General features: G+C 44.9%; 10 protein-coding genes across 19 annotated transcripts; 7 read left to right on the top strand and 3 right to left on the bottom strand.

The window, feature by feature from the left end:
* The first annotated feature begins 7,006 nt into the window (after window positions 1-7,006).
* erfl1 (Ets2 repressor factor like 1) lies at window positions 7,007-15,218 on the top strand. The gene is made up of 5 exons (XM_036539877.1): window positions 7,007-7,072; window positions 7,649-7,883; window positions 9,173-9,350; window positions 12,699-12,828; window positions 14,353-15,218. Exons 1-5 carry the CDS (start codon window positions 7,009-7,011, stop codon window positions 15,171-15,173), a joined length of 1,428 nt encoding a protein of 475 aa, XP_036395770.1. The 5' UTR covers window positions 7,007-7,008; the 3' UTR covers window positions 15,174-15,218.
* A 6,139-nt stretch (window positions 15,219-21,357) lies between these two features.
* Window positions 21,358-57,348, top strand: arhgef1b (Rho guanine nucleotide exchange factor (GEF) 1b). 6 transcript variants are annotated; one of them, XM_036538442.1, is made up of 31 exons: window positions 21,358-21,759; window positions 29,095-29,159; window positions 32,303-32,389; window positions 32,857-32,970; window positions 33,630-33,728; window positions 35,546-35,588; window positions 36,172-36,277; window positions 37,828-37,968; window positions 41,317-41,346; window positions 42,416-42,512; window positions 42,786-42,888; window positions 43,496-43,531; window positions 44,404-44,619; window positions 44,963-45,104; window positions 48,150-48,343; window positions 49,356-49,502; window positions 49,823-49,905; window positions 50,287-50,412; window positions 51,181-51,295; window positions 51,455-51,555; window positions 52,038-52,112; window positions 52,326-52,401; window positions 52,742-52,909; window positions 53,301-53,388; window positions 53,480-53,599; window positions 54,592-54,650; window positions 55,006-55,152; window positions 55,367-55,489; window positions 56,127-56,302; window positions 56,651-56,752; window positions 57,003-57,348. In XM_036538442.1, the coding sequence occupies exons 2-30, from the start codon at window positions 29,133-29,135 to the stop codon at window positions 56,723-56,725; spliced, it is 3,114 nt and encodes a 1,037-aa protein (XP_036394335.1). In that variant the 5' UTR covers window positions 21,358-21,759; window positions 29,095-29,132; the 3' UTR covers window positions 56,726-56,752; window positions 57,003-57,348. The 6 variants fall into 6 exon arrangements, with proteins under 6 accessions (XP_036394335.1, XP_036394336.1, XP_036394334.1 ...); XM_036538443.1 differs by having other exon boundaries at window positions 21,358-21,762; window positions 29,097-29,159; window positions 32,306-32,389; XM_036538441.1 differs by having other exon boundaries at window positions 21,358-21,762; window positions 29,097-29,159.
* Window positions 57,349-61,649: 4,301 nt separating this feature from the next.
* On the top strand, window positions 61,650-64,195 carry cd79a (CD79a molecule, immunoglobulin-associated alpha). The gene is made up of 5 exons (XM_036538627.1): window positions 61,650-61,689; window positions 62,809-63,165; window positions 63,537-63,652; window positions 63,865-63,927; window positions 64,020-64,195. The coding sequence occupies exons 1-5, from the start codon at window positions 61,650-61,652 to the stop codon at window positions 64,137-64,139; spliced, it is 696 nt and encodes a 231-aa protein (XP_036394520.1). The 3' UTR covers window positions 64,140-64,195.
* Window positions 64,196-65,505: 1,310 nt separating this feature from the next.
* On the top strand, window positions 65,506-90,914 carry lipeb (lipase, hormone-sensitive b). Of its 4 annotated transcripts, XM_036539678.1 has the most exons (15): window positions 65,506-65,611; window positions 76,815-77,056; window positions 77,856-78,140; window positions 78,932-79,022; window positions 79,256-79,282; window positions 79,677-79,822; window positions 80,156-80,341; window positions 81,086-81,238; window positions 82,893-83,037; window positions 83,149-83,376; window positions 84,198-84,344; window positions 84,907-85,011; window positions 86,561-86,739; window positions 89,510-89,761; window positions 90,109-90,914. In XM_036539678.1, the coding sequence occupies exons 1-15, from the start codon at window positions 65,521-65,523 to the stop codon at window positions 90,508-90,510; spliced, it is 2,679 nt and encodes an 892-aa protein (XP_036395571.1). In that variant the 5' UTR covers window positions 65,506-65,520; the 3' UTR covers window positions 90,511-90,914. The 4 variants fall into 4 exon arrangements, with proteins under 4 accessions (XP_036395571.1, XP_036395572.1, XP_036395574.1 ...); XM_036539679.1 differs by lacking the exon at window positions 79,256-79,282; XM_036539681.1 differs by lacking the exon at window positions 84,907-85,011.
* Window positions 90,915-95,149: 4,235 nt separating this feature from the next.
* On the top strand, window positions 95,150-104,403 carry tmem145 (transmembrane protein 145). Its single transcript, XM_036539683.1, has 15 exons — window positions 95,150-95,440; window positions 97,743-97,817; window positions 98,520-98,597; window positions 98,973-99,059; window positions 99,716-99,817; window positions 100,808-100,892; window positions 101,037-101,108; window positions 101,323-101,391; window positions 101,641-101,721; window positions 101,956-102,034; window positions 102,307-102,400; window positions 102,764-102,936; window positions 103,639-103,759; window positions 103,867-104,052; window positions 104,170-104,403. The coding sequence occupies exons 1-15, from the start codon at window positions 95,351-95,353 to the stop codon at window positions 104,401-104,403; spliced, it is 1,626 nt and encodes a 541-aa protein (XP_036395576.1). The 5' UTR covers window positions 95,150-95,350.
* A 2,383-nt stretch (window positions 104,404-106,786) lies between these two features.
* On the bottom strand, window positions 106,787-109,312 carry mrpl17 (mitochondrial ribosomal protein L17). Its single transcript, XM_036539446.1, has 3 exons — window positions 108,947-109,312; window positions 108,294-108,362; window positions 106,787-108,107 (listed from the first exon to the last, which is right to left on the bottom strand). Exons 1-3 carry the CDS (start codon window positions 109,118-109,120, stop codon window positions 107,850-107,852), a joined length of 501 nt encoding a protein of 166 aa, XP_036395339.1. The 5' UTR covers window positions 109,121-109,312; the 3' UTR covers window positions 106,787-107,849.
* A 1,787-nt stretch (window positions 109,313-111,099) lies between these two features.
* Window positions 111,100-113,092, bottom strand: LOC118783993 (trypsin-1-like). 2 transcript variants are annotated; one of them, XM_036537957.1, is made up of 7 exons: window positions 113,053-113,092; window positions 112,776-112,926; window positions 112,241-112,495; window positions 112,028-112,038; window positions 111,669-111,802; window positions 111,401-111,502; window positions 111,100-111,147 (listed from the first exon to the last, which is right to left on the bottom strand). In XM_036537957.1, exons 1-7 carry the CDS (start codon window positions 113,090-113,092, stop codon window positions 111,100-111,102), a joined length of 741 nt encoding a protein of 246 aa, XP_036393850.1. The 2 variants fall into 2 exon arrangements, with proteins under 2 accessions (XP_036393850.1, XP_036393851.1); XM_036537958.1 differs by lacking the exon at window positions 112,028-112,038 and having other exon boundaries at window positions 111,669-111,796; window positions 112,245-112,495.
* A 4,516-nt stretch (window positions 113,093-117,608) lies between these two features.
* On the top strand, window positions 117,609-139,183 carry LOC118784393 (transmembrane protease serine 9-like). Its single transcript, XM_036538626.1, has 13 exons — window positions 117,609-117,661; window positions 117,938-118,088; window positions 118,532-118,782; window positions 118,979-119,115; window positions 119,282-119,383; window positions 119,503-119,538; window positions 133,044-133,168; window positions 135,899-135,957; window positions 136,580-136,736; window positions 137,037-137,135; window positions 137,375-137,535; window positions 138,037-138,173; window positions 139,034-139,183. Exons 1-13 carry the CDS (start codon window positions 117,622-117,624, stop codon window positions 139,181-139,183), a joined length of 1,605 nt encoding a protein of 534 aa, XP_036394519.1. The 5' UTR covers window positions 117,609-117,621.
* On the top strand, window positions 124,705-129,114 carry LOC118783981 (interferon-inducible GTPase 5-like). Its single transcript, XM_036537939.1, has 2 exons — window positions 124,705-124,781; window positions 127,735-129,114. The coding sequence occupies exon 2, from the start codon at window positions 127,742-127,744 to the stop codon at window positions 128,915-128,917; it is 1,176 nt and encodes a 391-aa protein (XP_036393832.1). The 5' UTR covers window positions 124,705-124,781; window positions 127,735-127,741; the 3' UTR covers window positions 128,918-129,114.
* On the bottom strand, window positions 131,220-134,131 carry LOC118783991 (trypsin-2-like). Its single transcript, XM_036537955.1, has 5 exons — window positions 134,064-134,131; window positions 133,359-133,512; window positions 133,018-133,277; window positions 131,924-132,060; window positions 131,220-131,472 (listed from the first exon to the last, which is right to left on the bottom strand). The coding sequence occupies exons 1-5, from the start codon at window positions 134,101-134,103 to the stop codon at window positions 131,323-131,325; spliced, it is 741 nt and encodes a 246-aa protein (XP_036393848.1). The 5' UTR covers window positions 134,104-134,131; the 3' UTR covers window positions 131,220-131,322.
* Window positions 139,184-140,042: the final 859 nt, after the last annotated feature.

The following is a 140,042-nucleotide window of genomic DNA, read 5'->3' as shown; positions in this document are numbered from 1 at the left end:
TTTTTTTTCTTCTTTTCGTTATATCTTAAGGCCGCTGTTCCATACGATACTGATACCATATCACACACACGGCCGCTCTCATCACCCCCCTTTCACTTTATCAAGTATACTTTTCTACCTCTCTCTTAAGTTCTCATCATCTTTTTCGTTGTTCCTTTAATTTCTTTTTATTTCAGAACTTCTCTTACACATAGCCTTACTTTTCGTTTTATTATTTGCTCTGTCCAAAGTTTTTCTAACTTTAAAATGGGAAAAAGAAGACATTTGGAAAAAAAGGAAAGATGTAGATGTGCAAAGACGTAAGCAAACTCTGGCAAACTCTGCACACGAGTCTGGCAGTTGGTGTAAAACAAAATAATGTGTTTTTTAGTATTATTCTTTTGTGAATCTAATTTCTATTGGTGGAGGCTGATACTGTATACCCCTGCTGTTTTACACGCACCAGTGAACATCTGTTGCATTTCTGCACTCATGTACACTCAAATGAACTACAAATAAAATGTATATAAATATACACTCACTGATACTTTACATATTACATAATTTTACGAAATAACTTACATCATAAAAGTAGTGAAAGGCACACCGTTCGTGTTTATTCAGATCTAGAAGTCTCTGTTTTTTAACCAGCTGAAATTTCAGCCCTATGATGCAATGAAGATAAGTGAAGATATGTGTGAATTATAGAGCATAAGATAATTTGGCATCTTATTGAAATTCTGAGCATCATTTGCAGCACATTGATTCACTACATAAGTATGTGTATATGAATATTCTCATATAATAAACATAGTTCAAAGTTATGTCTGAAGAATAAAACTGTAAACGTTTATTGCCAGAGATATTCTTACCTGGGTTCTGCCAGAAATCCTCCTGTAATATTTCTAGATCAGATGTTTAGGTAAATAAACACCTCAGGAATGTGTAAAACAGGAAATTGAAAATGTTTTATTGAACACAGGATTGGCACAAATTAGATGCAACTGTTGCATACACCAAAATATTGTTGCTTATGACAAACCATATTGATAGATCCTTGATAGATTATTGTCTGCATGACAACAATTTAAACAGTTTGATGATGAAAAATAAGTTAGCATTTAATTCAGCTATTATCCAATATAATTTGTTTATTGGGTGTTCGCCCCACATTTCTCACAACTTATAACTTAAAAAATACCATTGGTTTTAAAAAATCTTTTTCCTTTTGTGCTTCTGAGATTTGCATTCAGTAACACGTGCTTCCAGTTTCCCTCCTCTTTCATATTGGTCCCTTTCTCTTCCCTTTCCCGTCCTCCCATTTTTAAAAATATTTCTCTGTCATACCACTATCTGCCTTCTCCTATGTGCCTTCCTCCATTCTTACCCCCTCCTCTCACTCCCTTCTCTCCTTCTCTCCTAACAAACCCACACCATGGTCCTCTGTTCTTCGACCCCGAGGCTGTGCAATGTGTCAGTGCAAACCAGAGAGCGAGAAGGAGTGAGAGAGAAGAGAGGGAGAGAAATTCAGTCAGTCCTTTTTCAGTGCCAACCAAAAGAGAAAGAAGAGACAGATGGGGAGAGTCTGTTTCATCTATAGGAAAGAGGGAGAGACTGGACCCTACAGTCCCCTAGTTTTTTTTCTGCCAAGGCCCCCTTCTTTCCATCTTTGGACACCTTTGAAAGGGGCAAAGTGCAGCCGTATGTGTCATTTGTGTCACTTTTTTTCCTCCTCTCATTCTTTTGTCTTTCAGTATCATTACTGTCACCAGCTCATCAGTTCTTTTACCTTCTCTTGCCCTTTTTGTATGGATACCTCTTGATGTCACAATTAATTTACAACCCACAGCCTCTTTTGACCCATTTTCTCGCTCTCCAATTTCTTAAAAAATAAAATAAAAAAACAAAAACGTTTTTTCTGCTTGTGTGTGTATTTGTGTCTGTAGATGCGTGTGTGTGTGTGCGTTTATGCATGGATGTGTGTGGGTGTCTGTGTGTTCATGTGCATGCATGCGCTGGTGATGGTGTGTGTGTGTGTGCGCGTGTATGCATGTGCGTGCATGCGTTTGCGTGTACACTCCTGTGTGTGTGTGTGTTGTTGCGTGTCTGTGTGAGCGTATTTGCACATGCAAGTGTATGTATGGCTATACAGCACATACTTTCCAAACTGTTTACTTCATCCTTAACTTTGAGCAATGGATTTAAACAACATTTCTGTGACTTTGATCAGTCGCTGAGACTGTAATGGTGTGTAGGTAAGGAAAAAGGTGCAACACTTGCCAAAATTCACCACTTCAGAACAGCATGAACAGTTCTGGGATAAAGTCTCTAGGATACAATTTGTAGGGGTGTGTACACAATACCCGCCCATTATCTGTCATCTTAAGTTGCGAGTGCCAGTCAATGCCGATGTGAGCTCCAGCTTGAGAGTGTGGATCATCCGATGTACCAGCATGCATCTCAGCTGTGCCAGTCTCAGTGCACCCAGTGCGTGTCTCTACTGCTGCTTTGGCCATTCGGAGGTGTGCGTGTGTGTGTGACATCCTCGTGTGTTGCTCTCTGCGAGTATGTGGTGTAATTTCACCAGTTTGTGTCTCCCTTTCTATGATTGTGAGGTGTCATTTCATCAATCTGCGAGCGAGTTGCACGTGCACGTGTGTTTTTTGTTCGTGCTCAGTCAAAGAGTCTGTATGTGTAGGTTTTGTGTCTGTGCTCAGTCGAAGAGTGTATGTGCAATTTCAATATACTGCACGTTTGTGCAAATTTAGCTGATCTGCTATCATACAAGGTGCTGTTTTACTTCTCAGTGTGTGTGTGTATGCATGTGAGTGTGTGTTTGTGTGTGTGTGTGTGTGTGTGCGTGGGTGTGAAAGTGTGTGTGTGTGTGTGTGTGTGTGTGTGAAAGTGTGTGTGTGTGTATGCAAGGGTGCACATGTGTGCCTGCGTATGCACGCTGCATCAGTCTCCGTGAGTCTCCTTGTCTATGAGTGTGTGAGGAGCTCTATTCCCTGGGCTGCTAGTTATAATGTTTCTGGGGGTGATGGGGAGAACTTGAAAGCCCTGTGCTGCCCAAATCAAAACTAACAAGGAAATGATGGGGGCTCCTTTATCTCCTCTCTGGCCTGGGGGGGGACGGCAGGGGGGGGTGGGCTGAGGGTGCGCAAAGAGGGAGACTGGGGAAGGGGGGGGGGGGGGGGGCGGCCTGGCTTCCTCTTTGATTTGTAAAAAATGCATTACCTCCGAAATCAAACGGAAAATTACTACGTGGGAGCAAAACACACAGAAAGGGAGAGTGTGGAAGACAGGATAGGTGTGGGGAGACAGGGAGCGGGAGAGGGAAGGGTAGGTGCACACGCAGAGACGGTGCGGCCGGTGGATCCTCGCTGTGCGCACGTATGCACACGCTGAGGGAGGCGTTGGGAGCCAGATGTAATTGTATTAATAGTTGTTATGAAAGAATCTGGCTCATGATGTAGGTGATTGCAGATTATGTAATGCTGTAACTGATACAGCGCGGTGACAAGAGACACTAAAACAAAAATACCTGCTGGGAGTAAGTGAGAGACCTGAGAATATTTAGAGGAAGCAAAGGAACTGATCCGAGCAGACCTTAGACTTTACACGCCCAGATATGGGTACACAAGCGCTAGTGTGCGTGTACACACACACACACACACACACACATATATACACATACACACATACACACAGATATGGGCATGTACACATGTGCACATACATACATGTACACACACACAGATATAAGTACATAGATATGCATACGTAGACTCGTGCACATACATACATGCATGCATACATACGCATACAGAGGCACAAACACGCATACACACATACAGGTACGCATACACGTGCACATACCTATCATTTGCTTTGCATTTGTCATTTGTCATGTTCTGTAGGTGTAATTGGTATTTACATTGATTTTCTGGAGAGTGTTTGAAAGTGAATTCCTGGGAAAGTGTCTAACCAGGCACACAAAGTGTATGCCATACCAAGTAGTATGTTTACCTGTAGGCTAATTTATCTTTCAATGCTTGATGTGTCCAATCAAACCTTAGGTTGTAATATTTCAGGGAATCAACCTGGGGGCCTTTTCAGTTTTACGGTACCGTACACCTTTTGCGAAGGCTGGAAAGCCCAAAGCTAAAAATTCAGTAATGCTTTACTTTTCCTCTTCCATGTTCTCAGGGTGTTGGTTTATTAGGTGCACTTTACTGCATAAGAGACCTTGATAGACGAAGACAACAATGAATCAGACCGAGACGTCAGGGCTGTCTATCCTGTGTACAGAAGTTGTCTGTGCTGTGTACAGTTGAAAACTGCGCAAATGAACCCCTCATCCCTCATGCTGAGAACTGCAAATAGACGTGGAGCAGTTGTTAAACAATGCCAGGAAAATGCTCCTACCAAATTTACATGTCAAGAAACGTAACGGGTTGCCCAGAATCTTGAGGATGTTGCATGTATTTGCTTTGTTGGATAATCTACTGTACGCTAACTCTTAACTGTTTTGTGGCTGTTTAAAAATGGTTCCCAAATAGTGGCAGAAAAGTGCGGAACCCCCCTAGTGGTGGTGCACGATAGGTGTCTTGTTGACACTGCGGGTCTGTCCTGCATGTTTCTGCTCCTGGAAACGGATGCGTTCACTGAGAGCGGATCCATTGATCATTCTGTCGTTACAGTCCATGAAGAACAAAAGCGGATGATTAATTAAACGTGGTCGCGTTTGAACTTAATTGTTATTCTGGGTATTTTTTTTTAGGGGTGTGAGGGAGAAAGCGTACACAAAACGGCCTGAAATTAGGGAGACGGAGGGAGAGGAGGAGGGAGGAAGGATGGCGAGAAAGGTCAAAGGGAGACCGCGCAGGAGCGAAGAGGGGAGCGAGAAGTGAGGGAAATAAGAGAGAAATGAGGAAAGGAGGAACGAGAGGGAGAGGGCGTTCTGTCCAGAGGTAGATTCTATAAAAAGAGAGAGAGATGAGAGAGAGAGATGAAGAGGAGACTGAAGAGAGAGAGAGAGGGAAAGAGAGAGGGAGGGAGGGAAGGAGGGAGGGGGAAAGAGAGAAGGTACAGTCCAAAGACTAAAAGAGAGAGAGAGAGAAATGCCTGGAGTTAGCAATAATAATTTATACAAACACACCTTAATAATTCACGTTCCATTTCAATGCTGGAGGGAAAATCCAAAATTCACAGAGCATAATTAAATACAGAGAGAGGAGAGGGAGAGAGAGAGATGCTGAGACTAACATTAGAAAAATGAGTGTACTGGTGGGTTTTGCCTCCGTTTGAGCTTTGCAGGGCTCTTTATGCATTTGTGATATCCAAACTATTTCCAGTGCACCATTTATATTCCACTTAAGGAGAGTATACACAGATATTTATTGGGCGATCCATATCACGGCCGATGCCTCTCTGTAATGTAATTTTCTCTCTGTGTCTACACTAACATTTTAACAAATCTAATTCATTTTCTTTAATTCATCTGTTGAGTACGTCAGTGTGTGGCTAACTTGTGCTTCTGTCTGCAGCATCCATCTACAAGTAATTTTTTGTGAATCTGTGAACCATGCAAACCTGTCATCTAGGGCTATCTTAATTTAAAAATAGGACAATAATAAAGGACATTAGCCATTCAAGCCAGATTGAGAAATATTAGCCCGTCTAGGAGTTAGATTTTCATGAGAGGGGTGTGATTAACCAAAACCAAATTGAAATTTTGTATCTTGTTATGGAACTGACCACGACATGCCTTCTACTCCAGTTTGTGGTTTTCACAGTGTTTAAAAATACACATAGAATTGTTTATGGTTACAATCAATGGTGTTTTCTACATATGCAACTTATCCCCCTTCTTGCAATCACCTAGCTTTGTGTGGTATTTGTTTTGTTGCTTGGCAATTACTACCCTTACAGGATACAAATCCTTTCAGTAGCCTTGCGGGCCAACCCACAGATCTGCAGGAAAATTGTGTGTACTGCACTATTCTGGTGTGGGAGCACGGTACAATTTACATTTACATTTATTCATTTAGCAGACGCTTTTATCCAAAGCGACTTACATAGGTTACAGTTCATTACAATGTTATCCATTTATACAGCTGGATATTTTTACTGAAGCAATTGTGGGTTAAGTACCTTGCCCAAGGGTACAACAGCAGTGTCACAGCGGGGATTGAACCGGCAACCTTTCGCTTATGAGTCCTGCTCCTTAACCACTATGCTACACTGCTGCCCAATGATTGCAGATCTCAGGAATTAGCTTTCCAAATTTTTGATTTTGGGAGACGTGTGATTAACTAAATTCTTAAACTTTGAAGGGATGCATTTTCCTGAGTTAGACTTCAGTGCACACTTAATAAGAAAAAAAATCAAATGAAAAATGTGATTTATGTGTTACTCAAGTTTGGACTGGTTTAGGGTGATTTCTTGTAGGCACACTTGGATAATCAAGTGTGAATCAAAACAGGTAAATTCAGGTGGTCCAGTCTGGTGCAGGTAGAAAGTGCTTTCAATGGACATATGGATTTGACATGTATTTCTGGTCATCACTGGTGTTATGGAATATAATGAATCTTTATAGAGGTGGTATTCAAGCCTGATGAGTTTCTCCAGAATGTGAACCTGCACTAGGTGAAAGAATTGCTCAAACGCCTTGTCCCACTTACCCCCCATTCACGTCCTACCTCAGTTTTTCTTCCTCCTCGTCTCCTTCCTCACAGAGCTACAAGTTTGTGAAAGGCCTGGGAGTCTTTCAGGAGGTCTGGCACATCATGTCATTTGTTTATTTGCAGATGATATTTATTTTGCCAAGTAAAGGGGTGAGGGTGGCTTTTGGTTATTCTGTTGATTCTGGGGACTCTGTTAACAGAAAAATTTGAATGATAATTTAATTCTCTGTCTCTCTCTCTCTTTGTCTCTGTCTGTCTGTCTCCCTCTCTCTCTCTCTCTCTCTCTCTCTCTCTCTCTCTCTCTCTCTGTTTCTCTCTCTCTCACAGGTGTGGTGGAGGTATGGACTGTAACTGTGTCAGTGACCTGCTGCTCACTCCCCCTGTCCCAGCTCTCTGGACACCAGGTGAGTCACATTCTGCTCCATTAGGTGATAAGAAGAGAGGTTTGCTCACCTGGTTGACTTCTCAGAAGAGACACAGGCATTTGGGGCATATCGGTAAGGTGCAGTGGTGTAGTGGTGGTAAGGAGCAGGACAGTAACCAAAAGGTTGCTTGTTTGATTCCCAGCTGGGGCACTGCTGCTGTACCTCTGGCAAGGTACTTAACCCACAACTGCCTTAGTAAATATCCAGTTGTATAAATGGGTGACGTAAAAAAATATAAGCTATAACTTAAATCACCTCAAATATGTAACTGTATAAAAGCATAACATGTTAAAACGGTAAGCTGTGTGAGGGCCTCTGGATAAGAGCGTTTGCTAAGAAAAAGTAAAAATCAAGGGTGGAGAACTGAATGTTAACTTGTCACACAAGGCTGAAGACGAGTGCTTGACAGCAGTCATTTCTGAGACAGCCAATTACCCAGTCAGACAGAGTGTTATCAGCATGTCATTCAGATGGCTAACCTCTCAGCTGTTTGCCTGATAAAGCAAACAAGCCTCAGTTTCATCCCCTCACTTTCCCATCTCCCCCCCTCCCCAGGCATTGCCTTCCCGGACTGGGCCTACAAGCCGGAGTCGAGCCCGGGGTCCCGGCAGATCCAGCTGTGGCACTTCATCCTGGAGCTGCTGCAGAAAGAGGAGTACCAGGGGGTGATCGCCTGGCAGGGGGACTACGGCGAATTCGTGATCAAAGATCCAGACGAGGTGGCGCGGCTGTGGGGCATCCGAAAATGCAAGCCTCACATGAACTACGACAAGCTGAGCCGGGCGTTGAGGTAGGAGCGGGCCGTTTAAAGAGAGAGCGTGACTGCGGCTGGCTGCTCTCGCGTTTTCCGTCAGAGTGTGTGTCTGTGAGCGGGAATGGCCCCCTGTCTCTCCCTGTCTGCCTCTCTCACCCCCCGTGTCTGTCCCTGTCTTCGTGGGCGTATGGGTATCAGTCACAAGGACCGGCTCATTCCCTCTCCCTTCCTGTCTCTGTCTGTGGATGTCTGTGTGTCTTGCTCAGTCCGTCTGTCTCTTTCTCTCTCTCTTTCTTTTCTCTCTCACACCCTCTCTCTCTTCTCTTTTCATCTGATTGTTTCCCCACTGTCCTGCGGGTGTTTTCTCTGTCTATGTGTTTGTCTGTGTGATCCTGTGTACTGTGTCTCTGTCCATGTATTCCTTTCTGTCTGTGTGTCTGTGGGGTCTTCCTTTCCTCTCTCTCTCACTCTCCTTCTCTCTCGCAAATCAAAATATGAAGTAGGTGTTTTTCCTGTAGAATGTCAATACTTTCCATTCACATTATCTTTGAACATCTAAATGAAAACTGAAATGCACTGTAAGGCCTCTAAAAAGTCAATAAGGATTATAAAATTAAGCCCATTTAAAATTGGTTGGATTTAACAAGAATGTATCAGATATTTTCCACACAAAAACGCCTGGCACTTCTAGCTTTAGACTACGTGTGTTAGTGTGCTTCCATTCTCCCTGCCTCCCAGGCAGGACTTTTTAGCCAATGGGAATCTTCCTTTTTTAACTTTACTCTTTTCGCTCTATACCCACCCCCCACCCCAGCTCTTGCTTACCACCCTTTCTCGCCGCTCTCTCCATAATAGGTGCTGTCGTTGGTGTCTAATTGTTATGAATTGGCCCAGGCCTTAATTAGCCCCGCTGATTAGCCTTGCTTAATTGCTCAATTAAGGCCAGCTCACAAACGCCACACGAAGCAAACGCATACAAATGATTGAAATGGCCCCGTGCACACATTCCACCGGAGCCTGTGTGGTCACGCTGGCCACACTCAGATATGTGTGATACCTGTAGAGCTTCACTGCGGTTTCAGTGCGCCACCCGTGCACGCTGAGAATCCCGAAAAATAAATTGTGCTTCCTCTGGTCACTGTACGTATTTGGGGATATTTTGAAATGTCCTCAGCTCTGTCCTTGTGATGGGTTGTGTGTTCAGTCCCTCAGTTATAACTTTCATTTCTATTAAAACTATCTTCCCTTTCTACCTACTCCCCCCCCCCCCCCCCCCCCCACACACACTCTCCTTGTTCCATCCTTTCTCTTTCTCCTCCTGAAAGGTACTACTACAACAAACGCATTTTGCACAAAACCAAAGGCAAGCGCTTCACCTACAAGTTCAACTTCAGCAAGGTGGTTCTGGTCAACTACCCGCTCCTGGACATGGCCAGCTCTCCCTTCCTGCTGGCCCAGAACCACTTCAACGGAGGGTCAGCGGCCCCCGACTGCACACCTGAGGTACTGGGAGTCGAGGGAAGGGAGGTGATGCTGTAGAAAGAGTATGGGTTAGAGTTAGAGTTAGAGAACGATGGTCCCGCCCCAACAGGACAGAGATATTGGGGAGGAAACATGGATGACAAAGAGGAAGATGTTGGGAGGGTGGGAGTGCTTCATAATCTAGCAGCTCAGCATATCTGCTGGAATCCAGGTCTACTGGTTCCAGCTGCAGACACCAGAGAAAGGCCCATCTAAAAAGGCAACCTCATCCAACCCATAATATAAGTGATGTGGGCTGTAGTGTAGCACAATGGTAAGGAGCAGGGCTTGTAATCAAAAGGTTACTGGTTTGGCTCCCCACTGGGGCACTACTGCTGTACCCTTGGGCAAGGTACTTAACCCAGAATTGCCTCAGTAAATATCCAGCTGTATAAATGGATGACATGTAAAAATTGTAACCTATGTAAGTCACTCTGGATAAGAGTATCTGCTAAATGACAAAAATGCAATGTAATGTAATGTCTTTCTGGTTAGCTTCTGCACTTGTGTGTGGTAAACTGTGGTAAAGACAACAATTTTGAAATAATTAAGCGTGTCTTATGGCAGTAGTCATAATTTAGAACTAATGATTGGGTCACACTCAAAGAAAAAGCTTTTTGAGTGCTACCCAAACGTTATTTCTATGGATTTTTATGATTATGCTCCAAACAGGTAAGAGTGCAGAGGCACACAAACAATTATTGGTCAAAATTTAATTACAATTTAAACATCATTGTGATTCATATTGGAGCAATATATTTCATTTGTTTAAATAAATGTTATTCTTGTGTTGAGAAATGTTATAAATTTCTCAAATTTCTGTTAGGGTTAGGGTTGAGGTTGTGGTTAGTGTTAGAGGTAGGATTAGGGATGTCACATCATTAGCCAAGATTAATGTTTTAGACCAATCTACCTGCAGCTAGGCCCCTCTTTTCAGTGAGCACCTCCACCATTCAAGGTCGGCCAGAGTACCCTCATTACACTGTTCTCTCGGTACCCTGAAACTCATCAGGTGCCTGTGAGGTGCTGGGCTGATGTCAGTGGAGTAGCGTCTATCCTCCAGTGAGTGCCCGCTTCACTTGCAGTGCACTGTGGGAATTGTAGTGTGGAAAAATAGCCGCATTGGTGTGTAGATGTTATCAGAGGATTGCATTGTTCTATCACAGCGATGCAGAGGTTGTTGTGGTGGGATGAGCCCAACTAGTAAAACTTCCAATACAAATTGCTTTTGGGTGAATAGGAAGGGATGCCAAAAAAATGGCAAGCTGCATTTTGTTGAACATATTTTTACAGATACTTTATAAATAGTAGCAAAGTGCTGGTTATTTCTAATACTATATATATTAGAAGTACAGTCATTGTTAGCCTTGAGTCATCCTTAAGCTTTTGCAGAAGAAATTCTTACTTGACTACCAGAGGCGTTGTCTAAATCATATTGTTCTGTTACAGGAGATTTCATTTGCAGTTGGAAACATTCAATTTGGGGCGATTTCCTAACTACAGATATTCAATATATATATATATTTCTCTGTGTATATGTATGTGCGTGTGTGTGTGTGTGTGTGTGTGTGTGTGTGTGTGTGTGTGCGTGCATTACATCAATTCTTCTGAAATACTATTCTGAGGTTCTAGACTGTTCACCTTTCAATACAGAGGCATTTTGACTGAACCAAATGTAGTATATGATTCACACTTACATTTAAAAAACTATTGTTGAAAAATATTTCCTATTCATCGACAAAGGTACTGGCGGGAGAAAAAAGAAAAGAAAAGAAAAGATGGAGTGAACGAGGAAGGGGGAGGGGTGTTAAATGTTCTTAAAACAAAAGAAGACATTATCCTCCTGTCATCCTGCCCTCGCACCATGCACCCATCTCTGTCATCGATTGAAAATGAAAGAAATGAAGTCAAGGAATACGTCAGATCAATTTGCAGTAATTAATTCAGCTTTGTTAAGCAATCGAGATCATGTGGCTTGGAAGTACAGTCTCTGGCTTCAAACCCTGAGCTACAGAGTGACAGTATTGATCAGTACAGTGCGAAATCCCGTCTCCCAGGAGCTCAGGCGACTTTATGGTTTCCTTTATTTAGCCCCCCCCCCCCCCCCCCTCTCTCTCTCTCCCTTCCTCCCTCGCACCCGTGCCTTCTCTCAGAGGAGACTGTCTTTTTTTTCTCACTTCTCCTTTTCTCTCTCCTCCCATCTGAGTGGCAAGGTTACCCTGCGCTCGCAATAGTGAGGCCAGCTCCACGCCCATAGAGAATGGATCTGATCTGTCCATCCACCTTTTCATTTGCCCGGGTGTCTGTCCGCAGCCTCTCTCCCCTGGTCAGCAGATTTCCACTTGCTTTTTGGTATCAGTCCCCTGCTTGTCCTTTCTGTCCTCGTCCCCAGCTTGCCTCTTTCATTCTGCCCTTGGTGTGTCTGCGGTAGTGTGTGTGTGTGTGTGTGTGTGTGTTGCAGAAGCCACTTAATGCCCCTAAGGCTTCTTTTACCAGCAAAAGTCATTGCTGCCAAAAACCAGGTTCATTACAAGAAATTGAGCATGTTACTTTAAAAATTGATAAAATTGATTTAGTTCGTGACCATATCCATCTTTTCATATTGGCACGTGTAAGGTAAAAACTATGTTCACCTCTACCCTAACATATTGATATTATTTAGAACAAATGGATTGCCAATGGCCAATATCACTATGATATTTGTCACACTCTATAGATCTTTTCTGTTAAAGTTGCTCTGGAAGACATGATACATTAACCAACAGGAATGGTCATTTTTACCTATTTTCTGGCAGTTCATAACAATGAATTAACTGATGGGAATTGTATTTTTTGCCTGTTTTCTTGCAGTTTATACCAATGAATTAACATACAGGAAGGGTCTTTTTGCCTATTTTCTGGCAGTTTATAACAATGAACTAACCAACATGCAGGGTCTTTTTCCCTATTTTCTGACAGTTTATAACAATGACAATTTCCACGCAGAATTATGGTACACATAACAGAGAATAATGTTACAAAATGTATACCACAAGTCAATTCTGTATGACTAGCTAAAGGAACGCGAATGTGCAGCACGCAGCGTTGGTTCACATAAACCTGGGATGTGAAAAATGTGTTTCATGCGTTTTGTATCAACACAGCAGAGTTTTATATCAATTTGTGCAAACGTCTGTTGAGTGTTGACATAAACGGAAAAAAATATCTAAAGTGACAATTTTGCGTTTGCCGAGCAGATGATAATAAATTGCGCAGGAACACTTCGGCGTGTCTGCGCAGACAGTGTTCATCGCTGCCTCCATCTCTCCGTTTTTCTTCCCTCCATCCCAGGCTCTACAGTCCCTGTTCCCGCGTTTGCCGGAGTCAGGGAGGGGGGGCTCTCTGTTTGAGAGAGCCGGAGGTCCCCCCGGGCCAGACGGGGACAAACTGAGACTGGACACGTTCCCTTTCCTCAGCTCAGGTGAGGCGGAGCAGGAGGGAGGGGAGGGGAGCGGGAGCGGGAGCGGGAGAGAAGGATTTGGGGATTAATATCGACTCCTTACATGTATATTAACATTGAACTGAGAAAAAAAAAAAAGATGGAGGAGGAGGATGAAAGGAAGAGGGATAGAGAGCTTTCTCTATCCTGCCTTGAGTGAAACTTTTTGAGAAAGAGAGATGGAAAGAGGGAGGGGAGAATATGGTGGAGGACAGGTATTCGCGCTGTACCCAGAGAGATGGAAGGCGAGGGATTGATCGTAATCATGCAATGTTAAACCTATTCCACAGTCTCCTCGCTGTGTGACCGCCTGCGTTTGCTCTTGTGTATTCGTGTTTGTGTCTTCATGTGCTCAGCCTTTTTTTTTTTTTAATATATGCGCACCTTTGTGTGTCTGGACCTTTTGCCTGTGTGGTTGTGTTTCAGTATTAATGCATCAGAATGTGTGTGCTCACTTGTGAATTCGAGTGTTTGTGTGTGTACTGTACTTCTGCCCCCCCCCCCTCCGCAACCCCCCTCCCCTTGTTTGTCCTGAGGTATCTTTCCCCCCTCTCCCTCCCATGTGTCCCCCCTGTCCTAATCCCTTCCCAGGCAGGAAGGCCCTAATTGAGGGTGCAGGCTTCAGTTTGTGGCCTGTGGGCGCCCATTACTGTGTTTTCATAAGCAAGTGAGGCCTGCCTGACTGATTCAATATTCATGTGTCTGCCAGCTACTCCCGGCCTAACACAGAGAGATTCTACCACTGCCAAATTAGCCCTGAATCGCAAATAACAGAGAAATAGAGGGTGATAGAAAAAGAGAGAGAGAGAGAGGAGAGAGAGAGAGGTAGAGGTAAAGAGGTAGAGAGTGTGAAGTCAGGGTTTGCTTTGCAGAGCGAAAAAGCTAAGCAAAGGAGAGAGGCAGGTCTCTTATACAGCAGGGGAGGAAAAAGATTCTTTCTGAATCAGAATTCTTCCTGAAAACTGTTCCTTCTGAATGCCCAGCTTAGAAATATCTTTTATATAAGCGATACAAGCACAATGACAGAAACAGTGACAGAACGTGACAATTAATGAAGTTTGTGTTTGTGTTATTTCGCCTTCGCCCTGAGAAAATACAGTTAAGAGCTGGAACTGAAAACAGGTGCAGGAGTTTGTTAAAGCACAATTTATAATCATGGTATTAATCAAGTTCAAATAGGTATTGTTTTCTTGCTTGGCACACTGCCTATGGTGTGTCATCTGATTGCATGTACAATTTTTGAATTAGCGGATTTTGTAAATCAAATGTTGAACTAGTGAAAATTAGTGGGTTTAGTAGATCAAGTGTTGAACATGTGACTGTGATCATAGCAGATATAAATCAGTACACTTCAAGCCACTGTAATTATAGTAATGCTTATTTTCTCCCATTAATATAAAAAAATTGTTTTGATATGAAATTGTCAAATTATATTATTAGTAATTTTAATATGTGGACGACTTAAAAAATAACCCAAATTCTCTCTTTGTCTCTTGTGTCTTGCAGGAGCCCCTTGCTACTCTAAGCCCCCTTCCCTGCTGGGTCCTTACCCCCGTAACCCACCCTTCGACTATCCCTGGGGCTTCAACCCCTACCTCCCAGGGGCGTTCTCCCTTAACAACTGCCCCAAACTGCCCCCCGGCTCCCTCTACCCCTCCCATTTCTACCCCAACCCGCTGCAGAGCAGCCTGTCCCAGTTGCCCCACCCCTTCTCTTCCCTGCTGCCGCCGGGGGAGACGGGGGAGAGGGGAGGGGGGCAGACGGGCGGGACGAACGGCACAGCGGGCGGGCAGCCTGCGAGACTGTGCTTGCCCCCTTACCCGGGCACCCTGTCGCTCAGCCGGACTGAGATAGGGAACGGGGGCGCGGGGGAGAGGGAGAGGGGAGAGGCCAACACCCAAGGCAGCGGGCTGGGGTTAGGGTTAGGGCTGGGGCTAGGGCTGGGGATAGGGGGTGTCGGTCTGGGAAGCGCCGGGGGCAGACAGAGCCCCTCAGAGAGGCGGGGGGGAGTGAAGCAGGACCCCGAATCCGACTCGGAGCTGGAAATCACGGATCTGAGCGACTGCAGCTCGGAGAACGAGAACGAGCCTGACTTTGCCATCTCCAAGGAGGGGAGGCTAACAGGCCGGGCGCACATTCTTGAAGCCAAAACGGCAGTCCCCCTACCACCCCTCTCCTCCCTTCCCCCTCCGGGATCTCCCCACCCCCTCAAAAGCCTGCTGCCAGGCACCCCTCCACCTCCATCTCTCCCTCCTTCTCTCTCTCCATCCCTCTCTCTGGTAGACCGACACAGGGAAACAGAAGCACTCAAACTGACTCACAGCTAATAAATTCTAGTTCTTGTTCAATACATCTATCCTTCCTACTCCCTCTCTCTTTCTCTCTCTCTCTCTCTCTCTGTTGCTCACTCCCTCTCTTTAATTCTGTTTTATTTTCTCAGCTCTCTATTATTGTTTCATTTGTTTTTCCTTCCCTCCATTTTGCCTTCTTTCCCTGTCTTCATCTTTTCCCTCTTCCTTGTACCCCTGTCCTGTTACACCTCTGCCTGTGCTGTTGTTAGTCTCCTTTCCTGGTTATACACCGGCCTCTCTTTGAGACAGTTTCACCTTTGCTCCCTCCCTCCCACGGTTTCTCTTTCATGTTAATTCGTCATCTTGTACAGCTCCTATTGACTTTTGACATCAACCTGACAGAGGTGTTCAGAGTGCCGTCATTTCCATGGACGCCTCTGTTTTATTTTCGCCCACTCGAATTACGCTCACTCACAGTCCACGCACCTTTGACAGTATTTAACTCCTTTACATTAAGCGCAATCAAGCAGCTCCCACACACAATCATTCCCAAGGTATTAAAGTCTGAAAGAACATTTGAAGAGTGCCATAATAGCGTGGTATACAGCAGTGCTTACTGGGTCAAGATTAAATTAAAAAGGGTATGTTATTTCAGAAATTCCACACTGTGCAATATTGTACTGTGCAATAATTTTTACTGATTAGTGTAGTGTTGGTCCCTATACCATACTGTTGTACTTTGTACTCCACTTTACTGTATTTGCACTGTGCTACTCTGCACTGAGCTATGATACACCGCTGAGGGTTAAACTATGCCTATTACACTTTACAATGACATTTAGTGCTGTATTATATCACAGAGTACTGCGCCACAATATACCAACCTATACTGTCAGACAAAATGCTAAGATAAGTTCGACAAGAAGAGATTTAATTAATTTGTAATGCCATTGACGACACTGTATCCAGAAATGGGCTTTCAGTTTAGGTTGGGGTCAGTGTGGCAGATAGTCCGCTGTGTTGAATCCAAATTGCTGATAGACATTGCCATCTAGTGGATGATTGGCATTATTACATGTGAAAGCAGGAAGCGTTGTATACTCGGGGAATGAGAAGCTCAATAATGGGCAAAACTCTGAGCTTTGAACACGTTCATATTGTAGGTGACCGCCAGGCTATTTATTTAATTTAATGTGCATTCCTAAATATATTTATTGCATTGTTATTTATTATTTCAAATTGTGTTTGTATACATATTTTGTATAAAAATGCAGCCATGCTCAAAGCTCTCCCCAGCCACTTCTAAACACACCCTGAAAAGCGTGAGCAAGAGAGAGAGTGTGTGTGTGTGTAAAACTGCTTACAGAATTTGTGTCTGTATTTCAATGTATATATTTTATTATTGTGTACATTTGAATATTATCACTATCATGAGAGATAGTTGTATTGATGTGATTTCATTCCGTATTTTAAAACAAATATTTGAAAATAGATAACTATAAATGTGTTTAACAGTTACAGTTATTAATGGCAGAATCACAGCTCTCAGAAGATGATTTTTTTTTGAAGAGGAGTGTTCTGGCTGAGAATTGTTTCATTTTTTCCTCAACTCTTACTAAATATCCCCATTAGGATTTTTAAAAAAAACGCAAATAGAATTAACCTTACAGGGTTTAAAAAGCGCGGTTTGTCTTATTTTTCTATAGATAGCATTCACTTAGTGTAACTGTACAGTAATTTGTATAATGTGAATAATATTGGTTGCTGCACATTTTTTTAAAATCTGTCATTTGTTTCAATCACTGCTTTTGACCATGGAAACATACAAATAATAAAATAATCTAAATATAAATGCCAGTGTCAAAAGCAGCATGATTACAGTATGATAAATACTGTACCTGATACAAAACAGAATACATTGCAGACAAAACAGCTGGATCACAGGATACATCAGGACAATAGCGATACACACCATACAGATGACCAACACACTACAGACTGAACATGGTCACAGCATAAGGTTAGGTGCTACCAAGTTACTATGAAGGTCATGTGAAGGTATTTATTTATTCATTTACACAGGAAGTTGAGAAAAAAGACTCCGTCCCACTAATACATCCAAACCTCCCTCTCCTCTTCTCCCTTCCTCTTTCTTCACTGTACAATACTCTAACACTGCTGTAAATAAACTTTATTCTCTTCTGTGTGTACAAATCAAGACTTTGCCATGCAGTGAGATTATAAGTCATTTTCTTTGTTCTATTGTAAAGAAGGAAAAAAACAAGAGAAGAGAGTCATATCTTCAAAAGCAATAAACATTATTCTGGAGTTTAGACTGCTGCTGTGTTCTGTTTATATATGTGTGTGTGTGTGTGTGTGTGTGTGTCTGTGTGTGTGTGTGTGCTTAATTTGTCTAGCTGTCCCACACACAAATGTGGTCCCTCAGTGTCTAGCTACACTACATGGCCAAAAGTATATGGCCACCCCTCCTAATTATTGAGTTCAGGTGTTTCAGCCACACGATTGTTAACAGGTGCATAAAATCAAGCACATAGCCATGCAATCTCCATAGACAAACCTTGGAAGTAGAATGGGTCATACTGGAGAGCTCAGCAACTTTAAGCGAAGCACTGTCATAGGATGCCACCTTTGCCACAAGTCAGTTTGTGAAATTTCTGCCCTGCTAGATCCGCCCTGGTCAAATGTAAGTGGTATTATGGTCAAGCGGAACCGTCTAGGAGCAACAACAGCTCAGCCATGAAGCGGTAGACCACATGGGGCCGCCGAGTGCTGAAGAACGTAGCACATAGAAACTGCCTATCCTCTGTTGAATCACTCACTAAAGTTTGGTGGAGGAGGGATAATGGTCTGGGGCTGTTTTTCAGGGTTTGGGCTAGGCCCCTTAGTTCCAGTGAAGGGTAACATTAATGCTACAATCATAAAGCATACAAAGACATTTTAGACAATTGTATACTTCCAACTTTGTGGCAACAGTTTGGGTAAGGCCCTTTCCCGTTCCAGCATGACTGTGCACAAAGCAACATCCATAAAGACATGGTTTGATGAGTTTGGTGTGGAAGAACTCCAGTGGCCTGCACAGAGCCCCCACAAACTCCATAATAATGCCCATGGTTTTGGAAAGGGATGTCCAATAAGCTCATATGAGTGTGATGGTCATGTGTCCACATACTTTTTGCCATATAGTGTACATCTTGATTCGTGGCCTGGTCAGACAGCTATCTCCTCGACACACAACAGCATCACCCTTGTTTATTTCCAGGAAAAGCAGTGAAAACCTTCCTCCCTGTCTTACTACCCCGGTTCCTTTGGTCCCCTCTGCCTCCCTGTCACCCTCTCTTTGCTAATTTCTACCGTATTCTCCCACAATCCCACTGATACATCTATCCGCCACAGGGGTCCCAGATGGGCACTTGGTGCAAACGTTAATAAATCTTCATACAAGTGTCAATGATGCCTGTCATCTGTTCCAATCTCTGTAGCTGCCTCCTTATTGAAAAGACTTTCATCACTGAATCAGAGGGCATTCAGTCATCGACTGTGGGGAGCAGGCAATAAAATGCTTTCATATTACGGTCTGTTATCTACAAATGTTAAGATTAGGAAAGATCTATCTATCTGTCCTTATTTAGTACAAAGAATATTCTTGTCTGGTACAAGGAATAACTGAGCCATTTTAAAAATCCAATTTTGTCTAAAATTTAATCGGGAAACTGATTAGTCCATTCAAGTATAATTCAGAACAAGGTTTATTTTTCTCCTTAGCATGGAAACTGGCTAATTTGTTCTATTGAGTTTACAGTTTTGGGTTTATCATCAGTTGCAAAGAATGTCAGAGTTGTTGCACATAGCTGCCACGTGGGGAAGCACATGCTCAAAGCTGTTACTTTTTCTGCATGCCTTAAATGAGGCAATGCTGCTTGTCTTCCTCTTACACTCAGTTTCAGGGAGAGTCTACAAGAGAAATGCAATAGGAGACCACAAGAAACTGATGACAGGGAGGAGAGAAATGTTGAGAATTAGGACTGTATTCCATGTAAACTTTTATTGTGTCAATCTTAAAATGATCCATGATTAATAGCTTTAAATTCACTGTAACGTTTATTGAAACAAGTGTAAACAAACGCCCTACGGAACATGTGCATTACCTGCACCAAGCCCTCATCAAGTAGCAGATTGTGTGCACACAAACTGTTTCCCGGGGCTAAGTTCATACAGGACAGTGCATATGCAGCTCACAGAATGAAAGTCAATTGTGAACCTGAATTTTAACTGTCAAAGAAGAAAAAATGTAAAGACAGGAAATGAGAGGGCACAATGAAAAGATGAAAGAGCAATACAAAGATACTGGCTTCCTGCAGAGGCAAAACAGACAGATGAAGGAAGTGTGTGTGTGTTTGGGGGCTTTATATGTACTACAATCCATCTGGCTCAAAATGTGTAAAGCAACCATATCACCTCTACTACTATAGGGGAAAAATGTATGGGCCCTTCTTTCTAACCATAACTAATTATATGCTGGGGTCAGTGTATGAACTAATAAAATGTCAGTGCTACCAGGGCTCAAACAGAAGGAACTATCAAATTCTAAACATCATTCTACATACAAAACAAGACTAAGAGAGAGAATTAAAGTGAGTGTTTTTGATGTGTAGTAGTGATTTTAGCGATTTGGTGATTTGGTCAACCCCCTTAGGTGTGTGTACATTTCAGAGCATTCTCAAAATGAAACAAGAAAATTTTGAATGTGTGATCCACAGAGGTAGCACAAGAGAGAGAAAGCAAGATGGAGGGAAAGAGAGAGTCAGACAGACAGACAGACAGACAGACAGACAGAATCATGGCTCAGCATTGCAACCCCTGCATGGGTACATTTTGAGGGCTCCAGATCATAGACGTGGGTAAGTGCTGCTATTCAGTGTTGCTCAGTGTTGAACGAATTCCCATGATTGCAGAGGGAGAGCTGTGATTGTGAAGGCTGGTCACACAACCATTTATCTGAATATATCCAGGCATATCAAGCATATCAATTTATATACTTCGATTGTAATTGTCAGTTATTAGGAACGTTTACGGTCATGGAAACAAATATCAGACCTTAAATCTCCTGGTATATATATATAATATTGCATACATACAATGGCAATTTGACATTTCAGACCCCTTAACTGTACTGAAATGCATTTTCAAGACTCTCCATTGACTCCAAAGCCAAATATTTCCATTGAAAGTGGGCACAAAGCAAAAAACAAATTCAAACAAAGCTATTTCATTTAGAGAAATCCCTTCATATGTGTTTGTAGGCCATAATTTAAGACATAACTGATTTTGGATGATCTTGGGCATATTATTATAAGGGATTTATTTAATTTTAACTTTTTAACCTTTTTTTTTTTTTTTGAAAAGATGTTTTAAAAGATTTTTCAAATAAGCATATGTTACTTGTTTCGCATGCAGTCCTCACTGCCAGAAAATACATAAAGAAAAAAATAAAACAATACTTTTTTGTATTAAAAATAAAAATCTTCCAAGGAGACGGGGGTGGCAGGAACGACACCTCACTGGCAGCACGCACAAAAAAACCTCTTACTGCCAGAGGGAAGCGTAGCACTGTTGCACTTCACGTTGGAGTTAGCCAAACTGCTGTTTTTCCCCTCGTGGTTACAGTATGTGTAACTTCTTTAAGAGTGTGTATGGTTTATTGTTCTCGTATTTCCTCCATGCGTTCACTGTTTGTTGCCTGAAACACTTGGGAACATAGATTCGTTGCATTTTTATGAGGCTGTTTCATATGAATGAAAGAAAGATTGACCTCTGCCCCTGGGTGCCGCTATCGTTATCATTATTTATACAAGCACAGCATACAGCACACGGCACACAATACAGGCTGTCACAAAGTGTGCAGGTACAACAAATAATATTAATCATAATTGCTATAGCTGTTCAACTTATCTGCCAATTTCAAGGGACAGAATGTAACCTACGTTCCGCTCCAATGAGATGCGGTGACAGTTGTCATAAATTGTGCTTTGTTTTCGTTAACGGGTACACTAGCAAAATGCAGGCTGTAACTTGAAAGACGACAGTCGTTGGCTCATTGAAACGCTAAGCTGCGATAGTCGTGCTGCTCGGAGAAAGCCGATTGAGAAGGTCGATATGTGGTTTATGTGGGGAACAAATAGAGTGTAACACCGTGCGGAACTGAGCGATAGAGGCTTCGCTAGCTAACGTTACTTTACAGAGATTTTTTCCCCATCTTCGAGGGAAGTCAAACAGGATGGGATAGGAAACGAGAGGAGAGCGAAAGAGGAAAAGTTACCCCCCCAAATAATAAATGAAAAAGACTGCAATTATTTTTCCCCGGAAAAAAACGCCTTCGAGATAAATACTCATAAAATATTTGTAGCACATTACCCTATACGTTATTTGTCTAATAAATGCATGGGTGTCTCTGCGTTTTTGCGGATGCAAAAGATAACGCGAAGCGAATTTTGTGCAGTTGAATTTGCACTTCCGCGTACAATGTTTTTTTCCACCGACGAACGGCAACTTTCAAACAGGAAACCTTATTAAACGGCCGCCTGTTCGTTTCACCTATTTTTTTTAGGTAAGTGGTCCGTCGAACCTTTCTTTTAAAAGAAAAGAAAACATACAGTCAAAGGAACATAAGTGGCATTGTTACAATAAATAATCATTTTAGGGCATTTCGGTCGCTGCAGATAGCATACAGCATACATAAGCTCCAGCGATGGTAGCCAGCCAGTGTCGGAATGCCCGGAGTTCGGGCACCGTCTCTCCGCGGAAAATTTCTGCTCATTTGTAACGCGTCCGGGGACCGAAGCTGATTGTGCGATGCGATTTTATTTCTGCGTCCATGCAAAATTCTGAAAACCGAATGGCTGTTGTTTGCTAGCTAGCTAGCTTTCGCTAACTTCATTGTATTCCAGTGAAATGGTATGCTTTGTGTGTGTGTGTGTGTGTGTGTCAACAGAACGCCAGACAGTGATACAGTGTTGCATTCAGACACCCGTGCTTGAAATGGATTAATTTTTAGAGTATTTCACGTTGTATACGAGCAAAGGAAAGCAAGCATTGCCATATTAACCCATAAATAGATTATTACTACATAATACTGACTGATAATGACATAGAATGCGATATCTACTACTGTAGTTATGATAAGACTAGCTGCACTATTTATGGTAATGACGACACGTACGATACTTGCTTATCAATTGTATATGCAATGTAAAGTAAAAGCCGTTGCTGCTGCTGCTTGATACTGCCCTGAAATAATGTCTATAGTCTCCATAAAAATATTTAGTGTTATTCCATATATGTGTTTAACAGCTCATTCGATATGCACACACACATACATACTTGTGTGTGTGTGTGATTTTTTCTCATGTTGACTTGGCCAGTTATTGGAATGGTATTTCTATTCTAAATATTGTGATTCTAGTTTTCATTTGATGAAATTCTTTTCTCTGTTGTTGTGAAACTGTTTTCTTGATGGACTCAGTTGGTCCAGACAGTTCTGTGCGGTTCACTGTATGTAGAAGCAGCGCAGTCATGGGCTTGTGTCTGTGCAGCCCGAGTTGCACTTTGCATTGATGCTAGAGACAGAGAGAGACAGGATGGGAAAGTTAATCGTTTGTTTGCAGACAGACTCTGCACTGATCTATCAGCTGTTGACGTTTCAGTTACCAAAAGTTTGTGTGTGTGTGTGTGTGTGTGTGTGTGCGTGTGCGTGTGCGTGCGTGCACGCGTGTGTTTGTGTCAGTGAGAGAGAGAACACACACTCCCGAGTGTATGGTTTTGTGTGTGTCTAGGAAGAGGGTGTGGAGTGCTGTAATTCAAATTCAAATTCAAATCTTTCATTTGCTTTGATTATCTGGAAATTAACAGGCAGTGAGACAGACAGACACACACACACACACACGCACACACTTCTGTGTTCTCGCACTGTGCTTGCTTGTGGAGGTTTCTGGTGATCCTCGTCTCCTCTTTTTCCCTCTACAGTCTCACTTTTCTGTTGGCTCACTCTCTCCAGGACCACCTCAGGACTCACCTCCTTTTACCTAATGCCCCTGTTTCAGTTCACCACTCTCTCTTGCACCCTAATTTCAGTCTTTAACCTCCTCTTTCTAGTGCCCCAAATTTAGTGTGTCTCACCTCTCTCTTATTCCCTGTTCAGCTGGTTACCTTCAGCTGGTGTAAAAGAAATCCCCTATTTGTTTAGTAGGGTTTTTCCTGTTCCTCTTACTGTCAGCAATTAAAGCCTCCTTTAGATTTAAATCAGGGTTTTGAGAAGTAATGTGGTCCTAGTTAGTGTCCATTTCCTTAAACTGTTGTGGCTTGCTATCCATTTTGAGCAATCAAGGCTACACTATCAGTAAGTTAACAGTCAGATCTATGTAATGAATGGAAACGGTATGCCGTGCATTTCCTATAGTAGCACAAAGAGTACATGGTGAGCGTATGGACTGTCTGTTGGGGCTGCTGTTGTTGTTTCGGGAAGTTTCACTCTGTTGACTTAACTGTGCAGTGAAACAATGCTGCACACACCACTACGGTTGGTGCAGGCTGTGTTTTGCGAAGTCAGCACCACAGACATACTGTATGTTCATATCAAGATGATTGCCCTCATAAGATTGGTTGTAACTTTGGGAAGTTGCATGCAGGCATGCGCCGGCTACAGAACTGATATCACTTGCATTGCACCTCTGCAGGGCTTCACATATAACACCCCACTACCTCCACCGCCTTAGACGCCCCAAACGTCTTACTCCATGTGAACAAGGGTTTTACACATCCTGTAGCTGTAATGAGAATGATAGAACATCTCTCATCTCTCTCTCTCCCTCCCTCCCTCCATACATCTCTAATGAGTGCGGTCTTGCTTCGGCCCCATGGCTGCCTTCTCTCTATCTTCAGAGGAACGTGTGTTATTTCATTTCTCTCTCTCCCGCTCCCGCTCTCTCTCTCCTGCTCTCTCTCGCTCACTGTCACATAGCGTCACGCATTCCACTCTTCTGGAGGTGAGAGAGGGAAAAAAATGCCGTCGCTTTAATTAAGGCAGGTTGTTGGTTCAGTGGAGAGCTCCGCGAGGTGGCACGAGCCCCGCGGGAGCAATACCTGAGAGGCAGCACTGTGGAACCCGGCGAAAAGGGGAGAACGACGACAGGGAACCTGAGTCACCTGGTCCCGCTGGCAGGTGATGAGCTCTGAGGCCTCCTCCTTCAGCCTGCCCTGCCCCCCCCCCCCCCCCCCCCCCGCCTGATTAATGCCTTCCACTGAGCAGTAGGATTTGGTAATTCGTTTTTTTTTTTCCTGAGACGCATTGAACACTTGTTAACTCCCCGTAATGCGAATGAAGACCGGAGGTCAATTGAGTTGAGGCGGAAGGTGCCAATCAATTACGGCGGCGAGTCGAAAGGCATCTGCATGGGCACGCCTTCCATTCACTCAGCGCGGCCAGGCAGAAACGCCGCTAATTCCCCCTCAAGCAGGGGCTGAACCGGCGCTCCCGCAGCCTCCGAAAAGCAGCACCCCGCTCCGAAAACGGTGCCAGCGCTTTGTACTTGCAGCTGAAGAGTAGATTGCGAGGCTAGATATCCCCCGCAGCAGTCAAAGCAAGAGCGCGCTGGGTTATGCGGCAGGAATAATATTGTGACCTGCCCAGGCTGTCACTGGCAGTGGCAGTGTTTACAGATCATTTCCATGTTGTGTCGGTGAGCACGGCACAGACAGTCCTGTGTGTGTGCGTGCGTGGCTTTGTGTATGTGCATGCTTTTGTGTGTGTGGGCCGTGTGTATGCATGTGTGTGTGTGTGGATGGGCATGTGTGTGTATGGATTTGTGTATGTGGGCGTGTTTATGTGTGTGTGTGTGTGCGTGCATACGTGTGTGTGTGTGTGTGTGTGGGAGAACAGAACGCCAGACAGCGACACAGTGTGTGTCCTCTCAGCCTCCTCGCTGCAGCCCGACAGGCCTGCAGCTCCTCTGTGTCTCCGTGAGGGAAACCTGTGGTGGCCTCGGGAGTGGCGGCGTTCCCCCCTCTCACTCGAACACAGACAGGTGTGAAATGGAAAAACCGGCGAGCGTGAGTCAGACAGGGAGAGAGAGGGAGAGGGGGAGAGAGAGAGAGAGAGAGAGAGAGAAAGAGAAAGAGAGAGAGAGAGAGAGTGAGTGGGGCAGAGAATGAGCTCTTTCATTCCAGAGGTCAGTGTGGAAAATACTAGACTGGTCTCTATAGATGGTGTTTACGCTGAGAGAGAGGAACAGGAGGGGAGAGGATAGGGTGAGAGAGAGCAAGGACAGAGAGAGAAGGTGAGAGAGAGAGAGAGAGAGAGAGAGAGAGAGAGGTCAGCACACACACTATGACATAAGAGAAAGGAGAGCTCATTGGACAGGCGTACATCGACTGGACCCTGCAGCTGCCTGCCACATCACAGGGGCTGTGTCAGACATGAGGGCGCAGTGCGGTGCAGACACTGCGAGTGTGTCTTTACCGGCTGTTTTACGACCCGTCAGCACAAACGGTCAGACCACTGACACTGAGTATGTAGCACTGGAGGAGAAAACGAGGCAGCAGATACACTTGAAGTGGTTTTAAACAGAAGGATTTTTAAAAATATGTTTCTTCAGGGTAGTTAGCGTCTATAAATTGCGTTGTTTTATTCATATATACTGACTTGTGCGTCATCCATCAGACAGCGTTTAGCAGTGTAAGTGAAAGCGTGCAGGCGGCAGTGATTTACCTGGGGCTGTGCTGCAGGTCTGAAAAGCGTGTGGGGGGAGGGGTGCAGTTATTGGCACCATCCAATCACTTTTACGAGCACTTTCTGGGCAGAAGCAGTTTTTTTTTTTTTTTAAGGCAAACTGCAAAAGAACACAGCCTTTGTGGGACTCCAGAGTTGTCTGAAGTGTCCTAGCTTTAGATGCATACATGTGTTCTTCGGCGTCATTCGGCTGAAAGGCGATCAGGTCATTTTGACAGGAATGGAGGTTAAAAGACCTCTGCATTCAGGAGTGTAATTACCTCTGGATCTAGACACACATTTGGAAGCAGTTAAACATATTGAAGTCCCCCCCTCCCCCCCCCCCCCCCCCCAAGTGCTCCCCTCCCGAATTCCAATCTGCACCAATCAATGTCCCTCATTTTGAAGTGCTCTGACGTTTCTTGCGATTATTGACAGGGTGGAGGGGTGGGGGCACAGAGAGGTGATGAAATCATTTTTTGGAGATATGAGAGCTACTTCTTTGGAATGGAGGCAGAGAGAGCGAGAGGGAGGGAGGGCATGGCAGGGCAGGGTAGACATAAGACCTCCACACACAGAGAGGGGAAGAGGGAGGAGGGGTGGAAAGTCTCGGTCTGGACCTGTGTACAGAGAAACGAGGGAGGGGTTTGGACACGGGCTACTGTACTCCGAGGGAGGGGGGGGGGGGGGGGAGGAGGCCCACGAGGCGTTCAAGCAGAGAGAAAGGGTGTCGAATAAAGTTGCTGCTATTATTCTGTTTCTTCTCACTGTAGTTGTTTTTATTTTGTAATCTCGTTTCAGAAGGTATGCGCCGGCTATTGAATTACATAATTGGCTGTTGTGTCCGTGAATGCTTTGGCTGTGCTTTTGTGCCAGTGAAGCTTATTGAATCAGAGAGGGAGAGAGAGAACGAGCAAGTGAGCAAGAGAGAGAGAAAGGGAGGGAGAGAGTAGAGACTGGGGTGATTCTAACACCTTTGCCACTATCCTCTCGCACGCTTTTTGCTAGACACACCCTGCCACACACACAGACTCTCTCTCTCTGTCTCTTCCTCTCTCTTTCTCTTTTTCACTGTTTCTCTGTCTCTCGTTCCTTTCTCAAGACTGTTTCTTTATTATCTTATGACTTGGCAGTGTTTTTTGTGTGTTATCCATCCCCACTTCTCAAATTGAAAACAAAAAATATACATGTTAGCATGCCATTGCAGTATTCTCATTGGGAATATTGGTACATTGAGAGGCATAATGTAGGTTCGGGGTGAAGCAGGCTATGTAACCTACAGTACAGATGAAATTCTACACCGGCCTGTTAGGGAGCCATCATTATCTTTCTTAATTTGCGCCTGGGCAGGCATTTAACACCTCGACACGTGCTTCTGTCACACAAACCCTAGTGTACCCTAGCATGGGTCCTGAGCCCGAGATCACCTGTGACAGCTCACTTATAATAGTGATGACTGTTGTTTTTTGTGTCCATACCAGAATCGTGTACTTCAAGAGACTCCTGGCCAAGTCAGTGGTCCTTGACATCTGAATGGAAACCTGTTCTATCAGGCTGTAAACTGCCAAAAGATGTGACAGAAGCCGGCGCAAGCAGAGCACTTGGGCAGCAGGGAGAATATCACGTGACGACAACACTGACTCTGTACTACAGCTTTATTATAATTACTTTAAACCCTGTGATAATCACCCCTTGAGTGTGGAAAGCATGTGAGACTGGCTTGAGCAGCTCTGAAAGCTAGAGCTAAAATATGCACTATTAGCATTGCTAGAATTAGCTGTACTGCTGAGCAATGACATAATAATCTATGTTACATCATACTGGGCAAACATTACTCATATGAAATAGGACACACTTCACAAAGATGAATAGTTGCATTTATATGTATAGCCTTGGAGATGGCCAGAATAAAGCTTGCGTAGCTGCGTAACTTCACTTTTATTGGCTGAAACCCTTTTTCAATGTAGTACCCTTCTTGTTCTCTTAGGTCTTTCACATCCTCTGTCTTTTCCTCGTTGCACCATTTTAGAATTTGCACTCTCTCTGCCCCATCTGCTCCTTCACATTCATCTTTCTCCCCTGACGTTTACCTCCTTCACTCTGTCTTCACTGTTCTCTGCATGCCCTTCTCTTGTACTCATCTTTCTCCCTCTGTTTCATCACTGGCTCCCTCAGTCATTACCCATAAGCCCTCTGTCTTTCTTTCTTTTTATTCCTCTCCTGTAGCTATCAGTGTTTTTGGCTTTGTTTGCGGTTGCCGGCTTCCTGTCTTGACCAGCATACTGTGAGCTAATAAGAAGGGAGTGGTCTCTGCTTCTCACCCTTGGCTGTGGCCTCTCTCCTTTGCCTTGCTCATTCTTTGCCCTCCCTCTTTCTTTCTCTCTCAGCTCTCTACATGACTCTTGCAGACAGGTTCGTCAGGAAATAGCTCTGATCATTTCCTGAGGAAATTACGCCCACTTCCTGTCTCTTTACCGCCCTCCCTTTCTATTCAGGCGCCTCCAGGGGCAACCCTCCCAATACCAAGCAGGACCCCAGAGAATCCTGACTCATTCACTATAATGATCTAAATCTGATTAAAGTGGAAGACAATCTGCAACACAAACAAAGCACCATTAATGTCTATTTTTGGGCTGTACAATTATAGTGCTTCTGTAAACAGGACAAAGCTGTTGCATTGTGCAGTTACATACAGGGTTTTGTGTTGTAAGGTAGTTGTCTAACAGCTGCCGTTCTTTGTATAACAGTTTCACTTTGGTCTTTGTGAAATATCAGTGCGTACATTAATACAGTGTTGTCCAGAGGACCGAGAGGTTTTTTTTTTTTTTTTTTTACACTTTCATTTCTCTACTTCCTATTGACATGCCAGTCTAGGTTCTATCACATGTACAATGCATGTACAGTTGCATTAGTCTGTTGTACCCACAGGTATACCTAATGCTTTAGACTGAGATGCATTAGTCTTTGCTGCCCAGGTATTGACACGTTGACTCTGGGATTCATGGAACATGCCGAATAGCACAACTGCCCAGTATGTTGACCCAGCATATCAGCACTCTTCTGGATTATCTTTGAACTCCAGCACACCTAAGCTGGCTCAAGTTATCCTGATCTGCCTGGTCTCTTCTGGGGTTACCTTGGATCGCGCTGTTCTGACAGTCACTGTCATGTCATTGCAGGAGCTTGATTGGCAGGTGCTGGCCCCTCCTGGCAGTATGGACAGTGAAGAAGCCCACGATGGGGTGAGGTCACCATTGGCCACTAAGATTCTGTCACTCAACTGCTTAAAAAAAAATTATCATGGCAGAAGGGGGTTGAATCTGGTTGTTGGAGATGATAGTGTAGTCCAAACTGGTACTACAATTCTGGTAGGGATCTTGAGATGCTCATTTCAAAGGCCTGGTGGAAATTCAAAACTCCGTTGCCAGGGAGCTAGCCTGTGAGGCTCTCCCATGCTGTGGTTGTGAGCTGCAGTTGTTAGGAGTGATTGGGAAAGACCATGCAACTTCTTTCAGGATGTGGTGTCCTGTGTGTTGCTACAGATAGTCGCATGTAAGATGTAGTCACAGACACAGACCTCTTAATTACCCCATGACAAAAGCTACGTGTTTTTGTCTTGTGGTCCACTACAGCTTGCGTGGGTGGTGGAGTGATTTTTTTTTTTTTTCCTCTGAGGCGTCAATGGATCTGGTGTCAGGTATGGTCAAACTGCAACTATAACAAGCAGACCATAAATAAACACTGTTACCAGCATAGCTGTAACGCATGCAGCAACACAAAACAAGCAAAATCCACTTCTGTTGTTCTGTGCTGGAAGTCGCTCTGGATAAGAGCGTCTGCTAAAAGTGATGTAATGTAAAATCTGTAACGTGATGCCTGGAAGGACTGACCAGTTACCTTCATTTTTTTCCAACTTCAACAATATGACCTAAATAAAACAGACTACATAAGTACAGATTTTTTTTTTTTTTTACTTATATTTAGTCGTTGTCTGCAGTGGGTGCGGTGAAGCTGTTAATGCTCCGGACACAGTTTCTGTGAGTGACATGGACGTCACTGAGACACCAGGACGGTGGTTTTACACGCTAAAAACCCCAAGTCGTTCTCAGCTGTGTACAAACAGGAACCACTTTTGCATTGCAGATGACAAGATATTTGATATGTTTCTGCACCAATTAAGCCTCGTGGTAAGTAAATGCCAGATGACACTTCATTAAATCAGGAATGTGACACAGCCAGCACAATATGCCGCGGAGGGGCATGCTGTACTCCCAGACAGCCTGGAGGAATCTCTTGCACTGAGCTGCTCGCTGTGCCTGGCTGAGGCTTCAGTGCAGGGTCACTGTTTCTCTGTCACTCTCCCACTAACAATGGAGAAGGAGCTTCTTATTGCATTACATTATTGGCATTTAGCAGACATTCTTATCCAGAGTGACTTACATTGGTTACAGTTTTTTTGCGTGTTACCGATTTATATAGCTGGATATTTACTGAGACAATTGTGGGGTAAGTACCTTGCCCAAGGGTGCAGCAGCAGTGCCCCAGCGGGGAATCGAGCTGGTAACCTTTCGGCTACAAGTCCTGCTCCTTCCCACTATGCTACACTGCTGCCCTTTTCTTGGTGAGGGTACTTACATTTGTAAGTTTGTTCCCCCTTTTTCATCCAGCTTTTCATAATCAGTAATTGTACATTAAGCTTGTCTCACTGTGGTGACAGGAAGCAATCCTTCCATAAAAATGAACATCTCCCATCACTGTTTTCCATACTACAAGTCCCACAATGCACCAAGAGGAAGACAGCACATTCCCCTGATGATATATGAGTAACTTATAGGGGCCCATGTGACAGAATGCCAAAAGCGGTGTCACAAGGGGACGCTTGCAAACCTAGCCACCCCCATTCCTGGCAGAACCGGGCCAGTTTACTATCAGCAAATAGCATGAGGAGTTTTGCACCCAGGCCCCAGGGCTCGGCTTGTGCTTGGAACAAGTTTTTTTTACCATGTGAGCCATTCAGGACCCCCGAAAGAACATCTTTTGTAACCCAAAGGTTGCCATTTCATTTCCAAGGTGACACAGTACCTAACCTGAATTGTTTCAAGAAATAACAAGCTGAATAAATGGATTTTAAGTAGAATTTATCTTTGAACTGTGCTAGCATAAGCTAAGCCTGTAAATAATGTGGTGTGGCCTTTGCAGGGCTCACCCAGGGGTAAACAGATGCAAATATCTGCATGTCTCTTGAGTTTTGATCGCTTGTGACTTCCAAGAAGTTTGGGAAACTCAAACCAAGAATTTTTTTTTTTGCTCATGGGGTTTTACACGTTGTACAATTTGTCATTTGCTAAAGAGGATGGGTCATACAGTAGATATAGTGAACCACCTTGGATCGTTGTAGCTGAATAACTTGTAGTCTGCTGGACCGCAGTGTCAGTGAGAAGGTAACCATTACTGCAGAAGTTGTTCAGATGCTAGATGTTTGTTGACTTTTTTGTTGTTGCAGAGAGATTTTAGAGTTGCCAGCAGTATTTATTCCTTGGCAAAAGACTGCTGTTTTGTTTCAGACAAATCTGATTATGGAATTGGAGTGTATCTGATATTTCCACCAGGGCCTTCAATAACTGTGTAAGTCGGACTGGGATTTTATGGGGGGTCAGGTTACAGGGATATCATGGCACCATGCCGGAATTTTTCAGATAACAGGAGGTAACGGGGACTCTAATAATAACCCTCTCCATGTACGGTAACTGGCCTGCCTCACCTCTGCCGCTAAGCCGGCCTGTGAAGTTACACGAGGTTCCTCCAACATCCCCCTCCCCTGCCGAGCTGTCCTGACCTCTGCAGTCTCTGTCAGCTAAAACCACTTCCGCTTCCTGCGCGAAGGTTTGTTTCAGGGTTTTTGAATGACAGGCAAGCGCGCCCTCGGAGTGCTCCCAGGTGGCGCCGCACAGCGTCGCCCGCAGAGTCTGAGTGCGGGTGACCTGCGACCTGCATGGGGATGGAGGGCCGTGAATCCCTCACTGTGTGGGACTCCGCTGTGCTTCCTGGTGCCTCTCTCCTGCTCCTTTCTGAAACAGGCTTCACAGCTCTCACCTCTCTTGGCAGACTAGTGATTTCCACGGGCCTGCAGTGGTGACTCCTCTCTTTCCGACACACCGCTGAAGCGGGACACTGTGTGCATTCATACAGTGCTAACGCTCGTGTGTTTTCCTACAGCGCGGCGTCCTGAAATAAGGAGCCTTTCTCAGAAACGCAGGGCGTTAACCTTTTCCCTCCCTTCAGCTCTTTCTGCTTATTTTGCCGGTGTACACTGCCTGAAAACCTCAGGGTCGTAGCCTGTCAGGCTGTCTGTTTGTGTCCTAACTTTCCCCTTGTCTCCTCACAGCAGGTGCTGTCTGAGGCCCAGAGCTCGAACCCAGCGATGAGCATCATCGGGGCGGAGGATGAGGAGTTCGAGAACGACCTGGAGCCTGTGAGTGTCTCCGTATGCTTGTTGGTGTCCGTGTCCCTGCACCTGTGTGTCTTCTGTATAAACTCAGCTATTCCTTACACACAGGAGAGTGTTGCATGCCGCAGTGTAAATCTGAGAGGGCAGTTTCTCTCTGCAAGGTTGCTGAGGCTTTCCCTCTAAAGAAAGTAAACCCAGGGAGCCGGCCTGGTTGGGTTCTCTTCTGTGTGTGTGCCGGTGATGTCCGACTTTACAGCTTGCCTGGGTTTTCTTTTCAAAGTCTTGTTTACTTTTTCCAAAGAACATAAGGTGAGTCTCGGTCTCCATTTGTGTGTGTGTGTGTGTGTGTGTGTGTGTGTGTGTGTTTTAAATGTTAATGCTAGGGTGAAGCATTGGTCATTTCCCCTGCCCCTGTATGCTCTTGTAAGGCTAGCGTTGCTCTAATATGTGCGATTGTGCTGTGCTGTTCTCCTCCCTCGTCCCTCTCTCAGATGGTGGATGACCAGTCCAGCCACTTCAACAGCATTGAGCTGCTGAAGGTGCGGCCGGCTCACCTGCTCGTCTTCCTGCAACACGTCATTCTGCAGTTTGACTGCGCCGTCGTGGTGAGCACGCCCCTCTCAAACAGCTGCAGCTGCGCTTCGGAAGTGAAATTGACATGTGTCTGTTAATCAGTTAGTGCGTGTCCGTGTCTCTGTGTCCGTCTCTGCATGTCTCTGTTTGTCTCTGTGTCTGTGTCTGTATGTATGGGTGCCTTTATATGTGGATGTATGCTTGTGTGTGGAGGTGTGGGTGGATGAGTGTATGTGCTTTGTGTGTGTGTGTGTGTGTGTGTGTGTGTGTGTGTGTGTGTGTTGTGTGTATATGTGCCATTGCGTGTCTGGGTGTATAAAAGCATTCCTATCTCTCCTTTTAGTCTGCATGCAGACATTGTGACTCACACAGGTACTGCTAATCGGCCTGAGCCCTGTCCCCTCTTCTGTCCCTTTGTCATATGCCGGGGTGTCCTGACACCTCCGGCTGTCTCTGAGTGTGTTGTACTGTCCGGTCCACATGCCTGTATTAACCTCAGTCTAGTCTTCCTGTCTTGTGTTGTATTCGAGATAGCCTGTATAGAGGCCATTTCAGGGCACAATGCTTTTGGGAACAGGGAATGGTTAATGAATAATAGAATATTGAACAGATAAAAATTGCTCACCTCACCTCACCGTCCCTCTCTTGCTCTCTCCGCCCCCCCTCCCCCCCCCCCCGCCCCCCCATACAGCTGTGCTACCTCCATGCTGACCTCTTTAAAAACCTCAATGCCAAAGAGACCAAGAAGCAGTTTGTGGATTTCTACAACACTTTCCTGGACAGAGGGGCAGTAAGTAATCCGAACAACCGGAAAAGACACGGTCAGCTACAAGCGTGCAGGGCATGGTGGTCTCGGTCTGGCGTTGCGTGGGCGCGTCCTTGGCGCTCCGTCTCACAGTGTTTGTTATTAAACCACTCCCTCTCTCTCTGTTTTTGTGTCTGTACTTTGCTGTGAGAACATATCGGCGCGTGAAGGTTGAGGGGCAGCGAGACCTCAAGTGTGCTTAGCGCTATCTGTCCTGCCATCCTTATCTCAGAGTCAGGCTCTCAGAATCTCTATCAGCCTCTGTTTCTGCACCCGCTCGTCAGCGCACCCCCCCGCCTCCCCCCAGTGTCCCATCTCAGCGCTGTCACAGCTTAGTGTGTCACTCTCTCCGTGTCTGACCCGCCGTTTCCTGCGCGGGTCGTGGGAACGGCCTCAGGGACACAGCTCCCGCGGGCCTCCTTTCATCTGTCCCGACGGAAGAGCAGCTTGAGTTTTCGTGCTCGAGTTCCTGATCCTGTGATGTAGCAATGTTACTCTTCCTTTCCTTCTTCGTACCCCTTCTTTCTCCCTGCCACCTCTTTTGTTCTTTTTCTTTAAACTCCTTTCTCTGTCTGTTGACATGTGTCTGTTTTTGCAGAGTGAACTCGGTTGCAGAGAGATGGATTTTTACAGTTTTTTGTCTGTTTTCCTTCACACACACACACACACACACACACACACACACACACGTGGATCAGTCTTATCAGAGGAATTATGTGTACAAGGCTGACATCTGGTGGGCAATATAATCTATTGCAGGTGCAGGGAGATTACATGAAGGAAAAAAATGACTGGCAGTTTATTTATGTAATCTTTGTGGAAGTTGTATAATGTGAACCCTGTGGGAGAGTGGGGAGGGTGATATATAGTAGACCCCTGCTGCCCAGCCTATGGTCAATATAACCCTAAGCCACTTGTTTTTGGAACAGCTGGGCTTGTGTATTGCTTATTATTAAAGCAGTGTTTAGTTTGAGAGAGTTTTGTGTTCCCTTAATAGCATTCAGATGTTGCAATCTGCCTTCTAAATTTAGATGTGTTTTTTCTGTTTATATATACAATATGTACTTTTCTGTGATTGGGCCAGATTCCCATTGGCTGGCTACACCAATCAAAGGAGAACGCATTGTGTGCAAAGAGGAAGAACCATGCCATTAGTAGGAAACAAATAACATAGTAATTAATTATAAAGATACATCTAATCAGTATAAGTAGAGGGCAATTCAGGACATTTTCAGAGGTCTTCTGTGTAACTGTGTATGAAAATGTGTATAAATGTTTTTCACATTTATTTTAAGCTGCTCAGATATTTTGTGATTGTGTGTGTGTGTGTGTGTGTGGTTGTGTTTGTGGATGTGTGTGTGTGTGGTTGTGTTTGTGGATGTGTGTGTGTGTGTGTGTGTGTGTGTGTGTGTTTCATTGTTTCTCCCTGAATTGCCAGTTGTACTACAGTAAGCTGGCCCCTTGGCAGCATCCTCTATTCTTGTACTGGCACACTGAAGTGAGGCGAATGCCCTCAGGTCTGATCTGCAGGAACGACCACTTCACTGTGCTGCATTCACATGAAGACCTTCTAAGCCCAGCATATGAATATCATTGCAAGCTCAGGGACCCAGGCTCTGTTAATCAGCTGTCTGGTTCTACCTGTCAGCAGGTAGTAGGTGACCACAGCTGGCCATTTAGGTTGACAACCAGGTGATGGATCTCCTGGGCCATGCTTAGAGACCACTGTTCTGTGTGTGCAGTAAGTGTCTGTTCAGTTGTCAGTGTGTATACTTGCATTGACTTCAGTTCTCTTTTTTTAGATTCTCAGAGTACAAATCCCCCACCATGTATCCTATGATTTGGGTAAGTCCCTCTGTCTGTTACTGTTGGTTTCTTCTTGTTTAAGCCCTTTCTCAAATTTCGTGATAGACAAATAAATCAAAGGTCATAAATAACACCGCAAATCCCGTGCTATCATATGGTGTGCTAAATGTCCAGTTTCTCTCCTTCACAAATGAGAGGACCACTAAAATAAAATAAAATTAAAATTCGCATGTGGTGCTGTACCTTTAACAAACATCAAAGCTGGAAGTATGTTATTAGTACGCCTTTCACAGAAGCCAAAGTTTTATAGATTTACTGAACTTAAAAGGATATAGATAGCTGGTTTCAGGCTTACAGTCCATCCACATAGTACAGAAATCAATGGAACAGTGCAGGCCCTACACAGAACCCATCTGTAGACACTTTGAGGATGGGCTTCAGTTCCAGGTTACCAAGTTATGTAATAAGGTAGTAATAAGAACACTTGCTGCTTGAAGGCAAGGAACAACATGAAATCATGTATATTCCCCAAAGTTTCCCTTCGAACCCGTATCCCTTTTGTCCCGTGGGGTCATAAAAGGGTGCATTTGAACCTTTCTGCCCCCCTTTGTCTCTCCTTCAGACCGCACTCGGCCTGACCAGATCGGTGAGGACGTCCAGAAGCGCTACGTTCAAGACATCCAGAACCATCTGGCCCCGGAAGTCCTGCACCAGCTGGATGACTTCAGGTGGGAGCCGACGCAAGCCCATTACGATGCAACGCTCTCAGTGCCGTTTATTCACAGTGTACTGTGTGCTTCACACACTGCTACACAGGTGTCCAGGTGTCGTCCGTGCACGCAGTTCCTTCAGATCCACTAGGTGGCAGGGCTACAGCGTTCTCCTCAACGGGTCATCGCAGCACATAGGGTGTAAATTAATCAGTTCTATATTAGACAGCATAAGGCCTTTAGCAGCAATCATGTGAAATGAAGGGACCTCCTTAAATAAAATGGTATGCTTACATTGCATTATTGTCACTTAGCAGACGCTAAGCCAGAGCAATTTACATACAGTAGGTTAGAGTGTTATCCATTTATATAGCTGGATATTTACTGAGGCAATTGTGGTTTGAATACCTTTCCCAGTGGTACAACAGCAGTGCCCTAGCGGGGAATCGAACCAGCAACCTTTTGGTCACGAGCCCTTCTCCTTAACTAGTATACCAACACTGCTGTATGTAGTAAGGCATTGGTTTTTCCGGAAAGGCTCCAGCTTAGATACAGTTCAACAGGTTTTTTGACTACCCAATAGGTGCAATTTAGATCTTTAGTGATATGAAGTGGTATAATTGCTTTATTTTCTATTAGTGGTTATTCTCCTCAGAACTTACTGCCACCCAGCTCAGTATATGGTACTGCATTGCATGTCTGTGATCAGTTACACCATCCAGGTGGGATATTCTTGGGAAGTATGAGTCAAAAGTGTGGACGCATGATTAAGATAAGGGGAAACATGCATTCATTTTGATCCAAGGACATATGTTTGAATGCTTGAAATTTGTTTCTTAAACAAATATAAATAGTGAGGAGGTTGCCTTTGTATGAAATTCTTTCCAAAAAAAAAATTTTTTTTTAATATTTTTTGCTATTTTGAAGAATATAAGATAGTGTTGATTTGTACAACGTTTTTTTTCATAATTCCATTTGTGTTATTTCATAGTTTTGATGTCTTTACTATAAATTCCAGTAAAATGTGGAAAATAGAAGGGTTTTTCTTTATTAGTACTAAAGTAGGTGTGTCCAAAAGTAAGTAAGTAAACTAAAGTAAGTTTTGACTGGTTCTGTATGTGTGTTTAGTTCATGCATACCCCTTGTTTTGCACAGGGACATCACCACATGCTTAGGTTTACATTGGGGTGAAGTATATATCAGCCCTAAACAGCATGGTGGTTTTCCTGGCTCTTTCTGTCTATTCTTTAGTCCTCTGAATGTTGGCAACAAAGTCTGCTGTCCATATACTAACCAGCAGGAGCACTGGGTTCGAATAGTGTGTCTTATCATACGTTGGCCTATTCTGCAGAACACAAGAACTGGTGAACAACAGCTGTAGGCTGATTATTGTATTGCATACTATTCTCTGTACCAACCTTCTCTATGTACCTTAAACTGATCATTCAGTGGGAGTGCAAACCTCCACAGGCCCACTGTTTTCTGAATCCTGTGCACCGTACTCAATGCCTGAGTGGTCTGAACTAATACCCCCCCCCCCCCCCCCCCCCCATCCCCACCTCCTCTAGGCAGAAGAGGACGATGGGAATGACCCTTAACGAGCAGGGGCTGGTTGAAGTGGAGTCCTACCAGCCCACTGACAGGGTTTCCTTGGAGATGAAGGAGAGGACCGTGGCCGAGTCCCTGCTGGATAAAATGTCCGAGATGCAGTGAGTTTCTCTCAGTTTATGGAGACCGCATATGCCTGCCTCTGACACGCTGATACCACAAGAGAAGACTGGTGGGAGTCTTTTCTGTTCATACGCTGCATATGACTGTACCGTGGTGTAGGGCTGCAACTAATGACTGTTTTTATATTCGAATAATCTATTGATTATTGAAACGAATAATCAACTATTCGGATTATTAATCGCGCAATTAATCAATGGCTCTTATGTAGCTATCGGCTTATAAATTTAGCTTGAGGTTGTTTTAGGCATATGCTAACTAACAATAAAGACAATAAACGTGAGGACTTCGTTCAAAAATACGTCTTTTAATGAGTGGTTACTAGAACTAATTCAGTGAGGACAGTTGCTTGCTGGGGAGTACAAGTCTGGTTCCTTTGAAGAAAGCCATCCATGGTAGTATTCTGAGATCCAACAAACCCATAACTCGTTCGAATCAATTCCAATGCAGGCCGCATTGGGCACGCACGCATTGACACGAGTTGTAGAAATCTTTCGCGATTTAGAAAGTATCAAATTCTCCGGTGTTTTCTAAACTTGTGCACTTGGCAGCAACACTATCTCCAGCCATAAACGTCTCCGTGGCAACGATGTAACATTTAAGCAGAGAATTTCTAAATAGTAGACAGGCTCTGGTTTAACATTGTAAAGTTAGGGCACATTTGGAATGTGAAGAGAATCGTTGTGAATAATAGGATATTTGCTACACTGTATGTTCAACATCACTAATACATTTTTTCTTGATCAATAAATTATTTCAGAATAGAAAACGTTACAGCTCATAAGCTGTACGTGAAGTAACATGGCTTTTAACATTAACATTGGCTATGCTAGCTAGCTAACTAACTTAACGAGACGAGTCTTCATCATCCAGAGAGCCAATTAACGTGCCACCTCTTCATATGCTCAAGCATAACTGATGTGCTCCCATGCCAGGCAAGGTCCGGTTTGCAAATATTGCAGTTCACAACCTTCTTGGCAGAGTTAACCCTTTCGCGCGTACGGTCACACCAGTGTGATTAGCCATTTAACGCGTATTCTAAAACCGGTGCGATTAGAAAACAAGATTGGAAAAATTCTAGCTAATTTTAGCTTTGAGCAAACAGTGGTTTAACATTAAAAAGTTTAGAAACTGCTAACTGAAAACTATGAGAAGCTTAATAACGCTAATGAAAACATAACGAACCATGTAACGTAACACACGCGCTACATAGCATAAAAAATAAGTTATGTGCGAAAGGGTTAAGAGTGAAATGTTGCCACACTTTTTAGGTCTTTGGTTGTGAAGGTTTTGCCGTCTCTATTGCTCACTCTGGTAAAGCAACGTAGCTTAGGCTACATGTCTGAGCCTTCCGAGTCAGCACGAAAAACACGTGTGATGACGTCACCAACTAATCGACAGTTAAATTGTTGATTAGTTGGTGAGGGAGTCCTGACTGTTCACACAGTGACTGGCTAGCAGAGTACACTGACACTGACCACTGAGGAGAGAGTCACTGCTGCTCCTACGCTGAACAACACCCTAATACTGTAATGGGATGTGTTAGCATTGTGAAAGCCGTTTACCACAGTGCGGTACAAACACTGTCTGAAATGCAGCAAGACACTGACTTGACACTGTAGTACATTCACTGTGGGCTAAAGGAGAGCGGTTGAGTGTGCCCATTACACCGCCACAGAGACGCAGGGACTTTAATACAGTTTGCACTTAAGAGCGCGAATTCCCCAAACGCCGGGTTTGGCTTAAAGTGAACCTGACTGAGAGAGTGAGCAGAGTTTATTGACACGGAGAGGCCGCTGATCACAGTTCGCTGACCCCTGTGCGGGGGGGGGGGGGAGAGAGAGGCCCCCACCATCACTGGAGGAAGCAGGAAAGAGGGGTGAGGGAGACAAAGGCAGCTAGAGAGGGTCCTGCAGAGCAGAGGAGGGATGGTGCAAGCAAGCAAGGAGTGCTGGGAGAAATGGAAAGCAAGTGTACTCCTCCTCATAAAGGGAACAGTATGCATGGCTCTGCACGAGCTGGGTTAGAATCAATAGAAGGCCATCTGGAAGTGGGGAGAGAGAGAGAGAGACACAGTCAGCACTGCCACGCTGGCAGGAAGTTCCCCCCTCTGGCTTCCTGCCAACGCAGGGAGTGCAGCCGGACACAGAAGAAAGAAGTTAATCCAGGACTGACCTGCTGCCTGCCCAGGGAGCTGCATCAGCTCTGCACTGATACTGCAGAACATTATCACAGCAAAAGAGAGAGAGAGAGAGAGAGAGCTTCACGCACGTTTTTTTTCCCGGGGAGGACAATGCATGTCTGTCTAACGTGTAACAGACACGCTGTGTTTTAATGGAGTGGCACTGTAAAAAAGGAGCATAAGGTCAGTCGGTGAAAATGAGAAAATGCAACCCCCATAAAAGGCCCATTTTGCAGACAAAATGTGGGACTTGTGTGTGTGTGCTTACATGCTTTCACACACAGTTGTCTTTCATTCTCCCTAAAACATTCATTTCTTTCATTCGCACCGGTCAGACTTTGCAGGGGCAGCCCCTCCTTCCTGTCTCATCTTTCATGAACATGATGATGTCACCTCCCCCGCATCCCGTTGGCCGCACTGAAGTGTGGGAAAGAAAGTTGAATCCTTGTGATTGGTTTGGCTCAGGAAATCCCCCTTAAGACCCTCCCTCTCTTTATGTTCATACAAAACATTGGGATCTAATTTCAAAATTCTTGCATGCTTGTTGCATCAGACAAAAACACAGTTAAATACAAGTTTCCGCTGCTGTGGAGCATTGTTTGAGTTTTCGGATTCGCCCTGTTGAAAACTTCTGGTGCACATTTTGCTTTTCGGAAAAAAACTGCAGAGCCGGAGAGAAAATCTAATCATATTATCGAAAATAACTTTGCTGCCACATTTTTTGATGCAAATTTGATTGCATTGCTAGAAAAAAAGTTTTAAGCAACTTTGAAGATTTTTTTCATTTAGTTACTATACATATTCTTTCCCCAAACGGTCAAGGAGACAAAATTTGGATGCATCTCTGTTTTTTCTAACGTCATCCTTTTTATTTTTTTATTTTCCTTTTTTTTTGTTTTAGAAAATCAGAATATGTTCATTTCCTTCTGCTTTGAAAACAATCTCACTGCAGCTGGTTTGAAGTTAGATCAAGGAGCAGGCAATAATTTCAGGTTTCACCGCCCTAAAACAGAGTTAAGAATCGGTCGAGAGAGAGAAAGGAAAGATGCTACGTAGACGGTGAGTCGACGGCATGGTGCTCTGTTCATGTTCTTCTTCCTGCCTTATCACCCTCTCACACCTGTCTGTCTCTCTCTCTCTCTTTCAGCCCCATAAGCGGCGCTGATGAGGAGAAATAGTGAGTTTTTCACCGCCTAACTGCAGTGTCAGATTTACGAATGCATGCAAACAAGAACTCCTCCAGTCTTTGTGCCACGCACTATGCAGACATGGGTGTGTCCGTGTTAACGGTTCCAGATGAATTCAAAAGCTAGTTTCAAAGTTTATTAGTATTACAGCAAGTCAGATTATTGGGGTCAAAGTCTTAGCTTGCACTGTGTTTTGTTTTGAAAGAGAGCATATACAAAGGCTGTGCTTGTTAGCCTGTAAATGTATGTAGCATTTGTTGTAAGCCACTTTATGCATGTACTTGAGATGTACTTGTGATTGCAACTGTTAACTATGCTTAGTGGTGAATGCTGTTAATTATATTTCTTGTAAGGTTTTTAGTTGAAGGTTTAACCAGCAAAAAGTTTCCAGGTTTACGTGTTTAACTGTACAGTAGAGGGAGGGAGGGAGTATTTCACTCTCAACCTCTCTCGACCCCCCCCCCAACCCGTGTCCTCCCCCTTCTCACTGTCTTCCAAACCACTCCTTCTCTCTTCATAACCCCACCCCATCCCCCCCTTGTCCCACCCCTTTCTTCCCTCTCATCTCTCCCCCTCTCCGCATCCACATCACAGACAGCTCATTGGCATTAAGCTGCTTTCATGTTCTTCCAATGCACTTGGATTGGATTGAATCGTGCAATCAGTGAACAGCATGGATTGAATACGAATGAGACCCTTCAGTACTGTGCATTGGTATTGACATGCATCTGCGTTTAGAAGCAGATGTTATGCTGTCAGGGATTAAAGCGGAAAAGAGGGAAATCATATTTGTCTGTATTGAGACTTGCAGCCCGTCTCTTTATCTTTCACTTCTGCCCTTCCCTTCTGCACTCTTTCTTTTCCTACTTCTCTCTCTGTCCTTGAGCTGTATCTTCCCTCTATTTTCCCCTCACCCCTGTCATTATTACTCTCAGAGGTCCCTTTCTCTCTGCCCTGTCCTGTTGCTTCAACTTCATTAAGACCATTGTGGAGTAACAGTAACACAAAAGCAGGGAAGAGTTTAATTTGTGCCTTTGTGTGTGTGTGTATGTGCTCCAGCTCCTCCATCTTAGGAGCAGTGGTCTCCTACATGAAGCACCTGGGAGTGAAGACCAAGGCCGCTGAGGGCAAGAAAAGGGGCTTCTTCAGAAAGAAGGTCAGACTTAACCCTTCGTCCCCACAGCAGCCAGCTGGGCTATAGCATGCCTTTTTGCACTGAGCTATTTTTCGCTGGTTATTGTGCTTGGTCTAGTTTGGTGGCATCTTGAGACAGTGTTTATTGCGTGCGCAAGTGATTTTGAGAGCCGTTCTTGTCAAGTGTCTTTTGGTATCGATCTTTGTCACCAGTAGGTGCCTGCCTGTGTGTTGCCCCCAGATGGAGCATTCCGGCACACAGAAAGTCAGTGTAAAACCCTGCTCTTTGTTTTAGATCCCAGGGATGAGGGTGAAGAGCGAAGAATCCACCAAGTCTAAGCAGAGAGGAGGGTTTCCCAACATTCTCAGTGAGACGGCGCGTTGGATAGGAGGCGGCAGTACGTACCCCGCTACTGACTCCAGCTTTACTACGCATGCACCCCAAATATATCACTACCAACACATCTCCAGACACACAGGCCATACCCCCCAGTGGCTCTACTAGACTTTCTGCTACACCACGTGGTGACACGTTTCCGATTCGATTCCCCATGGGGGCACTGCCTCTGTACCCTTGGGCAAGGAACTTAACCCACAATTGCCTCAGTAAATATCCAGCTGTATAAATGGAGAACATTGTAAAACCTGTAGTTGATGTAATTCGTTCTGGATAAGAGTGTCTGATACATGCCAATAATGTAACGCACTGCAGTGTGTTGGACAATGCTGTACTTGACTTTGTTGTAGTTGGACTGAGTGCTGAATTTTGAACATCTTGTGAAGAGGTGCACAGTTACTGGCACACTGCATTAGGAAGACCTTGGCACTGACCTGGATTTGGTATCAGTGCATGAACAGATCTTATCCGGACAGAAAGGCCAGGACTGGGCCACATCGTCTCAAACCTGCTATCAGTGTGTTTCATCACAATGCACTGCACGATCGTGGCTATGATACAAGAGGAAGAAAGCGCAAAAATGTCTCGCCTTGTTTTTCTTCTTTCAGATGTTGAAATCAAAGCAGCTAAATTGGAGAATGAAGGTACCACAACCTTCCTTCCCTCCCCTCCCTAGCCATTCCACACCCCACCCCTGTATGTGCAGAATGGTCTCCTCCATGCAGCACTGTTCAAATTCTAGTGCATGCTGGCATGTACCAAATCAAACAGGGAGGGGTTGGGGCAGGAGGGTGAGACTGGGGGTGCAGAGATGATTGAGTGGTGGATTAGTATTTTTTTTTTTCCTTTTTCTTCAGCACTAATGTTTCTTTTGGCTGCATGGTTAGATTTTTGGCATGGTTTTCTCATTATCACCCTGTGTTACAACCAAGATATAAAAAGAGGCTGACCTTAGGACAGGAAGTTGTGGTAGATTTACAGTAATGCAGATGCAAGACCTCTCCTCTTCACCAGAAATGTGTACAGTAAACATCCCCCTACTCATGCACCTACTTAGTGCATCTGTGTAGCTCCCTTTGTAGTCTGTGAACTGAGGCTTGAGCTTTTATTATAAATAACACAAAAACCAAGACTCCTGTGCCTCTGCCAGTGTCTTTTTTGTCTTGGTTGAAGGATTTGGTAGCACTAAACTACCCTCAACTCAAAGAGCACTAACCCTCTCTCCTAAAACAGACACCCTGATAGACCCCCTCCTTCCCTTCCACCATCTTTACTTCTCAGTATAAGACTCTGATGTGTTTCTTCTATAAATCACTCCTCTCCCCATCACTAACACGCACAGAAGTGATGATGTACTGCAATGAACTGCCAGATTGCATGCGCAGATGTCTGGACTATATCAGATCTCCTCCCTCTCTCCTCGCTAATTTCATCTTTTCTCTTGTATGCTTTCATCTTCCCATCCTATTCTCCCTCCTCTCTCTCTCTCTTTCCCCCCTTTCACTTCTTCCCCCAGGTGACAAAGAGAAGGTGACCCAGGAGCGAAAGGGTTCGAGTGGCCCCGCCCAATCCGCTCGCAGTGTGGCCCCGGAGCCCACCCCGGCATCCTTCCCGTACAGGAAACCAGGGGCCACGGTGGCCTCAGGGAGCCTCCAGGGGTCAGAGGGCAGTGAGGGGTCAGGGGTGAGCATCAGCGTGACCTCCAGCCCGGACTCCTCCTACAGTGAGATGGGTAAGTCAGAGGCAGAAATTTCGGGTGGCAGAACGGGAAGGTGGAGGAGGAATAAGGGCATTACAGGTTTTAGTGAGAGGTGGATTAGGGGAGGAATTGCATCAGACTGGTATCAGCATTAAATGGACCTTATACACCTGGAGGAATAGGAGCAGTCAGCTTTTCTATATCATGGCCACAGTGTTACAGCAATACAGTAATGTTGGAGCACTGTATCAGCCAGGGAAGCCTGGCTTAGCTTGGAGGGAAAGAAATGGGTGTTTTTGAAGGGTGAGAACTGGCTTATTTTGGGTGACGTGTATGTATCTGCATTGTGTACAGCGGTGTTCTCTGTATCGCCCAGGCCTTACCAGCAGCCGCTCAGACCCCCAGTCCATCTCAGAAGGGGGGGAGGTGTCTCCGGTAGGGATCGCCGGATCGCTCTCCGTCTGGGAGCCCTCTCCCGCCAATGAGCCGACCCCTGAGGAGAACCAGGACAAAGACAGGTGCGACAGATTCTGAGCCACATTCTGGCCAATCTCTGACTCTGACTGAGATACAGAGAGGGAGCGCCAACACAGCCCTACGTCCATTACAAGCATCATTTTTAGATTCACAGTATCTAAAGTGTTTAGCTTTGATGTCAAGATGTAGACTAAATGAAACGGTATACTGAAACTTAGCAGGAAGGTAGACTTAAGCACTGCTGAGTTTAGACAGGCTTATGGGTGACTTTCGTATCATCAAATGAGGGAGCGTGGTAAAACTCCCTGGGTTCGCCAGTGCTTTGCCTCAGCTTTGTGCAGTTGCTCTCGCTGCTGCTGGCACGTCTGCTGTCTCTGTAGGGACAGAAATTTGGAGATGGTCCCTTACTGGGAACATGGGCCCGGTTTTCACTCCCAGCCCCCCACCCCCACCCCTCGCTCCTTGCTCCCCTCATCTATCTCTCCTTCTCTCCCCCTCTTCCTTGTAGCCTGTCTCTGGTGCTGTACACCGCTGTCCTTCTTCATTCTACTCTCTGCCCCTGTTCGGAACTGTTACGAGATGACAGTTATATCCCTCAGCGTGCACAGCGTTTCAGCTGATGGACGCTTAAATGCTGCAACATACGCAACAACAGTTCACAGAGGGTGAAACATCAGTAAACGCATCGCGGGGAAGCTGTCCGTGTGCAGTAAGCCCCCCTCGATCGCTCTGTGTTTGTGAGTGTTCCACGCAGGCTCTGCAGCCAGCTCGGTTTGTTTGCTGTCTGTGACGTCTCTTTGCGCTGCTGCTGACTGAAGCCCCCGTGCCGTTCGGGAAGCTGCTGTGTGTCGTGCCTATTCAGCTGTGCAGCCTGCGGTCATTGCGTGTGGCATTGCAGTGCCTCGTGTGGCGCATCATGACATAAGCAGCAAACGCTCTTCTCTTGGTGAATTACTCAAGCTAAACAAGGTTTTTTTTTTTTTTTTTGCCTTAGGCAGATTGCAGCAGCTAGTAAAGGACCTTGACATGAAATGAGACTGTTTTCACATGTTGGATAGAGAGAAAATGTAGAACAGTTATTGCTGTTTAAATGTGAAGATCTGATAAATATCTCAACTGCCTCCTCCTGGTGTTTATTACACGTATGCGTAGTGGAGGGAGCTGGTTTCCCCTGTGTGAGTGTGTGTTTTGGTGGTGTGATAGCGTGCTCGCAGCTGTCCCTGCCGGGGGCCGGGTTTCGGCCCCTCGTGATGCGTCGTTGTGCCGCGCGGCGGTTTCGCTTCGCCATCGCCGGTCTCCGGCGCGCTTGCCGAGCGAGCCGAGGCGCACCGCTTTCTGCAGAAACAGTGGGTTTGTGAGTGTGGCTGTGTAACTCTGCGTTGTCCCCGTGTTTTCACAGACGCAAGCCAAGGTGGGTGTCCTCGGCAGGGAAGCGGACACTCCTCGCTGCCAGACTCTATAAACACGTCTCCACACAGTGAAAACTCCCATTAGACGGCCACACCATAAGGCACATGCTCATTTTGTCACATTCAGTGTAGCACATTCAAATAAACACATGTCGCCAGCGAAGGCTGTTTTACCAACACGGCACCTTATATTTACATTCAAGACACATTTTAATATTCTGGCATCCTGGCAGACGTTCATAAAATACATATATGGACATTCTGCTCATTATAATACAAAACATTGTAGAGGCATTCACATAGCTACACATGCACCTGCTGTAGTTGTTCCTGTATAAAATATGCCGGCAGGTTCAACAACTACAAACATTGGTAACACTTACGCACATACACCAACACACACACACTGCATGGCTAAGTATTGTCTGTCTTGGTTGTCTTATATCTCTGGTTTAATTTGTGGAGAACTGCAGGGCTTCTGTTAGCGTGTTTCTTATGTAAATGTAGTCCCATTAAACAGAAATAATATGGCTGACTGTAGTAATTGTAGTACATGATTATGGTTGGACGTTACTATGGCTATAGATAGAGTGCATACAAATGCACAAAGGAGTATTCTCAGATTTTGCCACAGAAGGCAGTTTATTAGAAATCTCTAAATTCAAAGTCAGGTAAAAGAAGTACAACAGAAGTGCATGACTTTTCTCTTTTGGTATTCCCTCTCTCTCTATCTCTCTCCCTCTCTCCCACTTTCTATCTCTCTCACATCTCTCTTGTTTGACCTGTTTTTCTCTCTCACCTTATTTCTGTATTCTCTCATGTATTATTTATTTCCATGCTTTTCCTCCTCCCTCTGTCTTCCCCTCACTACCTGATCCTGCCTCCTCTGCATCCCCACATCTTCCCTGTCCCTCTTTCCCTCCCTCTCTTCCTCCCTCTCTCCCTCTCCCTCCCACTTCTGTGCCCCCCCCCCCCCCCCCCCCAAAAGGCTGACAGCGCGTGTGGTCCGCAGCGAGAGCCTGCACACGGACAGGAGGCGCTCTCTGCGTGGAAACTCCACGCGGGGGAAGCAGTCTCGCTCCCGCAGCGACGTGGACCTGCAGGCGGCCACCGCCACCGCCACCGCCACCAACCACCCCCCCTCGCCCTCCCCCCAGCACTCCCCCTTGTAAGACACCCCCCCCCCCCCCCCCCCCCCCCCCACAGGATCACACTGGCAGGGCAGTGGCCAGACACCGTAATGTACCCGAGGGAGCAGTGTGTTAGTCCTGAGCAAGACCAAAGGGTGTCTACATACATCACCACAGCCTTTCCACTCCAGACACTGACACCAGACAGCAAGGGAGGGGTGGGGGGGTGGGGGGCGGCTGACAGGGAGCAATTGATCTGGGGAGCAGTCTGTAGGGGTAGCAAGGAAAAAAATGGATGAGGGGTATGTCAGCTCTCATACTGGTTTTGATTAGTCCTTATTGTGCAATCACATCTGAGTACTGGATATAAGCATGTTTTGCTTTTCCTCTATGGGAAAAAGCTTATGAGTAATTTCTGAAGGTAAGGCATTAAAGGCTTGAAGGAAGAGGGTACAGCTAGAGCTAGAGATTCAGGTATCTTTTGTCATTGTACAACCTTCTCTCTGTCTGTCCATTTTGTGACCCCCCCCCCCACCCTGTCCTTCAGTGTCGACAGCGGGGCCACGCCCACAGAGGGCTCCCTCCCATGCCCTGCCTCTGGTCCCGCCTTCCCTCAGGAAGAGGTGGAGCCCCGAGTCCAGGAGCTGGAGCAGGACCTGCCCAACTGGAAGGAGCAGGCCCCCCCGGAAGCCCTCAGCAACCTGAGCAAGAAGGAGACCAAGAGGCAGGAGGTCATCAACGGTGAGGGGGGGGGGGGGGGGGCATAGAGAGGCCAGGGGAGGGAGAAGCTGAAACTAGCTTGGAGTGAATGGACACTGATTTACTGTGATTAGTCTAATGAGTCTTTTGTTTTTTTTTTTATTTAAAACCCTTTTGCACGTACGGTCACACCGGTGTGATTAGCCGTTTAGTGTGTACGGTAAAACCGGTGCAATTAGAACACTAGAGTGGAAAAATTCTAGCTAATTTTAGCCTTGAGGAAACAGCGATTTAAGATTAAAAAATATAACAAAGGTGGCGGTGAAAACTATGAGAAGCTTAATAACGCTAATGAAAAATGATCAAATGTTGAGATGAGCAGCAGTGTTGGATGTGTGAACTTTGAAGTTCACAGAAGATATAGGAAGGTGTGATAAGGAAACAGATTTCTCTTTCAGTGTAGATGAAGAGTGTGAATATCTTTTACTGAGCACTTCCAAACCAAGCCTGTCCTGTTTTTCCTAAATTCATCTTGCCATCTATACAGCCTTGACATCACCAAGGTGTACAGTATGCAAAAGAATTTGTAAAATGTTGACAGTAGTGGAAGTGGTAGAACTATGATGATAATTAGTGCTGTCAATACAAGGAATGATGAGTACAATAGGAAGAAGATAATGATAAGTTGTATGAGTATAGTTGTTGTATATGCATGGGGTATGCCCTGCCAGCCTGCATCCTGTCGAATAGCATACATATTAACATTTAATGGCATAGGCGTTTGGGCAAATGGGGTATGAACTGCCCGTTGTTTGATATATAAGTGTTTCAGAAAGTTTCAGGGAGTTGTAGTTACTGATGTGAAAAAGGTGGGAGAACCTTTGGGTGGGTGCCAGCAAATGGAGAAAGAAAGAAAAGTGTGTACGATGTGACAGGAGAGAGAATGAGTAGAGGATGGGTGAAGGACAGGAGGGATGCACAGACGGCTGAGAAAGAGGGTGACTGAGGGGATGTAGCCTTGACCTGACCCCCTCTCCCCCCTCCATGCTTTCAGAGCTGATTGTGACCGAGCACGCCCACGCGCGCATGCTCACCGTGCTGCAGACGGTGTTCTCCCGCCCGCTGGGGCGGGACATGATCATGACCCACGAAGAGCTCGAAACCGTCTTCCCCGGCCTGGACGAGATCATCGAGGTGCACTGTGAGTCCAGCTCCTAACGTTCTCCTAACGTTCCTCCCATGCCCCCCAGGCTACGTAGACTTCGTGCCCCGATCACTTTCTAGAACATTTTGGCGGCAGTGTAGTGTAGTGGTAAGGAGCAGGACCGGTTCCCCACTGAGGCACTGCTGCTGTACCCTTGGGCAAGGTACTTAACCCACAACTGCCTCAGTAAATATCCAGCTATATAAATCGGTAACATACAAAAAACTGTAACCAATGTAAGTCGCTCTGGATGAGAGTGTCTGCTAAATGCCAATAATGTATTGTAGTGTAATGCAATGTGCTTTCTGCTTTTGCAGATGCCTTCTATGATAACCTGAAGAAGCTGCACCAGGAGAACAACTTCATAGTGAAATCTATAGGAGCCACACTTCTGCACATGGTGAGGGAAACGCGCGTACAGAGGACTGAGTGAGATCGCTTACTGGAATAAGTAACGCTGCGTGAATGTCGTGACTCAGAGTTTGGGATAGTGTCAGAGCTGGGCAGTGAAGGGACTGTTTGGCAGTGACGCTGTTGTTCTCTCTCTCTCTCTCTCTCTCTCTCTCTCTCTCTCTCTCTCTCTCTCTCTCTCTCCCTCTCTCTCTCTCTCTCTCTCCCTCTCTCCCTCTCTCCCTCTCTCTCTCTCTCTCTCTCCCTCTCTCTCTCTCTCTCTCTCCCACTCTCGCTCTCTCTCTCTCTCACAAACGAACACCCTCGCTCTCGCACTCTCTCTCTCTCTCTCTCTCTCTCTCTCTCTCTCTCTCTCCCGCTGGCGTTTCAGTTCAACGGTGCGGACGGTGAATGGTTCCAGAAACTCACCGCACGGTTCTGCAGTCGCCAGTCTTACGCCCTGGATCAGATCAAGAGCAAACAGAAGAAGGACCAGCGCTTCAATGCCTTCATACAGGTGATTACTACAATCTGACGCCTTCATACAGGTGATGACTACACTCTGACGCCTTCATACAGGTGATTACTACACTCTGACGCCTTCATACAGGTGATTACTACACTCAAAACGCCTTCATACAGGTGATTATTCAGCTACACTCAGACTCCCTCATACCCGTAATTACTGCAGTAGACTCAAAAACCTTCAAACCACTAATTACTCCAATGTACTCTGATACCTTCATACAGGTAATTACTCAACTAAATCCAAACACCTACATACAGATAATTATTGTGCAATTATAACTGTATACAGTGTTATACAACTGTAGTTACACTTAATTGCCCAGATTAGTACAGAGCACACCTTTGTACAGGCAACACTCACATAGCCAGACCTGGGCAAAAGCACACCTTTATACAGATCATGACACTGATACTATGACATAAAGTCAGACTTTATGTGACTGACTACAGACTTGACTCGTTTTGCCTCAGGTGTCATCAGTAGCTACCTTGATATGCAAAGAAGTCAACAGAGATAATGTGCCAACTTCCAGCCATCTAGTCAACCTTTATGAACTCTCTTTACTTACTCTATAAAACAGATACATGCCAATAGGAACACATTCAGATGCAGATAATAGCACACCTTCATGAAGTTGATGGCACACCTCCAGAGAAGAGCTAACCTGTGCTGAACACCCCTGCATAACTGAACCCACCTGTGTCTAACGCACTTGTGCAGAGAAACCAATGTGTGCCTGACCTTTGCCCTCTGCAGGAGGCGGAGAGTAAGCCCCGGTGTAGGAGACTGCAGCTGAAGGACATCATTCCCATAGAGATGCAGAGACTCACCAAATACCCCCTGCTGCTGGAGAACATTGCCAAGAGCACAGGTTAGTGTGTGAGTGTGCGCGCGTGTGCATGTGTGGGTCAGTGTGTGTGCGTGCGTGTGTGTGTGTGTGTGTGTGTGCGCGCACGCACGCATTCACCCATCTCAGTATGACTGAGTGGCTGCGCGGAGCCCTGTTGACGGACTGGCTTTCTTTCCTCAGAGGACAGCGCTGAGCGGGAGAGCATCCAGCAAGCTGCGGAGTGCTGTCGCAAAATCCTCAACCATGTCAACGAGGAGGTGAAAAAGATGGAGAACATGCTGGTGAGTGACAGGACAGGAAGAGGGAGGAGTTAGAGAAAGGGGGCTGTCTGGGACACGAACAGCACTGGAGCTTTCTGCCTTCATATCAGACTCGTGTTAGTGTTGCATATGTGCCTGTCTCTAACTGTCTGTACACAAGTGTGATATTATATGCATATTATCAACAGAACGCTTGCCTGTGTGCTAATAACAGCAGCTACACAGAGGAAGTAACATGTCTAAGTATTAGACCAAAAGGCTCTCAGCAGTGTTCCTTTAACATTGGTTCCACGTGTTTGTAAGGGAAGTGCCACATGTTTGTAAGGGAACTCCATACCGACTATTAACTTATCCAGTACTTTTTGGCTTTTTTTAGAAAAAAAAAAAAAACTTCAAAAGGATTTCAGGCTCTGATTGGATAAGAGTGAAATGATAACTGGTCAGAAAAGTGGCAGAGTCAGTGTCCTGCTGTCTTATTGGCTAACGCTGTTGTCCCTGCACAGACACTCAAAGACTACCAGCGCAGATTGGACACCTCGGGCCTGAAGCCATGTAACGACCTGTATGCGGAGTACAAGGTGAGAACTGCGTTGCGGACAAATGTGTTTGAAGAGTCATCTCTGTAAAGAAATTCCTTGGTTTCCTTGGTTACTGTCTTTGTGTCAGTCAGGATAGTGTTGTGATATGTTTATGAGAAGATGCGATGATTCCCGTAACATTTTGCTTCCTCCCTCTCTTCCACCCTCCCTTCTCTCTTTTCCTCTCTCTCTCTCTCTCTCTCTCTCACACAGAGTATTGACCTGACTTCAAAAACAATGATCTACGAAGGAGCTCTCACCTGGAAAGTCACTAAAGAGAAAGCTCTCGGTATCAGTGTCTCTCGTACAATCTGGCTTCCCTTCCATCCGTATAAATGCCCCCCAATCATCAATGAGATGAAATTGCCCAGCAAGATAACAACTCCTGTCAAGACCGAAACAAAAAAACAATCTGTAGATTGTCTCCGTTTCCCCACCATCACCTCACCCTCCAAACAAAAAGTTTCATTACCGTGTCCAGTTTTAGCAAGCGATGGTGTGTGTGTGTGTGTCTGGTCCGTTGTACAGTCCACTTGTAGTATTGGAAGGTGGTGTTTTTCAGGGTGGAAGGTCTCCATAGCAACCTCTGTGTTAGATACTAACAGCAGTGTGTCCCCCCGTGTGTTCAGACGTCCAGTGCGTGCTGCTGGGAGACCTGCTGGTGCTGCTGCAGAAGCAGGATGATAAGATGGTGCTGAAGTGTCAGAGTAAGAGCAGTACCAGCGTGCAGGAGGGCAAGCAGATGCTCAGCCCCATCATCAAGCTGGACTCCGCCTTCCTCAGGGAGGTGGCCACAGGTGAGGCGGATGCGGGCGCGGGCCGCAACGCGCTGACGCGCTCTCTCAGAAACACGCCGACGCAGTCTCAGATGCGCCAGTGCACTCTCAGAAGCGCGCCGACACACTCTCTCAGAAGCACACCGACACGGTCTCTGATGCACGCTGACGCACTCTCAGAAACGCGCCAGTGCACCTTCTTAAACACGCTGGCGCACTCAGCTTGCTGGCCTTGTCCTGGCCTGATCCATATATATATATATCCATTAATACAGCAGGACATTTCCCAGAGACAGATCTGGTGCAGATTAAGTGCCTTAATCACAGATTTGAACCTGCAACCTTGCACGCCCACCCTGCTGCTGGTGACTTAAATCTGCTGTGTCTCATCTCTCCCCCTTGTGCCTCTCAGACCGCAAGGCCTTCTACGTGATCTTCACCTGGGAGAGCGGAGCCCAGATCTACGAGCTGGTGGCCCACTCGGTGGTGGAGAGGAAGAAGTGAGTGTGGGAGCGTGGTGAAGGGCGGGGAGGAGGGGGGCGCAGGGGTGGCCGCTCCGACGTGCTCACTGATCCCTGCCTCTGTCTGCAGCTGGACCGAGCTCATCAAGTCTGTGGTGGACGAGCTGAAGCAGAGTGGAAGCACCAGCACAGACAGGAAGAGGAACAGCCTGTCGCCCGTCGGGGGAGGGCTCCTCTACAGCCCTACCACGTGAGCCAAGCCCCGGTCACTCATCCCTATCACCTGTGCAGAAGTACATTCAAACACCCAGTGTGGAGAGAGGTTCCCTACAGTCACACACCTGTCTCTCTCACACCTGCACACTGACACATTCAAACACCCAGTGTGGAGAGAGGTTCCCTACAGTCACACACCTGTCTCTCTCACACCTGCACACTGACACATTCAAACACCCAGTGTGGGAGAGGCCCACTCTACAGTCGCACACCTGTCTCTCCTACACCTGCACAGAAACGCATTCAATCAGAGGAATTCACAAAACCTTTTCAGTCTTATTACTGCCTAGATATATATTCAACCTCATGGAAGGATTGACACAGTTGCCTCATGACAACACGCACACACATATAGTCACGCGGAAGGAGCAACACCTCTGAGTCATAGGGTGCTCATACACACAGTCAGCCACACGGAGGGGGTAACACCTCTACTTCATTACTACGCAGACACATATTCAACCACACAGAGGGTGTAACACCTCTGTCTCATAGCACAGATGCAGATAGAGGTAGTGGGTTGAGGTTAGAATTGAGCTGCAAAGGTCTTGAGGTTTTTGCTTATTAGGAATATTTTCAGGAATAACGACTGTTCAGGTTGTTGAGAGCGCCTCACAGATCATACTGTACCACAGACACTGTAATAGCTTACTAAAAGCTCATTCGGTGTCATCGTGCATGCAGTATAGACACAGAATCATTAGTGCCGTCTGTGAAACAGCGTGCCATTGTGAGACACATTGTTGCAAAGGGCGTAAGTGATGTCATAGGGCGCACTAACATATACTGCTGCCGCCATTTTCCAGCCATCAAGCTTGTAATGCCACAGTCAGCCACACAGGAGTCACGCTGTTCCTCAGTGGGAATCTCTGTTCCCACTCGGTTCCCACTGATACACTAATATCAGGTTATCTGAAGTACGCTGATCAAACCTGCCTCCTTGTTTTTTTTTCCCCTGTCCCTCAGTTTGCAAGCCCCTCTCAGCCCCACTGAGAATGGAGGACTACCACTGAAAAACAACTCCGGTGAGACATGCTCATGTATCATAACCTGCTTTATTGTGGTAAGAAGGAGGGCCCATAATTAAAAGGTTGCCAGTTCAATTCCCTGCTGGGGCACTGCTGCTCTACCCTTGGGCAAGGTACTTGACCCAGAACCGCCTCAGCAAATATGCAGCTGTATAAATGGATAATATGTAAAATTGTAACACCCTGGATAACAGCATCTACTAAATGTCAATAATGTAATGTATCAAGACTGATTTGTATTTAAAAGGCTTGGGACAGATATCATCTAAGGCTATGAGTGTGGTTAATTCATGTGACAGGGATGTGAGTGCTTTTTAGTTAATTAGTAAATTCTGTGATATGTTTAAAACAGTGGAGCAGGGGAAGGAGACCCTTTCTGAAGAAAAGGGTGGAGACTCGAGTCAGATGCTGATGGACTATCTTCTGGCCAATGGCTTTGACGTGATCGCTCACAGCAACTCTCCACAGGAGAAGGTGGCCAATCAGGCGCTGGAGGATGGTGAGGGTTGTTGGATTTGATAGGCTCCTGAGTTGTTCTTTTTTTTTTTTTTTTTTTCTGCTTGCTTGCTCTGTTCCTTCACGCAGCTTACACTTAGCCTACCTTTCTTTCAGCCCCGTCTTCCCATCTCTTTCTCATTGTACCGTTTATGCTGCAGAGTTTTTGTATTGATTATAATCTGTTGGCACACCATCCTTCTCTCTCTCCCACACAGTTATGTCCCTGAAAAGGCTATTGGGTGGCAGTGTCAGCCAATCGGAGGATTCCGTGTCTGATGGGGAGAATGGAGGGACAGAGCCAAAACAGCACCAAGAGTCGGATGGCTGTCAAACACAAGGTGAGGCCTGTGTGGTATGATTAAGGCCTGTGGCTGTTGGTATTCTTTTTTCTTTTTAAAATGTTCCCGTTTTTCCTGAAACAACTCAGAAGCCCTGACTGAACATGAAGCTTGTCCCACGACAGCTTCTGTACCTGAACCAGGAGCACAGGGCAAGGCGCAATGCAGTCCTTCAGTACAGAAGCAAGCCAATATGACTGCATTTCACACTGCAGATCTAACACTCAGCTGAGTCTCGGGGTTCTGAGAGCAGAGCAAGGAGAGAACTCTGACTACCTGCCTATCTACCCACCCTTACCCCCAGCAGAATGAACCCAATTTATAACACCGCTGTGGGCTTCCAGCCATCATCGGCGGTTTTTTGATCCCCAGCCACAGAGCGCTCAGTCTGACCTGAGCTTTTTGGCTGTCTGAGCTGCTCAGGAACCACAGCTTTATATACGTTAATAAAAGTTCACATCACGTTAATACTGGAGGCATACTGGTAATATGAGTAGAAAAATGGTAAAATCCTGAAACATCCATGATGATACATTGATATCCCCACATGTTACACATGTACAGTACTTTAGTATACAGCACTGTCCCTGCACTAATGAGGAATCCTCTGAGTATTACTGGGTGTCTCTGTCCTCAGAAGAAGGAGCCAACATGGAGGGAAGGATGGAGGGGGAGCAGGGAGGTGGAGAAGACGGGGAGACAAAGGAAGGAGTGGATGGAAGGATCAGCGCCCCACTGGAGCTGTCGGCGGAGAGGATGGAGGAGGTGCGGAGTAAACTCCAGAGCCTGGAGCAACAGCTGAAACAGCTGCAGGTGAGAGAGGAGGGAGCGAGGGAGACAGAGACAGGCACTTCACAAAAGCTGTTATTGCCCTGGCGATATTGCAGGACAAATTGGAATAAAATTGGTGACCGAATCGGTTTGACAATAGCCGTTATTGCTTGCTTGGCCAATATGGCATGAGAGATCTGAGGGAATGGGGTAAGATAATGGGTGGAAGGAGGAAATAGGAGTCAGCAGGGAGAGAGAAATAGGGACGGAGGGCGGGACGGAGGGAGGGGAGGGATGAATGAGGAGAATAGATTGAAAGAGAATGGTTGGTATTAACTCTTGTCTGTGGTAGGAATACTTCTAGCTTTTGTATTGATCTTGCTCTTTCAGAGCGTGGAGGAAGAATACCACAGGTTGCAAGAAGTCCTCTCCAAACGCACTCTCTCAGGGTTCAGCTTCCAGTGACACATACTGCCACCTGCTGGACTTCAGGTGAACTACCCATTACAACTGTCATGAAAAAAGTTTTGACTTAGGAGAGTATTCATAAAATGCTTCCACTCCCAGTTTTAATGATGACATAACAAAGGAGCAAGAAAACCTAATCCACTAAACCAGTAGAATAATGATGATCATTATGTGTTGTCTCTTTTCACTGATCATTTTTTCTTTCTGGCCATCTTGCTCCTCCTTGGCTTCTCCCTGCCCCACTCTTTTCATCTCTGTCCTGCTCTCCCCTCAGATCACTGTATTTGCTGGACTGGCGTGGAAGAGTTGTTTTTTTTTGTGGGGGGGATGGGGGTTATTGTTGCTGTCTGGAATTTCCTGTCTACCCTCTCTGCGCCTGAGTGGTAGCACTGCTCCTTGCTGAAGGTGGACAGCGAGTCTCAACCAACCATGAAGCCCCAAGGTTGAGAGGGCTTGTCCGACTGTCTTGTGTGTGAAGGACGAGAGAGGTTTGCATACAGGTGCCAAAGACAGGAGCTATGTTCTGCTGTGAGTCATAGACTGCGCTGCCTTAGCATTTTGATTGTGAGCTGTAGTAACAGACATACGCACACACACACACACACACACACAAACATACACACATGCACACACTGTCTCTCAAAACGGAGCACTGCTGATAGAATTGGATGGGACCGTGCGGTCAAAGTGTCATGGGAAAAAGTGAACCCCTATAAACAGACGTCATGCTGATAGTAATATAGATGTCAGCAATACCTTATATCACACTTTTCTGTGTTTACAACTATAATTGACAGTAGCAACCAAACGAAATTTCAAAATTCAAATATTTATTTCTATTATTTATTGTAAAATATCTGATTACAACCAATAATTATGTAGTTGGCCCTCAGTCATTAAAAAAGTAGTGTGTGTATATGTGTTTTACAGTATAATTGTAAAAAAAAAAAAAAGTCTGGAGCAATTATAGTTTTAATGACTCTGCCATTTATTTCTATGACAAATTTGCAACCGTGGCCAAAAAGCCATTTGAGGAAAGTGAAGTGAAGATATATATAGATTTGTTTGTTTTTATTTATTAATTTGGAGTTAGTTCAGCTGGTGTCCACTCCTCCGCTGTGACTGTGTGGTTCTGCACGGGAAACGTGCTGTGTGTGTCATTGTGAGAGGGAGAGAAAAAGATGCAGGGAGAGGGTTTGGATCTGGAAAAGGGAGCAGGAAGTAGGGGGGAAATGGAAGGATGTGACAGGAAGAGGGGAAGGGAGAGATGCAGCTGCAGGAAAGCAACAAGGAAGTGAGAGGAAAGACGTGTAGAGACGTTGGATGTTCATTCAATGTACTGTATATGTGCAGACATGCATGTTGGCACACAGGCCTACCAGCAATATATAGAGTCAATGACACTCAGACAAGCACACACACATGCACACACATACACACGCACACACACACACACACACACACGCACGCACACAGAGATACTTCTCTCGACCCCTGTGCAGTAACATGTCACACGGGTTGGTTGTGTCACTGACGTTACATCCAAACCAGTTTAACGTGCGTGACCTCAGTCGTTTCAAATTCTTGAGAACTGGGGTGAAATGCTGTTACACAATAGGGATTGCATTGATTTGGGGGGAAGAGTCCGGGGGGGGGGGGGGGGGGATTTGGTCATACGGTGTCAAACATTTTCAGTCAGAATACAATGGTCATTTGTAATAATAGTAATATTTGTATTAGTGTTATATTTTGCCAAGTATTAAACTGATTATGATTTGTTTTTATTGCATTCATTTTTAGTTTGAATATGTTTGGATCCAAATTTCAAAGCAGGACCAAAGAGACAAAGATGTACCAGTAGTTGTTTTTTTTTATATATAAGTTATTGTTTCAATATTATGAATCTTTTTTTTTTTTTACACAAAAAAGAAGTCTGCGACTATGCTGACTCAAACTATTGCTGTTGTCATAGAGTCCAGCAGCCTAGAGTCCAGCAGGCTGTGACATGGGTGTTACAGATCTTCTCTTTCCAAACTCCACTGTGTAGTGACCTGGGACAGACCGCCGGACTGCGTAGTAAAATAAGTATAATAATGATGTGTACTTTTCCCAGCACATACATTTCAGGTTAAATGAAAATGCCTGGCCAACAGACAGACGTGACTGCATATGGAAGAGGAGATACAGGTGCTTCTCAGGTTTAGGGTTGGCAAGGTTTAAGGTTGTCATGTGCATGTGGCCAGAGCGTGGACAGCGCTCTAGAGTGCCCCCGTGTGACCAGACTCCACATAGCAATAAATTGAACTATGTTACTCTGTACTGTACTGTACTGTGACCATAGTGGACATGACTTAAGTGCCAATCAGGACCACAGTAGAGCTGACTGAACTGCAGCGGTTGACACTGTTTATTGATGCTAGTTTGTCATTTATGAAGTATGAATCTACCCTGGCAGTGTTGCAGCAGATAAAGCGACAGACAACACCTTCATACCTTCATTGACAGCCACATCCTTCAGCCAAGAATCATGCAAAACAGGACCCTGGAGTTTGGAAATGGAATCTATGATGCAATCATCGTTACGGTTGCCTGTACTGTAATTATTCCTGCAATCATTATGAATAGGAATTCTCATTGCCGTAGAGTCTGCTTTTGAAACCCTCAGTGCGGTTACTCGGTTTGCGTTGTTGTTTTATAAGCAGTAGATGTCACTGCCTTTTCTCTGATTGCTCTCTGTCTTGTTTTCTCTGTCACCCTGTGGCCTGTCTTCAGGTCTTTCTTCCAGTTAGCTGCGAAAGGATGCGCGGCAATTACAAGGCAAAAGCAACAAAATGAAGTGTCAGACTGTTTTGTCCGAGTCGGGCATCTCTGTGTTTATCTCTGGCTGTTTAGCCACTTGCTCGCTCCGACCTTCTGCTCTGTCCTTCCACAGTGATTCAGAACTGTGGTCAGAGATGAAGTAAAACTCCTTCCTCTCTCGTAACTTCTCATCGCACAAGATTTCTTCTTTTATTTATTTTTTTTTCTATAATGGTCGGGGTGGGGATATTTCAGTGAAAACGCATGTACTATGCATTGCCAATTCTGAGAGAGGGAGAGATGTGTTTTGGTTCCTATTGCCCTGCAGTCTGGACCTCTTTTCCATTCAGATCCTAAGATAAGACTTCATTGCTGGTTGTAGTGAACTTGGACTAATCACGGAGTTGTGACGGTCCCCATTTGAGTTCTGTTTGACTTTGAGCCCTTTTTTTCCCCAAGAGCTGCCTGGGCTATCACTGTCACTGGAACAATGAACATCTGGCTTAAGTGTTGTGTGTCAGTCAGCACAGATGTGTGTGTGTGTGTGTGTGTGTGTGTGTGTGTGTGTGTATATGTGTGCCTCATTAGCCTATTTGGATTCAGGGCAGCCCTCCTGTCTGTGTGGGGCAAAACTGTAATGGATCTGACTGCTGGGCACCAGGGCTTAGTAGCTTTCTCTCGCTCTCTTTCTCTCTCTGTAGCTCCTCTTATGTACCCTAAATGCAAATTCATAGTGTTATATATGTATGAATATATTTATACAGATGGGTGCCTTGCCTGTTGATCAGTCTTTGTTCTTTTCAAAGGGCTCTCTTGTGAACACTGTGGACCATGACATAATATGTACTTTCCAACACTGCTGTAAACAAATAGGACCATGAAGTTAAAAGTATTAAAATTAGAATCTAATTACCAAGATGATGAAGGAAAATCCCCCATTTTAAATGCATAATGTGGGAACTGACTGTATGCTACTGCTATATGTTAAGTGTACTGTATGCATTTCCCTTATTGACCGCCAAATTCAGTTGTGTCACATCTTCACCAGACAGTGTTTTGTATAGAATAGGTCTGGTCTCTGTTTGGGGCATCCTGCACGTGTCTATCAATCTATATAAATATTCAAGAACTATACTGTGTATTTGGGCTTTGATTTTATTGTGTAAGAAGGCTTTTAATTATGTATACTTAAGATTTGAGGTACGTTTTTTTTATTATTATTTTCTTTTTTAATAAATGGGAAAGGTTTCAGGCCTTCTGTTGTCAGTGTCTTTCTCTTGCATCAAATGCTGAATGGGAATAGTGACACAGAAAAAAATAAGAGTGATGTGAGTGGGTGTGAGTGGGTGGGTAGGGGGGTAATATAACAAATAGATGAGCATCGAAGTCATGTGAATCAAAATATGTCCAGCTCCAATGTTCTGTTACTCGCTGCCTGATGTAAGCCAATCAAAACGCATTCAGCACAGCAGAACGCCATTATTACTTTGAATCACTTGTTATTTTAATTCACACGTCAGCTCCATGAATCATGAATGTTCCGCCTACCAATACTGTAAAAAAGTTGAATTACCTGGACTGCCCTAAGCAAATAGGGGAGGGGGAGGGGGGGGGGAGGGGGGATGTGAGAGGGTCAGAGTGCAGAGGAGGTTTCACTTCAGTAAAATGCAGACCGGAGGAACCAAACTCCTCTTCAGAGTCGCTCAAGCACATTTCCTGTGTTGCAGGTGCAGAGGCATTGGGCATGGCTACCCACAAAGTAATGCAATAATGCAAAATACCTGAATGGGGAGGGGGAGGAGGGGGGGTAGATCTGATTTGGAGAATAACAGGGATGGGTGGCTACAGAGGAATGATGACAGAAACAGGGTGAGCTGGCAACCATATGAAAAAAAAGAGATGGTTTACAAGGATGGGTGGAAGTGATGAACGGGTGAACAGGGGGGAGATTGGTAGAAAAACAAAGAGGTTCTTATATGCAAATAGAGGGAGGAGTAAAAAGACTGAGGACTGAGAGACACCAAAAATACTGTCTTGAGAGAACAGTAGAAAGGAAATGCACAGAACCGTTTCTTCCCTGCAGCACTGCAGCAATAAAGCTGAAGCTTAATAAGAAAGCAAGATGTTTGCAAGAGTTATCATCCTCTTCTGCTGCTTGACAGGTGAGTGAAGGGTGTTTACTGTAACCTAGTTCAGTTTGGATCAGTTTACATGGAAAACTATAGAACTGCCCTGAGAGGAACAACTGTTTGGTGTGGGGGCGTTTTTGTATAAAATGTAACTTGTTTACATAATTATATCAAGCCTATACATTGTCCAGGAGTAGGAATATAATATTCTACTGTTAAATCCAAAGTATAAATGAGAGGAATTTACTAAAAACTGTTTCTAAGGGTCTGCTCTGTGTCTGAGTATGTAATGTATATTATGTATTTTTAACTTTGTGGTTCTGCTTCATTGAAGCTTGTCTCCTCCTAGAACAGATGTCACTATTGCAGTGAATATGTCTTCCTGGTTCTTACTGCTGTAGTTCTACATTTTTACAAACTCTTTATATACAGTACCAGTTAAAGGTTTGGACACATCTGATTAAGATAACAGGAAACATGTATTCAGTGACGTTTTGATATGAAGATTTATGCTTAAATGATTAAAATAGCAGAAGTTGAAGCCTATGTTAGCCTAATTATAAAGCCTAATTTCTTTCCACAAAAAATATTTTTAAAAACAGTTTTTGGCTGCTTTGAAGAATTTAAAATGTTAACACTTTTTGGTCACTGCATAATTCAATTTGTGTTATTTTATAGTTTCATAGTGCTAAAATGTGGAAAATAGTAAAAATGAAGAAACTTTTGACTGGTACTGTATTTTTGACCCCATACCTTGGCTTACCTGAAGTAGCCCTTTGTGCAGTTTCTTCATATATCTTCAGTGGTACAGAATATCAGAGTGGCTCAGTTGTTATTTGAAATCCAATGTTATTTCCTACATAACCAGAACCTTTTAAATGTGTCTGTTAAATGTTGTACAATAGTTCAACCTTGCTGAACTGGACTCAAAATACACACTCTTGATAATAATCAGTCACTTTTCAACAGGAGGTAATGTAATGAGACTGTTGCTGGAAAATCTGTAGATGACTACTAAACATACGTGTTGATGTTCAGATCCGAAGTCACAGCATAAAATTTTGAATAGTTAAAAAAAAAAAATAAGATGCTGCATTTTTTTAAGACTTGACATGGTCCTCGCTGTCAGGCACTAACCGTCCGTTTCTGCAGGTATTGCCCATGGAGACAAAACCAAGGTTGAAGTTGAACCTGGCAATGACAGACCCTCATGGAGGGTTGCGGTCTCTCAAACCGCTGTGATAACATGCTGTTACAATGCATCTGGAGGCTTTGTGAATGCCACCTGGGTCAACCACATAAAGGAAAATGGCACCATGACAAAGAGATATGTCGACATGGCTGACTACAGGGCAGGTAATGAGAATTTCACAGAGGACGGCAAGCAGTGCCAGAGGCTCACTTTGGAGAGCGTCACGCTGAACGACACAGGTCTGTACCAGTGCATCCTGACTCACCCCGACCTGCGGTCCCCTGTCTTCACTTACGGCACCTTCCTGCAAGTCTACAGTAAGTTGAACAGTGGACAGGAACCCAAGGCCAAGGTAGAAGGTTCTTTCAGTGTTGCTATGTTATCGTGCAATGTGCAAGCTGGGAAGACAGTTGCATCTGTAGAGGGTGAAATATTACAGGACCACTTCTGTGTAAATAGTTATAAATACAAGCTGATAAATGAGCAGCATACTGAATAGTGACACAGCGAGAGGTATCAAATCTCAGCCTTGGAGACCCACTGGTGTGCCAGTTACATCAGTTTTAATCAATAACTGTGACACATACACAATCTAATACATGTAAACAGGCTATACCTTCTCACAAGCACTGACAAGGATTGGTCGCTTGATCCTTTTGCCAATTCTCAATCAGCCTTCCTCCCCCAGAACCCATGGTCAAGTATCTGAACCTTAGCGAGAAAACAAAGAACAAGATCCTCACAGCAGAAGGCATTCTTCTCCTCCTGTGTGTCCTACTGCCTGGTATCCTGCTTCTCCGTAAGGTAAGAACAAAGGAACTCCTCAGCCACCTTCTAAAAGTAGCACTGCAATGAAAAACATGACCTCCCCCACACTGCAGAGGAACCCGGCAACCACCCGACACATCCCTGTCATTGCGCTGGAATGGCTATGAGGAATCAGTGTAGAGGTGTGTGCAGCTGTGTAAGAGATGTCGCAGGGCATTGCAACTGGGCTGCTTCCTCTTCTGTTCCAGACAAAGCAGCTCAATCAGCTGGAGAAGAGGAGGAACAAGGAGGAGGAAGAGAACATTTATGAGGTTAGTTTTTGGATTTCTCCCCAACCCCCACCCACCCCATGCATCTTCCATTCCAAAAAACCAAAATTCCACCCCCCAATCTCCATCTGCAGGGGTTAAATCTGGAAGACTGCTCCTCCACCTACCACCAGATCCAGCGCTCTGAGGTGCGCGGACCCTACCAGGACGTGGACAACGTCAGAGAGGAAGACATCCAGCTGGAGAAGCCTTGAGGAGGATGGAGAGATTGAGAGGGGAGGGGAAGTGGGAAAAAGGTCGATAATGGGAAATAATCAGGGGTAATCAGTCAGAGAGTCTTTGAAACTCCTAAGAGAGTAGGAGGATAAATGCTGCGTAATTCCATTTTAGTAAACATCTTTAGCAGCAAAAACCCTTGTCAGCACGTCATGCAATTTTAATGAACTGTTGTTTTTCTGCCTATTTTGCTCCCTGCTGAGTGTTGATTTTTGATGCTGTTTGACAATTATGATTCAATAATTATTCAAACTTTTTTTTTAGATTTCATACCAACAAACTTGTTTCCACAGAATCTCACTTTATTTGAAATTGCAGTTTTGATTAGAGGTGCAGTATGTAATTAATATGTATGTAATTTTTACTACGTAATTTTTTAGTGATCTTTTACTTTTAACTTTTTTGTTCCATGCCACATTGCAAGCAAAAAGCAGGAAAAATGCTTCTCATCTACCTATCTTCATCATCTAATTTCTTTTGCTCCCTGTAACTTTAGTTGGTATTTTGTTGGTATTTAGGTTTACAGTGAATAATCGCATGATACACCAAATAAAACTGAAAAATTATTTAGAATTCATTCCATGTCATTTGAGGATTTCCTTTAACGGGAAACCAAGAACAAATTCAGTACAAAATTATGTGCATATAGGGATGACTTGTGTTTTGTTCATTTGTTTTTGGGTTTTTTTTTGAGAATGAGAGTGTTCTTTATTTTCTTTGTCTGATGTCATATATTTGTTTTTCACTCAGTACGATGTTCCCTTGTGAAGCTTTATATTGTTAGAAAGCTGTTCAAAGCCTATGGCACCTATACCATATTCAACAATCTTAAAACAGAAGTTTTATAGGCCGCGATAATAAACTAAAACTTTAATGGAGACTTAGCTTTAATTTTGGGGGTCTACCAAGAAGTGTGAGTGAATTTTTACCAGTCTGGATGGAGCTAAAAGCACAACGGATAGATTTACGGATTTTACACCTATGCCAACTACATCCCTATTTTACACACTGAAATTTTAAAATTGCATTCCAATCCAGTCTCAGTTATCTAGTATACGGTACAACACATTAACTGGTTTGTCTGTTTACATCGTAATAAATCGTCACTGTTATCAGTGCTATACAGCACTCTAGACTGACACAACTTGGTCACATGCCAAGGGTGGAACGTTGTTTGGGCCACCAGGGGCAACGCAGCGAAAACAAGGGTGGTTCTAAAAAGATTAGGGCGCTATGATAGGCTTAGGGAATAATCGGCGGCTGATGATTGGCCGTGCGTCCGGGATTGTAGGTGGAGGGCTGGCCTTCGCAGGTGTGGCAACAGGGAGAAGTGGGAGGGAGGCAGCAGGCAGGGCGAAGATGGCGTCAGGGACGAAGGGAGGGAGTGAAAGTGGTGAGAATGTGGTGAATGGGAGACGCTCAACGAAGCACAGGGACAACGGCCCTGCAGGTAAAAAACTCTTCCGACTAACTAGTCAGTTGAATAAATTAATTAGCTAGCAAGTCGCAGAGTCCTGTCGCGGTTGTTGGTGTCGGTTACTATTAGCGCATACAGTCATACAGAGCCTATACGGAGAATGAGTGCATTTCACAGAAAGCTTAGCTAGCTAGCTAGTACATCAGAGAGATTAGCTAATGCCGCTAGCTAGCTATCACCTAGTTAGCCAGCTAAGCTTTGTTGTATAGTCTGTGGTTGTTTGCTAGCTGTTTCTTTTTTATGAAGTTTGGCAGCTGGCAGGCAAAAACAAGAAATAATATGCGCGTTACCCATTTTATGCTGTGCATTTAACCAACGAGCCGTCCGGTGCACAGTACATCATGACTAACGCGCATATTAATAGATGGCTAATAATTTCAGCTGTGGTGTTAGCTAGGAAGTCCGCTAGCTTAGTTGTGTCGCCTGACTAGCTAACAAGCAGCAACGTTGAATTAGTTGAGGTATCTTGCATCGCTTGATATAGTGGTACACGCTCACATCAACGGAGTCTGACATCCTGGGGAAACACCAACTAAATTGTTTGGAAAGAAAGTGTCACAATACGTTTTGTGGAAATAACGGAAAAAATCGATTTTAGGAAGGGGGGGGGTCAGTGATTTAAGAGAGATTCAGTCCTGATGAAGAGTCTGGTACTCTGAGCTGGCGGGCATCAATTGAAACCGTGATGCACACCTGTACCGACAGGTCAAAACAACTGCTCTATTGATGGGCCGGATCGCACAAGAACACGCTGGAAGGCGCTGCTAACTCCCACACTGTAACACTCACAGACTGGCAGACTGACACTGGCCAAAAGTCAAGTGCCCACTCTGAGAGAGATCTTTCTACAGAGTTTGAGTGGAAGTGCACCACATCATACCTGTCCACATACTTAAACTTTGATTTGTAGTAATGTCTGTGGATGCTGTGGCATTTCACCATGCTGCTGCTTTGCACACTAATGTCCTCCTCCTGGAATTTGCAGGGATAGTTCTAGATGTCTGTAGTTGGATAGGAATTACAAAATAGACCTTTATCTTAAAAAAAGTTTTCTCTGCCACAAGCCAGCCTAACTAGTTACAGTTGCGTGTTGATATTTGTGTATTGAATTTTCACTCAGATATTTTAATTAAACTCCATACAGCTGGAGGAGGTGCCTCCTTTAATATTGTTTTGAAGAGGTCTGTTGTATCATGTGTCTCTCTTTTGGGAGGAGCTCTCACTTCCTGCTGCTTGGGTATAATGGTATGTTCATTTCCGTCCATTGTGAAGGTTTGGCAACAGCGATAATGAGATGTGTTGTTATCTGTCAGTGAAAAGAGAGGCTCAGACATCTGTATGTTAGTTAAGTGTAATGGAGGGACGTCTACAAAAGTGTATTAAAAAGTCCTGGGCAGAGAACTGTCTGAAAGTCTTGGAATAGTTATACCTGCCATACATGTGTAGCTTGGTGCTTTAAAAGGCTTTGTCCAGTAGGGTGACATTAAGCTTTTAAGTGTGAAAAACAGAAGCTTTATTCGACGAGTGAGTGACTGTAATTATTAAATTGTCCCGAGGCAGACAAATCTGCCTCATGCTGTCATATGTAGCTTGTTATTAGACACCCAGTGATTGTACAGAAATGACCAACGCAAGATTTCACAGCTGGAAGTCGACCTTCCAAATTTAACTTGCTGAAGAGAAAATCAGCCACACTTTGTGGGCAGGCGGGTGTTAATTGCAGAACCTGAGTTAACCAGCTAAATCTGTATAGATAATTCTGACCCTGCAACAGTCCAGATTATGGGACAAAACAGCTGATCAAAATAATTGATTATGTGTGTGTTTTATATATATATATATATATATATATATATATATATATATATATATATATATACACACACACACAAGTCAGGGCTAAGATGTTAAAAATGGCAGATGTGTCAAACTCTAGTGTCATGTTTTCAACAAGCCTACGTTTAGTTTACTTTCACCTATTAAATGGTACACAGCATACTCAAGTAAGAGTGTTAAACCTGTGTTAACCGTCTCAGTAAGACTGGCTAAGCTGTTAGGCTAAGTGTCCAAAGGTCCTGTTCCTCATTCAGGCTGATTAAGTGGGCACAGGCTTAGATACAGTGTTCACAATTCTTTCCCTTCTCCCTCTCACTTTGTTTTTGAATCCATTCAGTCCACAGTACATGTCCCCATCAACCAACATAGTATTCCTATAAAAATGCAGGAGCTAACACTGGCAATTTCATAGACCGTAAAGATTCAAATGAATGGGAGGTGAGGTCCTTAACTAGATTAGGTGTCATTCAGCTGGAAAAGTAAGTGTTTTATGGAGGAGGTAAGATACTTTCCACTCAGAGCTCCATGTTCTTAATTAGGTTTTAATAAAACTCTAATAAAACAGAAATCAGAGTGCGAGACAAAGCGGAGATGGTTGTGAGACAGAGCGTTTGAGACTGCTGGCAGAAGGCAGTTACATTTGTTTTCTGTGAAATTTCCTCTCGGGGAACAATCAAGGAAGCATGGCACCAGGTAGAGGGCCTTACTAGCTGTAAAAAAATGAGGGTCTGCCATCATGGACTTTATAGTCTTCTATAATGGCCACGATGGCAGACCCTCAATATGCTCCTACAATGAGTTGATCAAATGCAACAGACACTACATTCAATCATTTTAACCCCACCATTGACAAAAGAGAGCGGCTTTGCTTGGTGGGGGAAAATTGTTTTGCGGACTGGTGAAGGTTGCTTCATTGTCAAGGTTTTAGATCACTGGGCACCATAGTTGGATGAATGTTTTGTTCGAAAACATGTTTTATATTTGGAGTCAAGTACAGAAAAGATAAGAAGTGGTATGCTGATTAGCTTTGTTTTGGTTCTTGAAACTCACTAATCAGAGCTAGAACAGCATTGATTTTATCTGTGTTTGTGTTGCAGTGATCATTACTTCTCGCTTACAGAGTAGTGCTTTGACTGTGTTCACACTGCAGCTAAACGTGGCCCAATTCTGATTTCTCCCTCATGTGATCCAGTTCGGGTGGTTTTTAGAAGTGTGAGCAGCCAAAAAAAAAACACATGGAGCTGCATCTTTTCAATTCCAATTTGGGAGGTGGTCTGTTCACACTAATATTGAATATTGATCACTTTGAAAAATGAATATGAACAGTCAGACAAAAAATTGTGTCTGGGGAAAATGAATGCAATGTAATGGACAATAATTTGGAACTGAGCATTAAAGCCTGTTGACTGAATGTAGCATTAGTGTTTTATAAATTAAATGGCAATTTCTTTGAGTTTCACAGCAAGTGTGCAATTAATGGAATAATCTGTAAAAGAAATGAGATTTATGAAATCATAATGACATACTAACTAAAGCATTTTTTTGTTAGAAGATGTTTTCGTTCTTGTTCAGTTTTATTGTTGTTCTTTTCAGGCTTGGTTTTGTCTTTCTTAATTATTTCTCTCTCTCTCTCTCTCTCTTTCCCTCTTTTTTGTTCTCTGTCTCTGGCTGGCAGCCTGGCTGTCTGTACATTACAATGTCATTGTGATCCAGTTAATTTGTTACAGTGTAATTACAATCTTGCTGTTCTTAGTGGTTGTCTATTTTATGCCCATAGTCTCTAATCTCTTGAGGGACGATTGCTTCTTGATTTTGCCACCATGCAGCCCTACCTTAATAATATTCGTACTGATGTTGTTGACTGCAGACACAGAGGTTACCTAGCAGTCTTAAAAAGATGGAGAGATCTTTGAACACTGAAAAAAGCACACCTTGCAGTCTTGTAGCGAGTAGGCTACTGTACATTATAAATGGTTTTACAAATGGAAGAGAGCTACTCTGCCCGTTGCACACTGCCCACAGTGCTGGCCTCCTGCCTTTGGATCTCAGATGGTAAGATGTTCTCATTCATTTCAGGGGTTATAATGATGATGGTGGGTCTGTGCAGTGTGTTTTCAAAGAGGAGTGTCGGTGGAAGTTTTCACGTTAATGCACATTGAATAAATTACTGGCTGGACACACACACACACACACACACACACACACACACACACACACACACACACACACACACAAAATCCATTTAGTGGGCAGGCAAAGAACTATGGCTGACGGTGTTCACACAGAAAGACACGCACCACACAGACACTCGCACACACAGAAGTGCAGCTTGTTGGCAGGCGAAGGAATATGGCTGACAGTGTTCGGATTGGTGTTTGTGTGCCCCTGTGTGCCGGCTGGGAACAGCCAATTGGGGTGAAGGTCAGTGTTAGCGACCCACCGCGCCGCCTGCCACAGGCAAGGTTACTGACGCTGTGAGGGGCAGTGGGCAGGAGGAATGGAGAGTGGTGGTTTTGGGGTCTGACAGAGGGGGTGGGAAAGGGCAGGCAGGTACACTGCGGCCCAGTGGCTCACCGCTGTGTGAGCGCGCATGTGCCTGCATTTCTGTTTGTTTGAGGTTGTAACACCCAAGTGTGTGGGAAGTCATGTCACTGGAGCACAAGGAGTGTTGGTATGTGGGTGAAAACACCAGCACCCTCTGGAAAGAGAGGGGATGAGAGACAGACAGAATGAGGGCAAAGGAGGCCCTCAGCGTTTTTTGGTAAGAGTTGGGCAATATTTTGGGGAGAGGGAAAAGGGTGTTCAGTCACACTGCTTTCTCTCTCTCTCTCTCTCTCTCTCTCTCTCTCTCTCTCTCATCCCATTCTCTCTCTGTCACTTGCTCCCTCTCTCTCCCCCCTCTCACTCTCTCTCTCTGTCCCTCTCTCCTTCTCCCACACTCCCTCCACTCACTCACTGAAACTATAGTTGTTGTGGAGAGAACACAGACAAGGGCAGAGACATGAATTCAGAAGCTGGTAATATGATTTTTTTTAAATGATCTCTTCAGCTGATTTCAAATGTAATTTCAGATTTGTCAGGGCAGATACTAACCCGTTGTGCGAGTGCATTATGTTCCGAACACGTCTAAATTTAGTTTTCCGTTGCTAGATGTGGTGTATAGCCTATTTGGTTATGACTCTTATGAATGTGGTTTCAGACTTTGGCTTGCGCTCAGTTGAGTGCATGAGCTGCTTTCATCATTGACTTGCTTTGTTCAGAAAAAACCCTGGATCGATGGTACTACACTTGTCTTGCAGTTCTGAGATTTGGCATTATTTATGGCTGTGGCGTGTGAGAGGTGTGATTGGTCAGCATGCTTAAAGATGCTGTCGTTCTGAGAAGCTGCTAAGGATTGGAGTTGGCTGCATGCTGCCTGCACCGATTCCCCATGTGTTTCGCTGTGAGGAGCCTTGAAGGGGGGTAATTAGTTCTGCGGAGGGTGGAGTGGGTGACAAAGCTGCTCATAGAAAACTCAAACATCTCCCCTCAAAAGCAGCCTCTGTATGTCCTGGTCTACCGTAGCGGACTCTTCTAGCGCCTCTGGGGGTTGGGGGAGCTATGTCTTCAGATTGGCAGTTAATATAAGGGCAAGCACATTGCGTCTGATGATGGTTGTATTTTTCACCAAGAATATCGGTGACATTTGTGGTGTTCTCGTTCTTAAGCTAATTTTAGACTGTTACGGTGTCTGATAATTGTCAGGATTAACTCTTAGAAGAACATTGAAACACTGTCCCCATCAGCTTTTAGGAGTATATTTAAACACTCTCACCATCAGATCTTAGAAGTACATTAATACTAAGACTAATACTAAGATGCAAAGTGGACAATTTCGAGTAGAGGTCTTCGGTTGACAGATGGGTTGAAGGGAGCCTGGTCCATGTAGACGTCTCAGTGAGATAAGTACTGCTCTATATGTTTAAGTTCCGGCTCAAATCACACACATTTTCTGCCTGTAGGAAGGGCCATAAGCTTCTTTCTGTAATCTGTCCTCAGTAAATAAAAAAAGAAGTGAGAATATGAATTATGGTGTGGTACCATTAACTGCTTACTCCGCTTATGCGATTAGCAGTTAGGCTGTTTCTTTGTAAACGTCGTTGCTCACTGTTAATGTGTGCATGTGCTGTACACGGCAGAGGGGGGACTCTGGCTCACAGTGGGCCTGTTGTGCAACGCTACAGTGGAATTAGAAGCGGCATGGCTATTTCCCAAGGCCTGCCTTCATCTTAATTCTTGCAAAATTCTGTGCTAAACTCATTGCCACATCCTATACTCCGTCACGGCCCCAGCATTAGGGTCACGGTCACTCCCAGGTTCCTCTGTGTCAGAGTGCGGTACCGTGATGGAGATTACCCAGGTCACCGGCACCACGGTCCAGCTGAGATGGCGGACTTGCGCAGACGCACGTGCGTTTTGCATAGCCCCGCCCATCAATTATGTAATTGGATTATTGGCCTCCGGAGCAGCCCGGTGCCGAAGTGCCTCTGTAATTAAAGAATTAGAAAGACCTGGAAGCCGTACTGTACTGCGTCAGGCACAGAACGGCGTTTTCACCACCTGCTCCGGTCACTGAAGCCGAGATGATCGGCCGGGATTTGTGGGGTAACCGCCTGTACTGTGTGCGTGTGTGCTTGCTGTGTGGTGTCCCTCTCTGTGTGTTTGTGGGTGCCTCTGTGCCCCTGACTCTGTCTCCCCGCTTAGCTCGCTGCTCTCTGTCTGTCTCTCCGTCTGTCTGTCTCTCGCCCTTCCACGCCCACCCTCCCGCTCTCTCTCTCGCTCCTTTTCCCCTCCTCTCGTCCAGGAAAAGTGTGTGAAACGTAAAGCCTATTACATCTGACTGCATTCCTCAGCGTACACACACACACACACACACACACACACACACTCAGCTGAGTCATGCAGTCATGGCACACACACACACACACACACACACACACACACACGCATGTGGACACGCCTGATTGCACACACACTATTGTCCATCACTTTCTTCATTGAGTCCTCCAGTAACTATACCATAATCAAACGCTCTCAAATGAGAAAAATATTATTTCTCACCACAGGAGCTTAAAACACCATTTGATAATGTATTTCAGCACATTGTTTACACAAAAGCAGCTTTTTCCATCAGGGCTGTGTGTGTCTCGTCCACGGTGATAGTCCTCAGACACACAAAGTCTTGACCAGACTCGAACTGCCGGACTGCAGTGGTAGAGAGACACACGGCCACAGGCACGCTGCCGTTTGACACCGTTGGTGGCACTTACAGAAACACTGGCACCACCTCTCCCCTTCTCCCCTCTGTCTCTCGCTAACTATAGACACTGGGCTCGTGACTGGGGGAGGGAGGGGGTTAGGAAGGGTGCGGATGTGGAGGGGCTGGAGGGAGGGAGATATTCGGAGAAAAAGGGATACGGTTAGAGCAAGAAGGAGAAAAGGGGGCGGATTTGGGGCAAAGGGGAAAGAGGACCAGAGGGTAGGAGGGGCTGAACTGAATTAATTGGTGACTATGAGTTTAGAACAGTACTCAGAACAACTACTCCTACTAGTAGTATTATTACTACTAGTAGTATTATTACTACTAGTAGTAGTATTACCACTAATATTAGTTACCTATATTAATAAACATTTAGTATATACTCTTACCCATGGTTATTACCAGGTTATGATTTAGTACAGTTGTGAGCCCAAATATAAATATTGCATTTGAAACAAACAACTTTCAGGAGTCATTATGATTTTACAAAAAGTAATTATCTGTTGTAGTGTCTGTTTTTCAAGTTTACTTTCTCAGATTGTATTAATGAGCATTACCGTCTGATTTTGAATTTGTGCTGGAAAATTAGGATCAGCCCATGTGTTGATCTGAAAGGCTTGCGACCTCACTGTCAGATTGTGTCACCTGATCTCCTGAAAAGTGATACAGCGAGAGACCTATAGTACTTGTGCACGGCATCTGCTGGTGGGCAGGTGTCATAAGGTCGTGATTCCACAGAGCTGCGTCCCTCACTGTGTGACACTGCAAACCCTGATTTTCCTCTCTCTGGATCTCCAAGAAGCTGGGTAGAGTGCTCAGCTGCACCCTGCTGCAGGCCTTTAAACTGGGCACCCCCCCCCCCCCTTGGCCTTACTTCTGGTTCGTTTGAACCAGTGGTATTTGTACCCAGTGTTTCCGAAACGACATTCTGTCGCTAACGTTTCAGTGTCTGCCACAACAATGATGCTCCTACAGTGATTTTATCAATTGGTGGAAAACCAGTTTGTAGGTGGACCAATGCACGTGCAGTGTATGCTTTTTGTAAGTGACTCCACAGCTGTAACTGGGCTTTAATGGGCTCACTTGTGTGCTGGATGGGTGTGGGGAAACGTTAGCGCAGCACTGTGGGTGAGCTCACCTCCTTTGCCCCAGACTAGTGAATGATGCACCCAAGGGTTCAATCAGTGCTAGGGTTGCTAGGCTTACAAGGGGGGGGGGGGGGGGTGGATTTCCAGGAAATTTCTAAAGTTTCTGCGGCAATTTTCCAGAGGAATTTTGTCTCGGCAGCTTTGGGAGTTTATTTTTTTATTGTCATTAATATTTTAATCCTACACATGTGCGCACTCTGTGTTCTCAGTCTGCACGAGACCCGTCTTTGGAATTAACAGTAGGGGGTAATTCCCAATATTAAACAGTTCCCGAGTTGTTGGATCGTTCGTAATCACAAAGTTCTGTGACAAAATGTGGGCCGAGCTGTGACATCTGGGCTGAGCAGTTAGGTAACCTATAACAGCGATGGAGCATCAATGTACAGATCATGCTTTCATCACATGCACACCAGGAAAATGAAAGCTTTAAACCTCCTCTCTGTGACTGCTATTTAGGCTGCTGTCGTGGGTGAGGTGATTTGTTGATGGTACATTTGGTTTTAACATGTAAACTAATCGAAATATGTCATTGTGGTGCTGTTCGTACAAAGTGTGGTGAGTTGAGAAGTTGCAGTGTACTTTTTTTAACATGACTACAGTGTGCGCATTATAGGGAATGTCTTATCGGTGTACAGTTTGATAATTGTAATTGCCAGCCAACTCAAGTTTGCTAGAGAACTTAAAGTACTACACTTAACTGCAGTACGTTTTGTATTTGAATGCATTGCTTCAAAGACATATTTAGCCATTTGAGCATGTGCAGATAACATCATTCTGAGAAGTTTATAGACCTGTCATTTTACTGTACAGCTTGTGTATGATTTTTACCTCACATCGGAAAAAGAGTAGTAAATTCATTCAAAAAAATGTTAAAGCCGTGTTACAAAGAACAGTTTTACTTAATTAGAAGCCAAAGCTGTAAAGTTGCTGTAAAGTAAAGTCAAGGTGCTTGAAAAGTTGTTTTTGTCCTGAAGAGTATATTTCAGTTGATGGTAAAGAGAATAAAAGCCCCAGAAGGAAAGTTGTCAGTGTGTGAAAATAACTATTAATTCCCATAAATTCCTGAAAATCCCTGTTAATTCCTGTTAATTCAAATGGAAAATTTCCCGTTTTGTAAAATTCTGTGAATTTTGCAGCCTTACTCAGCACTCCTGCAGTCTTAACGCAAGCGTCATTCTACCTGCTAGCTATTAGACTGAGGGGTGTCCAAACTGGTTAAGGCGATAGGATTAGGATAAGAAAAGACTGCCTTGTGGCCTTACTTGGGACATGGACCGCCACATGCTAAAGGCCCTGAAAGTTGTCCTTGTTCTGTACGTAACATTTGGCCGAGCAGGGCAGCCACACTAAAAACTGGAGCCCAGGACCCTGGCTGTTGTGTTCGTCTGATCCAGTGTAGATTCCTGGGAAACTCAACACCACTTTGTGGTTTTGGGTTACAGGGCAGGGAGTACCAGCCAGTCTGTCCCCTCCCCCCTTTTCTCTGTCTCCCTCTCTGGTGTAACCTTACCCCTGCTACACTCCAGTTTAGCCTTGTCCTCCGGTTCTGGAAACTTTGGTCTCATGTGGTGCCATTCAACGCAGTACCTTTCCTCCGCTCAGGAAGCAGCCCTGTTTCATTGTGCAACATGACCGCGTGCCTCATTGCACTCCGCTGTAGTGAACGGTTTGCAACGCTGTGACAACAAAAGTTTGCTTCGCTTTCCTGCCGTACCTCCCTGGCTCTTCTCCAGAGGCTGTAGTGCGAGTGTGCGCAATCCCCAAGAAATGTGTTAGAGATGTAGGCTGTGTTTTCATAGCAGGCTCTCTCAAGGGAATGCTAATTTGCGTTCTTCACCACTCGTGAGAGACCTGACACAGTTTCCTTTTAGGTAATCTGATTTTTGGCTACCTGCTTCGTTGCGTTAAGCAGGAATGGGTGCCAGCCTTTTGGCTAACACTAGTCTCTCAGGCTAAATGCATGTCCTCAATTCAGTTTTGGCAGCTTCCCATATTGCAGTGATCATTTCCATTTCTCCAGCCCCTCAAGTAAATTTATTAATAATAGGAATTAGTTTTTGCTTATTGCTTATTATTTTGATATTGCCGTATAGTAAAACTAAGGGCTGGGTTGCAGCCAGAACAAGAAGGTTCTTTAGTTCATTGTGTCCGGTTTACCACAGCAACACAAGGACAGTGAACAAAAAGAGCACGCTATGCCTGCAAAGGTTTTGTCAGTGTGAAACTTTTGTTCTCTTTTTTTGTTCTAAACAGCACACAGCAGACAGCTGTTTTGAACAAAAGAGGGAACAAACTTTTTTTTTGTGTTTTATACATTTTTATGGTTACGCACAGAAAGCGTTAGAGCCCAGCGGTTCACAAACCTGCAGTACAGAGCAACATAGAACAATAGAACATCCCTTGTGATTTCCTTCCTGTGCTTGCTGTTGTTACCGTGATTACAATACGTGTCCCACAGTGAACTTATCGGGACATACTCTGGCAGGAGGCATCTATGAATTTTGACACAAACCCAGGCGTGCTCTGGGGCTCCCCCTAGAGGTGGTGCCGTCTTTACCTGCTCCGCGCCTGGGTCTGTGTTCTGGCGTGGCCGTCCTGCCGAGGTGCTGCGGAGGGGCGTGTGAAAGCACCCTCGTGCACTTCCCTGGTTCACTTCACAGGTTCACAAGCTCTCTTCCTCCACGCCTTTAAATGCTTCACCGGTTCACTTCTTTGCTGCACTTCGCCGGTCCCCTCTTTCACAGGTTCACAGCCTCTGATCATTGATCGCTCTCATAAAGCGGGATTTACGCGGCAGGTTTAGTGCCTCTGCCTCTGTGCTGTGCGGATACGCCGCGTTCCTCTGACGGTGCGCCCGGCGCACTAACCCCCTGCCCCTTTCCCTGTGTGCCAGCGATGGACACCAAGGCCGTGTTCACGGCCCTGTACGACGTGTGCGAGGAGAACGCGGCCTTCTTCTCCGGGGGCCGCAAGGGCCCGCAGGGCGACGCCGCCCGCCGCCTGGTGGAGGCCATGACGCTCATCCAGGACCACGCCCGCAGCCTGGAGCCCGTCGTCTCCGGCTTCACCGCCATCTACCACCACTTCGACTTCGACCCCCAGATCCCGGCCAACGGCTACCGCTCCCTCGTCAAGGTTCGCCTCCGCGCGCCTCCCGCGTGACCTCGCTGTGACCCTCACCATGACGATGCTGATGACACACTGTGTCCCGCTGTGTGATTGATTTGTTCCCCTTTGCTGTCCCTTTGAGAGTATTTCTGTAGGCCTTTGTGCACTGTGTTTTCATATAGCCATGCATATTGTAGCTTCTCCCTCTTTTTTAACCCCTCTCCTCCTCTTTTCACCCTTCTTCAGTCTTTGTAGTGTAGACTCTTGTGCATTGTCGTTGTCATTATCAGTTAGTAGTCTCTCTTATCCAGAGCAACTTACATTGGTCACAGTTTTGACGTGTTATCTATTTATACAGCTGGATATTTACCGTGGCAATTCTGAGTTTAAGTACCTTGCCCAAGGGTACAGCGGTTGGGTGATCAAACCAGAAACGTTACGGTTATAAGCCCTGTTCCTTACCGCTATTTTGCACTGCCGTGCATATAAGTCATTTATTGAGATGCAGTAACTGTGCTGAAAGCAGCAACCCCCCCCCCCCCATCTCCCAAACCACTCCAACAATTAATGGATGTCGGTGTAGCATAGTGGAAAGGAGCAAGACTCTTAACCAAAAGGTTACCAGCTCGATTCCCCACTGGGGCACTGCTGCTGTACCCTTGGGCAAAGTACTTAACCCACAATTAGCCTCAGTTAATATCAAGCTGTATAAATGGATAACATGTAAAAACTGTAACTTATTTAAGTCGCTCTGGACAAGTGCATCTGCTAAATGATACTAATGTAATGTAAGGTAACACAGCTTCCGTCCCTGTTGGCTTCTCAGGTGGTGCGCTGCTGCCTTCTCCACATCATCCACAAGGGGCGCTACATCGCCTCCAACCGCCGCAGCATCTTCTTCCGGGCGGCGCACAACGCGGGCGAGATGGAGGCGTACTGCAGCGCCCTGTGCCAGCTGCGCGCCCTGCTCTACCTGGCGCAGCGGCTGCTGCACGACAACAGCCACGGCAACCTGTTCTTCCAGGAGGAGAGCGGGCTGAGCCGCAGCTTCGTGCGCGAGTACGCCTCCATGCACAAGGGCTGCTTCTACGGCCGCTGCCTGGGCTTCCAGGTCAGTCCCCCACCCCCGAGCAGGCTGGCAGGCGGATCGGGCAAACAGGGCGAAACGGCAGACAGAGACGAAGTCGAGGAACAGGCGAGGTCAGCACAGGAAACGCCAAAACGGGATATACACGCGGGAACGAGACAGGCAAAAGACACTGCAACGAACTAGCAACAAGACAGAGACAAGCAGGGTAGATATAGGGCTGGGCTGGCAAGGAGATGGGATGCAGGTGGGCAGGCAGGCAGGTGGTGGCGATCAGGTAATCAGGTGGGCGGGGACAGGGCGGAGAGTGGGGCAGGGCTGGAACACATGAGAACAGTGAACAAAAGCACATGGACCACGTAGTCAGACAGGGAGAACACCAAACCAACAGCTAAGGGGCCGGAATACTGACAGTTAGACTGGATAACGTTAAATTCCTCAGCCAATACATGGGTGATGCTGTTGGCCAATGCGTAGGTGATGCTGGTAGTGGCCACATCTCCATCATGGACAGTTGTAGTGGTCCTCCTCCTAAAATGGCAGGAGAATGAGCTGGACCTTCAGCCCTTCAACCTTCTGTTCTGGCTTTGGCCTGGTTATCTGATTTGCTGGACGGGACGTCTCATTTTAAACCATTTTAGGATTGGATTTTATTCAGGGCCCTTCCTCCCAATGTGTATGTCTTGACTAAATCTACTGGCCAGTGGTATCAACTCTGAAACTGTGATCTTGAGTGCACAATGTTTGTTTCAGATTCCCTGTCGGATGAGTGTTGCAGAACTAGAATCCCTCGTCTTTTTCTCCCTCTCTCTCAGTTCACTCCAGCTATTCGCCCGTTCCTGCAGACCATTGCTATCGGCCTGGTCTCCTTTGGGGAGAACTACAGAAGGCACCAGTCAGGGATAGGTCAGTCTCCCGCTTGCTAATTGCACCTGATACAGTGATGTAATCTCAGCTTTCCTGCCTGAGCCACAGACAGCGTGGACTGGTCTGTGAGGTCTGACAGTGCCTGATGTGGAAATGTAGTCAGTCGTTCACAACCAGTGAACAAACACTCTGCATTACTGACTATATATGGGGGGCTCAACCAGCACACGGGCAGTCTAACCCTGTGTCTTGTGCTCCATGCTGCACCCCAGTGGAGGCAGAAGGTATTGCACCGTACGGTGAGTCTGCATTACCACCTCTAATACTCCTCCCCATACACTGAGGAGAAGTATCAGAGAAGTTTTGTCACTATACAACATTCTTTTGTCGTATGTCTTTTCCCTCTGTATTTCAGGATCCAGCTGTAGACTATTAAGACACCCTCCTGCCCCTGCTTAGTGTATATCCTGTATTGTAACCTTCTCTCTCCCCTTCTCTCCCTCCCCCCATGTTGCTGTCTCAGTGCAGTGTTGTAGTACTGTGAAGTGTCCAGTCTCTCACTCCCTGTCCCTCCCCCACTCCGTCTCTCTCCCCTATGCTCTCCCTCTCCCTCTCCCTCTCCCTCCCTCTCTGCACCTCCTTGTCTCTTTTCCTCTGTCCCTCCCTATTCTCTCTCTGTCTTTCTGTAACCAGGTGTGGCAGCCAGCTCCTTCTTCACGTCAGGGAAGTACGCCATTGACCCGGAGCTGAGGGGGGCGGAGTTCGAGCGGATCACGCAGAACTTGGACGTGCACTTCTGGAAGACTTTCTGGAACATCACGGAAACGGAGGTGTTATCGGTAAGGTGGGGGGGGGGGGGGGGGGGGGGTGACGGAGAGGGATGTTTTTGTGTATAACTGCACTGGCATCTCTACAGCACCTCTGGGCATCTTTTTGTATCTATTTTTTCATTATTAAATCGTCTGTAACCTCTTTCGCGTCACGTCAGATCACGTCAGATCAAATCAAGTGGAATGAGCTGTGCTGGCACAGCGAGGTAGAACAAGTATTGCAGAATCACCATGGGAAGGCAGATCATTCGGAAGGAGGAGGGTTTTCGTACTAAAAGCATTCAGTCCTCAGCCGTGCTGCTCTTGCTCTGTGTCTCTCCCCTCTCTCCCCACCCCTCTCAGAGCCTGGCCAGCATGACCTCCACCCCCGTGAAGGTGAACCGTGCCCTCTCCATCCCGCCCGTGCCCTTTGACCTCCCTCTGGTGTCGGATCCCAGGCGGTCCGTGACGGTGGCGCCCCCCGTGGCGCACTGTGGCCCGGGCCCCGTGCAGATGCGTCTGATCTCTCACGAGCTGCGGGAGGGGCAGGTACGTGCCAGTCGCCCGTCTCTCCTTACGCACGGCCTGCTCGGGGTCGTTAGAGTGGTGTCACACAAACACGTGCAGGGGTGTAAGCGACACCCCCATCCTGCAGCACGAGGTTTATATGTCAGGATAATATCACTGGCTGGCTTTGACTCAGAGGCTTACTGTTGCTTACTCATGACGGAGGGCTGAACTGAGTACAGGTGTGTTCTTCTGTAAGCGGGGAATCGCCTGAATGCGATGCTCTTTCTTTTCTTCTGTCTGTCTCACAGACAGCACAGTGACATAATTCAGCCATTTTCTTCTCAATAAGTACATTTCACCTTAATATTGACGGGGCCACAACGTAGCAGAGTGGTAAGGAGCCGGGCACGTAATCGAAAGGGTACTGGTTCGATTCCCAGCAGAGGTGCTGCTGCTGTACCCTTGGGCAAGGGACTAAAACCAGAATTACTTCAGTAAATATCCAGCTGTATGAATGACATGTAAAAATTGTAACGTATGTAAGTCACTCTGGATAAGAGCGACTGCTAAATGACAGTAATGTAATAATGAATAAATCTGCCCTCTCAGTCCATTCTTTAGACAAGGGAAAGCCACCTCCTGCATGGTGGATTGGCCGCTTGCACATGTGAGATCTAGGAATGCCTGAAGCCCTGAACGTAGTTGGTGTGTGTTGGTATCACTTGTTCCTCAGCCCTGTAGCGGAACAATGCCTCTAATCTGTACGGGTCTCTCCCTCCACAGGACAGCGAGGAGCTGCTGGCGGTGTCCCGTTCGGAGGGCCCGCCCCTCTCGCTCTCCCTGGGGCTGAAGACCAAACGCGGGCCCTGCTCCCCCTGGCTGCTGGTGCACTACCACGGAGGAGGCTTCGTCGCACAGACCTCCAAATCACACGAGGTGATTGGCCCACGCGTAGCCGTGGCGACGTCCCTCAGCCCGGGGCTGCTAGGGAGCATCCAAAAACTGTAGCATGACTGCATTCTGCCACTTGCTCACTCACTGTGCTTTGTGGCTCAGGCACACACACACACACACGCATGCACAGGCATTACATTTCATTATTACGTTATTGTCATTTAGCAGATGCTCTTATCCATTGAGACTTACAATTTTATCCGTTGACAGCTGGATATTTACTGTGACAGTTCTGGGTTAACTACCTTGCCCAAGAGTACAACAGCAGTGCCCCAGCGGGGAATCGAACCAGCAACCTTTCGGTTACAAGCCCTACTCCTTACCGCTGCGCCACACTGCTGCCCAATGCAGGAAAGAGACTGCGCAAACCTTCAGATGGTCCTGTACACTGTGTAATCGCGGCCGGCACCCATCGAAAGGATCCTTCCGCAGATCATATGCTCGTTGGGGTAATGAAATATTCAGCACGGCACAGCTGGGTGCAGCCGGTAATTATTCGGCTGTAGTGCTCGCGGAGGGCTCATTTGTTTGCTCGAGCGCCCGCCGCTCACGACGTCCGCCACCCAACAAAAGCTGTGACTGACAGCCTTGGTAATCGGCGGCGATGCACATCGACGCGCGTCCCGTCCCGGGGAAACGGTCGGGGACGAGTGCAGCCGGAGCCGTTTGCCACGCAGCGCAGCGCTGCGAGTGAGCACTGCGGGCTGGGGGGACCGCACAGAATCCTGGGAAATCGGCTCCACGCGCAGTATTTCCAGCAGCTGCATGTACGGGACAGCAGTGTGGTGTAGTTGTAAGGAGAAGGTTCGTAACCAAAAGGTTGCTGGTTCAACTACATGCTGGGTTGCCGCTGTTGCACCCTTGGGCAAGGTACTTAACCCACAGATGCCTCAATAAATATACAGCTGTATAAATGGATAAAATTGTAACCTACTGTGTGTAAGTCACTGGATAACAGCGTCTGCTAAATGCCAGTAATGTACAGTACCAGTTTGGACACAACTTTTATTCTTTATTGTTAACTGTTTTCCACATTTTGGTGTAATGGTAAAGACATCAAAAGTATGAAATAACACAAATGGAATTATGAAGTGACCAGAAAGTGTTAAACAAATCAAGACCCTTATATTTTAGATTCTTCAAAGTAGCCAAAAAATATTTTTGAGAAAAAAAAGAAAATTGGAAAGAAATTCATGCATTAACCATTTGTATTTGTCTAAGAAACAAATATCAAGCATTTAAGCATAAGTCTTCAGATCAAAATGTCCCTGAATGCATGTTTCCTAATATCTTAATTGAGTGTGTGCAAACTTTTGACTGGTGCTGTATGTAAGCTAATGTACTGTGTCAGCAAGGGGTCATGTAGCAAGCTGGATGGATGGGGCAGAAGGATAAAAGGCTCTTTAGTACACTGGCAATTCTTTTATTGCTCACTCCTATTCAGCGCCTCATCGCCCACAGGCTTTCTGCGGAATCATTTTTGTTTACTTTACTGGTGAGTGGAGCACATGGCTGAATGGAATTTATGGGGTGGAAGGGTAGCGCTTACAGAAGAGCAGTCTGTGTGGAATGTGAGGTGTCCTGTCATTGTCTGTTGTGAAAACCACCCCTCGCCTCTCTGTCTCGCCCCTCCCAGCCTTACCTGAAGAGCTGGTCTCAGGATCTGGGCGTGCCCATCCTGTCGGTGGACTACTCCCTGGCCCCCGAGGCCCCGTTCCCCCGGGCCTTGGAGGAGTGCTTCTACGCCTACTGCTGGGCCTTGAAGAATTACCGCCTGCTGGGTCAGTGCCTTTCTCACAGATTTACCGAGCTCACTGATCCTGGATCAGCTGTGGACCCCCCCACCCCCAGCGCATTGCAGTGATGGGCTGCCTCTCTGTCTCTGACCCCAGGCTGGACGGGTGAGCGCGTGTGCCTGGCCGGGGACAGTGCCGGGGGGAATCTCTGCGTCACCGTGTCCATGCGGGCGGCCTCGCAGGGCGTGCGCATGCCCGACGGCATCATGGCGGCCTACCCCGCCACCCTGCTGACAGCCTACGCCTCGCCCTCACGCCTCCTCACGCTCATGGACCCCCTGTTGCCGCTCAGCGTGTTGTCCAAGTGCCTCAGCGCCTACGCAGGTGAGGGAACCCGGACGCGCCCACCTGGCAACTGAACGCCTCTTACTAGTATTTTAAAGTACTTTTAAGAGCTGATGGTGACAGTGTAACGTAGTGGTTAAGGAGCAGGACTTGTAACTGAAAGGTTGCCAGTTCAGTTCCTCACTGGGGCCCTGCTGCTGTACCCTTGAGCAAGGTACTTAACCCTCAGTTGCCTCGCTAAATATCCAGCTTTATAAATGGATAACATTGTCACAAAAAAAAAAAACTAACTGATGGAAGTCGCTGTGGAGTGTCTGCTAAGTGTCCTAAAAGCTGATGGGGACAGTGTTTCAGTGTTCTTCTAAGATCTGATGCTGATAATTATCAGACACTGTAGCAGTCTAAAATTAGCTAAAGAACACTCTAAATGTCACTGATATTTTTGGTGAAAAACGCAACTATCTTCAGACGCAGTGTGCTTGCCCTTATATTAACTGCCAATCTGAAAACACAGCCGCCCCTACCCCCAGAGGCGCTAGAAGAGTCCGCTACGGTAGACCAGGACATACAGAGGCTGCTTTTGAGGGGAGACGTTTGAGTTTTCTATGAGCAGCTTTGTCACCCACTCCACCCTCCGCAGAACTAATTACCCCCCTTCAAGGCTCCTCACAGCGAAGCACATGGGGAATCGGTGCAGGCAGCATGCAGCCAACTCCAATCCTTAGCAGCTTCTCAGAACGACAGCATCTTTAAGCATGCTGACCAATCACACCTCTCACACGCCACAGCCATTAAGCCATCTTGTAAGGGCTGCTCAGAGCATCTCCCCGCCCTCGTAACCTCCCCTCTCCTCCCTCCAGGGACAGAGCCTCAAGTGGAGAAGCAGATGGAGAAGGTGAGCACGCTCAGCATGGTGAAGAGAGACACGGCTCTGCTGCTCAGGGACTTCAAACAGGGGGCGTCCAACTGGATCCACTCCCTCCTGGACTCTAACCGGGCTACTCCTGGTACCGTCTACCGCGCTCGTGTCCGTCTCTGTGTGTGTGTGTGTGTGTGTGTGTGTGTGTGTGTGTGTGTGTGTGTGTGTGAGTGACCGACAACACTAACTGATAACGGTGTATATACCTTTCTGTATACACGGTTTGGATGGGACTTGTGTGTGCGTGTTTGTGCAAGTATGTACATTTATAAAAGAGGCCAACACAGGTATAAAATCTGAAACCGGGCTGTTTTCCACATGCTCACATGCCTCTTATGTGATGTGGGTAACCGATGCAGTCATTTTTAAAGTAGATGAAGCGAGGAAAGTCTCATTTCTAAAAGGCTTGCCTGTCTGTCTTTCAGTGGCTACAGGTGTTTCATTAAGTCTTCAGTGTGTGTGGCTTTTCCCATATTAAGGATTTTGCCACAGGACGCTGAATTGAGTTATTTCAGCAGGTGCCCTGGTTGCAAAGTACCTGTGCTGACCTCTGTACTCTATGGTGCTGTGAGCATGGACTAATGTGTGCAGATCTGTAATAATACAGTATGTGTCCTCCACTATCCCATCCTCCTCTGCTCCTCTCTCAGCCTCTGTTGTTTCTGCAGTCTTTCGGTGCCTCTGGGCGCGTCTCAGGCGCCCTTTGACCTTTTTGATGACTATCTTCCACCTCCCCAGCCCCATCTCTTCCTCTGGTAGGAGGGTCTCTGTTCCTCAGTGTTGCCTAGCAGCTGCCATTAAGTTAACCCACCCCCTCCCCCCACCCCCCTCCCTCTTCTACTTGGGCATCGGGCTGTCTGTCAAAATGTCTCAGAGCAATAACAGTCACAGAAAACAAAATGGGAAGCATGATGGAAATGAACAGTGACTGTAATTAGTGAAGTGCACTTCAGCAATATGCGCTGTTGGAATTTTCCAAGCTCAGCGGAACCCTGTACGTTTAGCCACGAACCTGCGCTTAAACATTCTAGAACCTTCTGTCCTGAATTTGGCTGCAGCAACTGGGCAATTCTGTTATATTTGAAACAGCAGCTATGACGCACCATCCTCCAGGAGCTTTTGCTGTCATTGTTTATCTGTCCGACGGTGACGTCACAGCCACCTCATGCATGCGGCATTTGCAGGGCTGACAGGACTCCCTCGCCTCCCTCGAATTCTTAATTTTTCTCCCCTTTCATGGTGAAATCGGCTTAAAGCTCATTCGTGGCTTTTCTGCCAGGAATAGCTTCCGTCGAAGGGACTTTTTCCTTGAGATAGTTATGTTTACCACAGCACAAGGTTGAAAGATCATGCTTGCATAAACGTTAGGAGCACAAAGTTAAAGAACACGTCTGATAAATACAGTATACATTTTAAGAAAAAAAAAAAAAAAAGCGGTGGCTGTCATTGTGATCATACCCAAAGCAGTCAAATGTTAAAGTGATTAGACCGTACTCTATTTCCTGACAGTGTTGAGAGTACTGAGGGGTTTATACTTCAGATTTAATCCTGACTGCTTTTCCCCCATTAGATGCACTCGGGCATGCGGTATCTAAATGCACTGAGCTATAACAAGCACCACAGAACAGGGGCTGTCTGGGCTCAACGCTGCAGCACGGCTCTTACTCAGGGACTGTGAGTGAACTGTATTGAAAACGGGCCGTAGCTTTGGCTCTGGGTATTCGGCGCATTGAGCTGCTATTGCCATGACACCACGATTTCCAACATTCCCCCTGACATCACGCCAGCATGGTGGGCTGCACCCTGTCCGTCATCCAATCGTTTGCCTCCCTTTCGTCTGAACAGATTTCAACCAATGGCTGAATGGCAAATGTCCCTATTCTTCTTTTTCTTCCACTGTTATTACTAAGTTCTGTTTGCATGTGCCTTAGTACTCTCTGTGTTGCTGGATAGGCGTCCGCACTTGCTGTCTTACGGTATGCACTTACGGTTGTGTGTGCATATTGCCATGTGTTTGAATGTTGGCATTTGTTGAGGGATCTGGTAGTTGCACTGTGTCTCTGGCTGTTGGGCCAAGTGTGTGCACCTGCTTTCATGTCTGTGCCCGTGGGTGCATGTGACAGTGTTTGGCCTGTCCAAGCTGTCTTTGCACTGTGAATGTGCTTCTCAGTTCACAGCAGCCTTCCTCCATTCCTCCCAGCCTGTCTTTCAGTCTTTTCTCTCACAGAACAGTGCATTGTGTGTGTGTGTGTGTGTGTGTTTAACACTCTGCCCCCCTTCCCCCCTCCTCTGTCTGTCCTGCAGACGCAGTGCGGAAAAGCGTTTCGGAGGCCACCCTCAGCTCTCCGCACTCCGACCCCCCCGTGCCACCGGACCAATCGCAGTTCTCCCTGCGCAGGGACTCCCTGAAGAGCCAGACGTGCCAGGACCTGGGCTCGCACCGCAGCGCCTCCCCCACCTCCCCGCTGCCCTCGGAACGCATGGTACCAGCCACGCCCACGCCCTCCGGCCACACCCACCCCCACTCCCCGGGCCACACCCACCCCCCACTCCCCGGGCCACACCCACCCCCACTCCCCGGGCCACACCCACCCCCCACTCCCCGGGCCACACCCACCCCCACTCCCCTGCAACCTGTCTGCGCATTTACTCACTGAGCACGGTGTAGGATTCAGACCTCTCATGGCATGTTATGTGATGCATATAGGCCTCATGGCAGTACTGTGCTTGCCCTTTCCACAGTCTGTTCCAGCTGACTGGAAATCCAGCTGTGTGTTTGTGAGGGTCACATGACCCTCAGTGGATAACCGAATTGCTGAAAGATGTGCTTCTTGATTCAGTCTGGATTCTGCTTGGCCCCAGTGTGCTTGTGTCGCGGTTACACACGTTTTGGGTGTACCTTCGTCTGGCCAGAGTCTGGTGTGTCTTCTTCTTCAGATAAGGCCAGGTTACCACTGTCCTGCTTCACCTGTGTATGTGTGTGCCATTCACACATGAACCCTCAGGTTATTACTGCGCAAGCACTGCTGACCCTGGAACTGTTTAGAGGTGACCTTGGGTTTTCTCCTCCACCTTCTGATCAAGGGTTCTGTGGGTAAATGAGTGAGGTTGTACTCTAATGACACGCGGTCACTCTCTGAAGGCACGCGGTCACTCCCTGAAGGTACGCGTTCACTCTCTGAAGGCACGCGGTCACTCTCTGAAGGCACGCGGTCACTCTCTGAAGGCACGCGGTCACTCCTTGAAGTCACGCGGTCACTCCCTGAAGGCACGCTGTCACTCTCTGATGGCTCACGGTCACTCTCTGAAGGCTCACGGTCACTCTCTGAAGGCACGCAGTCACTGTCTGATGGCTCATGGTCACTCTCTGAAGGCACGTGGTCACTCTCTGAAGGCTCACGGTCACTCTCTGAAGGCTCACGGTCACTCTCTGATGGCTCACGGTCACTCTCTGAAGGCTCACGGTCACTCTCTGAAGGCACGCGGTCCCTCTCTGAAGGCACGCGGTCACTCTGTTTGCACACAGTCCCTCTCTGGTGTGTGTGGGGGGGAGAAGCACCAGTGCTGTCATTATTCCTCTCAAGGACCACAGCAGGATAGACGCTTATTAGCTGTGCATCCAGCGCACAGCGCAGGAAGGAAGAGTTGGGTTTATTTTCTAATGTGAATTATTGATGGCGTGTGAAGGTGAGCAGAAAGCAGAACAAGCATTGTTTCAGAAACGCACACAAATTATTGTGATGGCTCTGTAGCCTTGGCTGCCACCGCCGCGTGGTGTGGCTTTGGGAGGTCCGGATGCCAGGCACTGAGCAGCTCTCCAGTATATCTTAGTACCTTAAATGCTGCCTGCAAGTCTTAGCAAGCTCATTGTGTTGTTGTGAAATGACAGATGGGGATGTTCTTGTTTACACACACTTTCCATAAATAAACAGCACAGCACAGAGAAGCATTTGTCTTTTGGTCTTACTGCGTTACTGCGAGAACCATTAATGAGAGCAGGGTAGAGAAAATGCATTCAAAAACTGCTGTTCTTTATGCCTGGCCAACAAAGGCACTTGTGTTTTCCTCTCTTTTGCTTAGAAGCCTCTTGATCCTCAAGTTAAAGGTGTATTTTCCTCTTACGTCTGCCTTCCCAGTTCTTCCTCATCAAATACCCATGTCTGTTTGTTATGAATTCTTGCAACTTTGGTTACACAAGAGATAACCACATACCGCAGTCCACCCACCACAGCCTGCCACATTTTCCAGCATCTCCACTCTGACAGGCCATTGTGATTCACTCTCATCTTGCCAATATTAAATTGTTACATTATTGGTATTTAGCAGACACTCTTATCCAGAGCAACTTACATAGGCAACAGTTTCTCCATGTTATCCATTTATACAGATGGATGTTTACTGATTGATGTTTACAATTGTTATAATTGTTGGGTTAGGTAACATGTCCAAGGGTACAGCGGCAGAGTCCCGGCGGGGAATCAAACCAACACACTTTTTGTTACGAGCCCTGCTCCTTCCCACTGTGCTGCATGCTGCCCCTATTTCGGAGTCATGTTCACCCGCAAAACAGTCATAATTCATAAGCTCTGCATGTAAGGGTAACTGTGGGGTAGCTGCCCGTCTTGGCTGGCCCCCATTCCTTTGCGGCCCCGCCCACTTTCACCTGAACGAGGCCAGAGAAAGCAAGGTGGGGTAGTGCATGCCGTAACTGGCAGTTTGTAACATGGAGTCTCAGGGGATAAAGACACTGCCCTGAAAGCCATAGGACAGTGAGGCCTGCTATTTAGGAGGCCTAATATTAAATGTGCATTGTACCATTACCAGCTGTATACAGTGATGTACAGTAATCGCTTATTACTCAAAGGAGATCCGGTCTAAAATTGCTTGGAATCTGTAAATGGATGAATCGCATTATTGCACTAATGAATGGCTCTGATTGCGCCGCCCTAAAATGATGATGCATTAGTGCTTTAAATGAATCTGGGAATAAAGCTAAGTATGGATGCAGCTTGTGCAAGAGTGTGGCATTGGCTGCACAGAGCAGTACAGCGTGAGAGTTATTTTTACACTGCGCTGGGGTAGGACTGCAGCTGGTAAAAGGGAATAAATGGAACATTGGTAATGCTTTGGTGCTGCAGAGTGTGAATACTCAAAGCCACCAATAACAGGATTACTGTACCCCAGCAACCCCCCCCCAATCTCCCTCTCACTCTTTCTCTCTCCATCCCTCTTTCTTTCTCTCTCCCCTCCCAGCCCGAGGACGTCAGCTTCTTCCTCTCCACGGACGAGCAGGACGAGCACTCCACCTCCAGCGCCGGCCCCGTGGAGGGCGAGGGCTCGGAGGTGCCGTACGAGCGCGAGTTCCCCGAGGGCTTCGAGCCCGTGCGGTCCGAGCACCTGGCCGAGATGAGGGTGCAGAGCTCCCCCATCGTTCGCAACCCCTACATGTCCCCGCTGCTGGCCCCCGACAGCATGCTGAAAGGGCTGCCTCCCATACACATAGTGGTGAGATGGAGGGAAGGGAAGGGCACGCATCTTTGCACTTTTCATTATCTTTTTTCATCGCGTTACGTAATTGCCATTTAGCAGACACCCTTATCCAGAGCGACGTAGATACGTTACAGGTTTATCACTTTATGCAGCTGGATGTTTACTGAGGCAATTCTGGGTTAAGTACAGTCCCAGCCTCAGCAGGGACTCGAACCGGCAACCTTTCGGTCACCAGCCCTGCTCCTTACCGCTGTGCTGCACTGCTGCCCCGGTGTAATATAGTGGCACTTTTCCTCCCCGGTCACTGTTCTTCATTCCGTCAACTCTCTCTTTCTCTCTGCATCTGTATCTTTCTTCCTCAGGCCTGTGCTTTGGACCCGATGTTAGATGATTCTGTGATGTTTGCCAAGAGACTGAGGAACATTGACCAACCGGTGACCCTGTGTGTGGTGGAGGACCTTCCCCACGGCTTCCTCAGCCTCTCCCAGCTCTCCAGGGAGACCCGAGAGGCTGCCAACGTCTGCGTGGAGCGAATCAGGAAAGTCTTCACCGAGCAGGACCCACCGCCAGCCACTCGCAAGCACCGGAAGCTGGAGAGGACCAATCAGGGTATCGCTGCTGCCGTGGGAGGAGCTGCAAGGCTGGCAGAAGGGACCAATCAGGCAGAGGAGTCATTCCCAGTGGGAGGGAGAATTGCAGGAGGGGAGGAGCTGGCTGAGGGAGCTGGACAGAATAACTCTGAAAGGAAAGAGACAGGGGTTTAATGGGCAGAGGCAGAGAGGGGCACGAGTTGTGCACTAGGAGAGAAAGGAAGTAAGGGAGGGAGGAAAGTGGAAGAGTGACGGGGGTTGAATGAACGGATCAAAAGACAGAACAAGAGAGAAGCTGGACGTGAAACCCGGGGTTTTTGGGAAGAGCGCATTGGGGACCCTGTTGAGAGACTGGCTTCTTCCTCCATCTCACCTCCCGCTGTGGCGGGGTCCACTCAACACTCCACTCATCATCGTCAGCTTTAAGCTCTACTGGTTGCTGTTGCACTGTGTACAAAGACGATAGGAAACTGGGTTCGTCGGAAACCTTACGCATACAGACTTTGCACGTGCAACATGCTGTGCACACATACAGAAGCAGTGTTTACAATCGCTGAACTGAAGTGCACACGAACAGCACACTTACAGGTACCTACTCTCAGACGATGATCATCAGCATTAACACATGCACTCAAGCACAATTTACACCCACGCACATACACACCCACACACATAATGTGTGCAAATATTGCCTTTGCCTTTGGCCTGTGTTGGGCTTGGAGTAAGACAGTTACAGAGAGAGGCAGTTTGGAGTCAATGCAGGCATACTGGGCGTGCGCTCTGAACTGCCTCTTCAGCTGAAGAGTGCAATTACAATAACTAGTTAGATAGTTAGATGTAGATAATGACTTGGAGCATTCAGCATTTGAGTATGTGTTTGTGTGTGTGTGTGTGTGTGTGTGTGTGTGTGTGTGTGTGTGTATGTATATATATATATATATATATATATATATAATATATGTATGTATATATAAAAATATACACATACACCTACTTATACATTATGCCTACAGCCTTATTGACTTAATCCCTATAGCTTTAGATTTTAGAGGTATGTTACCTTGTTTTGGCACTGATTGCAGTCCCATTGGTACTAACTATACTGATATCTATAAACATGTTTTTGAAGACTTAAAAAGTAGACTAATGAGATAAACTAATAACCAGAGTTGCAATACTGTTGCAAGGAATGTTAAAATCATGATCTTCTAATTACTGATTTTCGCTACAGCCCAGTATAATGATATAATACTTGTTGTGATTTTCTTTTTCAATTTCATGCTTTTAGGTTTTAGTTACAGAATAGTGCAGTAGATAGGAGTAATTATTTAATGTCATGGGTTACCTCTGTAATTAGTATGATTAGTTTGCTGCAAATTTAGCATTATTGAATGTGCTCATGATATTAATTCCCCCCAACTGTGCACAGCAAATATGTTACAGTGGTAGCAACCACTCGTCCCACTAATTGCTAGTATATCTAGTTTCAGTGGGGGTAGCTCCAATGCATTGTTTGCTAGTGTATTCAGTTGGGTTCGTTTAAATTGTATAGTGGGTAACATGCACTGCCAAACTTTCCACTGTTGGATTTGTACTAAATTGTCATGGATCATTGTAATTAACTGGAATTAGAGCAGTTTTTTTTTTTGCTTTATGAGTAAGCACACATTTGATGTCTGGTTCACAAAGAGCAACAGTGCTTAGGGGTTTTTTTTTTTTTTTTGATTCACAGTAAACATTCAAGCCTTGATCACCAAGGCTGGTGGGGGTAGTAACTGCAAAAGGCAGACAAAAAAAAAATCTTGCAGCAAGAGAAATTTGTGTTTGAATTTTGAGATACTTGAAATCAGTAGAACAAAGAAAAAAAGCTGTCCCAGTTTTGACACAGTAACCTGGATATCCAGTGAGATTTTTCTGCAGGCATCTTGTCCGTTTCTGCACTTGAGGCTTTGATCTCCAGCCTTGGTCCAGCAGGTGTTAAACTCTCTCCCCCCCACAGGCACGTTCAGTGAGCTCGTATCTCGGCTCCCTGGAGCCTTTTGAAACTGACCCACTTCTTCAGGCCTCTTCAGTTTCTCTGAACTCATTGAGAGATTATTTTGAGCCAAATCCCAGAACACTGAACAACCTTCACAGGGCAAGCGATTCACACCGTGTGCAATATTAAGCTGTAGTTTATTGCCTCCTGTCACACAGTGCTCCAGCTTGCTGTGCTGTGCCATGCCATATAATAGTATTACAATGCCCTGTGCTGTACCCTAATTTATAGTACAGCGCTCCCATGCCATTGTGTGACATTCTGTTGCATCGCTTTGAACATGAGAAGCTCAATTATGGATGATTACAGTGGAGTCTCGGAGGTCTGTGGAACCTCTGTGAGTCTCCATGTTCCATTTCCCAGCATGCATTGTGAGAAGGCACTGCACTGCCTCAGTCATGCAGTTAGAATATTGTGGCGATAAACCTAAATGGCCGAGATGTAGTGCAAATTCATCTGGATTGAGGGTTTTAGGGGGTCGGAGTGATGCTGTCGGACTGAACCGAAGTCTAAAACGTACCCTGTTCTGTCCACCTCATGTACTGTAATGTAGTGTGGCTTTGTATGGGTGTAGGAGGTGATGTCACACTTCTTCCTTGTCTTCATGTTTAGTTGTGCTGAGTTTTGTCAACATGTTTCTCCGAATGTGTTCATTAGTATTCGATGCTGGATGTGATATCTGCACTTTACTGACATCAGTTTAACTTAGAGGTGTGTCTGTGTCTGCTACAGTTGTTGTCTGTTGGGTTAGACCGTGCCTGCATGAATGTCCGTCTAGTGTCCATGTGTGTCTGCCTGTGTATAGTAGAGTCTGTGTATGGCAGTGTGCATGCTGTGTAATGTATATTGAGCTTGAGTTTGTATGCTTTGATCTATGTATGTTAGGGTTGGTGTGTGTGTGTGTGTGTTTTAGATGAGGGCAACAGACAAGGGTTTAAACAGTTTGGGGGTACTAACATGTTTGACTGCAATAGGCTTCCTTCTTCATTTAGACTTGGCCCTGAGGAGCAGAGCTCCACAAACTACGCCACCCTGCCTCTGTGTCTCAGTGATGCTATACATACCTCGCCTCACTGCATTGAAAAATGGTCACTTTAAGGCCACGTGGATTAAGAGCGCCCCCTGGTGTGACGTGCACTGCACTCATTTCCCACGGTCTTTGTTCTGTATGGGGGGCCAAATACCAAAATTCCGCCATGCTCTTACCGTGGTTTCCACCAGCCAGGTGCAATTTCTAATTTTCACGCTACTATACTATATTTTACATATATATATATATATATATATATATATATATATATATATAAAATATAGTTTAAGATTTAAGTTCAGGAGGGGGAAGGGTGGCAGTGGCTAATTCATTGTAACATGTTCATTACCTTATCGAAGTATCTATTTTATAGACTACATATTGTTTGGTTTAAACAAAAAGGCACATGTATTCGCTCTGTGTAGTACGTTTGAGTTCTAATGCTGCGGGTTATTTTATAATTTACCATAGAGCTATGATGGAAAAGTTCAGTGTGCTGTACCATATAGACAAGATGGTAGTAGTTCCTGTAGAGGATTTAAACTTAATTTAGGCATAATAAATTCAAGACTTGCAGACAGAAATGAGAGTACAGTGCTGAAAACCAAACGTCTTGACCGTGAAAACTTAGCCGTAATGGACAGTGTTTACAGTGAAGGGACGAAGGTGGACTTCCCAATTCCTTGTAATTCACAAAGACATGTAGCTAGACGGATAGACAGGTGTCTGATGAGTTTCAGAAAGCCAATGATCCAGATACGGTATCTTCACAAGATACCGTATCTTGCCGTTAATTTGATACAAACACATTAGAATGACAAACGTTTTGTTAGAATAGATGTTGGGCTCGCAGGTTTCTGACCAGGGTAGGTTGCAGGTTGTGTGTGTTTTTATCCATCAGGTAAGACTCCCTGGCACAAGAAACCTTCCTGAACATCCTCAACCACCACAAGCCATCCAGAGAGACGGGAAACTGTTTTACATTTTTTTTTACTTATTTTAAAACACCGCAAGTGCAAACCTGTATAAAACGAATGTATAAAAATGATAACACTCCTGTAAAAAGTTTTTACTTTCCTTTTGTCTGTTCTTCATTCTGTTGTATTTCATTTGATCGTTGCTTTTACTATGCAGAATTTAAAAGCTATATGTCATATATACAACACATAATTTCTTAAACATAGCAGTTTTATTGCTGTATTTTCCGTTTTTCTTGTTCGTTTTTACTGGAATAAATGTTATTCTATCAACACCCTGCCTCATCTGAGTTTTTTTTTGTTTGCATTTTTTGTAGCCGTAACATTGCCTTTGAGCTGTTCTTTTCCAGCATCGTTTTAAAAAAGAATAATGTAGGCCTTAGTGTCCAAACCCACATTGCAATTAATGATACTGTGCGTATAAATATGAATGCAATGCTGTCATTGACAATGTTTTGTCGTTGTTATAGTAACTAGCTATAGATCGTAGTCCTTGCAGAGGCATCATTAATAGTGATAGTATCAACACTATTCTGTTTTTTATAATTACATACTCACGATCTAGTTATTTGTTAATTACAAATGGCAAGTATAAATATTACTTTGTAAGTAGTTATTTCGACATTGCTGTTGATTTCCATGCTGAATATGGAATGCGACAAAGGTATTAGTTTTTTATTTGTAGACGGTATAAGCGTCTACATGTGTCGCAATCTTGAATCGAGAACGCGCATTCCGCTCTTCTCTTGGCGATTTAGAAAAAAAGAGGTATCGGGGCGCGTATCCTTGTATAAGCGCGCTCACATCCAAACTATTGGGGACACATATGCATCGCTGGAGAACGGAGGAAGCGCGCGGCCAGTCTCTTTCCCCTCTTCGCATCCTCGTTTTTCGGAGCTGTCCTTTCCTCCGAAGTCGTGGAGAACGGAGGATAGTAAGGTCTAAAGAAAAGCGAGACAGAGGGAAAAGATGGAGGTGTGGTTGGCCATAGTGACGAGTGTTCTCTGTGTAGGCTCTGTTGTGGGAAAGTACGTCAAAGGGATCGTCAATACGAAAGAGGTGATGTGTATATTCATATATTCGTTAATCATTTGTTATTGCTTATGATGCCTTTCTGTCCGTGGCACGGTTTGCAGTTGTGCGGGTTTCTTAACGTTCCAGAGTCCATGCTTTATCCTGCATTATCGTTTGCGTTTTTTTGGTATGCATTTGTGTAGATTCCTGTATTTGCGCGTACCTGGTGTACATCGCTGGAAAGTGCGTGCATGCATCCGTGTTTATTTCTGTTCGCATCATTCTTGTGTCTTTGTGCTTTCGCCCGTGGGCTGCCGTTTTGCAGCTTAGGGCTCAGTGTGAATTCAGCAGCACTATTTGACACAGCTTTTTTGTCCGAATAATTAGAACGAGAGAATATGCCAGTTAGGGCACCGTTTTTGGCTTCGTCAACAGTTACAGGTGTGCGTCAGTCATTCCGCTGTGTAGGTCATGTAAGCGAGCCATAAGCATGTTTGTTGTGATTTGTTCATTAGTGTTCATTCCAATGCACGCGCTAGTAACCCGCGGGACTGCTCACACGGGAACATTTTGTTTCGCGAAGCGCCGTCATGTATGTCCGTGTGTTTATTGCAGAGTGCGTTGTATGTTTCTCTGTGGAAATGCACGTGCGGTTTACATGTGAGTTTGTCGTCCAGTGTGTAAATGAGATGTTTCAAGTACGAATCACTTGCCACGGAGTGATGTTAAGTGTCCTACGTTTCCAACAAAAATGTTTAAAATGCAAACCAGAGGGTGTATCTTAACATTAAAGTATAACGATTGTATGTCCTTTTTGCAAGTGGGCCCTAGGATTCACTCCATAAATAAACTGGTGCTGTAAGCTCCTTAGTGGTGTGTCAAAAATCATATGAGTCCTTGTGATTAAAACAATTTCAGCAGAGCACAAAAATAGTTTGTTGCTGGCAAATTTGTCAAAACAGCATTTTGAGGTGTGAGTGTAGTTGTGTGCATGCATTTGTGTTTTCGTGTGCCCCTGGAATGGATGATATTTTTTTCCCCAGCAAAAGTGTGTTACGGTTGCAGGTGTACTGTTTGAATTCCCACACCGAGCAGGACCCCGAGTCCTCCATCATTCATTAGAAAAGGAACAAAGCACCCACAGTACACCGAAACAGTACCCTTCCCATCCTGATTCCTGTAGGGACTTACCCCTGGTGATTAAACATACATTAGGCTCCACCTTTACAACGCCAGCAAGGTCATTTAGCCAAATACCGTTTTGCCTATGCAGTTGCCCATCGGATCTGTTAATTGGACAGTGATTGGGTCGGGAACAGGTGGACCGCAGCGTGCAAACAGATTGGGATTGGGTCTGAGATCACTTAATGGGGGGGCATGCGGTCCGTGTGGAGGTGTATTTATGTGTTCGCTGTTGTGTAACGTCTCTAATGAATCATTAAAAGACACACCAGACCCAGGGTGACTGGCTAGTTGATTGGTAATTAATTCTTAATGAGGCTTAGTGAGCGGACAGGGAGAAGGAGAGGGAGGCGCAGCTAGCGCTAGGTACCCCGAGTGACCGGACACTGCATCAGTGTAGCTCTTGATTAATCTGGTGCTCTCGCACTCTGGCTGAATGACTCTGCACTACAGTGTATTGACCGGAGGGGGGGGGGGGGGGGGGGGGGATTAGAAGGATAGCGAGATTAATACTGACACGCGGGACGCTGCGCTGTGTCCACAGTGCTTTTGACGGGCAGGCAGTAGCAGGCACACCGCTGGCCCAAAACACTGCACTGTGGCAGAAAAAGAGAGGGGGCCTCTCACCGTTTCTATGGCAGCGGCAAACTGAGGCATGTGGTAGTTGCCATGACAATAAAGAGGTCTTGGGTTTGTTGTAAGGGTGGTTTGTCTGGCTGACCGGCCATGCATGAGTGTGTGTTTGTGTGTGTGTCTTAGAAGTAGTGGCTATTTCATAGACTCTAATTTGCGTTGATCTGTAGCAACAAAGCATATATTTGACCATTCAACGTGTGCAGTTGTCAGATTCAGCCCTGGATCAGTTTCTGTGAGTGTCTGAAGTTGCCAGACCCATATATCCGAGCCTGAAGAGCACTTAAGTAGAGCAAAGCAGAGAAACACGCTGGAGCAGATCTTAAGAGGGAAATGTAGGGCAGTGGACTTTTTCAGCAGAACAATGCCTTAAAGTACATGCCTGCATATTCCATTAGCTGATAAGCTGCAGTATCTTACATAACTGCTTTAAAGTATACCATCAGCACTATACAGTGTGATCCTGCAGTACATTGCCGCATATCAAATTTCACGGGGGCATTTTTTTTAAATCTATCTCCCTTTCTCTCAGGATTGGGTTTTCCTCACAAGGTTCTGTTTCCTGACGGATTTTGGCCGGTTGGACTTTCGATTCCGATACCCCAAGGTAGAGAGGAGACCAGTGTACCTGCTTGCTGGTTTCTCACCACCTCTCTCTCTCTCTCTCTCTCTCTCCCCTTCTCTCTCTCTCTCTCTCTCTCTCTCTCCCTCTCTCTCCCTCTCTCTCTCTCTCTCTCTCTCCCCTTCTCTCTCTCTCTCTCTCCCTCTCTCTCTCCCCTTCTCTCTCTCTCTCTCTCCCTCTCTCTCTCTGTTTTGCTGGCTTTGTTTCTCTGGTTTTTCTGCCTTTTCGCTCCCCATTTTTTCTTGCTTATTCTCTGCTGGCTCACTGTCTCCGTCGCTTGTTTGTCTGTTTCTCTATCTGTCTCTCCCTTCTCCGTCTGTCTCTCCCTTCACTGTCTGTGTCTCCCTTCTCTGTCTGTCTCTCCCTTCTCTGTCTGTGTCTCCTTCTCTGTCTGTGTCTCCTTCTCTGTCTGTCTCTCCCTTCTCTGTCTGTGTCTCCTTCTCCTTTTCCTCCTTGACTCACCGTCTCTCTGTTTATCTTCTGCTGTCTTTCTTTCCCCATCTGTTTGTCTCTAGCATTTTATACGTCTCTGTTTCTATCAATTTCTGTCTCTCCTTTTGTCCTCTCTGTGCCCTCAACCATTCCTGCACTCTGTTCATGTCTTCCACCTCTCAGTGTACTAAGTTTTATATTAATATATTAACCCTCACCCTCCCCTTTCTCTCACCCCCCCACCCCCGTCTCCAGTCACGCTGCTGTCAGAACATATTGCTGTATTTTGATGACAGCTCACAGTGGCCTGCTGTCTACAAGAGACCCGACAAGGTCAGGGAGGCTGCAATCATGTGTGTGTTCATGTGTGTGTGTGTGTGTGTGTGTGTGTGTGTGTGTGTGTGTGTGTGTGTGTGTGTGTGTGTGTGTGTGTGTGTGCGTGCGTGTGTGTGTAAAATTAAGAATTTGTACTTATGTTGGTCTGTGTGCTAGATTGTCTGCTTATACGCAGTATGCACAATGTCTAAACATAGCCGCAAATGTAAATTCAGTGTGCAAATGTAAATGCTGTTGTGCCCTTTGTAGCACATAGAATAGAATCCATCACAGTAGACACAATACCAAGTATGGTGTGTCACAAAACTGCACTGCATCATTCAATTAGTTTGACATTCAGAGATTTATGACTGTGTGCTGGTTGCACCACAGGACTGCTACCAGAAGGAGGCGGTATTGAGGCCAGAGAATAACCAGGTCATCAACCTTACCACCCGCTACACCTGGTCTGGCTGTGTGGTGAGACCGCCTTTACTGTGTTTACATATTTCTTCTTTCTGACTCATATTCATACACACTCACACATATTCAATCGCTAACTTGACCGCTCACTGATGCACACACTCAAAACTGTTGAATTTAAAGGTCTGAAGCAAACTGAGTTTCCTAGAGTCCTGTTAAATGCCACAGTAATACAGGAGACAGAGGCTTAGGTAGTGTGTGTACCGTTCTTCCTTGTCTTCTCTCTCTTTCTGTCATTCTCTCAGCCTCTATGGTGCTGTCTTTGTAGCAGTGCGTCTTTGTAGTGTGTGGTTAAATAAAATCCACAAAAAGTCTATTTATAAATAAACGTTGTAAAAGCCATTTACTTGCTGTGTGCTTGGTTGACCCCACTAAACACTTTCCCTGGGATTCAGTTTCAAATATTTATTGACTTTTTATACAAAACATACTCCATTTCACACTGCAGTTACGTATCCAGTTAAATGATGTGCTGGCATTTCTTCTGAGAACAGGCTGAAGTGCCCGTGCTGCACCTCTGTGTCAACTCTTTGTGGCGCAGTCTCTGTGTTTACCTCTCTCCGTCCTGGGAGCGTGCGCTGGCTTCTCTCCTCGGTTAGGTAACGCTCTGCGGTCGGGTCTCCATGTCTGCTCTCTGACTGTTCCCTCCCCAGGTAGAGGGCGAGGGGGGCGAGGAGACCCTCAGCTGCGTGGGAGGCCGCAGTTTCCGTTCCGTCAGGGAGAGATGGTGGTACATCGCTCTCAGCAAGTGCGGGGTAAGGATCCACCCCTGGGACTCTGAACAGAGCTGAGTTGTACAGAGCAGATAGATACATGCATCACCAAAGCCTCTGAGGACATATATGTGTCGATGTTAAATGTAAGGTGACATTGTAGCATCGTGGTTAAGGAGCAGGGCTTGTAACTGAAAGGTTGTTGGTTTGATTCCCCAAGGTACTTAACCCAGAATTGCCTTATTAAATATCCAGTTGTATAACATTGTAAAAAAAAAACTCTAACCAATGCAAGTCGCTCTGGATGAGAGTGTCTGCTAAATGCCTTCCGTACCTACAAACGCAGATGCTGTCTACAGCACTGAGCCTGAATAGTGAGGTTACCAAACATATTTAGCCACAGCAGAGTCCCATGGTGCTGCTGTCCTAATTTAAAGGAAGCCAGCCTGTAATGAGTTCAGGTTGTCTCTTGGAAGACTGTACTCACTGGCAACCACACTGGGCTCCCCTGGGTGAGTTCCGCTTAATCCCACTCCCGGGAGACCACGCTTTTTTTTGTGGCTAACCATCAGACCCGTTCATCTGCGATGAGAGCGCGATTTTAACGGCCGTATCCTGGAGACGGAGGCGCTGTCATGGCTGCCCGCTGATGGACGTGGTGTTAAATAGTGGCGGACTCTCGCTAAAGTTGTGCTGCATCCCCCCGGGGGTAGGATTCCGCTGCTGTTGCCAACTTCAGTGCTTCGATCTCCGGCTTCATTGATTTTGTGGCACCTCAGACTTCACGCTCTGCACCCTTCTGATGGAGTGAGGAGGAAAGTTTTCTGTGCCAAAGGGTTATTTAAGTCATTGACACTACTAAGACTATTACCTCTACTGCTCTGCTCTGAAGGCTTTTTATACAAGACTAATTGCGTATATTTATAATACGCACACATTGCGCAACTTTCCCCCCTTTTTTTTCTGTGCCTCTTCCTTCTGCTGTCCTTCCCTCTCTTTTTCCCTTTCTCCCGGTCACACTGTCTCTCTCAGGGGGATGGCTTGCAGTTGGAGTACGAGATGGAACTGACCAATGGGAAGTCTTTCTGGACGAGGCATTTCTCTGCAGATGAGTTTGGTGAGAGAGTGAGAGGGGTGGGGCCACGTGGACAGGAATGGAGGGAGGGTGGGAAGGTGGAGGAAGAAGATGGACTTGCTGCTTGTTCTGATGCTGTGCTCACTACAGTCTGCTCCCTCCTCATCCTCTTACTCTCTGTTTCAGGAATCCTGGAGACAGACATCACCTTCCTCGTCATCTTCATCATCGTCTTCACCCTCTCCTGCTACTTTGCGTGTGAGTTCCTCCCTGTCAGTGCTGTATATGGGACACTCCACTATTTTCTACTGATCTCATGGAGCAAAAAGAAAAGGAATGTCTCTTCATATAAAATAATCATGAGTTTGAGTGCAGAGAATAGCCGTCTTTAGCTAAGCTCCAGTACCAGCCAACTCATTTTTGGTTCCCATCACTCTCTCTCTCTCTTCTTCTCTCTCTCCCCCTCTCTCAGACACTCTGAAAGGAAGACAGCTGCTCCACACCACCTACAAGATGTTCATGACAGCTGCCGGAGTAGAGGGTGAATATTTTAGCGCTGAATATTTTTATTGCATTATATATGTCGGCGAGTGTGCTGGCCTGGAGTGCTGCTTGCTACTCACAGCAGATGCAGGGATGCACTGTGCAGGGGCGTGAGACTGCGCGTTGAAACGGAGGGATGTCTCTCTCGCTATCTGTCTCTCAGAGCGGTGTTGGGGTTGTTGAGTGTTCCAGCTGGTATCCATCCATGATACCCCTCCCCCTCTCTCTCTCCCTGTCTGTCTCTCAGTTCTCAGCTTGCTGTTCCTCTGTATTTACTGGGGGCTCTACGCCAGAGACGGAGTGGGGAACGGGAGTCTGAAGATCCTGGGTGAGTTTGCCTGGCCTGAGTCCGTCGCTTCCAAACGCGATAGATTTCCAGGTGAACGTGCACGTGCACGTGCACGCGCGCGTGTGCTTGTGTGCGCGTGCATTTGGTTTGACCTGATTTTGCATTCCGGTGTGGTGTTACAGATTCAGCTACTATAACCTACTTGCGTTAACCTCCCCTCTCTCTCTCTCTCTCTCTCTCTCTCTCCCTCTCTCTCTCTCTCTCTCTCTCCAGGGAAATTACTGTTCTCCGTCAGTTTCCTGGTCTTTCTCCTGATGCTGATCCTGTTGGGAAAGGGGTTCACTGTCACCAGGTATGGAGTGGAAGAGGCCCACGGCTCATTCTCTCTCAGGGTCAGCGCTAATGTTCCCGACAGCAGAGAGGCACGCGCTCAGCTAGCCTGTGCGTCACACCATATTAAATTTCTCCCTGTCGTAGTGTCAGGTCTAATGCACTGGAGTATCCGGTCTGTGTGTTTTATGCCGCAGAACCCATCTCTCTCTCTCTTTCTGCCTGAGACGTGCTAATGGTCCATTCTGCCAGTGTGTGTGCACCTCACCGACCCTAACACTGTCTCTGTGTTAGGGCGAGGATCAGCCACAGCGGCTCCGTCAAGCTGTCAATCTACATGACGGTCTACACCATTACATATGTTATTCTCTTCATTTACGAGGCAGAGGTAACACTCCAAACTTGCCATACAACAATACCCAACCCCAAGAATGTACACATGCAATACAGAGTATCAGTATATGAGAGCAACAAAAAATGACACAGTTGGGGGTTGTTAAACATTTCAAGCCATTTATGTTATGCCAGAACATTTTTGTATGTTATCTATAGCAAAAAACCCACGATAACTGCACCACTGTTGAACTGTTGAACAGTGTAATTCTGTGTCATACAATGTAGGACTCCATTGGAACACAAATTAACACACATACACACACACACACACACACAGCCTCCACACGCTCCCTCATCAGTTTCGCCATTCTCCATCACGATCTGCAGCATTGCATTCTGTGACTGTGTCTCCCAGTTCTTCGACCCGGGATGGGTCCTGTACGCCTACGACAGCCCCGCAGGGTACGGGCTGATGGGCCTGCAGCTGCTGGCCTACGTGTGGTTCTGCTACGCCGTGCTGGTCTCCCTTAAGCACTACCCCGAGAAGCAGCCCTTCTATATCCCCTTCTTCACCGCCTACACACTCTGGTGAGTGCCGGGGGCTCCCGCTGCGTGTTCGGGTGCGTGCTAATGGGCGGCAGTGTAGCATAGTGGATAAGGAGCAGAACCCGTAATCGAAAGGTTGCCGGCTTGATTCCCCGCTGGGGCACTGCTGCTGTACCCTTGGGCCAGGTACATAACCCACAGTTGCCTTAGTAAATATCCAGCTATATAAATGGATAACATTGTGGGAAAAAAAAAACTGTAACCGATGTAGGTCGCTCTGGGTAAGAGCGTCTGCTGAATGCCAGTAATGTTATGTAATGCAAGTGGAAGTGCAATGTCTTGTGCCAACCGCTGCCCCCAGCTTCTCTCTCTCTTTTTGCTGAGGGTTTTCCTCTGTGCTGAGAAGCGTGGGGCAGCTTGAGGGTGTCAAAGTCAAGCTAAAATTCAAGTGGAAGTACAGATTCATGTGCTGAACTCCTGTCTCCAGCAGCTCTCTCTCTCTCTCTCTCTCTCTCTCTCTCTCTCTCTCTCTCTCTCTCTCTCGCTCTGCTGAAAGTTGTCCTCTGTGGTGAGACGTGTGGGCAGGTCGAGCGTGTCAAAGTCAAGCTAACATTAGCTCAGACCCGGGCTGGCGTGACCGCCCACGGTCTCCGAGCTCAATTTATCACAAGTAATGGGGACGTTTGGAAATGGCAGCTTCTGAGACTGGTGCCTGGCACCTCTCGCTTTTCTCCGGCCCTTTAGGTTCTTCGCAGTGCCAGTCATGGCTCTAATCGCCAACTTCGGGATCCCCCGCTGGGCCAGGGAGAAGATCGTCAACGGCATCCAGCTGGGCATCCACCTCTACGCCCACGTCGTCTTCCTCGTCAGTACACCCGACTCGCCTGCTCGTCAGCTGTCTGTGCATCTGTCTGATGCACATCCCGACGCATGCCATGCCTGTGTTAGCCCCTCTCTCTCTCTCTGATCCAGGCCATCACACGCCCCTCGGCAGCCAACAAAAACTTCCCCTACCACGTCCGGACATCCCAGATTGGGATCCTGTTGTCCAGCCCTGATGGGACAGGGGGCGATAGCTTCCCCCACCACGCCTACGGCAACAGCTCCTTCCTGGGAGACTCCCAGCCCAACTTCACAGAGCTCTTCTCAATACATTCGGTAAGAGTGAGGGGATGGGAGAGGAGGGGGATATGGTGGCATCAGGCAGGTGGTATAACAGTGTAATGTGGAGTCGTAGAAGACTTTGTAACCTGACAGCCGTTCTCCCACCCACAGGGAGCAGTCAAGTCAGTGGAAGAGACAGTGGCCCGGAAAGGACAAGCTGTGCAAAGGAACAGTGAGCATAAGATCATCACCACGACGGCCGATCTGTCGTCCATCCTGCCCCCGCCCCCTCCCCCTGTGCCCCCACGCGTGACCTCCAGCTCCCCCCCACCGCCCAGACTCTCCTCCCACTTCACGGAGTATTTCAGCATGCAAGGGGGCGGGGGGGTGGGGACGAAAGCGTAAACGTGAGAGGGACATGGTTGGGGTGGAAAGAGAGGGAAGGGGGGAGAGCTATGAAGAGCTGCAGTGAGGAAGAGGATGGTGCTTGGAGAGGAATGTTGGGCCAGTGAGGATGCAGGGGGGAAAGGACCAGAAGAGAGGGAGTATGGTGAAGTCTATGGAGGAAAGCACAGACAAAGCCCTGAAGCTGTGAAAGGCTAAAGAGCGGAACAGGGAAGGTACAGCCAAACTGTAGATTAGGAGAGAAGACAGATAGATTGTCAAAGAGTACAGAAGCAATAAACATTTTCTAAAGAGCAGGGTGATACAGCCAGATACAGTGCTGTGGGTGTATTCAGCTGAGGAATGCAAGGTGAGCAATACAGTGTTAGAAAGCTGAGGGTTTGAAAGCAAAAAAAAAAAAAAAAATGAACCATGGAAACAGAGGTAAAGACAGACTGCATGAATACATTATTTTAAGGATTTTGATGGAAATATTTCATATTATAAAGCAATTTGTAAATAGCCGCAATGAATTCCAGAGCGTATATTGACAGTGCCAGGATCTCCAATATGACATGAGGATTTTTATTTGGTTGAACTCCAAATGGTGCTGTGGTCATTCAAGTTCTCATGCCATTACGTAGTATGAGATCAAAGCATTCTCATCCTTCATTTCAAACAACACAAAACTTGCTCCACGTCTACAGTTAATGTATTTGGAACAATACGTAATTACACATTATGTGTTATTAATGTGAATTTCATTCATATTCACATGGATTGCACTTGACTACACTGAATTAGTATGGTACTTAATGTATACAGCGTCTGGTATCCTGTGAAAATTTATACAGATACAAACATGCATGTTCATATCCGGGCAGAAATCCTACATATTCAGTCTTGTCATGTGAGTGCTTGTTCCCTAAACATATCATTTTATCGCATCTTTTTAGAAAGAAAATGTCATGATGAATAATTTTGCTTCAGATGAAGGACAGTTTTAAATTTAGCCCTGTCATTTTGATTCAAACCTTCTGTGCTCCTGGTCATATTGCTTCAAATCAGATGTTTATTAAGCTTCAAATCAACTGTTTATTAAGCTTTTCATTTTGAAAATGAAATGCACACGCAGTATATCAAGGTACACCAATGTACTTTAACCCAGTTCTTCATAGTAAAATGTGTGTGCTTTGTGTAAGTGAAAGATATTACCACTCTCACAGTTATATGAATGCATTATCTGCAGTGCAGTCTCATACAAGATGGGGATTGCACAATTGATTTAAGGTTTTGATTGACACATTGGTTTTAATTTCAGCTTCAGCCTCCGTCCACCCTACATGATAAAGGGACGTTTTCCACAGTGGAAGTAATTTCACAATTACCCTGTATTTGGTGTGTAAAACGTGTAGTCTAACCATATCCCTCTGTATAAAACTGTACAACTCATGGGTTGCAAGTGATGATTTTCAGTAATCATTGGATGGCACTCTTGTTCAGTTAAATGTGGTTAACCTTTCATTTACAAAGGTGGTGGTTCATTACTACTGCATGGAGCACGCTAAAAGATCTCCTGTTGTCTTGTTCCATCCGTCACCATGGCAACAGGCCAACGTGGCCGGTGTTATTCATAGTATATTGCTTGATGTGTTCAGAACAGGAGATCTATTTGGATTTATGCTTTATCCTCAAAAAAAAACCTGTTATGTCAGAACATGTTTTGATGTCTGTAACAAGCAGGGACCTATACCTGACATTTTCATCTTCTTTACTTATGGCTAAATGTTGTCTGTGTAATTCAGGAATATCACTCATAGTTACATAATACTGGCTATGGCTGGAGGTAGGCAAGATGGAACATTGAGTTGTATATAATGGACATTTGTAGAAAAAAAGATTAGTATTGCAAAAAAAAAAGTATCATACTTGAATTTGTGCACAAAGTTATGTTTTAGTTTAGGCTGTCCATGATTCTGTTCCTGGTGTCATTTATATTTACATCCATTCTGCCATCCTGTAGTGTGCAGAGTGACACTCTACTGCTCAAAGTGACTGATACGCAGCCTGACCTGACTGGCCATCGAGCTGCTACCACTGCATGATTGACGCGTTGCCAGACTGACAGATACAGTGAGCTAGTGATCCCTGCAGATCGACGTTTCTCCTGACTGATGGTCCCACGGACTGACACGTACAACCCGGAGAGATAACGGACATTCCCTTTGAAGAGTACGACAGCACAGAACACAGATGACTCAGTTGTTGTAAGGCACATTACTATAGCACTGTTTAAAATGAACATTTTTGATGGTGTCAAATGAACTAATTTGAATCATCTGTACAGTAAACTTTGCCAAATTAAAATGTTCACTTTTATTGTTAAGATGTGTGTGTCTGTTACTGTATTTTTTATTTCTCCTGTTTAAGCATTCTAGTGCACATTTTGAAGGAGCAGGATTAAGTGCTGGTTCAGTGGTCTTGTGATTTGGATCTCCCTTATCACTGAAAGGGTGGCCTCTTTGTCTGAGACTCAGTACTTCACAAAGGGACTGGGGTGAAGGACCTGTAATAGACTAGTTTTCCTTCTGTGTGCATCATTTGACCCTGTACTTTTATCTTAACACACAACAGTTCCCAGTCAGTGGCTGGATTCCAGAAGCGTTAAATCATGCCATCTCCTTGATTCCTACACCCTTGCACCCTACATGACCCAGAAATTGATAACCGGTCACCATCTTAAGGACTATTCCAATTCTGTAGACATGAAAGAAGCAAGACAGAGGGGGTACACAGCTGCATCCTCATGTGGAAGAGTTTTAAAGGATCTGCGGTGAAAGCCCCCACACGCATTTATGAGGTGAAGTGGTAGGGTATGGGTGACGTAATGTAATGTAATGTGGTGTGGTAGGGGCTTCCTGCTAAATATCACAGAATTGACAATGTGTAACTGAACAAGGATAGTCCATTTCCCTCACCGTTTTAAGCATGTCCTTTTCTCCATACATCTCTTCCTTGTATCCTCAATTTTTTATGAAGGAATCAAAGAAGTGTTGTGGGACTTATTTTTAGAGTAACAGAATGCACCCTACAATCGCTCCAGATATGTGTCTCATGGGGAATAAAGTCCAATCGATATCAGTTAAATGCAGCATACACAATGATATAAGCAAGAAGCTCAGACACTCAGGCAAAGACTTGCTTTCTGCATGAAAAAGACAGGAAATATTCAGGGACTCCCACAATCAATAATAATAATATCTTTCAAGTATGACATTCCCTGGACTGATATACTATGATTAAACTTCCAGAAAAGTTTTAATGAGTTTTGGTCACACTTGTTAAATGCAATGCTCTGAGAATAACTGTACACAGTCAAAGCAGAAAGTGAAACAGACAGGTGTGGTTGTAGTTATTTCCAGTACAACAACCATGAGGGGATGCCGGAAAAGAGCGAAACCAAGGGCTCAGTCTGCTTTCCCAGCTGCCTGCTTTGCCCTCGCTTCCCTGTAGCCTTTCAGCAGCTGGTTGAGCAGTGTGAGTTCGTTATCTCGTTTGGGGGCGATCAGAGGAGGGTACGGGTGGCCTTTATACTCCAGAACAGCCATGGCCGCCCGGTCCAAGTTCTCCCTGTTCGGAATCCGCGCCATCCGCGTGTAGCCCTTCTGCTGGTTCTCGAATCTAGGTGCCAGGACTTTGAAGAGCTTTGGGATCAAATCTTTTTCCTTTGGGGAAAATGGGAATATTCACAACAGCACATATTTTAGAGGAGAATTCTGACACAACACATGCACATTGACTAAACTTGGTGTTTAAAGAATGTCTCAGGTAAGATGAACAGTAGGCATTTAAATATTGTATGTTATTGGCATTAGGATGCACACACAAAGATGGAAGCTGGATACACCTACCGTGAGCCAGAAGTCAGCCATTTTCATAGACTTCTCATCGGTGTCCCCTCTTTTAGCATAATCAATCAACTGCGAAGACACAGGTACAAAGAGATAATGAGCCTAAACACATCTCTAAAAATCTGTCAAATGTCAAACCCCTAGTCAATATTTCTTTGTGTAATATTACTGCCAGACGTTTTTAAATCATATTTCAGTCTTTTTCCTTTTTCCTTGAATTTGGATTTCACTGTATTTCTGTCTGCTTGGCACTTTGTATCCGCAGAGAATCCCAATAAAGAAACGGCCCTATACGTTTCAGTGTTCATAGTCCATTCGTGTTATGTAGGTATGTCCTATCACCTAGCTAACTACCGTACGATAGCCGCAGCCTTTGGGCGCACGGGTAGTCACATCTCGGCAAACCAGCAGGTGGCAAAGCAAGCTTGCGAACCAGCTACTTAGCCAGGAACTATGCGCAACTTTTTGCAAATTACAGCAGGTACTGTCTAGCTTTACTTTGTTCGCTAGTTAAAACATAAACACTAATAAAGCTAACTAGCTGGACATTACTTTCTGACTGGCATCTGACATCAGACTTTTCTCGAGGTAAAAACGTGTAGTTATGGTATTAGCTACGTAGTTAGCCACCTGTCTAGCTAAGTCACGCTCACCTTCTCGGCATAGAACCGAACTTCATCTGCCCGAGCCCAGGTGGTCTCGATCCTCTCGTGTCGAACCAGGCCGGTCAGAATGTTCCGCAGCATGTTGATTCGGGACTCAGGACCCAGACCCATCCGCCGGGCCATTCGGCCATGCGAGATTAAGGTCGACAGTGAAAGCCGCATCTCGTCTCTAAATTGTTGCTATCCAAGCAAACGAATACAAAATTCAGTGGAAATATGATACGAAATCGATGTGGAAGTTAGTCCACGTCATTTATAATACTTATTACAGAAAGTGGACCTTCTTATTATTCACACATCACTTGTACCGTGCTCTAGCACCAGCGTTTGACATTGCTTGTACGGCACTTACTATTTTCCGTGTGAGCATGGACTACTTCCGAGTGAATGAAAATAAGGTTCCGTGTTATGGAGAAAGGTCCCTGTTGCATTATTTGAGCGTTAATCTATGGAGATTGAGCGTTTCTGATCTATCATAATTGCACAGTCAACACAGAGCACGGGTAATTATATACTGCATATTGTTCTAAACTCTGTATTTCAAACAACAAACTACTATGAATGTAATAAATATTGCTTTATACAAACTAAAATGTTTTAAATATTATGTCATTAACCAATGTTTGTATTTATACAGGATTGGTGTGGGAATACAGTATGTTTATGATCAATTTATATTAATAATTAGACATATGGTAAGAAAAATGAGCAACAAAACAGTGTTCTGTTCCTCATATCACATAACAACATATCACATGTCAACATTACATAAGAAGCCAAGTTAGAAGACAAGGAAGTTTTTTCCTTCAAAAATTATGTCCAGTAGTTATTAGGAAAAATCCTGGGATTTAATCTTTAAAATATACAGAGATTTAAATGTCCTCAATGCTGTGCATGTTGTTCATATAAGAGGCAAAGGTCAAATTTTGCCAATTTTGTTGAAAACAAGATAAAGATAATCAGTACTAAAACTAGCAATAAACATGTGTATAGAAAATCTAGTAATCTGAGTTAAGGAAAAGCATAACTCCTAGTTTTCTCCTCAAATGTGTTTTAGAAAATTTATATAGTTGTGTCGAAACAATTTAAAACACTGAAAAAATGCAAAAAATGGCAACAAAAAAAAAAAATAAATAAAACTATGTGGGTATCATGACTTATAAGTATTTTTATGTCTGATTTTAGGCCTTCTGACGATTTGGTTGATACTGTTTTCATTTATTAGCAGTTTGAAAATGGACTTCAGTTTGTAGTTGCACCGTGTCTGGTGTAAATATTATCAGGACCTGGGTAAATTTTATGTTAAATGTCCATTTTTAGGTTAATTTGTCCACCACAGAACCTTGGTTGATGTCTTTTGTCATGGCAAAATGCAATTTGTGAGAAATGAGTTGGATCTAAATTGCAATTAAAATATGTATTTATGTGTATGTATTTATTTGTAAGAACTGTGTTTTGGTAGATACACAGCTCTAACAACTCTAACGGGCGGCAGTGTAGCATAGTGGTTAAGGAGCAGGACTCGTAACCGAAAGGTTGCTGGTTCAATCCCCGCTGGGACACTGCTGCTGTACCCTTGGGCAAGGTACTTAACCCACAGTTGCCTCAGTAAATATCTGGCTGTATAAATGGATAACATTGTAAAACAACTGTAACCTATGTAAGTCGCTTTGGATAAAAGCATCTGCCAAATGAATAAATGTAACAAGAGCAATGTGGGTAATATAATGTGCCCATTCCTTGTAAGACTAGAACCTGAAACTCCTAAGTAGGCAGCTACACTTCAGGTGTACTACAGTAAGCAGCTGTATCATGCAGCACATTTCATTACAATGCCATTATAAATCTTATTGAAACACTTTCATAATGTTAGATAGAATTAGAAGCTTCCAGATAGCCACCTTGTGTTTACAAAGAACTGGAACAGCTGGGACCCATGATCACTTTTTAATTTGAGGCCAGGAGAGGCCTGTGGAAATTTGCACTTTGTACAAAATGACACAATAGGCTGAATTGCTTCATCATAAATGTTTTTATTTTACTATTTGGTTGTTATATCCATTGCAAAAGGTAGTTGGTTGACTGCATAGTATGTTGGTGAGTTGTTGCACTGTATTGGAGTTACGGTGCTGGGGTCAGGCTCAGTAGCGGGCCATGGTGCTGGTGAGCCAGTCGTTGAACAGGCACACCTGTGAGTGAAGAAAAGAACAACTTAATATATGATTGTACTCTGAGAAAAAAATCCAGTTGCCTTCAGCGACTTGGTTGTATGCATTATTATACATACTTATTAAAATGATCAGACTACTCTGTTTCCAAATAGAACCACTGGAACAAACACTCCTTAGCAGACATCAACCAAGCACTACATGTGCTCATGGACCATTCCATGCAGCAATTGGCCACATTCTTTGACACACGCGCAGAAGACCACTGCAGTACCTTGGCGTAGACACCGGGGTGGTCCCTCTGAGCACAGCCATATCCCCAGGACACGACACCCTGGAGCTCACCGTTGCACACCACGGGGCCACCAGAGTCACCCTGAGTAGGATGAGAGGTGGATGTTAACGAGCAGTAATGACAAAGAGAGATTAGTGTGTCACAGTCCACGTAGCAGCAGCGGTGTAAGAGTGACTCTTGTGATGCGTCTCTCCAGCAGTGATGACAGTAGCAGCGGACAGCTGTAATGCCTCACTGTGCTCAGTACCTGGCAGGAGTCCTTGCCTCCCTCCAGGTATCCAGCGCAGAACATGGCGGGGGTGATCATGCCAGGGTAGGAGTTCTCACAGTCGCTGTCTGACAGGATGGGGACATCCAGACACTGCAGCTTGGTGCCTGGATCTGCAGAGCCACAGAGAGAAAAGGAGAGGAAGAAAGAGGGAGGGTAAGCTCAGGATGGCTGGATGTCATCAGTCCTTCCAATGGTCTGAAGCTGACTGTGTAAACAGCCCATCATCATGATTACATTTCATTACATTATGGCATTTAGGAGACGATCTTATCCAGAGTGACTTACATCGGTTACAGTTTTTTTTTTTTTTTTTACAACGTTATCAATTTTTATACCTGGATATTTACTGAGGCAATTGTGGATTAAGTACCTTGCCCAAGGGTACAGCTGGAGTTCCCCAGCGGGGAATCAAACTGGCAACCTTTTGGTTATGAGTCCTGCTCCTTCACCGATCTGCTACACTGCTGCCCATGATCATGCTGATCATGAATCTACACAAAATGGACGTCGCCTGTCAGCACAAGTAACCTTTGACCCTGCCACCCTACTCACTGGAGCTCATGGTGTCACCCCAGCCAGAGACGGTGCACATGGTGCCGGCGGGGGCACAGCTGCTGGCCAGGGCCACGGGCTGCACGAATTCGTCGAGGGTGACGGGCTCGCTCAGCTTGATCAGCATGATGTCGTTGTCGATGGTCCAGGAGTCGTAGTCGGGGTGGCGGATGACTTTGGAGGAGGAGATGAACTGCTCGGTGCCCTCGGTCATCTTGATGTGGTGCTCGCCCAAGCGCACCTGCACACGGCTGGGGTGGAGAGGGACAGAGGAGGCAGGTGTAGACAGACATAAAACTGGCCACAGCAGAGGGCCGTGGTGGTTAGGTTCAGGCGGGCTAGAGGGCTGTTCTAAAGATGTACAGTATTAACTCTGATGGTGTTAAAATCAACTCATTGCACTTTTAATTTGGAATTTCCACTCATTTCATGGTGGGAGCCTCACTGATGAGTGATACGTACTGCCCGTCTCTTTAATAGCTCTTTACTATACACTGCTTAACTGCAGGGCGTTGTGTTGGCCGGACTTACGATTTGTAGCAGTGAGCAGCGGACACCACCCAGTTCTCGTTCACCAGGGAGCCACCGCAGAAGTGGTACCCAGAGTTCAGAGACACCTGCCAGGGCTGGGAGTGAGGCTGACACTCATACCCTCCAACAATCTTATCATCCTCCTGAGCCACTGCAGAGAGAGAGAGGGAGAGAGAGAGCGAGAGAGATACACAAAATTACTCTCCTAATGACATAAATGAAGTAATAACTAAATGTAGCTATCTCTGTTCTGTATATATGTGTAGAAACCACTCACCAGCGGCTCCCAGAAGCAGAATAAAGATCAGAGACCTCATGGTTGCTTTGTGATCCTGTCGAATGAAGGGCTCTCACAACTGCCATGGTTTTTATAGGAAACCTGTGCAGGCGAACCACACCTCACTGCTTTTTGGGGAACCAATCAAGGGGTCCAAAAAAAGGCAGACTGCGGCTGATGTGAAAGGGTAGCAGAGGACTCACGTTAATGAATAATACCGTGGAGCAATGCGAGCAACAATCTGTTTTTACTTTGTTCTTTCCCACGGTTCCATGTTACAGAAGAGCTTTAGGGCCAACAGGAAAAAAATATATTAGGTAATTATTTTGACTTAAAATGTTGCTCTGCTATTTTAGTCTAAAAAAATCCAGTCAGAAGTCAGAAGCTGACATTTATGGTCAGGGCAATTAACTTTAATCTCAAAAGTTTTGATACCCAAAATGGAAACTGTTTCTTCCCTATCATGTAGATGCACCATTATTCATAACGTTTTCTATAAAACTCATGTCAGGACAAATATGGCTCACATTTTCCATGAATTGAAAGTGAAATGTTAGATTAATTAGTGCTTTCCTGTTCAACTCCAATACACATTATTAACCAACACACAAGAGCTAGAACACCACTTACACAGATGAGCGCATTCACTGCAGTTGGAAGAGTACTAGAGTCAGGTGACTAAAATAACAATCGTTTCATGATTGCCAAAATATCTGAGGTCCAAGGTTTTAAGATCATAAGTCAAAATAATTTGTTTAGTAATGATTAAAGTTTTTACATGAAATTTTGAAAAAACAAAATTAAAATGAGATTAAAAGATTAGAATGAGATTAAAATGAGGTTTTAAGATTTCAGAATAAAAAAAATGACTTCTACAAAGTCAATGTTGAAACATTTGCAATTTGCAATTAAAGTAGAATTTTTTACCAGTTAAAGTCAAAATAGTTAATCATGTTTTTGCATGACCTCAAAGCTCTTCTGTAGTTGTGAACTCTTCTGTTTAGGAAAAGAAAGAAATCAGAAATGTGCCATGACCTCATCCAGATTTGCAAAATAAAATAACAAAATGAAAATAAAAAAACAACAAATAAAATAACAAATGAATAAGAAAAATAATCAAATTCTTCTGGATGCATCTTCGCGTTTTACCAGAAATGTGTTCAAGAAGTAGAGGCTTTGTTATTTAATAAGGCCTCCCCTTAAAACCTACAATGTCATATTGTGTAATAATAATAATAATGTGTATCAAGTACTTACATATACGATTGAGAGTCAGGTTGTAAAACTCAGAAAACCGAGAATATAATCGCCTTGTCCTGTTTATGAGGAGAGCGACAAGAGTGCTCCTCCAAAGGTATTAAAATGGTTTTTAGGGGATTTCATCACCATAAAAGGAGGAGACCTGGCAATTCATAGGAAACCGTTGGCCCACTGCCATTCTCCTAGGCCAAGTTTAGATAAATCTATCAGGGCTACAGGGCTGGGACTGAGCAGTTAATATAAGATTTTAATTGGTCAGGTGGAGGGTGGATGCCCAGCATTCACTTCTGTTTTCTTCTTTGATCACACACTACAGATGTGGTTGACAGTGGGTTTCAATGGTTCCTTTACTGACACGTACTGACTGTGATCGTAACTGTAGTGACTGCATAGCTCAGACAGTATGAATAACATATACTGTAGGCACAAAACATTTCTTATCAGTTTTATCAGTAAATTCCCATTATGTTGGGACTTGACACAGATGAATTTTGTCTTGAATAAGGCCTATAATGACTGTGCCACAGAACTGGGCTGACCACAGCACATTCCTCACTTCTGTTAGCAACAGACAAAGCCAAATAAATATTGGGTTGGAGGCTGGCTCCAGCCTCTCCATTAACTATAGATCAATCATTTGTTTGGCACATACAAAAATTGTTACTGTTACAAACATTGTAATGGTTAAGGAAATAACTGTTGGCATCAAGGATCTTGGGCATTTTTTTTACACATTTATGGGCATGCACACTCTTCCCTTACCACACACTGACACAATTCTATATATCTATATATGAGGTATATTGTTACTGCTATTAGTTATATATCACCAGATGATAAGGTCAGTCTAACAACTTTGTCTCAGGGATGTGGCAATTTTTTTTTACTTTAATTTCTCTCTGCCAGGTGATAAATCACTGCACATTTTCAGTTTCAGCTCTTTATTTTATTTCAATTCATTTTTATTTTCATTTCAATCTTCTTCATTTTATGTAGTTGCTCCATACTCATCAAACAAAAAAATTAGAAATAAAAAAACAGAAATTTAAAAAATTGATAAATCTGCCAGGGCAGGGGGATTACAGTGAGAAAATAATTAGAGATGGAGTAACATGAAATATTTTGAAATAATAACCAGTTCCCAGGTGTGCCTTGGGAGATAAAATCAACCATTGGTCCGGTATATGCTGGTTTGGCCCTGTATTTGCCTGTTTTGAACACCTAATCTAAGGGCCTCAGCCTTGAGGCAAGGCCTATCACATGGCATGGACCTCACCAGCGACAGCTGTATTCTCCCACACCACTGCTGGGCTTGCCACATTGCATTCTGTGGAGATCTGGTCACGTGTTATTGTAAGCACAGGGACCGAGATGACAGCCTTTAGTGATGATGTTTATGCATGCTGTGCATTGTACAGTACGCAATATTAAGGCTACATGTCCCTTCCCTTCTGACTAGGTACACTCTTCAAAGTCTCCCCTCTGTCTCAGAGAGGAATGTGCTGCAATGAAACTGAGTTAATTGGCCCTCAGTCCATAGGACCACAGTTTGAACAGCCTTGGACTGGCTCTTTTGTGAACAGGTGTTTCCAGACAAATGCTATGGAAAAAAAATACAGTGAGAAAACCACAGCTGACTCCTTTTCTAAAATAACTTGAGCACAGAGAGTAGGGTTGCAATGTTCCAAATGCTTTAGAATGAAATGTTCAATAAAGTAAAGTGAAATGCTTTGCCTAGTGATGAAGAAAAGGGATATGAGCCTAAGAACAAGACCATTCACTTCTCTGATGAGAAGTTGCGTATATTACTGTTTGTATCTCTTTAGGTTCATTGTCATGGACCACCGGAAAGAATGAGGGTACAAGTGCCAGCGGAGAAGATACCAGTCAAAAGTTTGCAACATGCATTTTCAAAATGCATAGTCAAAAGTTTGAAACATGCATTTTGATCTAAAGACTTATGCTCAAATGCTAGTTTCTTAGACAAATATAAATAGTAAAATTGATGCCTATGCATGAATTCCTTTCCAAAAAAGTGTGTGATTAAAAAAAATATATATGTTTTTGGCTATTTTGAAGAATCTAAAATATAAGACAATTTATTTGTTTATAACACCTTTTTGTAACTGCATAATTCATACTTTTGATGTCTTTACTAATATTCTAAAATATGGAAAATAGTAAAAATAAAGAAAGGAAAGTGTGTCCAAACTTTTGACTGGTACTGTACGTCACTCCGAAAATACATTGCAACACAGTGGTAAAGCAACAAGTTAAATCATTTATTGTGCTTAAATTCTGACATTTTTTCCACATAAGAAAATATAGCAGAATACGTCCACATTAGGGTTAGGGCCTCATCTTAGAGATTACATCTCAAAAAAACAAAACCCAAGCAAAAGGTTAGATTAAATATCAGTCAATCAGTGTGTCAAATTTTATTTGATATGGAACAGTACATTTTAAAATACATGCAGAGTGCTTTACATATACAGCATCAGCATAAAAACAAAGATGCATGATATACAGGGTTTGAATATTGTTATGCTCACTGGTCTGGGAGTGTTGTTGGCCTGGTTGGACACTGTTGCTCTTTCAACTTGAATGGATACATCTCTGTTCTTTTGTGCTGGAAGTCACTCTGGATAAGAGTGTCTGCTAAATGAATGCAATGTAATGGAATGTAATATAGATAAATGTCACACACAGTGTAAATTATGATAATAGAGCATAGGGCAAAACTTCACTTCAAGTGGCAAGTCAAAGATTCTCATAGAGCATGTGAAATATGTATGAATGTGTATGAATGCCTTGTTTCATGCATGCTGGCATACAGACATGTTAACTTTGTATGACCAAATTCATATGACCGATGGCTGACTCGATATGACCTCTTCTGTCCTCAGGGGTTTACTGTCTAAAGGTAATCCAGTTGTTCCCAGGATCGTACAAAATTTTCTCCTGCTCATGAGAAATATATATAATAATATACAAATGTGGAATAATTACTGAAATGGAGAAAGTGCAAATACACTGGAATTAAAAAATTGTACAAATTGGCCAAAACACATTTCAAACGAAAATTCTGTTTTTTTTTTTTTTTTAAATATATTTTTGATTAACAGAATTCCAGTCTGCTAATCTGGCAGTAAGCACATATCAATTGCACAAATATTTTACTTATTGTTGATTGGCTCCTTCTGGACCAATGAGGTACTCTTTGTCACGGTGTTTGTGATAAATGTTGAGATATAAACAAGGGTGCAAGAAACAACCCCTCACTCGACAGGATCGCGGTCAATAGCAGCCATGAGGTGTCTGGTCTTTGTTCTGCTTCTGGGAGCCGCATGTAAGTTTTCTCTACCTTTACTGGCCCTGTAGTTTATAAAAAGACATTGAAATGTACGCTTATGTGTCAGAAAAAAAAGGATAAACAGGTATCCTCTATTGTAAACAGGTTTTCAGAGCTACCGAAGCATATTGTTAATAAACGCTCATTTATATCTATTTGATGCATATGGATGCAGAATCCACAGCGTTGTTATTATTGTTTTGTTAGTATTCTCTACATGTATTCTCTATGTGTATAGCCCCCCTGCATTCCTCTCTCCCTCTCTCTCTGCAGTGGCTCAGGAGGATGATAAGATTGTTGGAGGGTATGAGTGTCAGCCTAACTCCCAGCCCTGGCAGGTGTCTCTGAACGCTGGGTACCACTTCTGCGGTGGCTCCCTGGTCAACGAAAACTGGGTGGTGTCTGCCGCTCATTGCTATAAATCGTAAGTCTGGCCACCACATCACTCTGTAGCATATGGAATCCAGCAGCCATTACAATACTCATTCTCAATGGTCTACAGAAGAGGATTGTGACTTTATTCCAGAACTGTACCCTTTTGGGCCAAAGTATTAATCTCTAAAGTCCAACTTTATGATGTGTGGCTCAGTAATCTTAATTATTGAAGATTATTTACTGTGATCCTGTACAAAACAATTTGATGTATTTCACACAAAGGGTGAAAGCACTCTGATTGAAAACCTTTGCTCAGCCGCAGTAGGAAGGATCTTCTTCTATATACTGCATGTAGCGTATTGCTACTACAATCCACGTGTGGAATGCAATAATGTGTATGCAGAATGTCCTCTTGCCTTTCAGTGCATGGTTATAAACTGATTCAAACATAGCAGGCTCACCTCTCCCTCACCCCATTCCTCTCTTACACAGCCGCGTGGAGGTGCGCATGGGCGAGCACCACATCAAGGTGACCGAGGGCACCGAGCAGTTCGTCTCCTCCTCCAAAGTCATCCGCCACCCCGACTACGACTCCTGGACCATCGACAACGACATCATGCTGATCAAGCTGAGCAAGCCCGCCGCCCTCGACAAATTTGTGCAGCCCGTGGCCCTGCCCAACGGCTGTGCCCCCGCCGGCACCATGTGCAGAGTCTCTGGCTGGGGCAACACCATGAGCTCCAGTGAGTAGGGTGATGGGGTCAAAGGTTACTTGCGCCAACAGGCAACACCCATATTGCATAGCACGACACTGCATTGTTTTACATGCCCACATTCAGACCATTGCAGGGGCTCATGGCATCTACCCCTCCGGTGTTTTTCCTTCGTCCTTCTTTCCTCATTCTCCCTCAATCTCCTTTTCTTGCTGTCTCCCTTCAGCTGCTAACCGCGACAAGCTGCAGTGTCTGGAGATCCCCATCCTGTCAGACAGAGACTGTGAGAACGCCTACCCTGGCATGATCACCCCCGCCATGTTCTGCGCTGGATACCTGGAGGGAGGCAAGGACTCCTGCCAGGTACTGAGCACAGTGAGGCATTACAGCTGTCCGCTGCTACTGTCATCACTGCTGAAGAGACGCAGCACAAGAGTCACTCTTACACCGCTGCTGCTACGTGGACTGTGACACACTAACCTCTCTTTGTCATTACTGCTCGTTAACATCCACCTCTCATCTTACTCAGGGTGACTCTGGTGGCCCCGTGGTGTGCAACGGTCAGCTCCAGGGTGTCGTGTCCTGGGGATATGGCTGTGCTGAGAGGGACCATCCCGGAGTCTACGCCAAGGTGAGAATCTCATGTCAATACCTACATTTCACCTGTAAGTCTGCAATCTATCCTTTGTTATCACATGTGCTTCTGTACTTTACCTGTACTGATGCTACATGATTTTCCTTTCTGCTCAGGTGTGCATGTTCACCGACTGGCTTACCTCCACCATGGCCAGAAACTAAACACAGACACAGAGGAACTAACCAGCTTCTATTCACCGCTATGCAGTTTCCTGTTTCTTATTTAGGGACTCAGCAAAATAAATCCTCATCATCAACTTCAAATCTCTGTGCCTTCATTGAAGTGAATATGGACATCTATAGACATGAGTCTTGAATTCCTGAGGAGAAGTTGGAAACTGATTGTCAGTGGAATATGAGTACTACCAGAAATCTGCTGGTTCAGTTGTACCCCTGAGCAAAGTACTTATCCAAAACACCACTTTACATAATGGAATGGGATCTGTATAAATCAATATTAATCAATGATTAATACAAACATTAGCCATCATTTCAGATATGATTTGGAGAAAAATACCAAATGGAGCTTTACAATTGACTGTGTGAAAATTCAAGGTTTAACCATTTCATTATCTGTTATGAAACACTGAGCTGTGTACTCTGAGAAATCTGAAAGACAGAAAGTTCCCACTTCATGTATATCAATCAACATAAAAGCAGCAAAAATCTCTTTTGATTTTTAATCACCAGGATAAATATACAACTGGTTGAAGCAGCAAATTTTTGTTTCATGTATATATTTTTCATTAATGTCATTACTCCACTGCTGCTTTGCCAGCTTCCATATAGACCTTAGAGCCTTACAGGATCCTACAGGTCCATTCTTCTTGTCCAACAAGCTTGGCCACATATAACACAAAAGCATGCTTCCTTATAGCAGGAAGGTCTTTGTGCAGAGTCTCCTCTAGATCAGCAAAATCATACAAGTCTCTATGAAAACTGGAGACCAGAAACAGCTGAGGGTCAGCTATTTTTGCCTTTCGTAGCTCCTCTGTGCAGTTTTCCCTGATTGTCTCCATGAGGCTGGTGCCACACCAACACATGTCATCTTGATCTTGCAAGTGGCTGTCAGTCTTCAGCTGAACAAAGTAGTAGCTCTTTTTCAAACCTGCTATTATTTGAGAGAGCCGTATGTGGTATGGCGTTGTCTGCTCTGAGACAACAATGAGGTAGAAATCATACTGATCGACCTCTTCTCTGATCAGATCATAGTCCTTTGAGCTATCCACGATTTCTTCCATTCTCGGTACATCCCACAGTCGTACATGTGAGTATCCAGGGTGCAGGTACATGGTTGGTTCTTTGGTGGTTCCAGGGGCACCTGTTGGCGCAGCACCTTGGTCACTGTTCTTCAAACCTCTGAGAGCATTGATGAATGAGGAGGTACCTGACCCAGTTTCACCTATTACGGCTACATCAAGTTTGAAGTGGTCCAGAGCGGAGAGAGTGGCCTGAACTTTCAGTGCACCGTCGGACAAATCGGCTGGCCGAAAATTATTTTTAATCTTTCCCAGATCTTCTTCCTTGAGCTTCCCACTCTGGATGCTGTGGGGGATGAGACACCTGACCATAAGAACAAAGAAACAGGAGTAAATCTGTGCACACAGACTGATAAAACAAGCCTCTGGATCCAGCCGCTGGGAACGTTGTTAGCCTGGTCTGACTTACTCAGCTTGAATGCATACACTCATGTTCTATTGTGCTGTAAGTCGCTCTGAATAAGAGTGCCTGATAAATGACTATAATGTAAAGTAATGCCAGAGAAAGCGTGAAGCCAAACACATAATGCAAGCGTTATTGCTAACTACTGTAGCCGTTGAGAGTCGGCTGTGGGTGTCGCTCTGTTCAGAATTTTATTTCATTTTTTCATTTACATTTATTTATTTAGTAGCAGCTTTTATCCAAAGCGACATACAAAAGTGCATACAGTAAATGTTTTTATGTTACCAGGTGACAGGCTGACAACTTATTGACTTGTTTGATTGTTTCCATCACCCATTATCTGTCAGTTCATATCAGCAAATTTATCACAGACACTATGCATAGTATCATTTCAGCACTTGCGTAAGATTGTGCCATAAGCCAGCATTCCCTGACATTTTTCTGCATTTGTGCTACAGTTTTTTTTAAAACCTTAATTTTTACCCCATTAAGTGAGGCTCCATTAAGTGATAGGGTAAACAGAATCAGAATGTATCAATCAGGGTGGAAAAATATCAATTCTGGTGGATGATTCTAAAGGTTTTGGTGACATAATGTTATAGTAATCTTTTAATAATCTTTCTGACCATAAAATATCAACTCCCACTTTCTGCATGTTAAGTATATAATTTTATAACACTTTTGCAAGGTTATATGTGCTCTTTCTTTATGTGCCATGACATTTTACCTTTGACGTATTTTAAAAGTCAACTCACTATCTGGAATATATAATATCATATGTTTAAAGTGCAACTGTGACTCAATTGTTCTGCATGTGTTATCAATGAGGAGGTTCCACATCAAACAAACACACCTTTTTAACGTTCACATTCAAGGAAGTAACCTACTGTATAGGGCACGTAGCTTTGGTTTTCTCATTACCCATAGTCATAATCTCCACCAAAGAACCTTCTTGCAGGTAAAATAAAACACAAAGCACACTAAATTGCAAATAGATGATTGAAATGCAATGTATCTTGCTGTACAAGCTGTATTCACATCACATCCATTTACCACCACATTTATACAGGCTTCTAACCCCCCCTCCCTTAAGTAATACATACTTATTTGTGTGGCTCAAGCCCCTTACCTGTACAGGAATCACTTACTTTTTCATAAAGGATGTTGCCCCCCAAATTTCCTTAGACAAACCAGCCAAGAAGAGGCAAAATGCCCTTTTCTTGAGCTGAGGAAGAGCATTCTCCAGGGAATAGCTGAGATCCATGAAGTCGTACATCTCAGTTTCAAAGACTGAGATTAGGAACACCTGAGGATTCTCTGTTTTGCTCTCCAGGGAAGCCACACAGTCCCTCCTCATCTTCTCCAGAACGCAGCTTTCTCTGAAATTGCGCCTTTTGCTCTCTGCCTGCAAATCATTATCTACTTTGGTTCTGACAAAATAAAATGGCTTCTGCCTTTTCAGGATTTCATCGACTAATAACAGGTTGTTTTCTTTCATTCTTTCTGAGGCTACAATAATGAACATGTCAAACAGGTCAAAGTTCACCATCTTCATGTAGCTGCGTGAAGTAAATGAAGGTGTTCCCATTCCTGGAAGGTCCCACAGCCTAATGTCAGGGTACCTGGGGTGCTGGTACATTGTGGGTGTCACAGTGGTCTCCACGGGCCCTGTTGGGGCGGCCTCTTCATCTGCAGACTTCAGTCCTCTGAGAGCGTTGATGAGAGATGACTTACCCGAGCCCGACTCTCCAGTGACAGCCAAATCCACTTTGAAATGATCAAAAACCTCAAAAGCCACTTGTAGCTGCGCCAAAGTCCTGTCATTGTTTCCATATTTAAAAGCTTCAGTGATTTTCTCCAAGTCCTCGTCGCTGAGTTTCCCAGTCATATCAAACCTGAGATTAAAAAAAGCCCCAGAAATATTAATGTGTCATATTTCCCACTCTATAAAATACTATTTAAAAATGCATTAAGTGGGAAGCTGGGGGGGGGGGGGGGGGATACAGAACATCAGAACATTAAGTCCATATACCCCTCATTATCATCTGGTTTATTTAGGCTGTCCAACTATTTCAACCTACTTTTGCAATAAAAGTAGAACTTTATTTTTAAAAATTCAATTATTAAAATGATCAATTATTCAAATGAACAGAACTGAAAAGGAAAGAGTTGTGACATGATCAACGTGCACCCATGATCGTAAGGGAGTTCATTTGATCAGCATGCCTGGTATAGTTGAAAAGCTACTGACGTAGTCCATTTTCAGGTCTGAAGTAGGTCTCTTACTGGTCATTTCTTCAGAACTGATGCGCTAGTCGTTGATATAGTTAAGTGGACGTGCTGTAGCTTTCGTAATAGCGCACAAACTACAGACAATCTGCGGTGTTTCGCGAGCATAATCATTTATTCTAATTACGCCATTGGTGTCAGTTATTCTCTGAATTATTTGTTTTATTGTTAATCAATGAGGATACGGGGGAACAGGTTGAAAGTAATGATAGATTTAAAGGTAGTGGTCGGGCTTCCCCTGTTTCCTGCTTACCCACCGCCACTGCTGTTCTAAAGGCGATATTGTGTTCGATGGCAGCAATATTAAGTTCTCCCTCTTGTAGTTCTATACTGCTTGATCGATCTGATCTAACATCCCAGAATTGCTTAATCGAGTAATTACAGGAGTGACGATGTTCATGGTGAATCCGCCGAACTGTGTATCGCGCGGTATAGAGTTCGCAGAGTTGAGAGGTTACCTTGTAAGTCCCTCGGCTTGTTTTAGGTCATGCGGAAATTGCGATCTGGGGAAACTGAAAGTGCGAAACAAATGAACATTTTTGTTTTACTCCGAGGAATAAATTGTTGTTCAGCATATTGTTGAACTACCTCCCCACCACCATGCTATCGACGAACTTAATGACTCCAGGGCATAGTGCAAGGCGTGCACTGAAAACACACGTAACACTCTTTTGATCATTGTAATAATACCTGAACAGTGTAGAGCAGCGTTTCCTAAACTTCTCCTGGAGGACCCCTTGTCCTGCAGGATTTAGATCTTTAGATCAACACAGCTGTGTTGGAGCAGGGAGAGATCTAAAACATACAGGACAAGGGGTACTCCAGGAGAGGTTTGGGAAACGCTAGTGTAGAGTATACTCGCTGTCTGACTGGCTTTCGTGCTATCTTCAATTGGCAAACATAAAGCATAAAGAAACGTTACCTTACTAGTCACAGCTTTCTTGCGGCTTCTTTTTTAGTAAGTTAAGTTTGTAACATTCAGAAGCATTTAGCGCACGTTTTCAAAAAAATTGTAGAGCTGCACATTTGAACACGAAAAGGTGCCTATAAGAATTTGACACACCTTCCTGAGGGCGGATTTTTAAATTCTTTATTCTTTTTTATTCTAGAAACACTGCATGGTCGCATCTCTGAAACTGATTTTGTGTGAATTTTGCCGTTTCGTGCCTTAACCAACATACATACGTCTCAAAAGAAACCCGTATGCATAGCCTATATAGTTACTTTTTATATGGAATCTGTGAACTTTCCAGGACTGCTACCAGCCCTGGAAAATTACTGTAGTTACAGAGGAAGCTAGAGACAATCGTTTATTGTCCTACTTTCCTTGCCAAATTGTGTCGTATAATTTCCGTGTTTGCACGCTTCTAACTCAGAAATTCATTTGCCTTAGGCGGCGCCACAGGGGACTCCCATTATACAGTTTTAAACTAAAATCTAAGGTAAGATTTTATTTTATAAGTATACACTCTTCATCTAAAACTGAATATACTTGCTTTACTCTTTTATGGTCATTTTTTCCACTGAAAGGCTTCAGTTTGCAACTAGAACATGAATCTGATTTTCACTAAACCATATAATGAACCATTTTACATAATGCCATTTTTCAGTCTGCACTGACACCAAACGTTTTATAATCAGTTTTAGGCTACACCATATTACCAAAGTGAACATAACTGAAAAGTGCGCCATCAAAAAGAACTCTGGGGAAATGTTTGAGTTTGCCTATTTGTATTTCTTTAATAAATAGAAAATGTATAGAATAAATTGCAAAAATATACAATAGCCAGAATTTTTAGATTGCGAAAGGAACTTCGCACTCGCTCAGCGGTTTCTTTGAACGGCATAACTGAGGGAAATGAAAGGAAATGCAGATCAGCCATTTTACAGCAGCTCGTTTTGGACACGTTAATTATTAAAATGATGCCGATGCCTACAAAGCAGATTTACTTTCATATTTTGGAGGAATATTTCAAAAGACCACAAAAGCAATTCGGCATTGTATGTTGAGCACGTGGGAATTTGAACATTATGGAAGAAAAAACACCTGCTGTGGAAAAACTCCTCTTTGCAACATTCAGGAAGAGTGGCTAGATGGCCATAGGGCTATAGTATATAGCTGCGTACTGCAAAAAGTCCCTCTATAACTACATACTGTGTGTTATACTACATAGTGTTAAGTACATACTGAATACTGAACTTGATACTGTCAAAGCTGCTTGCTGGTTGGCACAGTTTCTTCTGGCATCTGAAACTGCAGATTTGCCCAGTCCTCTTAATGATTTTAAAAGTCTGTGGACAAATGTTTGTAGTCGCAGCACACTACCTTCTCTTCACCTTTGTGGAGTACGATTACACCCGTGTGATCATTCCACAGTGGGGCCGTGGAGAGTAGCCTACGATCGCACAGGTGTGATTGGAATACTGGAATAGAACGTCTTGTTACAATTGAGGTGTTTGGGTCTTTTCACAAACGTTTTGCAAAAAATTGTAAGTCTTCACTAATGTATGTCCTTAAGGCGAGAGGTTTATTTTAGGATGCAGAGGCATACACATAAACACAAGTGTCACCACGCCAGAGTATATGAACCGGACAACATAGGCTAGTAAGCTAACACTACAAGTCTAAATTAGCTACTTCCGTGCTAACAGCATATAGGCCTACAAGTTTTTACTTTAAAAGTGGGAAGTGGGAAGTGGCAAGGCCCGCCGTTATGGGGGTGCTTAGGGGTGCATTGCACCCGCATACGGACCTCAATGCACCCCCAGTTGTCTCCTTATATCTCAATGTCTACATAGCGTTTGTGACTTTTGTGCACCCCACTGTATTTCCTCCTGGCACCGACCCTAGGAGTGGTTATCGTGCTGATTGTGTTCTCAGCCATCTTAATTTTTCAGCATCCAGCCAGTATGACAGTCGTTTCATCATAATCAGTAGGGTAAGAAATTTCTCTTACAAACTTTCCAGAGGATTAACAGTATTTGAATCAATTTGTCACATTGAAATAGAATATAGACTCACAAACGGCGGTTAATTTTTAAACACGAAATGTACAGCAACATAGAGCGCAGTCGCGGGAGTCGGAACTTCATTATTGAACAACAAAACATTTCTGGAATACTGATATCGTGCCCAAAAAAGTCCACTCTGGGGTTAGAGTTATTTAGAATTTACGCGTGAGTTCACCCATGAAATATTCTGGGTGGTACCTGTGACAAGGAGCAAGGATAATCTAAGATACAGCACACGAGAGATATGGTTAAAAAGTTGTCTTTCCCGGAGACTTGGGAGGCTTGATACAAGATGTTTAGTGATACACTAAACATGGCAACTCAAGACAGCAAACGCGTGAACAGAGGGAAAGATTTACATTTACATTACATTTACATTTATTTATTTAGCAGATGCATTTATTCAAAGCGACTTACAAAAGTGCATACAGTAAGTATAGTGACAGTATGGGGACAGGATGTGTACAGTTCCACAATGAGACAGTAGTTCTCAGCTGAGAGCAAGGTCTGTTTGAGGACACAGTACTATCCAATTTGTACAACTACAGGGTATAGGGCAACTAATAAGATGCAACTTTAAACTTCAAACAGCAATTTCAACAACTTCAAACAGCGCAATGAGTGCCAGAGTAAAGGCGTTGACAAGAAAACAATACACAAGAAGCACACAGCAACTTACAACAGCCCCGTCCCTGGGGGGAAACGCCGTTGCCTAGCAGAGCGAGAACCTCCTGCTTTGTCCGTGCAAGGAGCAAGACGTCCAGTTGCTGCAGAGTGCAGGGGCCGGGCAGGACTAATTAAGACAGGTGAAAGTAAGTAAATGAGAAATAGAACACAGGACATTATGTGTTGGGAGAGTTGTTAGCCTGGCCTGACACTGTTGCTCATTTAATTTGAATGGATACACTCTATTGTGCTAGAAGTCGCTCTGGATGAGAGCTTCTGTTAAATGCGTGTAACGTAATGTAATGCGGCCAACAAAGGAAGCAGCTTGACAGTACCATGCTTCTCCAATTGATTTTACACAGAGCTAATGATCAAAATTGTCTTTGAATCATTTATTCCTGTAATGAGAATGTTCATAGTGTGTGTCCATAATATTATTTTCTGTGCACAAATTGTCCAGAACATTTGATATTCCAAATTATTGAGTCCATGTAAGTTTTCTACTGCTTCTCTTTGTGCCACTGCTACTACAACCTCTCAGACAAGGTTTCTGCACAGGTATAAAAATGCCATGTACCTCTGTCATCTATTGTCATATGCTTTTGGCATCCCATTCCGTCCCCATCTTGGTGTTCTTCCTTGTAAAGGAGACTGAGCACACATCTCCAATGTCTATTGCATGCAACAAGATGTATGAAACTGGTTTTCTTTTTCCAGACTCAACATGTCAAGTCAAATGAACTTCTCTGTAGCTCCGGAAGTCATCAGGAACATACGGTCAGTCAGTGGGCTCCCCCCTGCAGAGGCTTTATCTAATGTACAGGAAAGGCTTGACAGGCTGGAAAATGTCACTCTGGACATTGCTGTGACTGGGGAGACAGGGGCAGGCAAGTCTACATTTGTCAATGCCTTGCTAGGACTGAGGGATGGGGACCCAGGATCTGCTGAAACTGGAGTCACTGAGACAACCTTGGAGCCCTCCAGATATCCCCATCCCACAATGCCTAATGTGAACATCTGGGATCTGCCAGGGATTGGAGGCATTAAATTCAAAGCAAAAGACTACCTCAAGCAAGTTCAATTTGATCGCTATGACTTCTTTATCATTGTTTCTTCAGGGAGATTCAGAGAGCATGACATTATGCTAGCCAGAGAAATCCAGAAGAAGAAGAAGTTATTTTACTTTGTGCGTTCAAAGATAGATGGTGACATACAAGCAGAGCAACGAAAACCCAACCATGACATACAAAACACGCTATCCAGGATAAGAGAGAACTGTGTGGAAAATCTGATAGAAATAGGAGGTCCTAAGGTTTTTCTGATTTCCTCTTTCAATTTGGAAATGTATGATTTCCTTGAACTGACAAACACTCTGAGAGCTGATCTTCCAGAACACAAGAGTCATGCTCTTATTCAGTCCTTGCCAGTTTGCTCCTTGCAGATGATTGAGGAGAAAAAGAAAACCTTTGAGGAGGTTATGTGGGCTTCAAGCTTTGCCTCTGCTGCCATTGCAGTGATTCCTATTCCTGGTCTCTCAGCAGCATGTGACACTGGCATTTTGGTGGCGTTCCTGCTGAAATGCTATCACTCCTTTGGCCTGGATGAGAAATCACTCAAGAGGCTTTCAGAAAGAATGAATAAGCCAGTAGAAGATCTGAAAGCAGTGATGACATCTCCTTACGCAGGTGGGGTAAATAAGAAAGCAGTGCTCAGAGTTTTGGCCTCAGCAACAATTGGAGGAGCGATGGCGCTTGAGTACCTCTTGAGCAACATTCCTGTTGTTGGCAGTTTAGCAGCAGGGGGGATCTCTTTTGCCACCACATATTATCTGCTGAACACAGGGCTTGATGATATGGCAAAGGATGCCAAGGCAGTGCTGACAGCTGCAGGCTTAGAGTGAACATGGCAGAAATCAGGTTTCAGAAGAGATGAAAAAGAATAACCCACTGAAATACTTTCATTGATGCAACTTGCTTTTAAAGGTAGGTTGCATACTGATGATAAATACAAGGGTGATGATCACAGCAATCTGAATGCAAATTACAAATATGCTACATCACAAATGCCATTTATTGAACTTATAACTTGTACAACTTTTGATTGTTTTACTTTAATCTGTAGTTTTTGTTTTATGAATAGAATTACACTGAAATGTAGTGTTTATCATTACTTTTCCATTTATCGCACATATTCTTTTATAAACTCTGTATCTGCTTACATTTACATTTATTCATTTGGCAGACACTTTTATCCAACGCGACTTACATAGGTTACAGTTCTTTACAATGTTATCCTGTTATCTATAATATTTATACAGCTGGATATTTACTGAGGCAATTGTGGGTTAAGTACCTTGCCCAAGGGTACAGCAGCAGTGTCCCAGCGGGGATCGAACCAGCAACCTTTCAATTACAAGTCCTGCTCCTTGAGGACTATGCTACACTGCTGCCACTGCCTTCTGTTTGAAACAGTGGAGTTTCTACAGCATTACTTTTAGCATACCTGTTTTCATACGTGAGAACAGGCCTTTCTGCCTCTCAGGGCTCATCATTTAAAGTACACTGTAATGTTGTGGATCGTGAATGGCTTACATGACATTTAATAAAGTGTATCATGTATGATGCACTTTGCAATGCTTCTGCAGTGGCATTCATGCAGATTTTCGCAAACAATACAACCAAAAACAGCATTCAATACATTAATCAGCTTTAGGGATGAGGGAAATATAAGACATATAAGCTCTGCTTTGGCTAATGACAAAGACCATAATTTTCTATCTCATATACTCAACTGTTTACTCAAATGTTTCCTAAATGTGTATCAGTTAAATAGAAGTGTAGGTTAGGATGTGGTGTAATTGTGATGTAAGACTGGTGAGATACATGAAACCTGTCATTCCACTTATCTAAGACAGCATCAAGAACAAAGTCTCACAAAAACATAGATGTAGACATAATATTGTCTTTGGTGTTCTAAGGGGGAATAAGATTGTGACTATTTTCATTTATCATTTATTATAATATACTGCAATTTGATGAAGGCTCTGTGGTGCAAATTCTGTTTAAATATTGTTATTGAATTGGCAAGTGATGCATATGTCTGTATCTAAGAACAATAAAAGTTTGATAAAACTGGGTAAAAAGATACTTTTGGCTGAAATTGATGCCTGAGTGTCTGTTCCTTTGTCAGGATTTCAGAGGCCATTGCCCACAACAACCAGCAGGCGTCCTTGTTAACACCTGTTTGTTTTTTTGCCTGCTGCTTCCCCGAACTGCCACCAGAGGTCCTGTCTGTCCTGTCCTAGCCTGGTCATGTGTTTTGTATATATAAACCCTGCCTGCTCCCTGATCCCCTGCTCAGTCCTGAGCTGCCCTGCCATGTGTATGTTCCTGTTCACAAAGCTTGGTTTTTTTGTTGTTTTTTGAGTCCCCAGTGAAGTCACTTTCTTTATAACCCATCTGGGCTGCTGTGTTGTCTCTGCTATTGGTTTTGTCCTGCCCACTTGTTATGTCGTTATCCCAAATTTTGGATATCTCTCATAGTAAATGTCTTCCGATGAGAAAGGCGTGAAAAAACACCTGAGTACCTTATGCAGTCTGCTTTAGAGTAAACTCAACTGGATGGTCACGCAGTGATGGTGGAATATTTTGAGATGTTTGGTTGGGGGTCCAAAACCACCACATTTTCTGTGTGATGGTTTTGATGCCTTAGATGGTTAACTGCATGTAAGATGCTTCATGGGAACAACTAATACATTGGCCTACATAATATTTACTGTGTAGGTAAACAGCAAAGCACAGACTATCACTATATTTATTCCCTATGTGTTAATACCACTCTTATTAAACACAGAAATCATCACATTCCATTGAATTATAAGTTTACCATCAGGCCAAAGTGCTTTCCTCAGCCCCATTCTGATTTGTATCTCTGGTTCATCAGGGCGTCAAAGACAAGGCAGAACAAAGACTGTCCTCAAAAACTGAAAAACAGTTTTCAGTTGCAACCACTGTACCTGTACAGCCCCATCTACCATAAGTTTAAAACTAAATTCCCGGAATTTTGCCATGAATTTTTTTAGGTTGCGACCACTGTACCTGTCCACCCACATCTACCACACACTTAAAACAAAGTCTCTTTTGCAACCCTGGCATTCAAAGCAGGAGGAAGAAATTGATATTGGAGAATAAATTGGAGGCATGTTTTATTGACCAGGTGTTATCATCACTGCTTCTATGCACAGGTCTTCTAACTACTGTTTGCCGGGCCTCCTGCACAGGTAGCCTGGATGCTTTGGTTGGAGGCCTAGTAGTTGGTGAGGATGTCATTGATCCAGGGCAGCAGAGCACAGACCTTGGTGTACACTCCAGGGTAGTTGGGCTGAGCGCAGCCATAACCCCAAGATACGATGCCCTGCAGCTCACCGTTACACACCAGCGGACCACCGGAGTCACCCTGAGAGGGGGGGGGGGTGTAGGGAGAGATGGGAGAGGTATGGAGGGAGAGATGGGGTTGGAGTGTAGGGAAATAAAAAAGGGAGAGTGGAGGAAAAAGAAGAGCCTATTAGATGCTCAGAACTCAGACAATTTAAAGTAAAACAACATAATTGTTGCTGCCCTCCATCCCGGAAATGTCTTGCAATCCAATATAATGGAGTTATGAGCCCATATCCCAAAACTAATGCATGCTTCAGTGTAGCAGTTGGCATACGTGTGCACCATGGCACACTAGAGAGGTTCATAGAAGTAGAGAGGATGTTGTTAACCCCTGCCTCGGCATGTTGACGTGAACATCCTTCCATTAACCTATTTGAGATTTTCTAGACGTTGTGCTCTCTATGCCAGCTGTGAATGAATGTAAGAGGTTAAGCACATATATTATCAGCAGCCATGAGGCTCTTCCATACCTGACAGGCATCTTTGCCACCCTCCAAGTAGCCTGCACACACCATGTTGTTGGTGATCTGGCCAGGATAGGAATTCTCACAGTCGGTGTTGGACAAGATGGGCACTTCCACACACTGGAGGTTGAAAGGGTTAAACACTGAAGGGGGGAGAAAGGAGTGGGAAGGCAGATGTGACAGATATTGGCACAGTTGGCAAGCTGTTTATAAAAACCTTTATAATGACCCTTGATGCAGTTTTAAAGAGGGTACTAATAATGATACATAATGGTGTATGTTCTCTCTCTCTCTCTCTCTCTCTCACACACACACACACACACACACACACACACACGCAAACATTTCAGCATACTTATACATTCTGACATATGTATACTTGCTGAACATTTGTATTTTTTAGTGAGTAGTGATAGCTGCCTGAGCCTTTTTTGGTGTATTTTTTTAATTAAGTGCATGGAGAAGCCTTGTACCTGAAGAAGGTGTGTCCATTCACAGAAATTGAAAGGGGACACAGAGATATACTGTAGCAGACACAGAGACACTGGGAGTAAACTTGGAAAATTTTCTAACAAATAAATATCCAGCAAACGTTGCTTCGGCAGAAATAGAGAGAGTGAGCACTGGATTCATACTCTCTAGGCCATCAACTCTTTTTTTCTCCAGAGCACATTAATACACCTGGCTGAAATGACTTTTGACTTTTTCTTTAATCCTTTTACTTAAACAAAGGTGCCACACCTGCAACACCTATGAATACAATAAATATGTCTGTCCTTACATCTTGTAGTAACCCAACACCCTACCTCAAGAATATTAGGATAAATGTCTTGCAATAACTTTTGATGTTCATGGAACATTTTTCTGTTACTTACCTTTACTTATTTTTGTAAGCTATAGTATATAATAATTTAAGATTGAATTGTACTTATTATATTATTATATCATGATAACATCTTAACGATGATAACAAGCTGGACATTATTACAGACCTCTCTCCCTCTAGAAATGTACAGTACACTTTGTGACCTTGATATTCTCACACATTGGGAAATAAAATCCCATGTAAACCCCAGCACAGCCTAGCGCTGTATTCTCACCCTGGTCAGTGTAGATGTTGCCCCAGCCGGACACAACGCACATGTCCCCAGCTTTAGGACAGGCCCTGGGCAGGGAGACGGGCCGCACAAACTTGTTTACGGTGACGGGGTGTGCCAGCTTCATCAGCATGATGTCGAAGTCCAGGGTCTGGTAGTCATAGCTCTGGTGCCAGTAGATGGCATCGACTGACATGTACTGCTCCGTGCCCTCGTACTCCCAGATGTGGTGGTCGCCCAGGATGGCAAATTGGGTGGTGGGGCTGAGATGGAGGAGATGGAGGTGAGGGGAGGAGCCGGAAGGAAGGAGAAGAGGGAAGGACATTTACAGTTGCAGCACTCACCTCATCCAGCAGTGGGCAGCAGAGATCACCCACTGGTCATTGATGAGGGAGCCGCCGCAGAAGTGGTAGCCAATGTTGAGAGAGGCCTGCCAGGGCTGGGAGTGGGCTGTGCACTCATAACCCCCGACAATCTTATCATCCAGAGGAGCTGCGGCTGAGGAAGACAGACAGAGGGACAAAGAGGGAGAAAGACAGGCTTAAATACAGTGAAACCTCACTGAATGTAAACTACAGCATCCACACAAAATGACCCACGTTCTTCTATGTACAGTTTGATTTAATTTGTTAGAAGAGTAGCCATTTCTTTGGACTTATTGTTCTCAGTACTTTTGTTACTGAGGCAATAATTTCTGTGTGTGTATATTGCCTCATGTTAATTTATTACAGTGCATTAGAGGTACTGACTGACAGTGTGTGAGGATGCATGGACCGTGAGTCTGTCAGTGAGCTGACTACTGACGTATTTATTTCAGCATTTTCAAACTTCCCATCAGGCTATCTGTGCATTGGTGTATATCAGTTTATATGAGTGTAGCATTTTAGCTTTCGGAGTCAGAGCATACAATGCCTGCAAGTGTGCCGGCAGTGCTTTTTGTCTCTTTGGTTTGTCTTTGCCTGTAGGTATATTGCGTGTCTGTCTGTGTGGATGCATGATATCGCTATGTCTATGTGTAAATGTGCTCGGTCTGTCCTTCTGCATACTACCTGCAGCACCCAGGAGCGCAAGTACAATCAGCCCAATCATTCTGCCAGCACAGATCTTCACCCCAGCTGGAAGCATTGCGCCCTGCTACCCTGTATTTATAGACGGGTCTTTATCTTACCTTAACACAGCCCCCTCCCTCCCGAGGGGCCTTCAGTTAATAAGTTAATGCTCTCTACTTGGCATCTTCCAAGATATTTCTCTCAGCCTTATCCTTGTGAGATGTTCTTTTTTTATATATGAAAGATTAAAGGAATTAGTCATTTAACAGCTGTAAGAATCTCAGCCTTGTAAGCAGAAAACAGGCACTGTTAAAAAAAATGCTGGCTTATTCACTATCTTCATTTTAACCGTTGGGGTCTGCACAAGGCCCGGAAAATGATTTGTTAATTCAACTCTTTCACATCTTGTATGTTTTTCTGTGTTAAATCTAACCTCTATGGGGCTTTATTTCTCTACCAGTTAGCTTGTACCTTGTCTGGCCAGCTTTTAAAACTTGGTCATGCAGCAGTTAATAATATTGTGACTGTGTATGGCTGTCACTTGTGTTGTACTCTGCCTCACTTGTAAGTCACTTTGGATAAAAGCGTCTGTCAAATGAAGAAATGTAAATGTATTTTATGTAATGAATCAAAGCATTTTTGCTCCCTGGAGTGGTGACCTGATAACCAGAGGTTTTCCTTCATAAGAGACACATCATAATGAGACCTCACTATGAGCCCTTTACATGGGCTGATAGCACATTATACAGTAGCATTAATAATAGTGGTTTGGGTGTTGCTCAAGTCAAGTGTCAGTACATGTTTTTCCAGTTTCTTATCAGCCTTGCCAGCATTACAGCTGTCCATTTTCCCCTCTCTGATATTGACCAGCACAACTCTTGGAGTTTATTCAAGGGCAAGCTGCCTTGAGCTTGTATGAATAGGTGCTGGTACACAATGACTAACAGCAAGTAACCTACTGACCCGAATTCATTGCAAATACATTTTATATTTATGTAAAGTGCTTAGCAGATTGCTTCTTTTCCAGAGCAGCTTGCTTCTTTTCCAAAACAACTTGCTGGATATTTACCGAAGCAGTCCAGCTTAAGTACCTTGCTCACGGGTTCAGTCATTTGTGTTCCAAGACCCTTCATCACTACATGACACTGCTGCCCTTAAAAACGTTCTTAATTCCAAAAAAATTTTGACCCAAACAGCACTACCTCAGGAGCAGTTAATGGCGTTTTTATGTGCCCTCTGATAAATGACATCAGCAGCGGTGAGTACTGGACACTCGATCACTAACTATAGGATTCACGTACCAAATAAAAGAACAGACAGTGCACGGGGCCAGAATGGACTGAATGGAAAGACTGTGAAAACAGAGAGAGACATTAAGTCTCCTGTAGGTACAATGCAACCACTTCTTTAATGGAATCATTTCTACAATGCATTTATATTGCATAATATTCACAGTGCAGATATCAGATTTGCCACATGTTCTGGATGATTTTTGTGTGTTACCGTGTGTTTGTGATCTGGTGTGGAGACACATGCAGGCAAGTAGGGTTATTCCACAAAGCGGTAAAGAGTCAGGTAGTGCTGGTAAATGGACAGTGAGGAATGATAAGCTGATGCGGAGCTGTGTGTCCTTGTGTCCCATGATTCCCCTAGAAAACACCTGAAGCTCCTCTATCACTGCTCAGCCCGGCACAGATGGGCTGCCAAGCAAAAGTTAACCATTACCTGCAGAGTGTGTGTAGGTGCTGGGGACACCCATGGCGTGGGTGAGTGGGGAGGGCGGTGAGGGTATAAATAGTGGCCAGCGTGTGGTCAGCTGTCTTCGGCCGGGATAGTCAGCATTCTTTGAACGCCATGAGACTGCTTTTGCTGCTGGTGCTGGTGGGAGCTGCTGGTAACTGAGCAAAAATTGCTATTCAAAAATTATGATAATGAGGCTGGTGATGACAACTAAGCAATTTATGCAGCTAATCCCTTTGACATAATAGAAACAATGACAATATTTTGCTACAGCATGATAAGTTACAAAATAGCTGTAATAGCAATTAAGATTCTATCAATAATCATGCTTAATAATAACATTTCAGTCGCAGTGTTAAGTTATGGCTAGCGCAAACAGCGAAAATTACTCTGGAGGTATGCATTTCTGAATCATTTCTAATACGTTTGTGGTAATTTTTATGAAGAAATTGTCAGGAATGTGCACTGCAGTTTACAGTAATGAAAGTGAATTTCACGTGCATTAACAGAAAGAGAGGAAAATAAGCTGTCTATGAGTCAGTCACTACCATATTGAAGTTTATTTTGAATGGCAAGTGAATGACCAAACACATTAATTAAATATTAATAAATAAATATTAATTAAATGAAATATTAATTAAACATAAATTAATTAAACAAAGTGCGGAGGTGTAATTCACATCAGAACTGGCAAACACTGATCTTCCACAGTAGTGAGTCCTAGTCTCTCTCCTAGTCTGCCAAAGTTGACGGTAGTTTTTTCGGTGTGGTTTCAGTGGCGGTTCCCAGAGAGGATGGCCGAATTATCGGGGGGTACGAGTGCTACCCTAACTCCCGGCCCTGGATGGCCTCTCTCAACTATGGCTACCACTTCTGTGGAGCAGTGCTCATCAACGAACAGTGGGTGCTCTCTGTCGCCCACTGCTGGTACAAGTAAGTAGTGCAATGCACAGGGTGTGTGTACACTGACCGCTTTTAGTCCTCATTGGTGTCACTGGTGCTTATCTGTGATTGTAATACATGTGATGTGTAATGGAGACTGTAGCTTATGGAGAGTAGCTTGCGGTGAAACCCACCCAGTCTTTTGGACTTCATTTGTTATGTTCAGTGGCATTGCATGCCTCCTGCATGTTCTTTGTCTTTCAGTCTAAACCTCTTAGAGCCAGTCTGTGAATATAATACTAACCAATCTCTCTCTCTAACCAATCTCTCTCGTCCTCTTCTTCTCCCCAGCCCCTATGCCATGCAGATCATTCTGGGTGAGCACAACCTGCGGGTGTTTGAGGGCACTGAGCAGCTCATGAAGACTGACACCATCATTTGGCACCCAAGGCAAGCCCTCTCCGTTCTCTCCTCACTATATACTGCCACGCGCTCCTTTAAAAGAACCCACCACGTTGGGTTCTTTTAAAGGAAAAACATGAATGGGCATGTGACTCCACCCTCTTCATATTTGAACACACTGTATCCATGACCAGCCTCTGTGACTCCACCCCCTTCTGTATATCGTCAGTGTAGCCATAACTACCGGACCCCTAAGACTCCGCCCTCTCTGTCTGTCCTCACCGCAGCTATGACTACCAGACTCTGGACTATGACATCATGCTGATCAAGCTCTTCCACCCGGTCACCATCACCGACGCTGTGCGGCCCATCCCCCTGCCCACCGGCTGCCCGTTTGGAGGGATGCCCTGCACTGTCTCGGGCTGGGGCAACACGGAGAGCGAGACTGGTGAGCGAGGCCCGACTCGGTCCACACGTCTCTCCGTGCTTCTTGCTCTCCCAGCTGCTTCTCTCTCTCTCTCTCTCTGCCTCTCTGTGGCTATCAAGACCATTTAATCTGCATCTGTCTTTCACTTGGTGCCAGTGTTTATCTGTTCCTAACAGTAAGCATTAAATTGTCTCTTTCTCCTTAGCAGTATAAATTTTTTAAAAATCATTGATTACTACCTGTAGTGTTGGTAGAGTTGTGTTTCATCATGTGTTTCATTCCTCTAGATCTGACATATATGTGATTGCATGACATTGCATTACATTACAATCATTTCGCGGACGCTCTTATCCAGAGTGACTTCTAGCACACAAGGACAGGAGTGCATCCGTTCGAGTTGAATGAGCAATAGTGTCAGACCAGGCTAACAACACTCCCAGACCAGTGACTGTGGAAGACAAGGCACAGGACACACTTGATCCTCACCCGCATCTTGCTCTCACCTCTCCGTTTCTCTCCCAGTGAACTTGCCCACCCGCTTGCAGTGTCTGGACGTGCCCATCATTGACCAGAAGGACTGTGAGAACTCTTACCCCGGCATGATCACTCGCAACATGGTGTGCGCTGGCTACATGGACGGGGGCAGGGATGCCTGCAATGTACGTACCCTCACTCTCTTTGCTTATCTCATCTGCACAGATTTGCTGATCCCATAATTAACTGGCTTGGATCATTACATTGTATTATTGTCATTTTGCAGATTCTCCTATCCAGAGTGACTTACACAGTTTTTTTTTTACATGTTATTCACACAATTTTTACATGTTATTCATTTATACGGCTGGATATTTACTGAGGCAATTGTGGGTTAAGTAACTTGCCCAAGGATAAGCAGTAGCAGCAGTGTCCCAGCAGGGAATCACACCAGCAACCTTTTGGTTACAAGTCCTCCTCCTTACCACTATGTTACACTGCCACCCACTCATATTGCAGATACGGGCCATGGAGAATGAGATGATCCCCATGCAGATAAATTTTAACTCCAGTAGACTCAGATGAGAAGGTGCTGAGAAGAACTGATTCCCATAGACATGAACTCTCTCCTCACTCTTCACACCAACAGCAGGCAGCCCTTGGTCATCAGAGGCCAGCTGCCCTCTAGAACTTCACTAAAGCAGTGGTTGATTTCAATTCCTTCCCCACTCCTGCCCTGCAGTCAGTCCATTTTGCACCTCTTTAAAACATATTTTTGCGCTTCATGAAATATGTTTTCCCAAGTCAGTTCAGTGCATTGGCATTAAGCAATAAAAGACACAGACGGTTTAATATCAGCACAATCTAAAATGAGAGCTAAAAAAACGCTTTTCCCCCTTCTGCATTTATTAGTGAGGATTCCAGTAATGATCAGTTTCTTCCTTTTATAATCTACCAACTCTCTCTCTCTCACACACACACACTCTTTCTTCCTCTCACTCCTTCTGCCTCCATGTCTCTCTCCCTCGTGCTCTCTCCGTCTCAGGGCGACTCTGGGAGCCCACTGGTGTGCTACGGGGAACTGCATGGACTGGTGTCATGGGGACAGGGTTGCGCTCAACCTAACTACCCGGGGGTCTACACCAAGGTGTGCGAGTTCCTGTACTGGATCAAGGACACCATGGCGGCCAACTGAGGGATCGAGTTCTGTTCTCCAACCACCTTAAAATGTTTCTCTTCTCTCCTTTCCTCTACTCTCCGTCCTCTCATCTCCCCACACCACTCTCTCCCTGTGAATTCTTCATTACTTCCTCTTAATTCTTCCTCATCTTCTTTCCTCATCTCTCTTTTTCCTTACTTTTCTCCCTCACTCCATCTCAGAACTGAGGAACCAGAGTCGGCGCAGACCGTGTCCATGTAAAACAGACAGTAAAACTCTGTCACACCACTGGCTGTGTCACTGGCTCTTTTGGCTTCAATCGCTGATGTTCTTTCTGGTCCCTAACAGTCAATATCCCTAATCATCTAAGATTATTTTCTGTCAGTGTCCTGATGCAAACACATTTCATTTGAAATTTTTGGACTACTCATTTAAGAACAGCCAAAGGTATAACTCTAGCCTTCCAATGCATGCTTTAATTTTTACAGATATAGGACTTGTATAAAAGAACAAACTGAACTTGCGACTCTGCAAACTGAAAACATTCATATCTCAAGACATTTCTGCATACAAACACACCCTCTTTTTCCTACAGAAACAGCACATATCACATATACAGGTACAGTCACATATACATTGGACAGTACCTCTGATTTGCTCAATATCAAACTTTTTGTCATTCCAGACTCACTTTTTCAAAGGTACCAATCCATAAATGTTGCATAAACCTGAGTGCAAACACTGAAGTAAACCCGAGTGCAAACCTCTAAAATTAAAATTAATTAACCTAAAATTACCTTGGTTCACCACATACCCACTTCACTTACAAACCACACATTCAGAAATTAACCAAATTCATTGAAAAAATCCATGTTTACAATTAAATATCGCAAAT

The sequence above is a fragment of the Megalops cyprinoides genome, chromosome 10 (assembly GCF_013368585.1).
Source record: "Megalops cyprinoides isolate fMegCyp1 chromosome 10, fMegCyp1.pri, whole genome shotgun sequence".
Taxonomy (NCBI): domain Eukaryota; kingdom Metazoa; phylum Chordata; class Actinopteri; order Elopiformes; family Megalopidae; genus Megalops; species Megalops cyprinoides.
This window is presented reverse-complemented; position numbering and strand designations above follow the sequence as displayed.

Coding starts and splice junctions, on each gene's coding strand:
- erfl1 (XM_036539877.1), top strand. CDS start 7,009: ATGGACTGTAACTGTGTCAGTGACCTGCTGCTCACTCCCCCTGTCCCA. Junction 7,073..7,648: donor CCCAGCTCTCTGGACACCAG/GTGAGTCACATT, acceptor CCCCCTCCCCAG/GCATTGCCTTCCCGGACTGG. Junction 7,884..9,172: donor AAGCTGAGCCGGGCGTTGAG/GTAGGAGCGGGC, acceptor TCCTCCTGAAAG/GTACTACTACAACAAACGCA.
- mrpl17 (XM_036539446.1), bottom strand. CDS start 109,120: ATGCGGCTTTCACTGTCGACCTTAATCTCGCATGGCCGAATGGCCCGG. Junction 108,363..108,946: donor TTCGGTTCTATGCCGAGAAG/GTGAGCGTGACT, acceptor GTGTCTTCGCAG/TTGATTGATTATGCTAAAAG. Junction 108,108..108,293: donor TGGCTGACTTCTGGCTCACG/GTAGGTGTATCC, acceptor TTTTCCCCAAAG/GAAAAAGATTTGATCCCAAA.
- LOC118783991 (XM_036537955.1), bottom strand. CDS start 134,103: ATGATTGGGCTGATTGTACTTGCGCTCCTGGGTGCTGCAG. Junction 132,061..133,017: donor CAACATCTACACTGACCAGG/GTGAGAATACAG, acceptor TCCCCCCTTCAG/TGTTTAACCCTTTCAACCTC. Junction 131,473..131,923: donor GTGGCAAAGATGCCTGTCAG/GTATGGAAGAGC, acceptor CCCCCCTCTCAG/GGTGACTCCGGTGGTCCGCT.
- cd79a (XM_036538627.1), top strand. CDS start 61,650: ATGTTTGCAAGAGTTATCATCCTCTTCTGCTGCTTGACAG. Junction 61,690..62,808: donor CCTCTTCTGCTGCTTGACAG/GTGAGTGAAGGG, acceptor CCGTTTCTGCAG/GTATTGCCCATGGAGACAAA. Junction 63,653..63,864: donor GTATCCTGCTTCTCCGTAAG/GTAAGAACAAAG, acceptor CTTCTGTTCCAG/ACAAAGCAGCTCAATCAGCT.
- LOC118783993 (XM_036537957.1), bottom strand. CDS start 113,092: ATGAGGTCTCTGATCTTTATTCTGCTTCTGGGAGCCGCTG. Junction 112,496..112,775: donor GCTGCTCACTGCTACAAATC/GTAAGTCCGGCC, acceptor TCTCCACCCCAG/CCGTGTGCAGGTGCGCTTGG. Junction 111,148..111,400: donor ACCCCGGTGTCTACGCCAAG/GTACTGCAGTGG, acceptor CTTCACTCACAG/GTGTGCCTGTTCAACGACTG.
- tmem145 (XM_036539683.1), top strand. CDS start 95,351: ATGGAGGTGTGGTTGGCCATAGTGACGAGTGTTCTCTGTGTAGGCTCT. Junction 97,818..98,519: donor TTCGATTCCGATACCCCAAG/GTAGAGAGGAGA, acceptor CCCCGTCTCCAG/TCACGCTGCTGTCAGAACAT. Junction 98,598..98,972: donor TCTACAAGAGACCCGACAAG/GTCAGGGAGGCT, acceptor GTTGCACCACAG/GACTGCTACCAGAAGGAGGC.
- lipeb (XM_036539678.1), top strand. CDS start 65,521: ATGGCGTCAGGGACGAAGGGAGGGAGTGAAAGTGGTGAGAATGTGGTG. Junction 83,038..83,148: donor GAAGAATTACCGCCTGCTGG/GTCAGTGCCTTT, acceptor CTCTGACCCCAG/GCTGGACGGGTGAGCGCGTG. Junction 89,762..90,108: donor TGCCTCCCATACACATAGTG/GTGAGATGGAGG, acceptor TTTCTTCCTCAG/GCCTGTGCTTTGGACCCGAT.
- LOC118783981 (XM_036537939.1), top strand. CDS start 127,742: ATGTCAAGTCAAATGAACTTCTCTGTAGCTCCGGAAGTCATCAGGAAC.
- arhgef1b (XM_036538442.1), top strand. CDS start 29,133: ATGGACAGTGAAGAAGCCCACGATGGG. Junction 51,556..52,037: donor AAAAGATGGAGAACATGCTG/GTGAGTGACAGG, acceptor GTCCCTGCACAG/ACACTCAAAGACTACCAGCG. Junction 54,651..55,005: donor ACCACTGAAAAACAACTCCG/GTGAGACATGCT, acceptor TGTTTAAAACAG/TGGAGCAGGGGAAGGAGACC.
- LOC118784393 (XM_036538626.1), top strand. CDS start 117,622: ATGAGGTGTCTGGTCTTTGTTCTGCTTCTGGGAGCCGCAT. Junction 119,116..119,281: donor GAGGCAAGGACTCCTGCCAG/GTACTGAGCACA, acceptor CATCTTACTCAG/GGTGACTCTGGTGGCCCCGT. Junction 137,136..137,374: donor ACCATCATTTGGCACCCAAG/GCAAGCCCTCTC, acceptor TCCTCACCGCAG/CTATGACTACCAGACTCTGG.